The 144,179-nt window shown below is 41.6% G+C and overlaps 5 protein-coding genes across 8 annotated transcripts; 2 read left to right on the forward strand and 3 right to left on the reverse strand.

Moving 5' to 3' along the window:
* Positions 1–20,600: 20,600 nt before the first annotated feature.
* Positions 20,601–27,175, reverse strand: macir (macrophage immunometabolism regulator). The gene is made up of 2 exons (XM_079179206.1): positions 27,138–27,175; positions 20,601–21,717 (listed from the first exon to the last, which is right to left on the reverse strand). Exon 2 carries the CDS (start codon positions 21,708–21,710, stop codon positions 21,057–21,059), a length of 654 nt encoding a protein of 217 aa, XP_079035332.1. The 5' UTR covers positions 21,711–21,717; positions 27,138–27,175; the 3' UTR covers positions 20,601–21,056.
* Positions 27,176–38,401: 11,226 nt separating this feature from the next.
* On the reverse strand, positions 38,402–47,800 carry pomk (protein O-mannose kinase). Its single transcript, XM_079178464.1, has 3 exons — positions 47,704–47,800; positions 41,314–41,595; positions 38,402–39,953 (listed from the first exon to the last, which is right to left on the reverse strand). The coding sequence occupies exons 2-3, from the start codon at positions 41,581–41,583 to the stop codon at positions 39,183–39,185; spliced, it is 1,041 nt and encodes a 346-aa protein (XP_079034590.1). The 5' UTR covers positions 41,584–41,595; positions 47,704–47,800; the 3' UTR covers positions 38,402–39,182.
* Positions 47,801–48,165: 365 nt separating this feature from the next.
* pam (peptidylglycine alpha-amidating monooxygenase) lies at positions 48,166–94,918 on the forward strand. The gene is made up of 25 exons (XM_079178769.1): positions 48,166–48,217; positions 55,652–55,797; positions 56,673–56,790; positions 57,887–57,944; positions 58,616–58,703; positions 60,230–60,321; positions 60,948–61,031; positions 61,312–61,360; positions 61,552–61,619; positions 62,615–62,695; positions 62,778–62,854; positions 65,498–65,601; positions 67,198–67,391; positions 67,644–67,703; positions 81,966–82,095; positions 83,259–83,375; positions 83,527–83,599; positions 83,964–84,174; positions 84,577–84,780; positions 85,792–85,907; positions 86,213–86,309; positions 86,532–86,582; positions 88,594–88,842; positions 90,162–90,221; positions 91,960–94,918. The coding sequence occupies exons 2-25, from the start codon at positions 55,703–55,705 to the stop codon at positions 92,136–92,138; spliced, it is 2,655 nt and encodes an 884-aa protein (XP_079034895.1). The 5' UTR covers positions 48,166–48,217; positions 55,652–55,702; the 3' UTR covers positions 92,139–94,918.
* A 2,103-nt stretch (positions 94,919–97,021) lies between these two features.
* LOC306710740 (leukemia inhibitory factor receptor-like) lies at positions 97,022–118,237 on the reverse strand. 4 transcript variants are annotated; one of them, XM_079179417.1, is made up of 19 exons: positions 118,108–118,237; positions 117,906–118,009; positions 116,532–116,611; positions 114,060–114,211; positions 113,796–113,949; positions 113,395–113,667; positions 113,180–113,300; positions 112,196–112,332; positions 111,949–112,091; positions 108,632–108,785; positions 108,484–108,545; positions 105,657–105,879; positions 104,244–104,423; positions 104,049–104,150; positions 103,795–103,956; positions 101,627–101,755; positions 101,378–101,474; positions 101,197–101,248; positions 97,022–100,063 (listed from the first exon to the last, which is right to left on the reverse strand). In XM_079179417.1, exons 4-19 carry the CDS (start codon positions 114,159–114,161, stop codon positions 99,578–99,580), a joined length of 2,577 nt encoding a protein of 858 aa, XP_079035543.1. In that variant the 5' UTR covers positions 114,162–114,211; positions 116,532–116,611; positions 117,906–118,009; positions 118,108–118,237; the 3' UTR covers positions 97,022–99,577. The 4 variants fall into 4 exon arrangements, with proteins under 4 accessions (XP_079035543.1, XP_079035542.1, XP_079035545.1 ...); XM_079179416.1 differs by lacking the exon at positions 116,532–116,611; XM_079179419.1 differs by lacking the exons at positions 103,795–103,956; positions 116,532–116,611.
* Positions 118,238–131,052: 12,815 nt separating this feature from the next.
* june (JunE proto-oncogene, AP-1 transcription factor subunit) lies at positions 131,053–132,081 on the forward strand (the record flags this gene model as incomplete). The annotated part of the gene is made up of 1 exon (XM_079179412.1): positions 131,053–132,081. The coding sequence occupies one exon, from the start codon at positions 131,053–131,055 to the stop codon at positions 132,079–132,081; it is 1,029 nt and encodes a 342-aa protein (XP_079035538.1).
* Positions 132,082–144,179: the final 12,098 nt, after the last annotated feature.

Below are 144,179 nucleotides of genomic sequence, written 5' to 3' on the forward strand. Positions count from 1 at the left end.
TTAGATTTTCTGAAACGGAAGACCTTAATACATGCACACACACGTGCAAGTCTTTTATTTTTTAGCTTCCAATGTCTTACTGTTAGCACTGTTTCTGTCTTGTTGATCCTTGATAATGAAGGTCAGTTCTACTTTTATTATTATTATGTGCTCCATACCCAATTTAAACAATTTAGAGACATTTTAAAAACAATTACAGCCATCAAGTAACCTGCTTAAAGTGTTCATTTGGGGTCTTTTCATACATAACAACCATTGGTGGTTTCACCATACATCAGAGGAAGCCAATTTGTAAAATTGTTTCCTTTTTTTATTTTTTTAATATTTTTCCTTTCTTGTCGCTCCAGATGAATGACAATCTGTAATAAAAAAGAAATGGGTTCATATGTAAATGTGGGTTTATCCAATATCTGTACTTGCCAATATTTATTGTCACTCACATTTCCCATTTAATGAACTATTCCATTTAAGTCCAGTTGGCTACTGTTAGGTTCAGAACCTCTCAGAACTGTGGAAGGCCGCATGTTGAAAAGCAGCCCAGAGGAGAAGAAGCCCCCCCCCTTGCTCCCATTCTGATGGAGGACAGGAATCGGCAGGTCCAGATCAAAATCACAAGATATTTAATAACCAACAGAAGCCAAAACAACTGCAAACTGATGTACACCATGAATGATAAAACAAACATAATATTCCATAAATGTGAGACCCCGTTCAGGCCACCCAGCAAACTGGTGTGTTCACTGGATGGCCCCAAGGAAGTCTGCCTCTCTCCTGGGATTCACAGCTCTTTGTCCCCCCAAAGTTACATTCCTGAGCCCATCGATCAGCTCCCACGATTGGCTCATCCAATAAGCCCCTCCTGGGCCGATGACCCATTGTTTTGTTCTTCACACCTAGGTCAGCCAGCTTCGTTCCAACCCCCGCTGGCAGACACCTCCTTACATTCTTGGGGCCAGTTCCTTTGTTTGATTCGCCAAACCCCCGCTTCCAGTACACTCGTCACACCTTCCTCTTACAGTATGAAATGACCTCTGATGATGAAATTACTTCTTGATCTAAACTCTTACAAGTAAACACACTGTAACATATAATATCCAGCACTAGGAATGCTCTAAAACTTAAATCCCTCACACTACTTTATTATATTCATTTTTAAAATAGTTTTGATTAACCAGTGATTAGCTATGGATGTACTTAGCCTCACACGGTAACTTTACAGTTTGCTATTATAATATAATAATACAAAGTTATGTCAGACGCTCCAAATCATGTTTTATAAAATATGGAACTTCCTGCCGTAATATATTTGATCCAGTATATACTGTATGTTTTTCCACATCATACTTTGGTTTACATTCTTGGTAATCCTGTTAGTAAGTAATTGTTCCTGCTTTGTGTGTAACAAAGTGAATGTTGATTCTTAAATCATACCTGCCTACTACCTATAGATGTTGAGTGTATCACTACAGATGGTGCGAATAAATACTTTTTATAAATAAAGTCTAGTGATTCTAAATTAAAAAGTTGTGATCAGTCAAGAATGGGTGTAATTTTAGATATTAATAGCTATTTACAGAGAGTGTGGGCTAAAACGCACAATAAGTCCAAATTCTCTGTGACAGAAATTAGCTGGCAAACACAAAATATGCAATAATTAAGATCATACTGAATCTGGGCAATTATGATTATTGTCAAATGTTGTAAATTTAGCAGTTTAACAAGTGACATTCACCTTCTTCAGTGTGTACTGCATTGTATCATGGAATGGTGTTTATTGGCCTATGTTTTTTTTCTAGTGTCAGAGGACACTCGCTCTATGGACATGGCAATTCAAGACAATGAAGACAGGGGCTTTTATACAGAGACTTTCCATTCTTCTGCATGGATTTACCAAGGAGATGATGTAGACTCAGTTGCCATTCCTTCCAGCCTCAACACCAAAACTCGAGCTGTCTCAAGTAAGCCAGTTTGTGATTTCACAAGAAAATATACGTCTTTAGGGTTATGGTTACAGGGAAAATTAATTTAGTATTGAATCGCAGTTAGAAGTGTTCTTCTTAAACTTTCTTTAATACATGGTTCAAACACCATGCAGAGGCAATACTGTACACTGAACCAAGCAAATGATTACACATATTCTACTACAGTGACTTAAACTTTCTCTTCCTTTTCAGTTCGGGAGAGAACTGTCAAAATCAGCAGAGGGACAGGGGAGTATCCATGGGGCTTTCGAATGCAGTTTTCTAAACCCATTGTGGTTACAGAGGTAGACACAAGTAAGTGAATTCTTTGCTTGCACTGTTATCTCATCTAGGTGATGCAGTCGCCGAACTGAGAGGATTGCTTTTTCTGAGTGACTGACATTCAGATATTCACAGTAATAAAGAAAAGAAAATTGAAATTGAAATGATGGCTGGCACCACCCCACATACGTACGTAGATCTAAATGTGGTGGAAAACAGGATAAACAGGAAGGCACTCCAAGATTTTAGAACAAGTAACAACAAGGGAGGAAATATCAATATCAAAAAGCCTTTATAGTAGCGTCTAAATAAAATAAAAAGACCACTGTGATGGAGGTCTCTGTTAGGGCCTTTAACAAACAAAACGGGTGTGGCCTAAACTTCATAGAAGGTAACCAATGGGAGGCAGTCACATGACCTTGATGATAACATGACAGGCAAAACATTGAAAACAATAAAACAGGAAATGCAGACAATAATACACAGAATCGTTTTTTTAAATATAGATCATAAATGGAAGATAGGTACTCATTGGTTTGACCATAGGCTGTAAGAAAATAGGGAAGCCTAGAATTTTCTTTTATAGAAAACCAAGTTGCTTTAATGCATCCAGTAAATAGATCCGAAAAAGCTTCTCTCTGCTAAAGGCTGTGTTCATCTTGTGGCTATCATTTTCCCTTTTCAAAGGGTGATGCTGAAGAGAAATTTAATGTAGAATTCTGTTTGATATTAATACTGATAACCAATGTAATGCAATTTGATGCCTTTTAAGCCACTCCACATAGAGTGGCCCCAGTTAGTCTTTGGGTTTTAGACTTTGTGAGCTTTTGTTTTTTCTCCGTAAGCTACATTTTCTTTCTGTTGTTTCAGACGGGGCTGCTGAGGAAGCGGGCTTGTTGGTAGGAGACTCTGTCCTAGCTGTCAATGGAACTGATGTCACCAGCGTTCCTCATTCTGAAGCTACTGATTTGGCCAGGCAAGGTATGCTGTTTCCAGGCCTGATAATGGGGTGCACACTTGTGGCCCTGATCAACAAAATACTAGATCCAAGAAAGAACTTTCATGGAGAGTGTCAACTAATATTTCAGCATTCTGAATGTTTGGTTTGGTTGAGGCTAAGTGAATGTAGCAAGGGTTCGAGGTGACATATTTACTAAGTTTGTTTTACATTTGAGTATAGACTCAAAACATTTAAACAGATGTTATTTAAAATGATCTTGATTTTTTAGGTCCAGATGTTTTAACGTTGACTATTGGGTCAGACATTGCTCGTGGTCCTAACACCCCCAGACCAGCATGTCGTGGTTATCTTCACAAGCGTACCCAGTCTGGTCTGTTTAAAGGCTGGAGGAAGAGGTGGTTTGTACTCACACATGACTGCTGCCTTTTCTACTACAGACACAAACGGGTGAGCAGGGAGCAGTCATGATTATGTGTTCTAGTTTCTGAAAACAATAGTCCACACAATGAAACAAGAAGTGTCTTTTTGACATTACTTCATGTTCATCACAGGATGAAGCCAAGAGGCGGGCTTTGTTCGCAGTAAAGCTGGAAGGGGCTGAGGTGGGACCAGATATTTCCCTGGGAAAACCATTTCTGTTCAAGTGCCGCCCTCAATCCGGTAACCGAGTGTACTTCCTGTGTGCCACTTCCAACCAGGAGATGAAACGGTATAGTACAGACCTTTGGAACTTTCTAAACCAAAGACAATTTCAGTATGTTTTCATGTATCTGTTTTTATGTGTATTTTACAGTTTCCAAAAACTGAATGGAATTGCTAATTATTGCAAGAATGTTTTTATGCTTTGCTAAAGTTAAAAAAAAGTGGTGTTTTCAGACAAAAGATTTACCAAGCCTGCATTAATAAAGATTTGTTTCCTTGTTGATTTAATTGAAACATGTTGGAATAAAGATCATGTTCAAGTTGTGTCTTTGTGATTTTAGGTGGCTTGAGGCTTTGGAGAAAGCTATTCATCCCATCACACAGGTAACATCTGGACAATGCTGGGCAGTAGCTGCATTACTAGTTTAACTACATTTCTCAGTAGCATGGTGCTTTGCTGTTTTATGTAACATATTAATATGCTACTGTGTTCTACACTGTACATTAGTGCAAGGCAGGTGGATATTGATATGGTAGTAAGGTGCATAGTTGTCCATGGATGTTAGAATTCAGAGTTGATAGTTGAACATTACATTACATTATACATTGTAATATAATATAACTGTATCATCAATTATTAAAGTTAGGGTTAGTAATGTTCTAAAAACATTTTAGTTATATTTGTGGAAATTCTTATTTATAAATTGAATTCTCTGACAAAAAACAAGTCTGTTACTTGTGGCTGTGGCAGGACTGTAATAAGGATTAGACGAGCTACCTGACCGTCTCCCTTTCAACCTGCGCGTCCAGTCTTCCACAAGCTGCTAGTTTGACAGCTGCGAGCTCTATCAATAGCCATGTTTGTTGCTTAAGTTCATTTTTGGAGGGAGGCCTGAAGGGACGGACTGTCCGACTTTGTCACTAGATTTACTCACCTTTGGATCTGGTGCTGCTCACTACTTTCAATGGAACAGAGTTGGCAACACTGGTTGGGTTTTTTGGTTGCATCATTTTTAAAATCTAGTGTGCTCTTGCTAGTTTCTCAACATTACCTGCTCTAGCTTTGATTATAGTAATATATTGTAAAATTATGATATCACCTACATTATGCCTATATGTATTTACATTATACTATTGTATTTTCATATTGATAGCATTGACTTGGAATGAAGTTGGTTTAATGTAAAGAAAACAACAACATACTTTTGCCATGTTGCTGTTGCTGAGATTCTCCAGGCTTGGATTAGAATAAATGTGTCAGGCTGTTACTCACACTGGCTTATTACCTAATATGTTTAGCGCTCACGCTAACACTAATCTCCTCAATTACGTCTCATGTTTTAGAACCACGTGTGGCTGGATGTCACCAGACACAACTCTAATCTGCCCCCACTGGCTGTGAAAAACCCAGAGTGTCTTGGACTGCTTCATAAAATGGACAAATACAAGGAAATGTGGGTACAGCACTACTGCATTCTGAAGGATGGTTGCCTCTACTTGTACAGCGGGATTCGTGCTACTCATGCGCATGGTATGATACATGTCATATTTCAAATTGTTTCAAGAATGCATTTTTTGTGGGAGTGCAGAATCTAACATGTTACAGGATTTAAGTTGCATTCGGGGTTTGATATTGATATATATAAAAGCAAAATGAATGACAACCAACTTCCATTGATCAATGATCCTTGCTAGGAATTAAAGTTACATATTGTGATAACAACACTAAAGTAGAGAAGCACTGATTGATGTCAGCTGATCGACCATGACCGGCCTATCAGTTTCATGTACCTTTATATGGTTTTACGTCAATGGTTTTACATCACACAAACATTGGCACAGACAGTAATTTCATAGCCACACACACAACTTTCACATGGCGCACACAGTGGCAGTTGCAGCGCACACACACACACATATGAAGTTCTTGAGCGTGAGTAAAGAAGACATGAAGCTCGTAATTTGTAATAGCTGCAAGTCCATAACTAAGCTGTGGAGGAAAAACCTTAAAAACAAGGTTTTGACCACAAGAAGTTCCTGTAACTTGGTGAAGTTTTGGAGAAAATGTAAGTTATTTAGTCATATTTTAAAGTCTCCTGAATGAAAGTGGTCTAATGTACTGGTTGTGTGGTTTTCAAAGGTGATTTAAAAAATATATATTTTTAGGGTCCAAGCACATTAATAAGTATAATGAAGAGGCAGTATCTCGCCAGACAAACAAGTTAAACAAATATTCATCCGTTTTGCTTTTTAAGGCTGATAATATGCTGGAAACAACTTTGATGGCAACAGTTTGTGAGCTGGAAAATCAAAACAATGGGCTAAAAGAGGCTGATATGCTCAGTGGGTTCATCACTATGAGCAACGCCTTTCACATTACATAGTCATTTAATATATTGACAATATACAAATATGAATTGCTGCAGTTTTAATGCAGCATAAACTCATGGCCAACCTGCTTCTTCACTGTGAGCTACTTATGTTTTTTAGATGTGAATTCTGTTAACATTTATGTATAATGATAACTATCTGTGTGTGCATGAAGACATATTTTTGTGGAGAGATACATTTATATATAATCACAAAAATACATTTGTGAATCCCTCTGTGTGCATTCATTAATAATGAGACTGATCTGACCCCATAGTCCTTTTATTTAAAGTGAGGGGCAAGAGGTCCATTTTCTCTGGTGGCCATTCTGGAGCTTTTCAAGTTCTCAGACAAACAGTCATATACTATTCACTATTAATGGCTTACTTCAGTATTGTTCAACCTGGACCTTAGTTTATCATGTTTTGTGTCTAAGTGACTAATGGGGCCAGCCATTTTTGAAATTGGTCCCATATTGACCAAGAAGGCTGCAGATGGCAGCCACGAAACAGCCTGCAATGCTTGGGACAATTCAATTCAACTTACCTAATCAGCTTATTCAGTGCACCTGCTAGTCCCACCCACCTCATCAGCTCATCACTCTCACCTGCTCACTCTGCTGCACCCACTATTTAGACCCCAGTCACACTCTGCTCACAGCCGGAACGTTCTTTGCATTCATGCCAGACCTTCCAGCAAATACCCTCCGACTGATTTCCCGTTACCGACCCTGCCTGTTTTGGACTTATTTACTTAATTCACCCAGTCTTCTGTCCCCGACCACGAGGTCCTGCCGCCATTTCCTCGGGATTCTGTCTGCCTTCTCCCTTAACGGATTATCCATTTGTGCTCATCAAAGACTGTTACCTGTTGTGTGTCCAGAGGAAAATAAAGCTTTGATTCCAACTATCCATTGTGTCTGTCGTACTGCTCCTGGGTCCTTACCACACCCGTTACAGTACGATCTGGCCATAACATGGATCCAGCATACGACACCACATCACAGGCCCGGTTTGTGTCGATCGAAGAGGCGTTACAGCGACACGAGACCCTGGGGGTCAACAACACCGCCGAGGTTCGCCACACCCTGGCGAATCAGAACCAGATTCTGACCACCTTGATTGACCAGGTACGCATTCCTGACGAATCGTTCCATCCTCTTCACGTTGCAGCCCCGCACCTTCACTTCAGAAGATGCCAGAGTGTTTCGAGCTACCCACATCTCTGGACGGGCTTCCCGAGATAAGCACAAGATTGGATCGTCGCATCCAGGCCAGGCGGCTGGCAAAGTGCCGGGAACAGCCAGGCCCGGGGCCACCTTCTCGCCTTCCTCATTCAACTGTTCCTGAGTATACACCGACCCATCTGGTTCCTCAAGAGAACAAACCCATGCAAGTGGGACGTACTAGACTATCCACGGAGGAAGCCCGGGCTTTTAATGGACAATTGTGAGCAAAATGACCTGGCCACAGTACATGCAGAGATTGCAGCAAAATGACCTGGCCACAGTACATGCAGAGATTGCAGATTACAGTTTCCCGACCCTCCGCCTGTCAATGACCACTATTCCACGACCAGCTACTACTACTCGGGGGCTCCCATACTATTTCCACCTTCCTGCATTCTGCAGCAGACGCGTCCATTATGGACGAGGAACTCGTTACACAGTTGGGGATCAACCAGATACCTCTTCCCCAGTCTGTTCCAGCCAGTGCCCTTGACGGTCATCTTCTGGGGATGGTGATGCACCAAACCGTTCCGGTCCACATGCTGCTGTCCGACAACCACCAAAAGACCATCAGCTTCCACATTCTGCAAACCCCTCGCATCCCCCTCATTCGGGATACCCCTGGCTGCGTTGACACAATCCTCACATTGACTGGACTATGGGGGCTTTTCGGGGTTGGAGCCAGTCCTGTCATCTAGTCTGCCTAAACAAGCTGCCGCACCACAGGGTGCCTCTCACCAGTTCTACGCCTGAATTTACAGGGGTCCCGCTGAATACTTGGACTTTATGGAGGTTTTCAACAAGTCCAAGGCCATGTCTCTGCCTCCCCACCGTCCTTATGAATGTGCCATCGATCTCCATCCTGGTACCTAAGGGGCACCTTTATTCCCTGTCTGCTCCTGAAAGAGAGGCGTTGGACAATGACATTAACGACTCCCTGGCTTCCGGTCTCATCCGCCTCTCGTCCTCTCCCGCAGGGGCTTGTTTTTTCTTCTTGGAGAATGACAAGACCCTCAGACCCTGCATTGACTACCGGGATGAGATCACGGTTAAAAAACGGTACCCCTTGCTACTCATCGTGACGGCCTTTGAAGTTACTTCAAGGAGCCACCATCTTCTCCAAACTCAACCTCCGCAACACCTATCACTTGGTTCAGATCAGAGAGGGGGATGAGTGGAAGACGGCATTCAACACGCCTAAAGGACATTATGAGTACCTTGTGATGCTCTTCGGCTTAACCAACGCCTCCGTCATCTTCCAGGCCCTGGTGAACGACGTGCTCTGGGACATGTTGGACCGGCACGTGTTCGTCTACCTCGATGACATCCTGATCTTCTCCAAGAACCAAGAGGAACATGTGCACCACGTCCATTCCATGCTTCAACGCCTACTGGAGAACTCCCTGTTCGTGGAGGCGGAGAAGTGCGATTTTCACGTTCCCACGGTTTCATTCCTGGGATATATTATTTCCCAGAGCAGCATCAAGATGGACCCCGCAAAGGTTGCTGCCGTCACTACCTGGTCTGTCCCAAACTACCGCAAGCAGCTTCAATGTTTCCTGGGGTTTGCCAATTTCTATAGGAGGTTCATCAGGAATTACAGTAGCTGTCCTCACCTAGGAGATTGAGGAATCAGTGAAGGCCGCGACTAGGGGTCAAGCCGGTCCTAGCGTGTGCCCTCTTAACCGCCTATTCGTCCCTCAGGGCCTTCGGTCCGACGTCCTCCAGTGGGCACACTCCTCAAGACTTCCAGAGGACCCAGGACGCTCTGTGGCAGTGTTTCTGGTGGGTCTTGCTCAACGAGGACACCAGGGTATTCATCAACGACTGCCAAGTTTGCAATCAACACAAACCTCACCAGCTCCGGCCGGCCTCCTGCAGCCTCTCCCAGTGCCTCATCATCCGTGGTCCCACATCTCGCTGGACTTTACCACTGGGCTACCACCATCTGAGGGCCACACCGCCATCCTGACAGTGGTCGACAGATTTAGTAAGCTGGCCCATTTTATTCCTCTACTCAAGCTCCCATCTGCTAAAGAGATGGCAGAACTTATCTCCCTGCATGTCTTCCGCCTGCATGGGATTCCAGTCGACGTAGTCTCTGACCGAGGTCCTCAGTTCACCTTCACATCTTCTGGAGGGAATTCTGCATTGTGCTGGGGCCACCGTCAGACTGTCCTCTGGGTTTCACCCATCCAACGGTCAGACGGAGAGGAAGAACCAGGAGATGGAAACAGCCCGCCGCTGCATGGTCTCCCAGAATCATGCCTCCTGGTTCCGCCAGTTGATGTGGGTGGAGTACGCTCATAACACCCTGACCAGCTCTGCCACAGGCTTGTCACCTTTCCAGTGTGCTAATGTATTCCAGCATCCTCTGTTCCCCGTGTTGGAGAAGGAGGTTTCCTGCCCTTCAGTCCAGAGATTCATCCGTTGCTGTCGCCAGACCTGGGCAAGGGCCCGAGCAACCCTGCTCCGGTCTGCTGTCCGCTATGCAACAGCGGCTAACCGACACCGCACTCCAGCCCCCATCTACCAGGCGGGTCAGAGGGTATGGTTGTCAACCCGGGACATACCCTTGCAGGTAGAGTCCAAGAAGCTGGGCCCAAGAATCATCGTCCCTTTCTAGATCGAGAGGATCATCAACCCGGCGGCAGTGAGGCTCAAGCTCCCCAGAGCCATGCGCATCCACCCCACGTTCCACGTATCCAAGATCAAACCTGTCCGGGAGAGTCCGCCTACTCGCCTCTTCAAAGGAGGTCTGGTCTACATGGTTCAGCGCCTGCTGCGCTCCTTCCACTGGGGGCGAGGTCTTCAGTACCTGAGGACTGGGAGGGATACGGTCTGGAGGAGAGGCAATGGGTTTCGGCTCGGAACATCTGCGACCCCCGAATCATTGCCAGGTTTCATCAACAGCACCTGGAACAACCTTCCAGGATTAAGACTGCCTGGAACACCTAGCAGGTTCCCTGTGCGGACAATGAGGGCCCTTCATCTGGGCCTGAGGAACCCTACCTCCAGACCCCCAAACCCCCTCCACCCAACCTGCTGTGGACTGTGACTCTGCGGCCTCGGAGGAGTTCTAGGGTGATATTTAAACCAAAATAGTCTGTCTATGTATTTATTAGGAGAAACCAAACAATTCTATGTACAATCAGACATTCAGTAACCCCTGAACAGCTAGAATGGAATGATCCTTTGTTTAATAACCATATTTTCTCTATTAAGCTGTGAGATTGGTAGTTGAATCAGGCTCCTGACATCAAATCGTTAGTGTATATAGTCAGCTATTCTGTGTCCCGCCTGCTACATAGAGTGCAATTTTTAGGGCCATGAATTTGCATGTTATGTCAACATGAATGTAACAATATAAAGACACATTGTGAGAAGTCACTGCTAAAATGCAACATCTACATTGTTTGTGTCCAGGTCAATGTGTCTGTTTTCACCATAAGACGGGTCCAGCCAAACACAAGCAACATCACACGTAGCAATAACTACATGGCAACATAACAGCCGACCACCTTGTACAGTACATCTTTAGATGTATTCACCGTCATCTGGTCCTTGCATAGTGCAAAACTTATTCAAAATAACTGGGGTACCTTTCTTGCTCCTTCCGTTATTTGTTACATGTTCTATGAAAACGATCTATGCTTGTATTGTTACTGAGTGCCCCCTATATACTAAACATCTGCATCACGTCGATCATTTTCACATCTCCTCTTCCTGACCTGTTTTTATATATCCAACCACTATTTTCTCACACTGGTGAAGGAAATGTTAAACTCTGTCTTCAGGTGGGATTTACCTTCAGGGGTACATGGTGCGAGAGCAGCCCTATGGATCCAAGAAATCCACCATTGAGCTGAAATCGCCGACTGATGAGTTCAAGGCTTTCTACCTCTGTGCTGAAAATCCTAATGAGAATAAACGGTGAGGAGCTGACTGATTTTCATTCAGGGACTTTTCTACTGTAGAACCTATACCTTTTAAGAACTTGTGAGACTTTGGTGCATGGTGTTTCTTTGCATTTCCATTTTATTTTATATAACAAGAAACAAGCCAGATGGTGGGTAGGGCCATCCTATCAATTTCAGCAAACATCCCAGTATGATTTAATGCAAAAAAAACAAGGTATCAAACACACATTACTACTTTGCAGTTAAATATTTAACATTTATTCCAACACGAAAAAAAGCAGTAAATAACACTTTGATAAACACGTCAGGACATCTTATTTTAGTCACCCTCACAGGGAATTCAGTATTATATATATATATATATATATATATATAATATAGAACATGTGTATTTATTGAGATGCCCCTATGGACCTTGTTATAAGAGGTAAGGATCAGGGGAAGTAAACATGAAGTGTAATTAGGAATACTGGTGTTAAATTAAGCTACGATGAGTTTTCACTGTTAATTTACCATCTCTATTAAATGTTGATGCCTCCATGACCAAGTTAAGCAGGTGAGACTGAGGACAACTATGTAGAAGAACAGATGTTCACTTTGTCTAATATGTAGCTTGACAGAGTTCTCATGTGTGCTCTGGTGTTCTCATGTTTCCTTACCTCCTCCTCCCTCACTCCCTACCCTGGTGTTCTCATGTTTCCTTACCTCCTCATCCCTCACTCCCTAACTGTCCATGCTGCATCTGTCCTCGTTGTTTTAAAAAGCTAAATATGTTTTTAGCATGACTGCATCCAGCTAGCCAAACCTGTCTGGTACAGCTAGTAGAGAAGCTTCATGTACTGCTTCCCTTTCCCGCTAGTCTGCTGTCTGATTGTGAGGTCAGGCTGATCTGGGATCAGCTCTTTGGCCTGAAGTTTCTCCTCAAAGTTCTCCTTTCAAACGGGTCTTGGAGGAGCAGTGCTCGCGCTGGCGCTCGCCTGTAGAGACTTCTCCTGACGAGAACGCGCAGCTTTGGGCCCTGAATGTATTTGAGGACGCTGATTGGCTAAATTGTATGTCACTCATTTATATCTTTAATCAGCAATTGGCTTAACTGCTTCATAGACCCGCCTCCTGTGGGCCATTTCTCCATGGCCCCAGCGTTGCTGAGTTGTGCGGAGAGGACGTGCAGGAAAAGCATAGATTTTGCGCAGATATTATATTTTACAAATATTACTGGGTACATTCCATATTTCAGAAACACAAATATTGAGAATTTCTATTTTTTTTTTGTGGCTCAAGGAGGGATGCTCAAGGTGGGAAGGTGGGGCCACGCCCCCCTTTATTGGCCAGCCTCCACTGTTCACAACATGTCCTGCACAATAAGCCACTTTGTCGTGGCTCTTGATCTTTCTTTAATCTTGTTTAATTTCTTAATCTACCTTTAAAGTGATATCCTCTGGTACCCTCATGCTATTTTTTCCATGGGCCAAGTATATTCTTATATAAGCCAGATAACTTGGCTGACCTGCACTGTTGTGGTCCTTCTTAGTTAAAGGGCCACCTGGAACAAACCCCTCGAGGTCTTGCGCTAAACAGATTGCCTGAACATATCAATTTGTGCCGACAACAAAGAAAGCTCTTTTAATGTTTTAATCAATTTTTCTTTACCTTAGTACTTGTGTAGCTTCTTCCTGAACCTCTGTGGTTTGGAGTTTAGTTTCAAACATTCCTGTTTGAATTTGTTAAGTTACTGCAAATCAAACATTTACTTGTAACAGTCAAAGTTGTTATCTCGGAGCTAACTAGCCCACGCTGCTATTTCTCTCCACCTACACCAACCTCGTTACGTACCACAGTAGCTTTAAATTAAAAGTATTCCAATAGCGAACCACTGGGTGGCTTTTTGTGTGAAGGACAGACAGTAAATGGAGCAAATGCAATGTAACTGACCTTCTAAAATTTAGTCTGCACAACAAGATATGGACATGGTGTTATGTGGTCAGTGGATCTGTTATAATTATTGCAAGGATGAAAATTACAAACAGAAAGAGCAACAGTGAGTTGTTAGATGCAGTGCTCAGGTGACTTCCCGCTCTTACTGAGGGTTGTGCAAACCAGCATACACCCCAGCAAGATTAAATACCTTTATTTTGAAATGGTCATGGTTGTTCACGGCTGGGTTTGGCCTGAAAAGGGACACTTTGTTTCTTTCAGTTGGTTGCAGCTCATTATTAGAGTAGAGACAATGGTTACTATATTGTGTTATAGAACTCCTTGTTTTTATGCGACACAGCACATTTGCTTGACCAGTCATTACCAGCAGTACTGCCAGCATCACATTCTGAGCAGAGCAAAAATGTTCTATAGAAATTGTGTTCATATAAAACTAATTTCAATTTCTGAGAAGCATAATGAGAACATTTGCAATTGACCTAATATTGTAATGTCATGAGGTCAATATGGCAGGCAAGGGTGGAGTGGTGCAAGGTAATTCATACAAACAGGCACAAAAATCAAAGGTTTCCAGAAAAAGGTCAAGTTTTATTCTGCCGTTTCTGGCAACTCATGTAATTCTCATTATCAAACTCAAAAAGTCCAAAACAAACAAAAAGCGTCCAAGAGGAGATAAAGCTTCATTCAACTGAACAGTATTAAATAAACTCAACTTAGTGTGTCCTCGGTTTCACCAGCTACCGGGACTTCTTCCTTTCAATCCTCAGTCTGGCTCGGTACTTTTCTTTACACCGTTCTCCAGTCCAGGTTAGTTCTCGGCGCTCCTTCCCTCTCCTCTCCTTCTGCAGTTCTTCTGTCCTGTCTTAATCAGGGGACTTAAACACCCACACCTGGGTGAGTGGCGAGGCCTTCTGGGAGCTGTAGTTCGTGCCTCGGCGGCCATTTTGTGATGTGGCTGCTGATCATTAAAGGGGATGTAGCACCCATCTACCACCTGGCCCCTTGTGATGTCCCAATATGTTAATGCTTAACATATTAACGTATCTGGAAACTTTAGAGCATGATAAATGTTGTTATGCTTCTATTTAGGCACAAAAAGCACTTGGTTAGGGAAAGACGGTGGTCCCTAATACATATTTAAAAAGTCCCAAAGGATGTAAAAGAAAAATCTCCATTTGGTATTAGTTCAGAAACTCAGGTATTGCATCAGCTTTAGTATTGCACCTTTTTTTTTCATCGATACCATGCCATAGTTTATATGTCCATCGAGCTCCTGGAGTGGGAAGAGGTGAAACCCAGTGAACGAGGAAAACCCCAGCTGAAGAACAGATGTTTCCACGTTGATGCTTCTGATGTTCTTTACAGATGGATCATAGCTATCAAAGCTTCAACAAAGAAATGGCTGCCTTTACGTTCGGCCTTTCAGGAGTACATGAATCGGCCATCAGAAGAGACCTGAATGTGAGTCGGACGCACCCTGTGGATCGCTGGATACGCTTCCTGTTTGTAGCTGACAGCATTTTTTTCCCTGTGCTGCTTATTTGTTACGGAGGATGAATTCCCTCAGAGAAGTCCTGAGAAAATTAGGCCAAGTTTTAGTCAGGTGGTTAGTCCATGCCTGCTGATTTACATGAAGCTCAATTGCAAATGTCAAAGTGCAAAAGCAAATGTGAGGGACGAGAACAACAACTGAGAAACAGTACTTCATATATTGCTCTTCATTTCCCTCTTCAGTTTGACATTGTTTTCTCTCTCTTGTCACACAATTTTAAATTCAAGCTCTTCCATTTGAACTTACAGGTACAAATGAATCTATGACCTGATGATCTGTGGATCAAAGTAATTTACCATTGTGGCTTTTTTTTCCATATAAATGATCCTTAACACTTCCCTATCTCTGTCGGCACTGCTCTAAATATTTAAGATGGGTTGAATGCTGAGGTCATATTTCATACCTGTATGTATGTATGTATGTATGTATGTATATGACGATAGAAATAAAGTTAGTTTAACGTAATTTTAAAGTTCTCATACAGTGTTTTGAATCTCTTAAAATCTTTGGAGAGGTTTGTTTGTAATATGAAATACTGGCATATCAATGCTTTCATACAGATTCTGTATTACTGTGTTTTGTTTTTTATTGCTACACTGCAAACTTTTAGAATATAAACAGTTAATGCATCAACGTGTTTGTCAAATAAATTCTACAATCAAATCCTTTTGAGTCTTTGTCTGCTACTGAATCTGCAGTCTAAAGAGTATCAAGTGAAATATGTTATCCAGTCAAAATCTTTAACTGCTCAGTTACATTAGAGATATAATGTGTAGCATTGAGGGGGATCTGTTAGTAGAGATGGAATGTGTGTTTTCTTTACCTTAGAATAGGCCATTCATATCCACATATGGAGTGGGTCCTTTTTATGGAGCCGGATGTTTCTACAGCAGCCCGGAATGGACAAACCAAACACTGGCTGACGATAGGGCCATACCCGTTTTCGTGTTTGGCCTTCTACACGCTTGGCACACGGGGTTAGTGGCAATCTGCAACCTCAACACTAGATAACACCAGATCCTACACACTAGATTTTTAAAGCAGCTACAAGGAACTTTCATGTTGTGTTTGGTGGCTCCTGTGGACAAAAGTGGTAATGTTTTCCTGTTTTCTCATACCTACTAATCATATTTTGCTGCATGGGCAGAAGCCACCAGATACAGCCTTTTGCTTGTTGACACAGAAGGTTTGCACATGCGGTTAACAATGTGAAATGGTTGCTGTTCGGGTAACACATGGATAACGTGAAATGGTCCCTGTTAGGTTAAGGCAACAAAAGTACTTGATTTTACATTGGAGTTAGTTGAAAGCCTGGCATGTCTCACACAGAAGCTAGAGGCCTTGTGCGCCGAGAGCTACGCCAAGCGTCTGTATTCTGGCAGTGAGAGCTGGCTGGCATTTCCCATGAGTACCACCGCCTCCATTCAGAAAGATCTTGTTCTGGCTAGAGCATGCATTTGTTTCGGAAGTGAGTGAAAGCCAGATGCAAGTTCTTTTTAACACTATTTTTACATTTATAAACACCTAAATGCAAAGCAGCTTACATTAGCGACTTTCAACTAACAATAGCCAAAGTGTTAGCTAGCTTTGTTTAAGCAACCAACGTAAACTCATATTGTTGTAAAACCAAATCTCGCAATGTATTTCATAAATAAAGACATTTCAGTTAGGAACACTCGTCACAGATTTTTATATCCATTTATTACAACAAATGGAGCAGAGCAACTGAGGAAGACAGGAGCTGTGCAATGAGAAAATAATAATAATGAGAACAAATATCTAGAATACATGTAGTGTATTCATCAAAAATAATTACATTGTAAAATAGCTATAACTGTGATTCTGTTTAGGCCCACCACTTCTTCTCACTAATGGTGTTGTTTGATTACTCAATTCAATTCAATTGATTCTGTATAGCCCAAAATCACAAATAAACTAATTGGCCTCAGAGGGTTTATGTCGGTCACATGGAGATATCAGTATTAAATTATTAAAAACTCCTTCTAGTAACTTCAAGTTGTACATGTTTTTCTGCACCTGGACTATTAAAACATATGGCCTTGCCTCAAAATATATTCCCAATGCGTTCACTATGCGTCTCCTTATATTTCGTGGATAGTTAGATGGATTGTCTGATGACACCCTGCACAACTGACAAATATCACTGGAGGTCTGCTGGTCCCTATGTGAGATACAGTGGCTTTCACTTCATTTGGCAGACACTTTTGTTTAAAGTGAGGTTCAATCCAAGCCACGGGGAAAGCCCTTATGATTTTGTTGTTTTGTTTGAATAGTCCGATGAATTAAAGAAACTGTTGGAATTGTAACGCTTCTGTTAAACACATTAGAAAAGGTTTCATGAACTGGCATGCCTTGTGAGTGTTGCTACCATCTACTGTAACAGCTAAGACTGGTGAGCCCAGATAAAGGAATACATCACCCACAAAATGACCATTTGTATATCAGGTACTCAACCCACGTTACCTAGAATTCTTGAAGAGAAATTCTCGTATGTCTCCACTGTGAACGAAGAATCCTTAAACAGAGAAAAGTCTCGATGAACTGATGTAAAAACTGCAGAAAACTCACAGAACTGGTGCAGTATAATCCAAGTCCCATCTATCCATTTGCATGCTGATTACTTCAGAAACACATGCATCTTCATTAAGCCTTATTATTCAAAGCACACACAAATGTTTTACATAATAAGGTTTCAGCAAAGGGGCATGTGGTTGGGGAGTACTGAGCTGGATAAATTGGACTTGGATTGTACTGCATGAGAAAACAGATGTTTAGATATAGTTTTGTTGTTTAACATGTCCCTAATTTACATCAATTCATTAAGACTTCTCCGTTTTTGTATTCACTATTTATCGTGGAGGCATTGGAGAGAAAGAATGTTTTCTTCAAGAAGAAGAAGAAGGGTGAGTAACTGATATACAAATTGTCATTGTGGGGGGGTGAAGTATTTCTTTTAATCAGAGCAAAATCTCCAAAACAAAGAACTGATTACTAACTTGAAGCCACTGAAACCTTGGGTTAAAATGTTAAGATTTCTCTATTGCAGTAAATAAAATGAAGGTAATGCTAAAATAAAATATTAAAACTGTCATTTTTTTTAAGTTTCACTCAATACACTCGAACACTAAGCTAATCCGCTTCCTCAGCCAGCTTTGACCGATAGTGGCCTAGAGACATCAGCAAGAAGCCAAACAACTTCATCACATTCGCCTCAAATAAAGATAAATCACTAAGATTGGTGTGCAGCTCCAGCTGTTTTACACCGGAGCCTAGCTCACTTCAAACTAGTTAAACAGGCTCAGACACAAGAGTACAGACAGATCTCACACAAGATAACCAAAAGTGTTTCCATTTGGAAATGGAGTCGGACCTCGTTCCCTGCTGATTGGTTTCGGGGCCTTTGACTGTTGGGATTTATTGGATTTATAGTTTATATTGAACCTTGCATCAATTTGAAAACATTCTTCACTTTCTTGTATAATTCTTTATATTTCCTCATCGTAATAATAGGAACAGAAATAAATGTTCTAAAAGCCTTTTAGCCTTAAAGCTAAATCCAATCCGAAGTTCTTATTCAGGGTTGAAATCTCCCCTCAGGCAGAAAAGACTCAAAGGTTTGTTTGAAATAAGCTTTAATCATATAACAGTCATTGGTTAACATCAAGTGTACATTTTCTGTTTGGCTTAAGGAATCAATAGAAGTGCACAAGAGTGACTTTACATACAGTGGAATGGTTCGTACACCCCGAAAGTTTTAAAGTGTAAAAATGTCAAAAAATAAAATCTAAATCTAAATAACGGCTTTGCTTGGCAGTTGTGGCTTTTTCTTTACCACTATTGATTTGATCAACATTGGTAGCTGTTTAACATTTGAATTTAAATTATTTGTATGTAATATATGGTTAGAATATGACTGTTGTCCATCCAGATTTAGTGCAAATTTACAAGACGTCAACAGAAGAAGATGTGAAATATTGTGGGTTTCCGTCCACTACTGTGATGCAAATATTTGGGCGCAAGATAAAAAGTTAGTGGTGTTAATTCTCCAGTCAGGTGCCATTAAACCATTGCAGCGGACAGAAGACAACGAGATAGGATCATTAAAATGAAAACATGGCGTTTCATTTATTAATTTGAGTTATCGCTCCACAGTCCTGATGTCTTTGTCTGCTGCAATCTTTGGTCTCTTCAGTGGATGTCACATGCTTCATGTATACCACGATTACTTCACCAAGTCCGTTCACATTGCACATTGTCACATTTTGCTCACACTGTGCTTCTATTGATACACTAACTTTTGCTCTTTTTTTTCAAATATCTAGCATTTCCTCTCAGGGTTTTTGGTGCGCAAATTGGAAATGCGTAAATAGTGGAAAGAAGTCCACTTCAAACAGAAGGTCTGTCATGCTCTTCCTGTTGATCGGATGCTGCATTGACTTACAGTGGGGTGGGGCATAAACGACATTTTCATCTTGATCATCAGAACATTCATTCAATGCGGATGTATAATATTCACTCACATATCCAAAATCAATAAATCTCACACTCATGTTCTTAACATTGATTCAAATGAGAAGAAGGTGCGCTGTGTGTTATAGACACGACTGTATATGTATCCTGAATTAAAAATGAATCTATATTTAAAGCCCCTATGTCTAGAGAACATTTCATACTCCCAGGTAGAAACACAGCACGCCTGTGGGCTCAATTTAACACACGTACTGTACCTATTAGTTCATTTTCTACATCAGAACAATTTGAAACATGCTATTAACACATACACATTTGGCACAGAGGCTTCATACATTACATGTTCAGGAAATAAATTGAATTTTTAGTGTAATAAAAAAAATTAAAAAAAATCACATTTTCCTTTCAAAAGCAGCGCAACAAAATGTGCAAAAACTCAAGGAGTGTACACAATTCTGCACACAACTGAGTGTTCACATGGCTTGCTTGTCTTCACTATTGCAGTGTTTACTGAGAATGCCTAATTGGTGCCATGGTGGTGACGGTATTAAGGGGCACTGACGTTTCCAACAGCGCAATCAGGTGCAAAACATATCGATTACCAGCTGTAAGGGGAACATACACACTCATTAAAAAGACACACCTCAAAAATACTGCACCCATAACCAATGTACAAAACTATAGATGCACCAATATGGTTTTCTAAAGGCAACATATTCCCAACCAACAATTTGTCAACAATAACCTGGAAACAGATTGTAGTGGTTGATACTTTCAAACCTATGGGGTTGGCTGTTTAGATAGTGATAGTGAGGACTTTAAGTCAAATCTTAATACAACACACATATGGCATCATATGTACAGTGAAAGAGGTACTGTTCTATCCATACTGGCTGTGAAGTGATGCCCATTGTGCGACTAACTTAAAGAGTCAAATCAACGGTCGTAAAATGACTTTGGGACACGAGTCTCTCCCCCACCGTTAACGGTGTAGTCCCGTTAAGAAGGGCTCGTTGTTACGGGGCGTCCGGGTGACTCTGGTCTAAGGAGCTGGTAATGGAAAAGTCCCTGTTTGTCAGGCTGGGAGATGTCTGCTGCATGTCATGCCAGGAAAGATGACTTTAACATGTGAAAAAAGGAGGGCTCACTTCAGCACGCAAGGGCAGAGGGAGAATTACAACAATAACTCTTTCAACGTACAGATGGCATGTTAGTATTGTATTAAGTTATATACATACACTTTGTTTTTAAAGATGCCCATCTTCTGGTGAACAAGAGGTTTAGAAACACTGATATTGACTTATCGCAATAAATCAATACATTTAAGTGCCATAATCTAAAAGAAATGAAATAATCAAAACTTCCACTAACAAAACTCCTCACAGATAAGCAGTTCAATTATTATTGGACTGATAGAAATGGTGCCGGTTAAGCTGATGTATCAATGCATCAGTACAAACACACAACACTGTCAATAAATAGGTTCACCAGTTATTGCTCAGTTTATATAATTCACATTATTTTCTAACCTCAACAACCTCATTACAATGTGAGGAGTGATAAAAGGATCTTCTTCTCAACCGTATGTGTCCAGTAGAAGGTCAAACCCACAGTTAATCATGGAACAAGATTTCTCCTTAAACAACAGAGCTGGAAAAAGCACCGAAATCCCCAAAAGGGTGAAAGACGCCTAAAGAGCGCGTTCACTGTGCTTTCATGTTTTGTTTCTGGTAAACATGCGCTCCCCTCGCAGGGTGAGGTGCTGCAGTTGATACTGTAACACCTCGGTGTCTGATGATTCTTTGATACTTATTTTGTCCAGATTAAGGTAGTCCAGAGACTTGGACTGGGCCCTCTTCCCTTTCAGTAGACAGAGGGGTAGTGGAGCATGCAGACCCCTCCCAGGCTCCCCGTGGGCCAGGGACCTGAGGAAGGTGTCACTCGAGCTGGGCATACGCCTCCGTCTCCGCCCGTTGGCAGCTGGAATGTCGTAGGGCTGGTAGAGGCGACTTTTACCTTTGCAGATTCGTGAAGACCGCTGGATGCCCAAGTCAACAGACTTCGGGACAGCGCTATCCAGGGAGCTGGTCATGGCCTCTGATACAGAACCCTTCTCTGGAGTACCTTCTGACCACTTGTGGGCCAGCTTGAGCAGCTCCTCGCCAGTGGTGAAGCTTACCAGATAGTTTGAGTCCATGTGGAGGATCTGGTACCCTGAAACAGTACCTCTGATCGGTGAACACGGGGTGCTGGCACAGCGGGGTCTCTCCGCTTCTGGTTTCAATGTGGCTTTGATTTCAGATGCAGGAAGAATGGAGACATGTGCCCTTGACACTCCATTAATATCCATTTCCATCCTCACAGACATGTCCTGACTGATGAAAGGTGGAGGAAAAACATTACTTGAGTCACTCTGGGAGCAATACAGCTGCTCCAAAAACATCACTCAGGGGCCATGTTCACTAAAGATCTTAAAGGCATAGTTTGGATTGTTTGGAGTTGTATGAGGTACTAATTCATAATCAATGTATTACCTATTAGAGAGACTCCTGTGTACACTCCTGTGTACCAACACAGGAGTAAAGCAATATACTGTACCGTTGTGGACAGGGCCAGCAGAAAAACACATTTTAGCCACTATCCGCTTCAGAGTACGCTATATTTACAATATCTTCACCGCTTTACCTTCATGTCAGACAGCAACAGGAAGCTGAACTGAAACTTATTCTCTCTTCAAAGCCACAAGACTCCATAGTCAAAAATAATTGAGATATGTGTCATTTTCAGTTCAGTTCCCCGTCATAATATTCCCGTGCTTAAAGTAGAAAACAGTGCCACTACTCCACATGTCCACATGTTCATATCGGCCAATACCAGCAACCTCTTACTGTCTCTCTACTCCGATTCATTTATTCTTTCAACATGTTCAGCCTTCTGTCATTTTATCGATATATTATTATACCTGGGCCATGCATTTCCTATAGTCTATAATACTCCCATAATATTCTAACTGAAACAGGGCTTTCCTGTTATATGGTATCGCTCTATAATGTATGCTGCTAGTACATATTATGCAGCAACACATTCTGAATTACTACAGTGAAAAAAAGATAATTCATAATTTGAAGAATGTTGGAACATTATCATTACTAGATAAAGCCCTGAACGCTTAAAGACACAATTTGTTAAAGCTGAATTATTTTATTATTTGTACAGCCTTCATCTGAATATTTCATTCCTGTGGAGGTTTGCCTGTAAAATCAGATTCTGTAAATCAAAAGAGCCGATTCAGAAAACTTTAAAATAATGTTTACTTGATTATATTTGTTCACAAATAAAAATACGATTTATTTCACTGAAAGGACATGAACGATGAATCCATACGTTCCCCATGCCGTGCTGCGTGTCGGCTTCTCATTGTACAAATGAGGCATGGCTCAAAAACCTTCAATCACCCCGTGAAGCTGCTATATTAATCAATAATCAATAATATGGAGAGGGCAGAAAAGAGCACCGGTGCTCAGGAAAGAGTCATGGTACGCCAGAGAGTAAAAGCCCGCTTTTAACACCGGAACATTCTAAATACATCGTAGGCTTGGAGCGATATTGATTCTTTTTTAGACGGGCATTTCTTTTAGGTGGCTAAAATTGGTTGTGCTGCTGTCCCCGTCCACAGCAGTACATTGCTTATCTTTCATGCTGGTATCCAGTTTGTTTCTTTAAACTGGAGGCGGGCCGACCGCCGTCTGCTGCAGGTAACACGGACTCCTAAGTAAGATAAGTACCTCGTACAACCCACTTCACATTCTACAAACCATCCCTTTAAGGCATGAGATCCATGGTCAGTCCTGACACAAATACTCTGAACTTTTGATCTAAAATGTATATTTCACAAATTATAATGGGCTTTTTATTAATGGGTATTTTGATTGTGGTGTAATACGCCAAAAAACTCAAAGCAGTCCAGTTACAAATCAGAGATAAAGATTTGCATAACTCTACTGGGACTCTATGCTGCAGCACTGATGAACGTGGAATATCTCTGAATGTCTTTCACCAAACCAAAGAGATGCTTTTCAGACCCCACTTAGTTTAAGAGTTCATAAATAGATTAAAATATCATAGATAGATTAATCCAGGGGGAGGATGATCGGAGAACACACAGCTAATGCAGCCAGGGAGTTTTTCAATGACTCAGCGTGGGACGGTGTTGGCTGGCATCGACCTCAGTCCAGCTCAGCAAGTTCGTCACACAGACTAACTTTTCCACGAGTAGGTGGTACCAACTTCCTCAGTGTACATATATATATATATACATATACATATAATGTATATATTGCAGCAGATTAAATACATTAAATAAATACAATATATGAATACAACAAGGAATTCCAGCTGTAGTTTGGGATCATTACGCCTCTTTTATTTGTTTAAATGCGTCCTCGCTCATAGCTCCTCCGACAAGCCTCCTCGATACTCAAGGGGTACATCCCAAGTCTCTTATTTGTCGTTTCCTCGCCCCTCGCTTGAGCCGGAAGTCGTTCTGCTCCGTCATATTGACGGCCGTCCCAAAGCTCTTATTTAGGAGAGAGGAGGGAGGAGAGAGGAGAGAGGAGGGATCTCTGAGGAGCCATGAGCGAGGACTCACGAGAGCAGACTTCCAGGAAGTGTTTTAACGGCCGACACGCCCCCTCATTGTTCATCAGTTATGTGATTGGACGCTGCAGCCGATCGGACTGATACGATTTTTTTCAACATATAAACAGTGAAGACGGATCACAGATTAAACTCAAGCTTTATATTTGATTAGTTTTCTGATTCACCGTCTGGTTTAAATAGATGTTCATTGTAGTCTGAACAACAAGGACCACAAACAACTTCCTTCATTCATAGAAAGATTTGTGTTTTCATGATCTGATATTTCCCTCAATAACTTTTATCATGAAACAATTAAAGTGAGAGAGAGCCGGAGAGACAAAACCCTTTTTACATCATTTATCATCATTTCATTCAGTCTAGGGCTGCAACAACGAATCGATAAAATCGATAAAAATCGATTATTAAAAGAGTTGGCAACGAATTTCATTATCGAATGCTCGATGCTCTTAATGCCGTGTTCACACCAAACGCGATGGACGTGGCGCGAATCGCATTAATCGCGTCATTTGCGCTGCCGGTCTCGCCGGGGACTATTTGTGTTCATTCGCGTGAATCGCGCTGGACGCGCCGGAGAGGGGGCGCGGCTTATCACCCTGAAAGCCGTTCAACTGTCCGCCATCAACCGTGGAAAAATAACCTCTATTTCTGCTCAGTACGTGTTGTGGAAGTCCCAGATATCACGGGAAACTAAACGCCGTCATGTCTGGTTCATAACATAGTCCGTAGGAGCTCCGTGGATTTCATTGAGCTCACCGTGTCTAGCGAGCCACACGTCGGCTGTTTACTACAGCTGTATGAACACACAATAAACTGATTTGGCTGTGATTTAACGGCAATAAACAGACAAAAAGGGACTCCCAAATAACTACGTAATGATGCCGATTTGTACTTGTTTTCTCAATGGAGCTCGGATCGATCGGTGCTAGGCTATGCTAACATGCTAGCAGCTCCATCAACACTCAACATAACCTCATCTAGACGTAAATACGGCAGCGTCTATTCATTGTTTGTACTATATGGTTTAAACACACATTTATACACAGTTTGGTCCGGTCTCTATTGATATGAGTGATCGTAGAGCTCTGGGTGAACACAGACGGCTACAGTCTACAGTCTACAGCTACCGCGTTTGGTGTGAACACAGCACGAGGGACAAGTGGCGTTCAGCCGCACGAGATTGAGCAATAACAGGTCTGTGATGCCCTTAGATGTCCGGGGCTGCACGCTCGCCACACTGAGTGGCTCACCCTTCGCCGAGAGGCGTGGGTAACCCGCTGAACCCCACTCCTGATATTAGTCCAGTTTTTTTTTTTTAATTATTACTTTAACAGCTCAGGGATGTTCGAGCAACCTGTTTGTGCACTTTCTGAAGATTTGTTGCACGGTGAATTTGCACTGTCAGTTCTGTTTTTGAATAAAGGGTTAGAAATTAATGCTTTTGTTTTTTGATCCGATTCATCGATTAATCGAAAAAATAATCGACAGATTAATCAATTATTAAAATAATTGTTAGCTGCAGCCCTAATTCAGTCACGTGAGGCGGATCATTCCTGAGTTTTATCATTTACATGGAACCTAATAAATTAATTCCAGTGTTCAAGAGAAACCATAATCATATTCTGGGTTATTTAATAATTACTTCACAATCTGAATTTCAAAACATACAGACGCAAATAATTCATATATAAGACAAACGCATTCCGCCGGTAGAAATTGATCCTGCGCTTATAAAGAAGTAACAGACTACAGAGAGAAAACACCTCTACAGTGATGATCACTGTGTCTTCATTAGTTATTAGTATTATTAGTTACTATTATTAATACAGTGATGATCACTGTGTGTCTTTATTAGTATTATTAGTTACTATTATTAAGTACAGTGATTATTACTGTGTGTCTTTATTAGTTATTAGTATTATTAGTTACTATTATTAGTACAGTGATCATGTGAACAGACACAAACTTCTCTCAAGTCTCTCCAGCTGTTAAAGCGACTGACAGCTGATCAGCTCACAGCTGATCAGATGTGATCAGCTGATCCTACGTCATCAGAAACAGACGTCGCTTCACGTGACGCAACTGAGGAAAGGACATCTCATGTCTCTTAAAACATGTTTCCTCGTTTCCTCTCTCCTCGCATGGTTTCCTTGTGTCTCTCCATGCATCCCTGGTGGGAGGGACTAAGACGCAAGGGAAGGACGCTAGTGAGGGAAACGGGGATGCAATTAAGAGACTTGGGATGTACCCAAGATGAATTTTGGATTTAGGGTGTCCTTCAAGATGGAGTGCTGCCCTCGAGTTCCGAGTCACAAGCCGAAGGAGCGAGGAGGCACAAAACCGGGCAATGAGAAAGGGCCCGTGTAGTTGCATCACGCACACAGAAACCACGCCCACAGCAGCTGGTAGCTCCTCACAGGATGCTGATTGGTCCGCTCACTGGCCGAACACAGACTCATTACTTCAAGCCTGACCAGATGCATTTACATTGTGTGAGAGGATCGAGCAAGGCAGTTCAGCTAGGTGCTAAGTGAGCAAAGAGTCGTAATGTATGTTGTAAAACCATTTATGTAACAAAGAAACATCTTGGTTTGGACTGCTGTCATTATTAAGGTTACATCACGTAGATCAAATATAGATGGCCCAGCACACAGAGAGATGAGAGCGACTAGAAGCCGCAGCAGAATGCCCATGGACGCCATGGCGCAGCTCACTGACTAGTCATCACAGTCATCACAGTCACATCTCAGGCTTCACACTAACAGACCCGCAATAGGCGCGCAGCTGCTTCTTACATCTATTGGAGCGTCTTTAAAGCCGTAGCACAACGTGTCCCAGAAAAAGATGGCTGTTGCAAAAAACGACAGACCGGGTTTGTCTTGTCCGCGGCTACATGGAGCCCAGCTGACCGGACTGTCCGCACGAATAACGTCTTCATACGATGTGGTCATTAGGGTTACACCCACGCGACGCATCGATCGTTTTAAACACTCCGTCTTATCAGACAAGATGAGGTCGTGGGCGCGTCTGCTGCTGTTTGGATGGGAGACGCTGGTCCTCGCTTTAATACTCATCAGACATCTCTGGGGCTCATGGCCGCGACGATACTGACGATTTACACAATACAAACAATACAAACCTGTTTGGCAGAGAGGAGAATCCGATGTCCAACCTTCCCGTCTGCGGCTCTATGCGTTCTCACGCCGGTGTTCCGTCAACAGCAGCAGCAGCAAAAGGAACACTTCCGGTCTATTTGTCAGAAAAAAACAATTATTCATTATTTACAGTATTTTTCGGTGGTAATAACTAGGCTACAATTTTCACGAGTGTCTTTAAAATAAACAAAGAAAACATATTTGGCTGATTTGCTCAACATATTATTCATTGCAGTTTACATAACAGCTGATCATTTGATCTAGTTACAGCATACAGCCCGTTTCTATCAGGTAGAGAAAACTGTCATAATTATGAGAAATAAATCAAAATTATTAAAACAAATTACAGTTTCTGAAGTGTTTATCTGGTGTTGCAGCTTAACTAACAACCATGCTTAGTTAGTAGCTGCTGGTGTATATTAGACAATATCCTTCATCAATAAAGCATGGTGTTGTTCATTTGTGCCACTAGATGGTGCCCATTCACAGTGAATGAGATGGGTTAGAATTGAATACTTCCCTGTGATGACTTGCTCATACAAGATGGTTACATCAGTCTCCAGAGAACTCTTTGAGTCTCACCCGCACTGATGATCCACTTTTATGCCCATTTTTGGATTAAGTCATGTTAGACCAGGAACCAAGAAACAGTCACGTTAGACCAGGGAGATGAGACAACAGCAGTGGCGGCTGGCCAATAGAGGGCCATGGCCCCACCTTGAGCGCCCCTCCTTGAGCTACAAAAACAAAAAAGTTAATTTTGAGAGGCTAGTTTAGCCTCTCAGAAGTGCGGGGCGTCAGCTGTTGTTTGTTTTTGTTTTGTTTTGTTCCGGTTCAGAGGTCACAGTCCGTTGTCTCCTACGTGAGCGCAGTCCACCAAAAACATTATATTTCCCACAATTTAAGCTTCTGCATTTTCCAAATGCACTAGTATTATTCAAACGTATTGTTCGGTTCGTAAGCCTCGTACCGAACGGTTTAATACGAATACGTGTATCGTTAAACCCAGTGGCGGCTGGCCAATAGAGGGCCATGGGGCGTGGCCCCACCTTGAGCGCCCCTCCTTGAGCTTAAAAAAAAATATTTTTGAAATATGGAATGTAACCAGTAATATTTGTAAAATATTATATCTGCGCAAAATATATGCTTTTCCTGCTCGTCTTCTCCGCCTGTCTGCACGTCTCAGCAGCGCTGGGGCCATCGAGAAATGGCCCAAAAGAGGCGGGTCTATGAAGCAGTTTAGCCAATTGCTGAACCTCTTAAACTCCAGCCCTATTTTTAGGCCTCTGCTAAAAAATTCCATACCAATACAATAGAGAGTGTAAATCTCTAACTACAAGGTCTATTTGAATAATGTTGATGTTATAATAACAGAAACACTTGTGAGATTTGATCAGATGTGTAAATATCAGTGTATATGTTACTGGTTAATAGTAAATGAAGATGGCACACAGCTCAAATTGGAAATGTTCAGGTTCGCCTGAAAAAAAAGCACTTTTATTGATATTATTTATTTGAAATATTGCAGCTGAAAGCCTCCCAAACACTCCCAAATCATAGCACAACATGTCAGTAGTCTCACAAAAAAAGATGTGGCTTTGATAAAGTGAAGCAAGCCAACGATATAGAGGTTTAAGTATGGAGAGATCAAGCGAGGTCAAGCCAAATTCTCATTTTGGAACCAGCTGTTGCAGCTGTTCCATTGTACTTTTATATACTATATAACTATATATTTCACTTGTTGTATCACTAATAGTGTTCAATCTAACCTAATACAGCAGTTTGGCATCATTTTGAGAGCCTGAATCCTCTCTAAGGCTGTAAACCATGGATGATTCTCGTCTGAGCTCCAGTCTTCATGTGTGTGTTGGAAGCTCAGGAAGCCTATGATTGGCCAATTTTAGAAAATGACACCATTTTAGACGCGTCAGAGTCTTAGGAATGCGGTAGTGAAAGCCTGGTGTTGTTGACAGTCTTTAGCCAGTAAAAATCGAAAAAACGCCGCTCAACCCCAAGCCTAAAATTCCATTTGCCAAAAGTCTGACCCCCCCCCCCCCTCCCCCCCCCGGGTCGAAGAAGTTAGGTTGACCCCCCTTTCACCAGGAAACAGAGGAGAGAGACACAGGACATGCATAGGAGCAGTGTTTAGCCGGCAAACGGGGAATTATGCCGGTCTTTTCGTGATTCTTCGTAAAGGTATGGTCCTGCCTGGATTTTTTTTATTGTGGTACATCTTCTTGTTGCTTATTAGTTGTGTATAGTTGTGTTTGGAGTGTGTAAAAAGTGACTTACATGCTAGTGTTGCCCAGATGTTGCTGTTTAATCTGGTATATAACGTGTATAAATAGCTCTCAATATGTACATTTATTTGATGGTATATGCTACCCCCTCTGAGCCCGAGAGCTCCCAAATTTGGGGGCGTTTCTTTGGGATTAAAGAAATTGAAGCCTGAATTGAAGAGCGTCATTAAACATATCAAATATAGGTCCTGTCGGGATACTGTTCATTGCTTTAAAGAAGTCAACAGAAAACCCTTTTAGGCTTGGGGATTTCCCTCTTTGCTTAGACTGAATAGTTCAGGAAATGTTGTTGGTTGTTTGGTCAGGCCTTTCAATCAAGGCTAATGGTGGGGATTTCTATGTCACTGAAAAATAAATCGAGAATATATATATTTGCACTTTATTAGTCTGAAAATCAGCTGTTTATATCTGATGGATTAGTGAGGATGTCACCAAAAGGGAAGCAGGTTTGAGAGATAGCATTTTGGACCCTCTGTTTCCTCAAGTGCAGAAATACTTTGTGATACTTTCATATGAGCAGAATTGATTGTTAGCTAAAATCACAAATTATCCGAATGGGTTTTCGATTGTGGTGGAAGATTTAAATTGTACGTTATTTCGGATAAGAAGGGCTACACCTCTGGCATTACTCTGAAATTAACAGTGAAAGATTTAAGATCCAAGGCCTCTTAAGGCAAGGGTGTTGATTTAATTCAAGTGCTGCCAGGAATGAAATGAACCTTGAAAAGTTCAAATGAACATAGAGTACCTACTGAAAAGGAATAATGATTCAGAACTAAACCGAGCACTAATGGGGGATCCCCTGACGGTGCATACTCACATCCAACAAGATTGTACTCAAGGGTGTATAGCCTTGTGAGCACAGTGAAAATACAAACACATACACAAGCACTGGATTAAGTGAAGTCTCCATATCATTTTAATTAATTAAAAAAGGAAGGGGGTAATAAGTGGACCCTATGTCATATTTCTTTGCAACGTGCGCTCACTGTGCAACAAACTGGATGAACTTCAGCTACTGATGGGGAAAAATAGAGACTTTTCTTCATCTTCCGTTTTGTGCTTCACTGAGACCTGGCTCTGTGGAACGGTACCCGACTGCGCTCCAGCTCGCTGGCTTTGAGCTGTTCAGAGCGGACCGTGACACAAGTAGACATGGCTGTAGGCATGGAGGAAGTAGAGGACATGGGGGCAGAGGAGGTACAATCCAACACATGCTTTGTCTGTCGAAAACATGGACATTGGGCGAAAGACTGTGAGATATCTATGTTTAAAAGCGCTCCTAGCGATGGATATTATGTGATACAATATGTTTACTTGTGGAAGGTTTAAACTAAAAGGAGAGTTACTGAATGTATTGTGCACTGTGAAAGAAACCAGACGTCTCATGACACCACCATAAAAGGTAATAAATGTTGCTGGGACAGGAACGGAGGCAAGCTTCAAGAGGGGGGAGAAACGGCTGCATCAGTGTCTGACCACAGACAACAGGTCACAGGGCAGGAAGAACAGATCAGGTTTCAGCCAATCGATGAGCTGATCGATGTGGTGAAGAATGTGAAATATGAGACATTTCAGAGACTCCTGGAACAAAAGAGTTTGAATCCCCGGAGATGGGCAAACCTCCTCCAGACCATCGGGCAGATACACCAGTCTGTCAGGTGGTACGGATTAGGTCTCAATTCCATGGAATATAGATATACATTTTGTTATTCATAGTGTGATTCAGTTTGTAAGCGCATTCGCTGCGCCATCTTAGGTATATCTAAGATGGCGCAGCGGACGGCTGCCTCGGTGTGTTGGTGCTCATTGTTTTGTGTTGTTTTTGTTGTAAATACTGTTTTCTGCTGCGATACCCGGAGCTCTTTCACCAGAGAGGAGCTCATAAACATCAGGGGAACAACTCCAGCGGACTTACTTCCAACTCTTCTGTTAACCTCTGTGAAATTACTGGACATTTTCGTTAAAGGTGCGCTCACCTTAACCCATGCAGTGAAGCACCGTTGGAGAGGGAAACGTGCCAGCGTGCTTGTAAGTCTCCACTCACGTGGATTTCGCACACTGCTGCCGGGCATTTTTCTCTCCAACGTCCGCTCACTGTGCAACAAACTGGACGAACTTCAGCTACTGGTGGGGAGAGACAGAGACTTTTCTTCATCCTCCGTTTTGTACTTCACTGAGACCTGGCTCTGTGGATTGATGCCCGACTCCGAGTTCCAGCTGGCTGGCTTCCAGTTGTTAGGAGCGGATCGCGACATGGAGCTCTCCGGCAAATCGAAAGGTGGAGGAATCTGTTTCTATACCAACAGTGGCTGGTGCAACGATGTGACAGTAATTCTACAGCATTCCTGATCTGGAATCTTTCATCATAAACTGTAAACCCTTCTACTCCCCCCGTGAGTTCGCTTCTGTCGCTAAAAGCAACTTAACGAATTGAGTTTGAGGCGTTTACTTAGATTCAAGCAATAATTTTATTTATCACAGAGATATTAGCCGAGCAGTTAAACGTGCACGGTCCTAACAGTTCCTCTCCGATTGAGAGCAACGTGAAAAGGCGCTTGGACACCGCAGCGCGGTAAGTTTTGTTGGTTCTCCTTAAAGGAGCCATTGGTCAAAGTCAAGGTGCAGGCGGGATCGATTTTAGCAGAGCGACGGCCTGGTTGGAGCTCTGAGCATATCCGCTCACACTGGCTCTCGTCCGGGATCCTCCTTCGATGCATCATCAGTGTGTGTGTATGTTGTGAAAGCCTAGCCTAACAGGCTCCAAAGTGTGTAATCTACGTTTTGCTATCCCAAGCTGTGGTACGTACTGTTCTCAGCTGGCAGTTTACTCCAAGATTTGATATCAGTGTATAGTTGCCCAAGCGTGGCCTTCAGAGTTACAGTTTTCTCATTCCTTTGTACAGGCGAGTGCTAGAACGCCCCGCTTGGAGTTTTAAACCTTCATAACCTGTAACTCGCAACTCCGCTAATTAGCACATAAAGCTCTGATTAAATTTATTTACCTAACACTTCATTCATACTGGTCGGTGTTTACATGCCGCCGCAGGTCAACGTGCAGGAGGCACAGCGGACACTCGCCGACCAGATAGTGTGTGGAGCGGACCAACCCGGACTCTTTAGTTATTGTCCTTGGTGACTTTAACAAAGGAAATCTCAGTCATGAACTCCCCAAATACAGACAGTTCAAATGCTCAACCAGAGAGGAGAACATTCTAGATCACTGCTACACAACAATCAGCGGGGCCCATCACGCCGTCCCTCGTGCTGCACTGGGACTCTCTGACCACGTCATGGTCCATCTGATTCCTGCATACAGGCAGAAATTAAAGCTCTGTAAACCTGTGGTGAGGAAACCCAAGCAGTGGACCAGTGAAGCTCTGGAGGATCTTCGGGCGTGCTTGGACTGTACAGACTGGGATGTCTTCAGGACTGCTACCAACAGTCTGGATGACTACACAGAGGCTGTGACTTCATATATCAGCTTCTGTGAGGACAGCTGTGTTCCATCAAGCACCAGGGTGAGTTACAACAATGACAAACCCTGGTTCACAGCAGAACTCAGACAGCTAAGGCTGCACAAGGATCAGGCATTTAGGAGTGGGGACAAGGACTTGAACAAAGAGGCAAAATACAGGTTTAGTAAGGCGGTGAGAGATGCTAAACGACTGTACTCTGAGAAACTGCAACACCAGCTCTCAGCAAGTGACTCTGCTTCTGTCTGGAGACGCCTCAGACAGATCACCAACTACAAGCCTAAAACCCCCCCACTCTATGAATGACCTCCGCCTGGCAGACGAGCTGAACGAGTTCTACTGTAGATTTGAAAGACAATGGGACAGTCCTGACTCCATCCCCCACAGCTCCATCAACCAGCCCACCAGCCCCCCCCCCCCCCCCCCCCCCCAGCTCAGCAGGGGGCCATGACTCTGTACCAGCCTCCTGCTTCAAGGCCTCCACCATCATCCCCGTCCCCAAAAAAACTAGGATCACAGGACTCAATGACTACACGCCCGTCGCCCTGACCTCTGTGGTCATGAAGTCTTTTGAACGCCTAGTCCTGTCCCACCTAAAACCCCTCACTGACCCACTCCTGGACCCCCTGCAGTTCGCCTACAGAGCCAACAGGTCTGTAGATGACACAGTCAACTTGGCCCTTCATTTCATCCTCCAGCATCTGGACTCCCCAGGAAACTATGCCAGGATCCTGTTTGTGGACTTCAGCTCTGCTTTCAACACCAATATCCCGTCTCTGCTGCATAGCAAGCTCTCCCAGCTGCACGTGCCCGACTCCACCTGCAAGTGGATCACAGACTTCCTGTCTGACAGGAAGCAGCGCGTGATGCTGGGAAAACACGTCTCAGCCTCTCGGACCGTCAGCACCGGTTCCCCCCAAGGCTGCGTTCTTTCCCCTCTGCTCTTCTCCCTGTACACCAACAGCTGCACCTCCAGTCACCAGTCCGTCAAGCTCCTGAAGTTTGCGGATGACACCACCCTCATTGGACTCATCTCTGGTGGGGTCCATCATAACCCAGGACCTCAAGTGGGAGCTGAACATCAGCAAGAAAGATTGCAGCCGACCCCTCTCCCTTCATATTCTAATACACTTGTCACTTTTACATTACACTTACATTACACTTGTTTACAGTCCTGTTATCTGTTGTTGTGCTCTTTATTTTATATTCTTTCAAATTCTATTGTACATTTTAATATGTTTCTATTTCTTGCACTGTGTTGATTGTTGTTTGTTTAATGTTATTGTCTAATGTTATTGTCTAATGTTATGCACCACCCGCCATGACAAATTCCTTGTATATGAAAAATAGATTGGCAATAAATGGTTCTGATTCTGATTTTGTTAGATATTAAATACTTTTTGATTTTAACTTCAACCAGCTGATTCTGCCCTGTTTTGCTGACGGACAAAGGAGCAGAGGGGGGGCTCCTTTTCCTTGATGAGAAATTTTGAACATAACTATCCAGACAAGAAACAGAAGGCCAGTTAAAGCCAGGAGGAGTCAGGGAGAGGGAGGAGGCCAGCAGCAGATGACACACAAGCTCCGGGTGACAAGTCCAGACATCAAGGTGGTAATTGCATCACACATGACACACAAAAATATTTGAGTGAAGCAATAGGGCAGTTAGAACAAAAACAGGAACAAGATGACACACTCTAAACAGGCACACATGTTAAATACACCACAGAAGCTTGTCTATGAATGCCCTCACAGATCCACCTCTCATTGCTGGGCATCACATCCCGTTTTTGGTTCTCAGGTGCAACCCAGTGATTAAACGATCAGAGTTTCACACACCTCCAAAGATGAATGGCAGATGCTTACGCTCAATTTGCGCGTCAGGAAATTGCGGGAGCAGCTTGCGGGAGCGATTTGGGGTTAAGAGTCTTGCCCAAGGACACATCGAACCGCCAATCTTCTGATTAAAGAACGACCCTGCTCTACTACTGAACCACAGTCGCCCCTGAGTCTATTATGCCCGGCTCGTGGGCCACAACAAAGGAGGGAGATGCATGCCAAATTAGCAATAACAAACTTAAATGTATTAAAGTAAGTTTACAAAAGAAAATGACGTTGAGGCGTGGGAGTCACAATCATGAATGCAATGGTAATGTGAGGCGCATGTTGTGAGTGTAAAACAGAGGAAAAGAAACAACAGGTTGGCGAAAAAAGACCAACACCCTGGCGTCTGGGCAGAAAGGGTTTAATTGTTCAGCAACACTGGCCAGGTATTCCCAGTTAGGGTGATGGCACCTCAGCTCCACCCAGCCAAGGACCTACAAAAAACACACACACACACACATGCAGAGTACCATGGCAGCAGGACCAAGGCAACAAGCCTATGAGGCCGTCACACAGTTGAGGGAATTACACCAGTTTTTAACTCCTTATTAAAGGCAGGTGTAATTATCCTCTGTAAAAACGTGCTGCTTCCTGAAAGCAAATGGTTCTCTGTAGTGGACTTGGCAAATGCATTTTTCAGCGTTCTAGTCCATCCAGACTGCCAGCACTGGTTTACCTTCTCATTCCAAGGTAAATCATACACATTTTCTAAATGATGTCAAGGTTACGTGCAACCTCCAACCATTTACAATGAAGCGCTCAGAGAAAATCTGCAACCACTAAATATAACACCAGGAAGTGCACTTTTGTAGTATGTCGATAATCTTCTCATTTGCAGTCCAACACATGAGCACTCTGAACGAGACCCTGTAACGGTGCTGAAACATCTTGCAGATAATGGCCAAAAAGCTAACCTGTCAAAACTACCGTTTGTGAGTAAAAAAGTCACGTTTCTGGGTTATGTGATCGCAGCAGAGGGCAAATCCAAGGGTGAAGGTTTAGTTTCAACATCGGTGTCTTTATTTATGTAAAGGAAAACACTAAATGCACTAGAGGATTCAAAATATAAAAATGTAATGGAACATAATGCAGCAAGGCTCTCAGGCAATTTTATTGTTTTCAAATATTTATTCTCCTGCAAACTTTTCACATTTAATGTTGTCCCTGCAGAGTCAACACTTCCTCCTCTTTTGTGTATTTAATCTCTTTAAATGTGCATGTGGCACCGATTCACCTCAATGATAAATAAAATGAATATGACTTAATTTATAAACCCCTGGACTTTAATAGTTCATGTGTTTCAAAAAGATTTCTGCTCATGTTCCAAACTTTCATCACATTCCGAACATATCCCACATATCTGTGTTCTCTGAAAAAAGAATTTGAGAAACATTTGTAATTATGAGAATAAAGTCAAAATATTTCAAGGAAAAAATGTACCACACAACTGTTAACTTCACAACCTCTGATAAAGTGCAGGCTAGATCGACTTGATCATAACATTCAAACAGAAATACAGAAACAAATATTTATTTGTGTTCGAATAAATAAGCTTCTTTTAATTGTAAAAGATACAAGCCAACTCAAATCTTAAATGAGATTCCGCTCAATACAGAGCCCCAATAGTTTTAGATAATATTTTATAATACCGTGCACTGGCTCCCTGCTCGTTTTAGATTCGATTTTAAGATTTTACTGATCACTTTTAAAGCCAGTCTGGCCCCAAAATATATAGAGGAAATGTTGAGCCCTATGAGCCAGCTCGCAGCCTTAGATCCTCAGGTGAGGCCCTTCTGGCTGTTCCAAAGTCGAGGCTAGAAACTAAAGGTGACCGTGTTTTTGCCATCAGGACCCCTCAGCTTTGGAACGAGCTGCCTGAGGAGATGAGGCTCGCAGAATCGGTAATCTCTTTTAAATCACTTCAATGGTTTTTACAGACTGGCTTTTATGTGACTTTGTCGCTTTACTGCTTTATTTGTTGATTTTACTAAATTATTTAATTTAATTCTATTTATTTCTTAGTTTATTTTTGTAGCATCAACTGTTTTTTTCCGTTTCATCTACCTACTATCTATCTATTGTTGTATCCGGGTTTAACTCCTACATTAGTTGTCGTGCTTTGTTGGGCCTCACTGTTGTTTTATTGCCTTGCTTTTGCTGCTTCTATCTTTGCAGCTGCATCCGTTTGTGCATTTCCTTGAGAGACGGGGTCAGTTAGTTAGTGTGAACTTCACATTTACAAACAGCAACTTGCTTTGGGAGTAGGATAGCATCCAGCAACGTATAGACAAGTGTATGACGAGCAATGGGTTTGCTTGATGATTAGGAAGACTTTCTGTGTGTCCACAGAGAACTACACCAAATGCATACCTGCTATCTGTAGAGACGTTATTGGCTTTGTCTTTAGCCAGTTTACATGCTTCCATGAGAACTGTAGAGCTTGTGCAGAGTAAGTAGTAGAAAGTGGCTGTGCAATGTGAGTGTCATGTGCTGTTACCACTGTAAACCCAGCTTGGTTCTTTAATGTCTCTGAATTGCGTGATGCTGATCCGTACACAAACAGTTCCAGGTCAGCATTTGGCAGCAGTGTTTCCTGCAAGTCTGGTCTGGGAGAACAACCATAAGTTAAAGCCGCAACACAGTTGTGTTTTTCTCCATCATCTGGGGTGTGGAGAAAGGTTCTGGGGTTAAGAACAGCACATCTTTTCACAGTGATGTCAGACATTTTAAGAAAAACTGTTTTATATCGCGGCCATTTGCTTTTGAAAGCACTCAAGGCCATTACAGCCTTCTCACCAGCTGCAACAGCTCTGAGACATATTGGTAGGCCTGCTGCAATAGGGTCAGGTTTTACTGATAAATAAGCAACAGGTCTAACAAAACAGAAGTCATACATCCTTGTCTCTCTTCAACAGTCTTTGTGAATGGTTTAGCTGGGTCTGGTAGGCCTAAAGTCGGAGAGGACTGTAATGCTAGTTTCAGCTGGTTGAATGACTTTTCTGTTACTTTACTGTGTGCTAGGAGGCCTTTCCTATGTGCAATTGCCAACAAGGGTGCACAGCATGGTTTGGAATTAACGACAGTAAGAGAACATTTGCTCAAGGGCGTAGGTTTGCACATGGATGGTATGGAGCAAACTTTCAATGTTTGCGCAAATTTCTTAAATAACATTGTCATTATCTTCGATCACAGATGTTTATTTCCGAAAAAACCTGTCTGGCTGTCTTCATCTGAGTGACGGGAAACAGCTTGAAACTGACAGTCATCGTGAAGACGTCTATCTGTGGTGGTGAGGTGACTGGAGTAGGCAGAGTGTGGCGCACCGCTCTGTGCGCTTGACAGCACATCCATGGTCACTTCAGCGATATTACACACAGAAACTATATTAAATGAAATTGTGCCTGGTGATATTTGCACGGTATTATAAAATATTATCTAAAACTATTGGGGCTCTGTATTGAGCGGAATCTCATTTAAGATTTGAGTTGGCTTGTATCTTTTACAATTAAAAGAAGCTTATTTATTCAAACACAAATAAATATTTGTTTCTGTATGTGTTTGTGGCGTGTAATGTGACAAAATGTGGAAAAGTTCAAGGGGTAGGAATACTTTTGCAAGCCACTGTAATTGGTATTCAACTTTTAAAGGCAGCAACACAGCTCAGGGTCAGCTTTTTGGCGTCCAGCATTCTCACTCCCAATTTCTTCAGAAATGTCTTTTCTAGTTATCTACGTTCTCTGAATGAATGTGCATTGTGGATCGTGCTTTTGTATGAACTCATGCACCTTCACATTTTGGGGTAAAGCAGAGAAGATTTGGTCTTTTCAAGAAAGGTGGCAACAGCGTAGAAGTTGAGTGTGATATTGAATAACCGCACCAACACCAATAATTAACATGAAAATACAAAAATAAGTCCGTCTATTTCCCCTGTGACCCCCTTGCTTGGTGATACTCTCCTACAGGAGCCTGTTGGGCCCGTTTGGAGCTGCCTCATTTGTCAGCCAGACAGTCCTGAATGCTTACCATTGAACAGTGTGTTGCACTTTACAGAGTCCCTGAAGATGAAAAATGATGAAAGATGATATTTATATATTTATCTTGAGCGCACAAGTGCAGTGCACAGCTGCCTCATTTAGAGATCGTCCCAAATGGAGCGAGGTGAGTCAGTTGCAGCTTAGTCACCAGTAGAGCATTAATCCTGTACATTTCACAAATAACATATGTAAAACAAGTCAACTGTATAAAATAAATAGAGAAAGCCCAAATCTACAGTTGGTTCCAAACCCAGTGGCGTTTATTTGACTGCAGCTTGAATTTTGATTGCACAGTCATGGTCTTTGTAAGCGAGTCAGTTATGGAGACACGTATTCTACAGCATGTCTCGAAAGCCAGCATTGTCCCGCACCATGCTGCTGTAGACTGATTCATACACCTTCAAAACATCAAGTGCTGAAGGGCGGAGCTTGGGGTCTTCCTTCTTACACTCCTCGTGAATCTGAAAAAGATGGAAGTGGACTACATCCCCTCCAGGTACTCTTCCCATCAGGAACCATGTCACGTCTGGGATCTTCCAGATGTCTGTCCTCTCATCATACTCAGGCATGAGATCGTCTGAAAATGGCTTCCCTTTGGTTGTGAACGGCCACAGCTGCTCTGGGGCAACAAAGTCCCCAGTGAGCTCCCGGTGGCCGCATTTCACCAACAAGCCTCTGGACGGATCCACCTCAGGCAGTGCATCCAGGTCGTTCACTACCAGGTGAAAGTCACTCGTCATCAGAAACTGGGAGAGAGTTTTTACCAGGCTGCTGGAATCGCACATAACCCGCCGCCCAGCTGGGCTGTTATGAAGATAATGAAGGATAGAGACATAATCTATAGCCAGCCTCAGCCGCATCTGCCATTTGTTGTGTTGCTTGTGCTGCTCTTGTGCAAGAACACCATCCAAGTTAAGCAAGGGGCCAAGTGGGTGGTGCTCCGTGACCTGGGTGTGGTTTTCAAGGCAAAATCCTACAAGCTGCACCACCTGGGGCCCCTGCAGGGCCTGCAACATAGATAACCCATGGTGAAAATCCTCCCGGTAATCCAGAGACGATAGTTCAGACAAAGCCACCTTCTGACCCCTCCACTCTGCCAGATAGACCTGGGGAAAGAAAGGTGGATAATGAGGTCAGTAAATCAGGAGGAAAAGCTCCACATGGGCAATACTGACCACTACAAATGACAAAGGGCCCGACGGACATTTTTGTATTCTTCAGAAATCACGTAAACTTGCAGCAAACTGCTCATTTCAACTTCTTTCCTGTGGCTTCGTGGAGAAAATAATTTGTTGCATTATAATAATTCATTAATTATATTATACCTCTTTTATATATGGGTTGTCTGATTTACGCCATTCCTTTGTCATGCACTCAATATTGCAATTATGCATTTTCTTTTAATATTTATTCACTCAATGGGAAACTACAAACACTGGATTTAATACTACAAGATATTCTGGACATTAAAGACAGCATGGAATTCAACCAAACACCAGTAGACGATCTGCAAAGGGACAACGACCAACTCAGATGTACTTTTCATGAATTGCAACAGAAAATGGAGTAAATTGCCAATTAAAAAAGCTGTACTCGACATTCAGACACAATCTGATCTTTACTTGTATTAAAGAGCAAGCTCCTTAAAACTTCCATCCGAGTTACAGACGGGCATCTCCCGGCGCCACAACCCTTCCCTCCCACTAATCCTATTCAATCAATCAATTTATCAAAATGATTAGTAAAGTACTATCTACGAGATTGGAAAATGTCATCCATATCTAAATTCACCAAGACCAAACTGGTTTTATAAAAAGGTCACAATATGTGCTGCCTAAACCAAATCCATCCCATCATCAGATGCTAAACAGCATCGGCCGTGTGTTTTTATTTGATTACATTAGATAGGTTTGGTTTTTGGGAGTCATTAATTAAACTCCCCTGCAGCATCATTAATCACCAATGCATTAACCTCACAATATTTCACACTAAACTGTGGCACTAGGCAAGGATTTCCACAATTAATCAGACAAACTGCACCTCCATTTGCACTAATATCCCAAATCCACTGTTCTTTATGTTCCTATATATATTTATATTGTACACAGTAGTTAAATGTTGATGCTTAGTTTCTCTGTTCTACTTTGTTGTCTTTAATGTCCTTGTCCTTTTTATATCTTGTTTATTTGTATATTCCATGTATGTACGTTGAGAGCAATGTGTAAACCGGAGTCATATTCCATGTATGCGTACGCATGCGAGATTGTGACATAATGACAAACGGCAGTTTATCCGGTGTGCACAAAATCAAACCGGTTTAAGCTTGGGACACCGGATCGGACTGGCAAAACCAGAACGCAAACCAAATGTAAAGTGGAATGGACATAGCTTAGAGGTTTTATGCATCTACTCCCTGTAGTTTAGTTCACACAATAAATGATATATACAGTATAAAAGACCCTCTACCTTCTTAACAGCTCCCTGGCCAATCAGCTTCAGCTTACGCACTTCAGCAGTTATCTGCGAACACTGGAGCCAGGGGACGCAGTTTTTCATGGTCGCCATTTTAAAATGTCGAGGCGCACAGCCAACATGGGAGGACAGCGGCTGCTCATCATTCTGATACAAAGACTCCAGGTACAGGTAGATCAAGGCATTGCTGAGGAGCAAAGCAGCAAGGCACATCCCCACCACTGGAAAACCATGGGACATTGAACTGCTACTGCTCCGACCCATGGTGCCCTCCACCTGAAATAGAAAACAAGGTGGGAGAGGATAATATAAGTATACTTTGCTGCCTCCTCTGGTTAAAGGTTCTAAGTCTGTGAAACAGAGTACATTTATGACCACATCCACCAATGAGATGTGTTCTGTTGTACCAACAATGTCACGGGGTCCTGAAGTCCCCCTTGTTCATCGCTGTAGCAACATGAGAAGTTAAACCACCGGGTGTCAGCAAAACATTTAAAAAATATATATTTTCAGAGGGTGTATGTGACATTTTCAGAAAACCCTTGTTATTGTTGCACCAGTGGCCGTTCAGTGAACTGCAGTCAGCATTCTGTTGGATGTACTCGCACTATGTTCAGTTTTCACGTGATGCCATGTCCTTAGAGGAACGCCCCCTTGGAGGGCAAAACAATGCCGTCTTCCGCCGCCTGCCAGCTTATGAATTGAGTGATTTCTGTTGTTTCGTGAAAATGCCGGATAGTTGTGCAATCGGATGCACTAACCGACGAGGAGACAAGTCTGGGCCATGTTTCTACAGAATCCCTTTCGAGAGAGAAAACTCTGAAAAGGAGCAGACTGGATTTGTGCCATTAAACGCGCCTCTGTCCCTGGGGAGGGCGAACAGTGGCAGCCGTCAAAGTGTACACCTATTTACAGCAACACTTTATCAAAGGTAAGCTCAACTAAACACTGGGTATATCAATTGTTGTGTTTTAGCCATAAATCATATCTTTGCGTAGTTGTTCTGACATGGTTTGCTGTCGTGGACCGACGCAACCAACTCCAACGGCGTTGATGAGTTACACTAACTGTTAGCATAAGAGGCGAGATGCTAATTTAGAAGTAAATGAACTCAAAATGCAGTTGTTTGTAAATCTTTCTCATCTATTTCCAACTGAATACATTACAGAGACGATGTTGAGCTATTGTTCAGACTGAAACTCTTGTTTTTTGTAAATTCACCGTCATATGATGCTTTGTCATTTTTATTCAGGTTTTACACAGCATCCCAACTTTTGGGGAATTGAGGTTGTAATAGTTATAGTTTAAGAAAGTTACTTTTCAGACTGAAGACTTGTTTTAAGGGAGAGACTGGTTCAACGAGTTTGCAGAAATGACATCACACATTTAAATGTTTTCTCAAAGTTCTCCTCTCAAACGGGTCTTGGAGGAGCAGCACTCGCGCTCGCCTGTAGAGACTTCTCCTGACGAGGACGCGCAGCTCGGGGCCAAACGACTTTGGCCCCGAGCTGAATGTATTTGAGGACGCTGATTGGCTAAATTGTATTTCACTCATTTATATCTTTAATCAGCAATTGGCTAAACTACTTCATAGACCCGCCTCTTTTGGGCCATTTCTCGATGGCCCCAGCGCTGCTGAGACGTGCAGACAGGCGGAGAGGACAAGCAGGAAAAGCATAGATTCTGCGCAGATATTATATTTTACACATATTACTGGGTACATTCCATAGTTCAAAAACACAAATATTGACAATTTGTATAATTTTTTATTTTGTGGCTCATGGTGGGGCCACGCCCCATGGCCCTCTATTGGCCAGCTGCCACTGAGTAAAACACTTCAAACTTATACTTTTTTCTGTTATTCCTCTTGTTTAGCCATCTGCTGCTTACAGTCACTGCATTTCCAGCTTGACATTTTGAAATGCGTGGTGTCAAGCTTTAGGGCAGTGGTCACCAACCTTTTTAAGCCCAAGATCCCTGACCTCTGCCTTGGTGACGGGCAAGATCTACTTATTGAGGCGTTGAGAGAAAAAGACTGTCCAGACTGTACTTACAACCTGAGGCTTTTTATTTGGCCTAATTGTAATTGAATGAAATCAAACACTTTGGTCCAGCTTTCAAATTGATGTGACCAAGAACACACTAAATGACTTCATTTCAGTGCAACATAAAAAGGAAATTATTTGTTAACCGCACACAATATGAACAAGAAAAAACACATTTGCAATGAGCAGGCTGGATGAACGACCAATATTAACTGTTGTATTTATCAACTGACGTTACAACACAACACTGACAACATTCTCAGTCAGTGCAACTAATGTAAGTGCAGTTCAGCTCTGTGTCCCATCACAATGCCATCAGAAGTCATGTGACTCAAGTCAGTGTGATGCTGTGACTGAACACCGTCTGTGAGTGCCTTGTAGTTCGGCTCATAAGCACAGACAGCCAGTCTGAGGCAGTCTGTGAGGTGTCTCCTTACCTCGTTATCCCTCACTCCCTACCCTGGTGTTCTCATGTTTCCTTACCTCCTCATCCCTCACTCCCTACCCTGGTGTTCTCATGTTTCCTTACCTCCTCATCCCTCACTCCCTACCTTGGTGTTCTCATGTTTCCTTACCTCCTCATCCCTCACTCCCTAACTGTCCGTGCTGGATCTGTCCCCGTTGTTTTAAAAAGCTAAATAAGTTATTAGCATGACTGCATCCAGCTAGCCAAACCTGTCTGGTGCAGCTAGTAGAGAAGCTTCATGTTCTGCTTCTCTTTCCCGCTAGTCTGCTGTCTGATTGTGAGGTCAGGCTGATCTGGGATCAGCACTTTAACTGCAGAATCTCCGCCAAACTTCTCCTCTCAAACGGATCTTGGAGGAGCAGTGCTCGCGCTGGCGCTCGCGCTCGCCTGTAGAGACTTCTCCTGACGAGAACGCGCAGCTTGGGGCCAGATCGTTTTGGCCCCACTCTGAATCTATTTGAAGACGCTGATTGGCTAAATTGTATGTCACTCATTTATATCTTTAATCAGCAATTGGCTAAACTGCTTCATAGACCCGCCTCGGTGGGGCCCACCAGTTTCGCGTTTTGAGACGTGCACACAAGCGGAGATGATGCGCAGACAGGCTGCAGACAAAATCCCCTTCAAAATAAAAGCACAGGATTTTTTTTCCTTCTTTTTATTTATTTTTATTTTATTTTGGAAAGCGACAGGGAAAGTCTCCGAGATCGACCTCGACGGGTTGGCGACCACTGCTTTAGGTGAATGTACCGATCGAAAATACATGCAACTGTCCTACATTTGTACACTTTCCTCCTTGCGGCAGTATAAGGAGACGGACTCTCCACAAGATAGATGTAAACATCGCCGTAGTGGAGCTCTGGCAGGGACATGGTGGGTTTCAGTAGCTGAAATATGGTGGCAGATGCTGGCAAGTGCCCTCTTCCACAGTCCCACCAGATGGCTCTCTGACCACGTGTAGCCTGCTTTCCTTCGACAGCGACACAAGAGTCAGTGTGAGAGAGTCCTGGTTAGGTAAGTACACACGCTGCAAATACAAGCGCTCTTACCGACCGTCCACGACAAAGAAGATGCATGAAGCAAGGGTTATGACTATACTTATGAGTCAATAAAATAATCAAGGGAGCTCCAATCGATCGGCCACCAATCATTAGCGCGATATTCATTCTAAATAGTTTGTATGGTGGTATAAAGATTGATCAGTAAAGCCGATCAGATGACGCCCCACACACCCACGCGACTGGCTCGCCATCTGCAGCGGTTTGTCATCTTTCTAATCTACTTTTCCACCAGCTGCGAGTGAATCTGGCAAACAGACCAATAGTTCAACAATATAAACATAGCGGTGGTGGATGAGACAGAGCAGATTAAATTAGGTTTCACTTTCGTTTACATGTTCATGCTTGTTGAACGGACATATTAATAAAGTATTGGCTTTTTACCTGCGAAATGTGCGAATGTTTTATTGCTGTACAGCAATAATTCTCATTAAGCACATACCACTGCTAGAGCCAGTGTTCGGTTTGTCCGTTCTGGCCTGCTGTAGAAACATGGTGGTGCAATGGATGAGGATCTGCTAGTTATGTCGAAATATAAAAAATAAATAGCTTTTTGTAAGACAACAAAAACATAACGATTCTTATCATATATGTTACACACTGTTCCTTTAAGCGTTAAAGCAGCAGGAAGGAAGGGCCTGAGATATCGTTATCTGTCCTTCGTAAAGCAGCCTTTTACTAAAGCAGCCGTATATGTAACCACTTAAACTGAACTGCCGGTGTTACTGTTCAACCAGGGACCCTGTTAACTGGCGACCTTCAGCCGAATGCGTCTGTTGTTGTCGCACACAATGCCGCATTGTTTAGTTTTGAAATATAGTGTCAAACCTTCTCATTTAAAGTCTTTGGTGAAAACATACCGGAATCGACGTTGGAGCGTCTTTTGAGGAAATCTAGTCCACTCGAGTTTGAAACGTCGCTTGCTTGTTTATGTGTTGAAACAGGAAGGGAGCAAATTCCCCTTCCTTTGAAATAATAAAGTTGATATAAAAACAAACAAACACATAATCGTCTTTTTTTGACTGTGCCACAGAGAAGAACACTTCAAAATGCTGCATGGTAAACCGAAGTGCAGTCACAAGTTGATCTTCCTCTGCGGTCACAAGTTGATCTGGTTACCTCCGCTCTTAGGAGCGACTACTGACTGTATTTTAGATTTGTGTGTATGCCTCCAGAATGTTGTTGTATCTATTGTGGTGTAATGGCACTGCCTCTGGCTGCCAACTATTTTTCCACTCAATGATATGAGTTCGAATCCCGTATATACCTTTACATTTTATTTATTTATTTTTTGACTGTGCCACAGAGTTCTTCTACGTAACACATGTTTCCACAAAACAGGCTCCAAAGACGATTATGTGTTTGTTTGTTTTTATATCAACTTTATTATTTCAAAGGAAGGGGAATTTGCTCCCTTCCTGTTTCAACACATAAACAAGCAAGCGACGTTTCAAACTCGAGTGGACTAGTTTTCCTCAAAAGACGCTCCAACGTCGATTCCGGTATGTTTTCACCAAAGACTGTAAATGAGAAGGTTTGACACTGTATTGCAAAACTAAACAATGCGGCATTCACGAGGACAGCTACGTGTTCTCTTCCCATTTGCAACAGCTGCCGTAGCTAGGACAACAACAGACGCATTCGGCTGAAGGTCGCCAGTTAACAGGGTCCCTGGTTGAACCGTAACACCGGCTGCTGAACACATTGCATTGAGAGGACAGCAGAGTCTGTAAGTAGAATTTGAAAAATGGACATTGTTCAAATAGCACGTAAAGCCTCCGTCTCGTTCTAAACACTTGTGGCATCTTGGAAAAATGTTGGATACATAGATTCCATTGTTTTCCAATTTAGGTAAAAGATATCCTCAAAGAAATTCAATTCAAATTTTTTTCTTTTTGGGGATTTGTGGCATAGCTACTGTGTTATACTGCGCAACAGACATGTATTGAGTTATCTACTTCTGCTGTTTAAAGAGGTGCACGACTTTTATTTTGCAGTGAAAATCAAGACCACAGAGATTAAAATGTGAAAGGAGCAAAGAAACGCGCTATAGCAGCCTGAGGTTCTGTATAAATACACGGAACAGCGGGTATGACGTTTCCCCCATGACACAGTAACATCAGAACTACGCAGCTCAGGGAAAGTCAAGTTGGATTCTCTGGGCAGCTACATCTTTATGAATCTTGACATGTTCCTTGACCCCATGCCGTTGTCCATCGACGTCAAAGAAAAGTTGTCAGATAAAGACTTTAGTAGATACATCGTTTCTTAACTTTCTGACCGCAGCCCTGGTTTTAAGGACAAGTCTATTTTCGTCATTTTTGGCTGCTCTCGGCACTCGTACCATGACCGGAAAAATAGATCGGCAACAAACTCCAAACAGCGGTTGGCTTGAATGCGTTATTGCAAGCGATTTCTGACTCTAACGTAATTAACCAAAGCCTCTTGTGGCACAGCCAGACCTACCACCACAGCGCTCGGTCAGAGCCAGACAAACGGGGTGGCAACGATGTGTGGAACGCCATTTTAACGAGAAGGGAGCACAGACCTCGACAAAGGCACGATATGTTATGGTGCTTTGCAGTATTGCACAATTATACATCCATGTGCACAATTGAGCAACCGTGGATTGCTGGAAGGTCTAAAACAAATGAGAATACAAGCTGATGTAGGCGCATACCTAACTAGTATGACTGAGGGTAAGATCCGACTGACGTTTAACGACCAGTTACCAGCAACTGAAAAGGCAGGCAGGCATATCAAGCGGTATGTCCAGTCAATGTACGGCGATAACATACGATATATACGAACGTACCTGTAGCCACGTGGGTTCACATGGTGTTCTGACTCAGCAGTCAGGAAAACAACTCGTCCACTGCTAGTTCACCTGCGACACACGGAATTCCTCCAGCAGCCGGATTTAGAAAATAAAACTTAGTCAGATTTTCAGAATAATAGCACTATATTTAAGGAACTTGGTATTTGACTATACAAATGCACCAAACGTATTATTTGTCATTCCACATTCGTGGGAACATATACATCCATAGAATTGCTCAGTTCCAGACCTCTAAGTCACCACTCGTGAGAGGAAGCGAGGCGACATCCGGACACAAACAAACAAATAATCAGGTATTGATGCAGTCGACACAGAGCCTGTCGTTAAACGTCTCATCTATGTAAGTGAGTGCGTGTAGTTTCTGTGAGCGTTACCTTTTTAGAGACGAAGCTTTTATTGTGAAAAGTGGAAGTGTGGTTGTCACTGATTATTACCAGCGAGTTATCTCTTCTATATCGGCGAGTGAAAGGCTTCGAGCGGCAGCGAACAGGTACCCGTGTTATCTACACACATTATCTCTTTAAATGTCCCGTCGAGCTGAGTCGGAAGCTAAATACACACTTTAGACATCTTTTCTGACATGAATTACAGCTCACGTTCGATGTTTGACATGTCACAACACACAACGCACTAGATCAGCTAACGTTAGCTCCTGTACAATGCATGTATTAGTTAACATTACTTAAGGAGTTTACTTAGTGACAGTAAAGTGTATGTGTTTCTAATCTGTCGCGCGTGCCTGCTTAGACAGAGGGTTCTGTGCGCTCTGTTTACATAGCACGTCACGGCTAGCTTAGCGCTAGGTAAAGATGGCTATTTGCATTTGACGCTTCTTGTTTTACGGAAGTTTAGGCGTCACATCGATGTAATCGTGAGTTAATGATGTGTTTGGGCGATGAAAATCTAAAACAATTAACTGTTAACATATTGAAATACACTAACATAAGTTGTAAATGTAGGTCTATTTGATTGATGCAGATGTTCCTTGATGAAGATGAACTTATCACAGTATTAGCGAACGCGACATCTTTGCTGTTATTGGAAATGGCCAGCTCTTACTTCTATATAACATCCGTGTTCTATAACGCTGCATTAATAAGATGCTTATAAATAAGGTTTTAGGTGGCTGTAGAAGTACATAAACGGGGACATTTTCAATCTTAAATCCTATTGGTTTTTTTATGGTGCAATACGTGCAGTGGTCCATTAGTGGGACGAGCCTTGTTTCCATAGTTTCCTCCATCTCCTCAGTAGGCAGTGATGTCAGCACAGCATCCCCTTTCACACTCCTCCTCTCTGTTATTCCCACCTTACTCTGGTATCAGCGATGAGTCACGAAGCCAGCTGAACATCTCAGTGATTTTTCCTTTGCCATACAAAAGCATCCTCTGGTTTTCAGGGTAAATGTGATATGAGCAGAGCTGAACCTCCATGGTGGTCAGCAGGGTCAGGATGTATGGAAAGCACCAGGGGATGTTGGATTTGTCAACTGTTGAAGAGATTTATGCCGTGGTTGCTATCAGTTTAATATCTCTGGGTGTATTAAACAATTCATAACTTTTATAAATCAATGAGTATGACTGGCATAGGTTTGATCTTACTGTACATATATCATGAATGTGATGCAGTTCCTTTATTTATTAGCTAGTTAATCAACTGGATGAGAGAAAAGCAGATATTCCTGTGTGGTTGTTTTATCCACATACAGTAAACCACTGTTTAATCCAAATAAGTTACTTTATAACAATGTATGTCACAATGCATGACTACACATTCTGTGGTAGAGAATGTTACTGTGTCTACTTATGACTAGGGCTGGGTACCGAAAACCAGTTCCTATACGACCGGTGCCTACCGGACCGAAACGCGACGCAGATTTCGGTGCTTCCTTTCGGTGCCTGAGCCGATTGAAATACTTTTTTTACACTACTCTGATGACTCCGTCCTGGCAGCAGGTAACGATAGCTACCGTTTGTATCGCTACAGTAGCTAGCTAGCCATCAACCTTTTCACAGAGAAAATGCCGAAAGGTAAACGGTCAAAAGTGTGGCTGTATTTCACACAAAAAGATTCAAACAACGCGACGTGCAGCAAATGCAACAAAACAATTGCGTGTGTGTGTGTACAGAGTGTGTGTGTGTTTTGTAGTTATTTATATTTATTTAAGTATACTGTAAACTGTTGTTAACAGTTAACATACTGTTCATAGTTTGTAGTTAAAAAGTTTGAAGCTGTAGTTTGAAGCCAAGTGTTTTGTATTTCTTTATATTTATAGTATACTTTAAACAGTTAATATATTGTTCAATTTGAAGAAAAGAAATTTGCCTTGGCAATAAAAAAAGCCTTTCTTTAATGTCGTCAATCGTCATTTTGTGCTTTTCTTTTTTTTTTATGTATCGGTTCAGGCACCGGTATCGGAAAAAACCCAAACGATACCCATCCCTACTTATAACAGTAGGAGAGAAAAGTACACAGACAGGGAGTTAATCATTATGATAATGCGTGGTAATTGAGGACACAGGAGCAGGAAAGCAGGCTTTATACTGGTAGTTGATGCTGCTTTGTGAAGGTAAACGTGGAGTTATTTGGGAATGAATAAGTGCCGTTCAGTCAAGTAAACTTAGTGTGAATGGGGAATGACCATACTACCCTTTAGTATTGCAATGTGTTTTACAGTTGGGGTGGGGGTGCATGTAATTGGCAAAGAATTTCAATGAAATTACAGTCATTCTACACTGCATTAGTTCACCTAGTGGGCTTTTCCTCACGCATACAGTGGCTCCTCTGTTCTTACTTGGTTTGAAGGAACAGTGTGTAACATTTAGGGGGATTTCTTTGCTGAAATATAATATAACATTCGTGAGAAGGTTGTATTAGTGTATAATGACCTAAAACTAAGAATTGTTGTGTTTTCGTTAGCTTAGAAAGAGCCATTTATATCTAGGGAGCGGGTCCTCTTCACAGAGTCCGCCATGTTGCACCGCCATGTTTCTACGGCAACCCAGAACGGACAAAACAACACTGGCTCTAGCAAGATGTTATTGCGTTTCTACGTTACCTTAAGGTATTGATGGGTACTGAAATCCGGTATTAAACAGGCCCTGGTGCAAGATTATTAAAGTAGTATTGATAAGCTCCAAGTTACTATTACTTTTTATTGGCACTCTTTAATCTTTTGGTGTCATTTATTATTGCATTGCAGCGCTGAACTCCTCCAACTACACACATACAAACACACAGAGTAAAGTCAGCGTACAAAGCAGAGCGATGGATACACTGAAGTGAACCAGGTGAAGTAAAGATCACTTGAGTTGCCAGTGTAGTATTGTGTTAGGAGAAATAGTGTTGTGAGTTTATGTTTTGAACCTTATTGTCCATATGCTCAGGGAGTTGTTGAGTTATTTGAAAGGGAGTATCAGAAAACTGCACCTTAACATGTAGCAGTCATTCTTGTTTTTTTAATTGGTGCCTTTTGTATTCAGTTCAGTAAAATAATGTTGTTAATTCAACGATCAATTTATTTGATTCCGATTCAAATGGTCCAGTAGACTTGATTTTCGATTAATTTTGATTCAATATCGATTAGATTAGTTATAAAAACAATACTGCTGGGATATTAAGACATTCTCCGAGAACTAATACTATAAATTATACAAGGAGCCCTCTGACATGGTGCATTATTAAGAATATTAATGTTTACACTATGTGAACGAAAATTAATGTACTAATTAATGTTTGTGTATATACATATATATATATATATATATATTAGGACTGGGTTATATGGCTTATAAATAGGAATGGGTCATCATTGTCAAATAGTCATTAACTCGTAAAAATAATAATCATTTGCAAAAAAAGCCTTAAAAAATATATTTTACCATCGCAGGTAGAGATGATCTGAAATTTATTTTAAAGATGTTATCCTTTTACATTGTTATTGTCCTATGTAGTTATCTGCATACACATGCATATGACATAAGCAACCACATTTATTCAACTTCCTCACCAAAAACAACATTTTAAGATTACATTCGTAACCATCATAATAACTTTATAAATGACTTCCTTCTTGTTGCACTCTCCCCTTTGCTGCTGTAAAACTGCAAATGTCCCTGCTGTTGGACTTATAAAGGATAATCTTATGTTTATTCAGCCAAACAGGACTGCGCTGCCCACCGGTTGCTAACAGCTAACGCTAACTAGCTCTCTTCCTGCAGATTTCAACCTGGATTTGTTGCTCATAATGTAGCATAATCGAAGGAAAAATATAAGGGGCACTTAAGTGTTTGTCCACGAGAATAGGCATACATATATGAAAAGGTCCATCTCTGTCCAGACCACGGTCCACATAGCACATAGCACGGTCCACATAGCACGGTCCACATAACGCGGTCCACATAGCACGGTCCACATAACACGGTCCACATAACGCGGTCCACATAGCACATAGCACAGACCACATAGCACGGTCCACATAGCACAGTCCACATGACACGGGCCACATAATGCGGTCCACATAGCACATAGCACGGTCCACATAGCACGGTCCACATAACACGGTCCACATAACGCGGTCCACATAGCACATAGCACAGTCCACATAGCACGGTCCACATGACACGGTCCACATAACACCGGCCACATAATGCGGTCCACATAGCACGGTCCACATAGCACGGTCCACATAACACGGTCCACATAACGCGGTCCACATAGCACATAGCACAGTCCACATAACACGGTCCACATAACACGGTCCACATAACGCAGTCCACATAGCACATAGCACAGTCCACATAGCACGGTCCACATAGCACGGTCCACATAGCACATAGCACGGTCCACATAACGCGGCCCACATAGCACATAGCACGGTCCACATAGCACGGTCCACATAACACGGTCCACATAACACAGTCCACATAACGCAGTCCACATAGCACATAGCACAGTCCACATAGCACGGTCCACATAGCACGGTCCACATAGCACATAGCACAGTCCACATAGCACGGTCCACATAGCACATAGCACGGTCCACATAACACGGTCCACATAACACAGTCCACATAACGCAGTCCACATAGCACATAGCACAGTCCACATAGCACGGTCCACATAGCACGGTCCACATAGCACATAGCACAGTCCACATAGCACGGTCCACATAGCACATAGCACGGTCCACATAGCATGGTCCACATAACACGGTCCACATAACGCGGTCCACATAGCACATAGCACGGTCCACATAGCACGGTCCACATAGCACGGTCCACATAGCGCGGTCCACATAACGCGGTCCACATAGCGCGGTCCACATAACGCGGTCCACATAGCGCGGTCCACATAGCACGGTCCACATAGCACGGTCCACATAGCACAGTCCACATAGCACGGTCCACATAACGCGGTCCACATAACGCGGTCCACATAGCACATAGCACGGTCCACATAACACGGTCCACATAGCACATAGCACGGTCCACATAGCACGGTCCACATAGCATGGTCCACATAACGCGGTCCACATAACGCAGTCCACATAGCACATAGCGCGGTCCACATAGCACATAGCACGGTCCACATAGCACGGTCCACATAGCATGGTCCACATAGCACGGTCCACATGACACGGTCCACATAACACGGGCCACATAATGCGGTCCACATAGCACATAGCACGGTCCACATAGCACATAGCACGGTCCACATAACACGGTCCACATAACGCGGTCCACATAGCACATAGCACAGACCACATAGCACGGTCCACATAGCACAGTCCACATAGCACGGTCCACATGACACGGTCCACATAACACGGGCCACATAATGCGGTCCACATAGCACATAGCACGGTCCACATAGCACGGTCCACATAACACGGTCCACATAACGCGGTCCACATAGCACATAGCACAGTCCACATAGCACGGTCCACATGACACGGTCCACATAACACGGGCCACATAATGCGGTCCACATAGCACATAGCACGGTCCACATAGCACGGTCCACATAACACGGTCCACATAACGCGGTCCACATAGCACATAGCACAGTCCACATAACACGGTCCACATAACGCGGCCCACATAGCACATAGCACGGTCCACATAACACGGTCCACATAACACAGTCCACATAACGCAGTCCACATAGCACATAGCACAGTCCACATAGCACGGTCCACATAGCACGGTCCACATAGCACATAGCACGGTCCACATAGCACGGTCCACATAGCACATAGCACGGTCCACATAGCATGGTCCACATAACACGGTCCACATAACGCGGTCCACATAGCACATAGCACAGTCCACATAGCACGGTCCACATGACACGGTCCACATAACACGGGCCACATAATGCGGTCCACATAGCACATAGCACGGTCCACATAGCACGGTCCACATAGCACGGTCCACATAGCACGGTCCACATAACGCGGTCCACATAGCGCGGTCCACATAACGCGGTCCACATAGCGCGGTCCACATAGCGCGGTCCACATGGCGCGGTCCACATGGCGCGGTCCACATAACGCGGTCCACATAACGCGGTCCACATAGCACATAGCACGGTCCACATAACACGGTCCACATAGCACATAGCACGGTCCACATAGCACGGTCCACATAGCATGGTCCACATAACGCGGTCCACATAACGCAGTCCACATAGCACATAGCACGGTCCACATAGCATGGTCCACATAACGCGGTCCACATAGCACATAGCACGGTCCACATAACGCGGTCCACATAGCACATAGCACGGTCCACATAACGCGGTCCACATAGCACATAGCATGGTCCACATAACGCGGTCCACATAGCACATAGCACGGTCCACATAACGCAGTCCACATAGCACATAGCACGGTCCACATAGCATGGTCCACATAACGCGGTCCACATAGCACATAGCACGGTCCACATAACGCGGCCCACATAGCACATAGCACGGTCCACATAACGCGGTCCACATAGCACATAGCACGGTCCACATAGCACGGTCCACATAGCATGGTCCACATAACACGGTCCACATAACGCAGTCCACATAGCACATAGCACGGTCCACATAGCACGGTCCACATAGCACATAGCATGGTCCACATAACGCGGTCCACATAACGCGGTCCACATAACGCGGTCCACATAACACAGTCCACATAGCACGGTCCACATAACACGGTCCACATAACGCGGTCCACATAGCACATAACACGGTCCACATAGCACATAGCACAGTCCACATAACACGGTCCACATAACGCGGTCCACATAGCACATAACACAGTCCACATAGCACGGTCCACATAACACGGTCCACATAACGCGGTCCACATAGCACATAACACAGTCCACATAGCACGGTCCACATAACACGATCCACATAACGCGGTCCACATAGCACATAGCACAGTCCACATAGCACAGTCCACATAACACGGTCCACATAACGCGGTCCACATAGCACATAACACAGTCCACATAGCACGGTCCACATAACACGGTCCACATAACGCGGTCCACATAGCACATAGCACAGTCCACATAGCACATAGCACAGTCCACATAGCACGGTCCACATAACAGGGTCAGAAAACTGTGCGGCTCCACTCTGCTCCAGATACTAACAGCCGTAACTAACTGTCGCAAAATGTCCTTAAAGTGAGTGAGATCTGATTATTAAAGTTAAACATGTAAATACAAATAAATATTTTACAACAAATAGAATTTGGCTCTTACAACATGCTTTTTCAGGTGGCTGTTCCACTAAGTGTAAATTGCAATCCTTGCAACACTACCTTCAGCACTCTCCTATCCCCACTCCTCAACCAAGCTGAGCAAAGAAACAGATGTGTGCACTCTCTTGGGCAATTAACCCACCTCGTCTTTTCCTACAGGATACTGACATCCCGGCAGCAGCAGCAAAACGAGCTGTAATAACCACAGGCATGATGGGAGTCCCTGTGCTCTGTGTGGTGGTGCTAGCATTCATCTGTAACAGCCACACCCTGGAAGTACAAAACCCTCTCTACAGGTTCAAAAGGTAAGAAATAAAAAACTATTTTTGTTGTGGAAATAATGGATTGGAGATGTAAAATATACTTTTGTAAAGTTTAAGCTGGGTTGGAAATTACCTTTTTGTCTACCTGTCACTGTGACTGGTGGGTAAAAAAATCTACCAGGCACTCAATAGATTATCATTGTTTTTTTGGCTGGTGAGTGAAGCAAATCTAGTAGGCACTTGCGTATTTTACCAGCATTTGGTTGGTAGCTGGTGCTAATTTACAAAATCTGGAAGGGATGGATGGATGGATGGATGGATGGATGTATTAAAGAAATATCTTGATTGCCTTCACCAAACAAATAGAGAAATTAATAATTTAGTTTTCAGTGGTCATGCTGAAAGATATACAGCTGGTTCACGAAAAAGGATACGATGAAAAAGGACCATTAAACACCGGAATTTCAAATGATGGCCCCCATGTAAATACAAAGACCACACAAATATAATTAATGCACCTTTGACTGGTATTTTATAATTTACTAGATTGCTGTGGATATTGCAACAAAATATTTACATATACAGTGTATATATATATATATATATATATATATATATATGCTATATATTTATTATTAATTTCCGTCTCCCCTCTTATTTGTCAACTGCACCTTTACAATAACACTCTCACATCACTCGAGAAAACCAGCTTTACACTGATCTGAAGTGTGTTTGTGCTCACCTCTCCCTACATATTCTGCTTCAATAAATATTTGAAAATGCGTGGTTTATACATTGTATTTTTGTGTGTATGTGTTGTTGTGTTGAAGTGTAGCTAGGCATTATGACTGCTGTCTACTATTACCGTTTCCTGTAGCAGAAAGTAAATCACATTGTTCCTTTTGTTTCCCCTTAAGGTCTCAGGAAAAGGTCTTAGATCCCATCGATTGTGTGTCCAGGACCAAGCAGCAGGTCTTTACAAACTCTCACAACTTCTCTCTGGATATTCGGATGCCTGGTGTTGTCCCAACTGGGGTAAGTCTGTGTCTCTGAAACATACTACTTACGGTTCTGCATCTTTTCACTTCAATAGCTCACCATTAGAGCTTAAACCATAGGTTAACGTCCCTATTAAACCCTTCAAATCCACTTTTTGTCCCCATTGCTATTCTGTGGCCCTCATGGCATTAAATAGGCATAACCAGCCTTTTTGCTGTGGAGTCAAAGCAGAAAAAGCTAAATCTACATGTCTTCTTTGCCTAGAAACTATTTACGAACAAAATCAAAACTACAGTGGAAATCTTTCAACATGTGACGTCATTTTTTTAATTCTATATCCGATGCTGTACTGTTGGCATTCGGGCAAAATTTGTGAAAGTGCGGAAGTTTTTATAAAGATTTCTAAATACCCTCTGACTGAAACAATAACGGTTTGCAGATTCAATACTAATGTCCCAAGTTAATGAGTCAATTTCAGGATTTACAATTAAATATTATATATTATTATATATAATTGATTGGATAAAAGAGGTTTCCAAATCGCGTGTGTACTTGGAGTTTTCATTAATAGTACATTTAATTGTTTTTGTTTTGGAGCCAGGCCATAATGTAAAGTAATTTCATACAACGTGAAGTTTGTTTAATAAAATCAAACTGCACCCAGCCTAATTTATGAGATTATACTTATGATGCTTTTTTCCCCACATGGAGCGATACATTCTCCTATTTCTCCTCGACTCTTCCAGCTTTAAGTCACTCAGCAGTGATTGTCAGAGCTACCTGCATAAACAGTTGGTTTTGAGACCTGCATTTACTTTGAAAGTCTGTTAGGTTACAAACACTGAAGCGCATTCACACACATTCAGTTTTTTGTTGATTTTTACAGGGTGACAGTTTATATTCGGCGGTACACTTAAAACATTCGAGGCTTAAGACCTGGCAAAACGACCCGGCTACGCCATTAGTCGACACAGGAATACTGTTTAACTCGTGCACGCAGTGTATGATGGTCACAGAAATGGAATTTTCAATCAAAAACCTTACCTACATAGAAATAGGGAAGAGCCATAGTGTCATAAAGTGTGCTGCTGAACATTTCAGCAATTGATGACTTGTTTCTTAAATGTTTCAGTCGGATACTTACCTGTGCACAGTATTTGCTCTGCCAACTAGTCGAGATGCATATATTGGTGAGTATATCTTCTTTAAAATATTCTGAGTTGACATATGACATAAATATTTAGGCCTACTCTTAAAGTAAAAATCATTGGTAACTTCATGGACTAGATGGTACTTTTTGGGGCGATGTACACTGCAGTATAAGATGCCAGAGTAAGAGCAGCAGTAAAAGTAATAGTTGTTGTAGAAGTAGCACCAACAATTGTAGCAGATATTGTCAAGGTAGTAGAAGTAGAATAGTGGTAGAAGTAATAACATAAGTGATAGCAGCAGTATTAACGGTTTTTCTAATGAAAATGTTCAAAGTAATTTGTACATGATGAGTTTGGGCAGGACACATATTTCCAAAATCTGTAATGTAAAATCACAATCTGGATTTTATTTAGCATTTTATTATTAAGCATGTTTTAGGGATGTAGGTGATTTTCTTTTTCCCTTTCTCCAGCCTGACTGTTGATGACACTGTGGTGTCTAAACGTCAGTCTGTTTGCACACGGAAGGCCTTCAATATGTGTTTAGTCCAGTGTGAACTTTGTTGTCCTTGATCCGAGGGGAACAATAACACGAACATGAATGTTTTTCATCACAGAACAGTCATATCATTTAGTTTACAGCTCAAAAAACATGTGTAAGTGTGCAGTGCCTCTTAACATATTTTAACCACACTGCTTTTCTTCCTCAGTGGACTTCATACCTCATGCCAATATGGACACAGTTCATCACATGCTTCTGTTTGGCTGCCAGACTCCGGTGTCCTCCAGCAGCTACTGGTAATTTCCAATTTCAGCACCGGGGCAGTGTTACAGAGACCGTTCCATCATCATTAATAATCAGAGCAGTATCCCCAGCACATCCTGTCGCAGCTACTGGGAGGGTTGTACAGCAGTGTTCTTTATTTTATGAGTGGTGTGCCAAACACCAGCAGTAAGTATTATATCCAATTTCAAAGCTGGTTAAAATAACTTCCAGGATGACATGTAGTGAATGTCGAGTGCAAGTCAAAACTCACTGGGGTTTTCAGAATCAATCCACTGCTATGATGAGCTGGAAGTTGCATGAAGGACTGGGGCAGGCTTGAGGCTCGCTCTCTGGGTGTGTGCAGGGGTAAAGCGAGAGGAGAACACAGATGGAGAACCACTATGGTCACAAAGGTGGTTGTCCAATCTTATGGATAGAGAGATTAGGTCGTCTAGGCTGGCTGACTTAATGTAATCGCTGAGTGCGTTCAGAAAGTTCTTCCAGAGCGATTTGTTCCACCCAGAATCCTCTGAAATAATCTTAAACTCTGGGACCCTGATTGAGTGATAGGTGACGTTCAGCCATCTTTTGACTTGATGGCCAGAAAGCTAACAAAGGATAAGCTAAAAGGTGAGTGGCTATCACACACTGCTGATGCCCAAGTTAGCACATACCTCTAAAGTAACCTTGTCATCTAAGTTATTTTACAAGTATCTGTAGCAGAGGTTGGTGGTTGTTGCTCAGAGGTGAACACTGGATGAGAAAAGACCTGCATGTCCCCAGGTCTCCAGTGTATTGCCCTGGCGCTGGGACGTGAGGCTCTCAACAGGGGAGCTTGCAAGACTGGAGGAGATGAGAAAACAGCTGGACTGATTTTCTCTTTTAAGACCCTGGTTTATTGTTCTAAATATGAGTTAGTCATATGAAAGGTATGCAGATGTGTGGAAACAAGGTTGAGCTGTTTCCCAATCTGAATCATTGTGGCTGAAAGACTCTAAGGTTTCCACTCCATCACGGAGGGTTTGATTGCACTGTAATGTTTGTGGGAGTTGGAGACCAACACAGAGCTAAAAGGAGAGTGACTGCTGGACTTGCATGACTCGACAGCACTTGCATATGCTGAATGGGAAAATTGGCAACTCTCGCTGACATGTTCACAATATCAACTTTATAAGGTGATAATGTGTTAATGGTTACAACTTGATGTGGTTCCCCCAAGAGGCCAAACATATTTTGTTACAAATTGTATTATTATATCATGATTTATATTGTATCAGGCCCCTCTGATCATTGCTTAAAAACAACAAAACGTAGTTTGGCACAGTCACATTAATCTTAAATCGGTCAAGTTACCCTTTACCCTTCTGGAAAAACCATGTTCCTGAATCTTCACAGGAAAGTAATACTTCTACCATGATTGTCTGTGTGCCAGTCTTTTTTTGTGTTAATGCCTGCAGGTCTTCTTCTTGCAGGTATTTGTGTTGCTGTGATTTACTGTGTTTTCCCATCTGGTCATTGAAAGTTGTACTGATTGCTGATTGGTTGTTTTTCTCTCAAGGGACTGTGGCAGTGTACAAGGCACTTGTGAGGATGAAGCATCCATTATGTACGCCTGGGCTCGGAATGCACCACCCACTAGATTACCCAAAGGTACAACTCTCCCAAAGAAGTTTCTTCTTTTTAATGTAACACCAGCTATTATCCAACCAACCAATCACCTAACCGACTAGAAGGTGTTGGTTCACAATTACTAAAAGTTACATTTATTACCTGACCTCAAGCTGTATCTAGCCATGTGTAGAGTTTCACTGTCATTTGTGTGAGATATTCCACAGTCAGACTGGACCTGCTGTGTGTGTGTCTACAGATAGAAGAATATACATACTAAGCAGAGCATTTTAGGTATGAAAAGCTGACGCTGTTTCTAAATGAACTCAACTCAAACGTTACGTTCTACTGATACACCGGCAAGCAGCTGATTTTCTATCTAGAGTTTTGAAATACATGTATCTATATGTATTTAGTGGTGATTACATTATTGGTAAGCAGCATGTCTTTCCAGAAAAAGTGTGCCTTTTACCCTTCATAATCCACAGACCTCACTGCTTACAGTTTTCATGGAGACTATTTCTTTAGTAGAATATAGTATATGAAAATACGTGAGATGAAGAAAGATCCTGAATGGTCAAGTATTGGTTTCATGTACATCTTTCTATCTTTTTCCCTCAGTTGTTGTCACCTCCTGGTTTCCATTCTTCTCTCTGTTTTCTTATTAGATGTTGGTTTTAAAGTTGGAAGAAATGCTGGAATGTCCCACCTTGTGCTGCAGATCCATTATGGAGATGTCAGTGCTTTCAAAGGTTAGTCCTAATGGAAGTTGAAGGTACCTTGTTATATGGATGTCTAATCTTTTCATCCAGCGCCATCATCAGTCCACATATTCTATATGTCCAATACTTTGGTTTATGACCAGATTCCTCCAAAACTACTGACATTCCCTTTAGCCTCAGCTGTAATAGCAAACGTCTGATATCACGCTAAACTAAGCAGCACTTTTTAAAACTTTGGTTTTGGTCTTTTTTGCTTTGAAATAGAAATTCATGATGAAAAAAGTTTGACTTAAATGTTTTTGTTCTGCAGACCATCATAGAGATTGCTCAGGAATTACCTTAAGAATGACATCCAAACTGTAAGTATTTACTTAAAAACAAACATTTATGTGATGCTGATATAAAAAGGAGAGTGAAATGTAGTGCCTGTATGAATACAATGTACATGTAGACTTGAAAAGTCAAGGGAAACATGATTTATGAAAAGAAATGTGACCAACATTTACAGCCTCCTATGCTCTGACTGTGACTCTTTGTGCCCTCCTCAAAGGCAGCCATTCATTGCTGGCATATACCTGCTCATGTCTGTGGACACAGTTATCCTTCCAGGAAAAAGAGGTATGTTTGGTGTATTTGGTCCTAGATTTATACCCCAAGCATGAATTCAGGCTTATTGAGGTTTTAGGAAACACTTCTGTTGGGGCATGAGGACACATAACTGTGCCATGATGCTACAATAACTTACAGTACAATTAAATGTGTCTCCATTACTCCTATTACCTGCCTTTGTTGTCAACTAAACTAATTAAAAAGGTTGCATGCAGGTAGTTACATCTGGGTACACTTCCATCCGTGCACTAATGATACCCTTCTCTAATCATAATTAATAAGAGGCTGAATTGAAATCTCTTTTCAATATTACCCTTTACATAACGGAACATAATAATTTGATTAAAAAAGATGTAAAAAAAAGATGTAATGTAAATTTCATGTAAAATGTATGTTATTCACATAACACCGACTTCCTGTAGCCACTAGGTGGCACTGTGACTATGAGTCAATATTGGCATTTATAAGAACTCAGGCTTGGACTATCTGTTGCCAGTAGGTGGCGGTATAACCAGGAGTGAATATTGGCATGCAGACATCCTCAAGTTTTGGTCAGATTTGACAGAGTATAGTCAAATTACAACAGCTTTTTGTTAATGGCAAATCATGTAAAATGGCCACCACGCCACGGTAACGCTGTTCCATGAAACCTCAAACTTTTAAAAACGTTTCATTGCCAAGGTCTTTAGGTTGTACGGACCTAATTTGAATTTCAATCATTTGATTTTCAATAGGTTCTCAGTTCCGACTTTGTCTTTGCTCAGGCCCTAATAATAGTAACAGTAACAAACTCACTAGGACTGCTAGTGGGTGCTTACGCCCTAGAAACAAAAGAAAAAACTGATACTGGTCATTTTCCCAGCCCGAACAGCCTTAGCACCAATAGGTGGATAACTCACTGTGAGTCGTATCGTCCACATTCAAATGTTGCTGATGGAATGCATAATAATAGGACAATGTCACAAATGGGCCTGCCTTGACAAAAGTTATTTATTTATTTTTAGTTACAAATGCAGACGTCGCCTGTGATTACTCTTCATATCCCATCTACCCGTTTGCCTTCAGGACCCACACACACCACCTTGGTGAGTCATACCAGAGAATTTAGCAATCTTTAGTGATCTTATTCAGTTTCAGTGATAACCTGTATGAGTGTTTTTGTCACAGGTAAAGTGGTCAGTGGCTACAGGATCCGAGAAGGGAAGTGGGACCTGATTGGGAGACAGTCCCCTCAGCTACCACAGGTACGTTATTACATCTAATGGCAATTCAAAACTGACGTTTGTCCCCAGGGGGTTAAAGGTGCATGCATGCCATATAATCTGAATGTCCCTGGTTTGGCTCTGTTGGGGTCCGTGTCATACCGGGTTCTCTTTTTGTTTCCTGTCTGTTTCCTTCTTAACTATTAATAAAGGGGAAAATAGGGAGAAAAATCAATCTTTTTTAATCATTGACACATCTGTTTTATATGACCCACCGCTTGCTGTTGCCAGGAATGTCCTATACAGAAACCCAGTCCATGCCTTAATCTAGCACGTTATCAGATCAGCAGCAGCGTTCTTGCTCGGTCCGTGACCACACAGGATGAGTTCAGGCATAGAGTTCTCAGAGCTCACAACCCACTTCACAATCACTATAGTTACTTGTGTGAAATAGAAGAAAGAAGACTTGCAGAGTAAAAATACAGTTTCGGTATGCAGGATAGCACAAGCCGGTACGCAGCCTGTGTAGACAGCTGTACTGCTTATCTGTGTATCTGTTTTGTCAGGATGAAACAGACCAGAACTGAAAATCACAGCTGAAAAGCCTCCTGTTTAGACACGCTGTTAGATGGAGAAGACTTAGGCTAGTTCAGGATTCTGATGAGAATACACTGATATTTAATAGGTCAAGATAAAATGTAGTCAGTCTCATGACAATTTTCTTCTTAAATGCAGCAGTTGTACATCTAAGTTTAAGAGAAAAGAGTAGCACAAGAATAAATCAGTAAACAGTTGCAATATCTATTTCGGCAGAAACAATATCCCAAATTGAAGTTCTATTTTTCATTCTACATAATAAATATATCTTTTTTATAAACTATTTATTATTAAACTCTAACAGTTAACTTACATCACTTCATTGACTCATTCTGGTCCGCCATGGAAGTTCTGAGTTGTTCCCTGCACTTACATCTGAATAAGAAATCCCCCTAGAGTTAGGGTTAGGGTTAGGGTTAGGGTTAGGGTTAGGGTTAGGGTTAAGGTTAGGGTTAAGGTTAGGGTTAAGGTTAGGGTTAGGGTTAGGGTTAGGGTTAGGGTTAAGGTTAGGGTTAAGGTTAAGGTTAGGGTTAGGGTTAAGGTTAGGCTAACCTCCGGTTCTGAAAAGTGAAGCCAATGCTAGAATGCCTTAAACTTACATTCTCTCAACTCCTCTGGTTGTATAGAAGTCTATGAGAAAATGACTCTACTTCTCTCTTGATTTATTACCTCAGTAATAAACAGTATAAACTTGAGTTTATCGTCTAAATCACTCGTTGCAAGTCTTCTTCAATACAGCATGATGTTCATTTAGTAAATTATGGACCATTTAGAGTCAAACAGACCATAAAGCAGGGGATGCTTTAGGGCGGGCTACCTTGTGATTGACAACCCCTTCCAGAGCAGTATACATCGCTCCTCCACATTCCAAATATGGTCACTTCCGTTCACTAGTTGCAAAAACCCAAAATGGCGACAGTCAAAATGCCGAAACTCTTCAAAAAGCTTCAAAACGTCAGTCCACAAACCAACGGGTAACGTCACGACAACTACGTCCACTTCTTATATACAGTCTATGGTTCTGCCACAATCAGTTTATTATTCCTGTAGTCATTGGTTGAGTTGCTGTTTCTTGTTTATTTCTAACTTGATCAATAAATGCATCACTGCAGTGCAAAGATGCAAACCTGTTTAACATGCACACATACAGCAATGGAAATGTACATACACACTTTTAAAATATCTGATTGTGAAATTTAAAATAGTATCAATAACCTTTCCATTTTATACTAAATAGTGAAGCCGAGTTATTGTAAAGTTTGTTTAAATATGTGGGCTATGAATTAATCATTGATCATCCTTCTGACGTTTCTTAATGATGACTAAGACCGAACTGATGGTTTACATGTGCATGTGATGAATAAATGATATAGGAGCTATATATTCACAGCTGTTCTTCTACTCTTCTGAGTCCAAGGACTTGTACTGGTCCTCTCTGTCTTGTGTACATGACAGTTTTCTCAGTCACTGTACTCATCCCAAATCTCCTTTACTTCTTCTAGTTCTTTGGAGCTTTAAACATTACAACATAAAAACACACTAGCAATGCACGGTAAGATTAGCTGATACTACATGTAAATAGGTGGCTAATATCTAAATAATGAATAATATATAGAAGGGATGTCACGATACCAGAAATGTAGTAGTCGATGTCAATACCAGTAAAATTCCACGATTCTTGATACCCAATTTGATACCAACAACAACAAAAGTATAAACAACGCTAGTGTTAGGAAGTTAATTGGGTCATAATTCCCTCTCTATTATTTTGTATGGCTGTGAAAAACATCTCATTCAAACAATATTCAGGTTTTTTCACAAAAAAACTACATTTGATCACCCTACCTAGAACACGTAATGATTTACCTTTACCCGAGAGAAGCTTTTACTGAATTAAGTTTGAAAGCATCACAGTCACGTTTACAGAATTTTGGCATGGAATTGGTACCGATTTATATTGATGTATATTTTAAGTAAGACATCGGAGTTCAACCAAGAATACATCGATCACAACAGTTTAGTTTTTAGTAGAGTGCTGTTTGCTCATTGTTTGCTCATTGCTCAGCAGTGAATGTCTTTTCTCTCCAGGCTTTCTATCCTGCTAACGAGGAGGTGAACGTGAAGTATGGCGATACAATTGCAGCCAGATGTGTGTTCACTGGGGAGGGCAGAAACTTCAAAACATATATTGGGTGAGTACAGGCAAAATGAGTACAGCAAAATACAGGTTATTAAAAATTAAACAAGTTATGTCACACATAGACTCCTACCATGGGAAGTACCCACAGAGAACCGTTCTGTGTTACACACAACATACAAGTATGAAATAAGTGGATAGTCAAACTACTGGAGGAAAAGTTCCTCTAGAGAGTCGTGTTAGGTTGAAATGTAAGTTACTTCCTACCGGAGGGAATACCTCTAGAGAAGTGTAAAGAGGGGTGAAATCACAATACAATAGGGAATACCTATTTAAATCGTGAGGTCCAAAGCTTAAGCAAGAGAGCAAAAGTTGAACAGAAGACAGAACGAATGTCACTGCTTATATTCAGTCCTCCGCTAGAAACGGATGTGGGCAGGAAGCACCTGCCTCTAACTGCGTGGCCGCAGACGCGGGGACGAGCGCTGCTGAGATCCAAAATCAGAAAAGGTGGGGGCTGAGCTGAGTGGTGCAGCAGCAGCTTGCTGAGCTGCGAGGAGCAGCACAAAGGTGGGGGTTGACCAAATTTGGGTGGTCAGTGTTTTCATATCCTGACCGGCGCAGCCGTCAACAACAATAATAATAATAAAAATAAATTAATAATACAGTTCATATACACAAAAATGATGTGTAAAAGCTACTATTGTAGCCCAATCAATATTAATCTCATTTTACTCTATTCAAAATAACAAGAATCAGCAAACAGGTGTAAAAGAAGTTGACACATATTAAACACATAACGTGAACGGCAATGCTAGCTTTGACCAGTACTAACATTACATGTCTGGATCTTACCTTTGTAACTGTGGACGTAGCTTGAACCGTAGTTTGAGCTCTTCCTCCTTTTTAGTTGTTAACGTTTGGCACAATGCTTAAATAATGTGACGAGCGTCGTTGACCGTCAGGGACGGAGTGAAAACCTGATAACGATACGCCACAGAGATATCGTTTAAATGCTTAACAGGTTCAAACCTGTTTACCTTTTGTGAAGAACTTAGTGAAACGCTGGTGCATTTGGTGCTGTTGAGTAAATTTCACAATTTCTAGCTGATCATTTCTATCCTCAATTTCTATTACTTTGGAAAAATGTATTATCAGGATTTACTGAATATGACAGAAATTGCTGTTCGCAGTTCTATTTGATTATTATTGATTAATTAATCTATTCATATTTTTGACTCATTTCATATTCTTCAGCAAAAAGACAAACTTTTTCAAGAATTTAGATGAGATTATTGATTTTTAAGACCGATACCGATAAACATAGTTGAAGGTTAAACAATCTTATGATATATTGGCCAATATCCATCACATAACCAAACATTTTGATGGGCATCCCTTAACTTTGAGTGCTTAGGTATTGTAACCAAGGTATGTACTGAGCGTCATTTAACTGTTTAAAGATAACGTGCTCAATTTTCAGTGACTATTGAGAATTTATCCTTTGGGCTGCAAAGGTATCGATGGGCAGCAGTCAGAGTATGATATTGAGCAGGTCTTAATTATACAGATATTGCAGCTTTCCTCCATTTTTACGTATAGTACCATGAGTGATGTATTTGAGCCGGTTACTTTTCTGTTTTGTCTGCAGCGGTACCTCTGATGATGAAATGTGCAACTTCTATATAATGTACTACATGGACAGCAAACATGCCATCCCCTACATGAGCTGCATGGAGTCCGGCGCCAAAGATCTGTTCCAGCACATTCCAGCTGAGGCCAACATTCCCATCGCTGTCAGTCCAGGTCATATGAACTCTATGATGCACATGGGGCACTCAACAGGTACAAAGGCATCAAATAGTGTTCATGTTGTATGCTGCTAATCCATTGTTATTCAATTTAGCATGTAATGTTGAATTTCTAGCTTTTTTTGTTGGATAGGAAGTGAATGTATACTTATGTAAGGTTCACACTCGCTATTGTCACTTTTCTCAATGTACGCCTCCTCGTCTTTTTAAAAATTTTTTTTTTATAATTAACATTTACATTATTCAAAGAGGACCTGCCTAATTAAACTTTATTTTTCCTCCAAAGACCCTCAAGATAACAAATTGATGTTGGATGAAAACAAAGCAGAGCAGGTTCTGGATCAGGGTAAGTTCAAGGACAAACAACTCCAGTCTGATAATCAGGCTGAATTCTCAGTTCAGTCACTTTACTATCCCACTTGGGCAACTTGATTTATCGCTCAAATGACGACAATTGGAAAAGCAACAAACGGAGGCCTCGTTTAATTCACTTTTATACAAATATCTGAGTTATAGAGGAATTATGGAAGACTTTATCTGCTCATCCCAAATAGGGAGGTTACAAGTAACAATGTTATTGTCATTGTGCAGGGTTGGACAACAACAAATGTGATCTGATTTTGCGATATAAAAAATAAAACAAACAAAAGATTTTATTATGTATAGAGGGTGGATGATGAAATAAGGAGTCTCACAGCCTGAGGAAAGAAGCTGGTTACGGTTTGCCAGCCCAGCTACCACAACCAGCTCAATTATTAGCTCCCAATTCATATTGTCTCGCAGTATATTTTGTCACCTGACCCCACTTATCACGCCACTGTTGTTATCAACTGGTAATTTTTTAAACATGTATATGTTTATACACTTAGCCTTTTCTGATTTATACTGCTGTGAATTCACATTTTGAGAGCTCACTAGGTTGAAAAGCATGATTAATGGTAATCAGCCCATGTGCTTTGTTGTTCATTTAGACTTCGATGAGGCTCATACTGAAATGTATCTGCTGTAGCAGCATACATCACATATCTGCTCTGACAATCGGACCAAACTTGTCCTTAGTTCTTCGTCGGATTTAGGGATCGAAAGGACAGGTTTCTCAGAATCAGAATCAGAACCGTTTATTGCCAAGGAAGTTTGCACCTACAAGGAATTTGTCATGGCGTGTGGTGTGTAACATTTAACAATAAACAATAACACTAAACAATCAACACAGTGCGAGAAATAGAAACATTAATATTTACAATAGAATATAAAAGAATATAAAATAAAGTGCACAACAAACAGATAACAGGACTGTAAACAAATGAAATGTTAAAGTGTCGAGTGTAGTCAAATAAAGAAACAGGGATGTGCAGGGGAGTGACCGGTAGGAAATTGTCCTGGGGATGACAGAGTTAGTCGGGGTCCCGGGCTCTGTTAATGAGCCCGACTGCGGACGGGAAGAAACTGTTCATGTGGCGTGAGGTCTTGGTCCTGATGGACCTCAGCCTCCTGTAAAAGTAAAAGTCTTGGAGGGATGGCAGATTGCAACCAATCACTCTCTCAGCAGAGCGGATGATGCAGCCACTGCCAAGGACAAGGACAAGGGTGATGGAGGAGCAGAGGATGGACTCGATGATGGCTGTGTAGAAGTGCACCATCATTGTCTTTGGCAGGTTGAATTTCTTCAGCTGCCTCAGGAAGTACATCCTCTGCTGAGCCTTCTTGGTGATGGAGCTGATGTTCAGCTCCATCACCAGATGGTCAGTCTCCCACATGTAGGCAGACTCATCCCCACCAGAGATGAGTCCAATGAGGGTGGTGTCATCCGCAAACTTCAGGAGCTTGACGGACTGGTGACTGGAGGTGCAGCTGTTGGTGTACAGGGAGAAGAGCAGAGGGGAAAGAACGCAGCCTTGGGGGGAACCGGTGCTGACGGCTTCACGCGCTGCTTCCTGTCAGACAGGAAGTCTGTGATCCACTTGCAGGTGGAGTCGGGCATGTGCAGCTGGGAGAGCTTGTTATGCAACAAAGACGGGATGATGGTGTTGAAAGCAGAGCTGAAGTCCACAAACAGGATCCTGGCATAGTTTCCTGGGGAGTCCAGATGCTGGAGGATGAAATGAAGGGCCAAGTTGACTGTGTCATCTACAGACCTGTTGGCTCTGTAGGCGAACTGCAGGGGGTCCAGGAGTGGGTCAGTGAGGGGTTTTAGGTGGGACAGGACTAGGCGTTCAAAAGACTTCATGACCACAGAGGTCAGGGCGACGGGCCTGTAGTCATTGAGTCCTGTGATCCTAGTTTTTTTGGGGACGGGGATGATGGTGGAGGCCTTGAAGCAGGCTGGTACATGGCATGTCTCCAGGGAGGTGTTGAAGATGTCTGTAAACACCGGAGACAGCTGATCAGCACAATGCTTCAGGGTGGAGGGGGAGACAGAGTCCGGGCCGGCTGCTTTGCAGGGGTTTTGTTTTTTAAAAAGCCTGTTGACGTCTCTCTCCAGAATAGAGAGATTTGTCATTGGGGAGGGGGGGGGGGGCGCTGGGATGGGTGTTACAGAGGCATGAGCCCCTGCTGAGCTGGGGTCTGGGGCTGGTTGATGGAGCTGTGGGGGATGGAGTCAGGACTGTGCCATTGTCTTTCAAATCTACAGTAGAACTCGTTCAGCTCGTCTGCCAGGCGGAGGTCATTCATAGAGTGGGGGGGTTTAGGCTTGTAGTTGGTGATCTGTCTGAGGCGTCTCCAGACAGAAGCAGAGTACTTGCTGAGAGCTGGTGTTGCAGTTTCTCAGAGTACAGATGTTTAGCGTCTCTCACCGCCTTACTAAACCTGTATTTTGCCTCTTTGTTCAAGTCCTTGTCCCCACTCCTAAATGCCTGATCCTTGTGCAGCCTTAGCTGTCTGAGTTCTGCTGTGAACCAGGGTTTGTCATTGTTGTAACTCACCCTGGTGCTTGATGGAACACAGCTGTCCTCACAGAAGCTGATATATGAAGTCACAGCCTCTGTGTACTCATCCAGACTGTTGGTAAACACCGACCAGTATGAATGAAGCGAACTCACGGGGGGAGTAAAAGGGTTTACAGTTTATGATGAAAGATTCCAGATCAGGAGTGCTGTAGAATCACTGTCACATCGTTGCACCAGCCACTGTTGGAGTAGAAACAGATTCCTCCACCTTTCGATTTGCCGGAGAGCTCTGTGTCGCGATCCGCTCTGAACAACTGGAAGCCTGCAGCTGGAACGCGGAGTCAGGCATCAACTTGTTGCACAGTGAGCGGACGTTGGAGAGAAAAATTCCCGGCAGCGGTGTACGAAATCCACGGTTGCGGAGACGCACGAACGCGCTGGCCCGTTTCCCTCTCCTACGGTGCTTCACTGCATGGGTTAAGGTGAGCGCACCTTTGACGAGAATGTCCAGTAATTCCACAGAGGTTAACAGAAAAGTTGGAAGTAAGTCCGCTGGAGTTGTTCCCCTGATGTTTATGAGCTCCTCTCTGGTGAAAGAGCTCCGGGTATCGCAGCAGAAAACAGTATTTACAACAAAAACAACACAAAACAATGAGCACCAACACACCGAGGCAGCCGTCCGCTGCGCCATCTTAGAAGAGATGTTGGAGAAGGTTGCCATGTAATGTAACATTTCTTAGTCAACCCTCTGTTTTTAACTGTTTTGTTAGTTCAGCTATGCTCAGGTGTATTCTATGGAGCACTTTAAACTGTATAAGATTGAGACGGGTTCAAAGGGAGGAATACTTTTCTTTGTTGTTTTTTTTGTTTGCTTTTTACCACCAGGGGTGTTGAACGTGTTCCCAGTTCAGCCTTCTTGTGAAGAAACTTTTCCAGTCTTTTGGAAAGAATGAATGAGTCTAATTTTGTAGTAATTTCAACACCAAGATTGGCCTATACGATTCACATTCTATTTTGTCTTTTTCCAATTTGTGGATAAGCTATATCACTGCCTTGCTCCAAGATGGAGGCATTTTAGCATCTGTTAAGGTTATATTACTAAGAAGGCTTGGTATTAATTAAAATCAAAATGCCTTATACTACTCTAATGGAAAGCCATCTGGGCCGGGTGATTTATTTACTTTAAGCCTGAAGATGGCTTTGTTTAGTTCTGTCTCAGTTACAGCTGCTGTTGTTCCTCTGATAGAACAGGCAGGTTGAGAGAATTATGGAATTCAACAATTGGTGGTGTGTATAATACTTGTTGTACTTTTTAAATGTTCTTTGTATTTCATCTTGTTTATAATGAGTAGTTTTAGAAACCAGTTCTCTAATTCTGTATATAGAGCTTGTTGTTTTTGCAGCTTTCTCGCCAGAAGTTTTATGGATTTTGGGCCAGACTATATTACTGTTTTGTAAACATTATCTTATTTTCAATTTTCTTGTGGATATAATATATTTATTTTGTTCCTTATTTTCTTAATTTTTATCATCGAATTCGTTTTTTGTTCCCCTTTTATTGGTCTTTTAATTATTTATCAAGTCTTAATTGTTTTGAGGTCCGAGGACCTCACCACCATAACTTAAAACCCTTGTGAAACCATGTTGCTTCTGCAGTATCCTTGGATAGCCAGGTTCCATCATCATAGAATGGTAAATGGACTTCTACTTGTATCGCGCTTTTCTAGTCTTTCGACCACTCAAAGCGCTTTTTCACTACATGTCATTCACACACTGATGGCACAGCTGGAGAAAGTTGGGGTTAAGTGTCGCGATCGAACCGTCGATCCTCTGATTGAACGAGGACCTGCTCTGCCGCTGAGCCACAGTCGCCTACATCCTTGCGGGATATGGCGTCTGAGACTTTATTTGTTTTTCTTTCAACATCTTCTTGGCTTTGGGGTATCAGGGTATTGGGATACAACGTTCCTTAAGCACTTCGAGAGGAAGCCATGGTCAGCGTAGAAGCAAACGTTGCTCCTTTTTTTCTGCCATGCTCTCCGGAACACCTCTAACTTCGTCTAGTAGCTCCCAAACTTGACCACTATAGATTGGGGCTTTGCCTGCATGCTGTTGGGCTTTGGAGCCATTGGTCGTGTGTCCGTTCAACTCTGAGCTCCTTGTCACGGGAAAGGTCAAGCACGCTTTTCAACAAGTAATCCGGAAAACCAGCCAAGTTGGTGCCTTCTTTATCTTCGGGTATTCTGTAAATCCCTAAATTATCTCTCCATGCTCAACTCTTTTGGTCTATAGCCTGGCTTCCAAATTAGGTTGGCGCAGCCACTTAATAAGTGTTGATGTTGCTTCATGCACAGTCTCAGTTTCATCTATTCTCCCCTCCGGTGACTCCAGACTTCAGTTTTTGTTTGATGTCAGATAGTTGTACCCTGTTAACCTGCACAGACTTAGCCTCTGCCTCTGCTGCATCCTCGTCATCATCATCATCTCGTCTATCATCTTCACTGTCTTCTTCCTTGACAATCTTCTGCCTGGCACTTTTGAACACTGAAGGATTGACTGAAGGACAGTGAAGTCCTTGTATATCTGGGATCCCTCCAGGTTGAAGGTCTGAGCATTGTGACAAAGCAGCATCACATCCCTCTCCAGGTATTTTCTGAATTCCCTGAATTACTTCGCAAGCTAGCTTCGGAGCTATCATCGTCATGAGGCCCGGAGAGCTGCTTCGACTACCTTAGCTCAATTCGGGATCATTTTATATCACATTTGTGGTTGGCCTTCTTCTTGTAGTAAGCCCTTTCTCCATTATTAAAAAAAGGTTCACTGGGATTTACAAAACCAACGTTTTCTGGGGTTATTTAGCAAAACAGTCAAGGAGCTCAAAAATTAAGCTCCCATCCTCTGTGACGGAACTTATTTTTGGGATTTCTTTTATCCGTTTAACTCATAGCATGGTTTAATAAATAATTATTCTTTGTTTGTACCAAGAAAACACAATGTTGAATGTTAAAATGTCACCATGTTCAGTTGAACATTATTAAGTACTCCTATCGGTACTCTGTATCGGCAAGTACATTTGCTCAAGATTTCAAAGTTGTTATACTGTCTGCCAGACGTCGGCAGGCAGCTGGGTGGATGGGGTCCCTGATAATCCTGTTGGCAGTGTAACCGCCTTACATGGCAGCACTACATGGTGATGTAGCCATTCAGGATACTCTCAATGGTGCACCTGTAGAAGTTGCAAAGTATCCTCGAGTCCAAGTTGAACCTCCTCAGACTGCGGAGGAAGAAGAGCCAGGTCAGGGTGGAGGATGGGAAGGTGCCTATCCGCACAGCCTGGGGTCTGACCCTCAAGAAGTTCAGGATCTAATTACAGAGGCTGGTGTTGAGCCTTAAGTCTCTGAGGCTACATCCACACTACTATGTTTTCGTTTTAAAACGGAGGATCTCTCCTGGAAATCTTCCCCTTTTTCTTCTCTCTGCTCTGCTCTGCTGTTTTCCTGTGCAGGCACTCTGTCAGCTCTCTGACACTCCTACTTTTTGGGGGTCTATCTTTCCTCTGCATAGCAGAAGCGTCACCACCTCTGAGGGGTAAGACAGTAGAAGGGTCTTCTTGTCCTCTATTCTAAGGGGGGTAAGACCCCTAAGGATCTATTCAAGAAGTCTCTCCCATTCTCTCGTTGGGGAAAAGCCCAAATCTCACAGTTGTTCTGCCTCTTTTATCCTGGTCTGATGCTGGTAACCTCCCTTATTTCATATGTCACTCACACATGAATCCTCCTTCTTTTTGAGCTGACACAGAATGTAACTGGTTTGATCCGGTTAGAACCATAAGCACTCTATAAGGCTCAAGTGACCATGTTTCACAAAGGGCCTAAGCAGTTTATATGCCTAATCACTTCTATTATGAATTTAAAAAGTTTATAGGTTTAATGGTTATACTTTGAATCAAAAAGGTTACAGTTTATAATAGTTGTACTTTTATGCTTTCATACTTTTCTATGATCTTTCAACAGTGTAAACGTAGTCAAGTGTGTTACCACCACGAGTAGGACAGCTGATGTGTTGGTGATAGGAGGGCAGGGCTAGCAGAGCTTTCCTCAGGTTGATTTCTTTCAAATCTCTGGCTCCATTAACAACAGCCTCCGGATGTGAGGTCTCAATCCTATCGTTCATATAACTGTATAAAATACCTTTAAGATTACAGTAGGTTATACTGTGTTGTACAGTAATTTATGCATTCTCAGCATTAAATTGCATGAAACGTCATTCCGATCCACTCTGCTGTTTCCTGCTGGCTAAAACCTTTCCTTCTCAACTCTTCACTGTCCCAACACAGTCTTCTGACATCCCAACCCATTTTCTGCTAGGTAGTGTCTACCAAAACCCTTTTTACACCATAGGCTATGTAGTGGCCAATACATATTTGTTGTATTTTATCCTTTTGATATCACTAGTCCCAATGAAATATTTCGTCAGCCTTCTTAACAAGTGAGCTAGATTGATGTGTAAAGCAAGACTTTGCCTATAGCCTACAGTCTCCTTGTCCATTATTTCCATTCTTTCCTGTCCTTCTCTGCCCTTGTCTGTGCAGGTGACCTCTATTCTCTTATGTCCAAGCTGCTAGGCCAGAGCAAGGACGTAGCTCACATTCATAAGTCCAACCCAAGCAAGATGCAGAGTGCCCAGGCTGAGTTGGTGGCTCAGATTGATAGCTTAATGCAAAAGAAAGACCTGGGCTTTCCCAGTGCCAGACTAGCCTTCCAAACCAGGGAGGATCATGTTTTGGTGAGGGACAGAGTCCACAAATTCCATCAACTTGAGGCCACAGCCAAGCCGCCGAGAAGCAAGCTGCTAGCTGAAGGTGGGTCCTGGATGCTAGTTTGTTGTTATTGATGCTGAAGACATCCCCCTTGTTTTCTTTGTGTGGTCCAGTATTCTTAAACTGTAACACATGTGTTGTAACACAGTACAAATATAACCCATTGCTTTTTGCAGAATTTATTGTGCTATGAAATTACTTTAAGATATAATTATAAGTTAATTATTAAGTTATTCATTATTAAATAGATTTATTGAAGTATGTACACCTTGTAAAATCAGGGCTGACTATGAGACAGGTTTCTCTTTCTTTTACTTCCTGGCTGTAGCATCTTGTTTCCTCTTCACTTCTGTCTTCTCTCTCCTCATCCCTTTCTTTGCTGTCACTCATGGATATGTTCCTCAAACTGGCCCCTGCCCCGAGGCAGACCTTTGCATTCTTTGTAACACAGGGCTAATTTCAGTCTGAATGTCTGATAACTCTGCAAAGCAAAGGTTAGGTGTACATTCAGTGCTACCCACCAAACATATTATGTGCATCCTTGAGGTGTATCGCGTTGATTTCCTTCCACATAAAACCTTTTTAAAGATTGAATGCTGCACGGTTTGCACCCATGTTTACTACGGGTGGAGGAAAAATCGATACAGCATTGTATTGCTATATTTCGTGTATAGAACAGTGTTTTTCAACTTTCTCTGAGCCGCGGCACATTTTTTACATTAAAAAGATCCCACGGCACACCAACAACCAAAAAAGTTACAAAATTACACCTTTCTACCATAATACAGCATACATGTATATGCCAGGGGCTTCAAACCCAATCAGAGAGAGGGCCAAAATAAAAAATTGGGACTACGTTGAGGGCCAAATAGGGTCAACATTTCATAAACAGGATAGAAGGGATATACAGGTGCTCTTTCCACATCAACTGCAAACAGATTGCTGAGCAGTTGAAATTTAAATTTCTGAGCTGTGAGTGAACTCTGTGCCGAGGGTTTGGCAACACGGGAAGTGACCTAAGTTTCCTTGCTGCATCTGAGTCCCCCACAGGCGCCGCTTGGCTTGGAAAGCTCTCACTGCATCATACGTGTCTGTGATCACACGTCTGTGATCATACATGGCTGATCATACATGTCTGTGATCACAGACGTGTGATCACAGACGTGTGATCACAGACGTATGATCAGACATGTATGATCACAGACATGTCTGATCATACATGTCTGTGATCACACGTCTGATTATACACGTCTGTGATCATACATGTCTGATCATTCACGTCTGTGATCACATGTCTGATCATACATGTCTGTGATCACAGACATGTGTGATCACACGTCTGTGATCACACATGTCTGTGATCACACATGTCTGTGATCACACGTCCCTGAAGCTGGAGGTTTAGCGCAGTGAGATGCTTTATGTCGGACAAAAAGGCCAGCTCACATCGTCACTTTTCATCCCGGAGCTCTGTGGTGTGGCAGGCCAGTTATGATAAACAATATTTTCTCGCGGGCCGGATATGATTGTACCGGGGGCCGGATTTGGCCTGCGGGCCTAGAGTTTGACATGTCTGATATATGCTGACAATTTAATGACAAGTCTTTCAATGTGTTGATCCTTATGAGGCTTTTCATCTGGGTTAGAATGTTCTCCAGGGCCCAGTTCAGAGTCTGCATTTTTCCTTTTCAAATATTTCTCCATCGCTGTTCGTCTCGTCACCGCAACCTCTCCCATCATTTAGTTCTACTGTCTTAAATTAACAAGGTCATTACTGCGCTACCTACTGCCACCCACTGGCACGGAAGAGTATTTATTACTCAGTCACTATATTGCAGCTCAGACGCTCAACAATGGCAAAGTATTTGCAACAACTAAACAATATTTTAATAGTAAAAATTGCACACCTGACGATATCTCGCGGCATACCACAGTGGTTGAAAATCACTGGTATAGAACGCCATAGATCTTTTATTATATACACTATTAATATTGCAATAAGGGATGTCGGGATTAACCGATTTGGAAGAAAGTGCAGTTCTATGAGTCATGGTTTCATAACCATAAGAATGGAAGAAGCCACGATAACTATGGTGTCCTGATTCCTGCATTGAGACGTTGTGAGTGTGAGTGAGAGAGAGAGAGAGAGACACAGACGGACCGACTGAAAGAGCAGGGAAATCTTCCTTCACGCGAGTCACATAACACGTGTACTGGTTTGTTTTGTGTGTTTGAGAGTGTTGCTGACATTTCAGTAGGGAACCAACCCTCCAGCCTTCCATCCGCTCTAAAGTGCCTTTAATTGACAGTGAAGGAGCATTTCAGATATAAAAGGACCAGGGAGCATGTGAACCACGGATAAGTAATAATTTGTATTGGACGATAGTAAATTACGTTATCATGATATGTTCAAATGTATGCATGTCAAATGTAGATTTTGGTGAAAAACTTGAATAAAACTAGTTGTTTTAAGGAGATGGTTTCACAGCAACATAGATATTAGAGTTGAACTAGAAAATGCATTTCCTGCTGAAAATGCGTTGGAATGCTGAAATGAATTGCAAAAACATTGCTGAAAATAGATATCCAATTAAAAAATAAATAAATAAATAGCAAAAAGCTTAATAATTCAAAAAGATTAGATTACAAATATGAAAAGTCACATCACCCCTCTCCTGAAAGAGCTGAACATTTTAATATTCGAACGGTTTCTGTAGCTTAAGAAATGTCAGCAGTAGTGATATTTGTTGTAGTAGTAGTAGTTGTAGTAGTATTATAAGTAGTAGAAGTATTAGTAGCATTAGAATAAGTGTGTGGGGGGGTCCTCCAAAAGTGTTCAAGACCTGAATGACTGTATGAGAGAGATGCACACAGAGAGATAGAGGGAGAGAAGTGTATGTGCGCATGTGTCTGTGAGTCTGTGTTTATCAACATTGCTGATTAGCTTAATCACAAACACCTGTGTGCCAGCAGCCTGTTCATGGAGAACAGACAGGGAAACACCTCTCAAACGAATCCTCAAAAACCCCATAACCGTAGCTCCTATTGCTCCGATTATTGCTATTAATGCATGAGGAAGGATGAGTTGAACAACAGATCCTGTGAAAATTGTGTCTGTAGTGTAAAAAATGTGGCTAAACTGGCGATGTAGAAATGGGTTACCGTGTTCTGTGGAAGATGTTTTTGCAGCAAGATTTAACATTGGTCTCTATGGAGCAGAAAGTTGGTTTTCCTCTCAATTAAGTGATTTTTTGCCAAATGTGTAAATCTGTGGGATTCCACAATCACTTGACTACGACAACGACAAGATTAGCTACTTCAAGATCAAAACAATATATATGAAGAGTGAAAATTGTGGAGGCAAAGGCAAAAGACAAATATTTTTTTCACAAGATTCTGAAGCTGCTCTTCACTCTAGCGGTGACATCACGCACTCTAAGCTGCGCAATACACACCCATTATAAAGGCAGAAAAGGACTGAAAAAATCCTAAAAGTTAAAATGGGACAGTTCAAAAGGTGTAAAAGATATAAAAAAAGTTGAATGATGCGGCAATAGATCAGGATTTTTTCAACATTTTAAAGTTGAAATGGTGTCTGTAGCTGAAAGTATGAGGAAGTAGAAGGATTTGAAAGTTGAAAAAGTTTAAGAGGATTTGAAAATAACTTAGGGTGTCCTCGGTTTCACCGGCTACCGTGTCTTCTTCCTTTGGATCCTACTCAGTCTGGTTCAATACTTTTCTATACCTCGTTCTCAGAGCTCCTTCCAGCCACGTGCTCTCCCTCCTCCTCTCCTCCTGCAGCTCTTAAGTCCTGTCTCAATCAGGTGGCTTAAACACCCACACCTGGGTGAGTGGTGAGGCCTTCTGGGAGCTGTAGTTGTTGCCTCGGTGGTACCCATCTACCACCTGGCCCCTGTAATGCCACAGTATGTCATTTCATGACCATATGAGCTGAGAGCAAGTGGCTCACAAAGTGGCCTGTTCAAAGGGATTTTGTGGGCTATTTTTATTTCCAGAGTAAAATAAGGTAATATATTATTAGAAGGTAAGAACTTTGAAGTGTATTAATAATTCAAACCATAAAAACTTAAGGGTGATTGGAGTAATTAAAAAAAACAATAATTAACATTTTTAATGGACTATAATTGACAACTGAATTTATTTTATCCAATACTGTACAAAAAAATAAGAATTGATCAAAATCTGTATTGTTCCTAATCACTGTCATATCTAAATTTGTGTCTTTTTTTAAATTTAAAAACAGTGGCATCATCTCAAAACCTGGCATGGGTAATATTCTGAAAATGAATAAATACTTGGTAGTTATAAGTTTTTTTTTCATTAAAAACACAACAGTGGCATTATGTAAATAGACTGACATTTAAAGTGTTAAAATAAATATAAAAGAATGAATATCCGGCCGTTATCGGGACTGATGTTGGTTGAAAGATTATCAAACTAAGTGGGGAAAGTGAGGCACAATGTTATTGTACACAGACAACAGAGTTAGCGTATAGTGGCGTAGAAAACGGTCCTCTTGGATACAGTAGTCCTTACAGTGTGTTCGTGTGAATGTTCAGGCCTGCACACATGGATAGGTTTTATCAGCTGTGTACATCTGGACACTCCAGTTCTGGCACGACACTTAACCCCAAACTGCTCCCATAGGCTGTGCCTGTGTGTATGAATGGTTAAATGGTCCAATCACATTCCCTGATGGGTGTTTGCACCTTGCATAGGCCATGCCATCTATGTATGAATGGGTGTGAAAGTGTGAATGATGACATGTAGAGTTAAAGCCCTTTGAGATGAGAAGATTAGAAAGGCGCTGTAGAAGTACAAGTCCGTTTGCCATCTATACAAGTCCTGTCCCCATTCTCCTGTCCAGCCTGTCCAGCTCTGTCAACATGCTGGAGTCTGAGGGGAAACAGCAATTTTGAAGATGGCGCCGCGGATCGCTGCCACAGTTCTGAGCTCTCAAACACTTTTCCTGTTTTTATATGTTCCGTCATTTGTAATTCTCATCCATTCAAATTCACAAGGGAGGAACTGCTAAGCATTAGACAGTTAACTTCACACAATTATTCAAAGGTCTTCACAGATGCAAAGCTTTTGTGAGATTTGAGCTGGAGGAGCAGAAGCCTCCCATGAGACATGGAGGCAAGTGCACAACATACAACAGTACAATAATATACATACATACATAAAACAAAAACTTTATTATAATGGTCATATACATACAGGTACGTACATGAAATTTGACCTTGGAGGAGCAATTTGGGTTCCGTGACTCACTCAAGGACACTTCCACAGCCAGGGATCACACTGACAAACTTGACACTAGCAGTAGAACACATTGTGAATACCTGCACACTTTACATTTACAAGAAAAACAGCATACTTGTTTACCTTATATCTGTCACAATTATCACATAATTAGCTATGAAAAAAACCACCTACCTGAAAGTCATTACATTATCGGTGTGGTGACTTTAACAAATATCCATTTTATCTTAAAGCCACTGGAGGGCGAACGGGAGAACTTGTTCGGACACGTGTTCTATGCCACAAACATTTCACTGTCCAGTGCTCTTTCTTTTGATCCGTTGATCCATTTATTCCGTTTGCACATTGACACCATAACAGAACACCACAGGATAATACACCACAGGATAATACACCACAGGAGACTACACCACAGGATAATACACCACAGGATAATACACCACAGGATAATACACCACAGGATAATACACCACAGGATAATACACCACAGGATAATACACCACAGGATAATACAACACAGGATAATACACCACAGGATAATACACCACAGGATAATACAACACCTTGAAACTCCACGCGACACGTCGGCTGACACGCCACATTGACACGGTCAAACACGGTTAGCTTCCCGTCCACACACACCTGATCCTCATTACCAGGCCCTCACCTATATGCACTTTTAGGTCAATGTGCCGCCCACTGTTCAATGTCAGAACTGCATGTGTGAACCCACACTGTGTTTCCCTCAAAAACAACAAAACCACATTATGGCTCCAACAATCAGTAAAAATTTTATCAGTCTTGGTCAAGTTATTCAATTATTGGGTCTTATTACATTTTAAATCAGGTTAAGTGCAAATATTATTAAATTTCCAGGGTTTGTTGTCAAGACTGTAAAGAAATGGACCAACGAGGTAGATGCTGGAATTACAGGCCTGGTTTCACTACATTGAACCTTTTTTTTAAATTTGTTTTACAACTATTTCTGGCACTTTGACACTTTGAGTGTGGAAAACTATGAATTCCAAGAGAATGTTTGAAAATGTGTGCCGAGAGCACCATATTTGAAAGGGTGATCTTGTCCCAGCCCTCTCTATGACGGCTAGCTTTTCACCCAGCTTTCGAATGTGGCAGTTCATTTTGTACAAGTTTATTTTTTTCAAGCATAATCCGTCCCTTAGTCCACTCAAACTGTACTAAATTAAAATAACAGAATTCCAAATAGACGCATTTGGAACGTTCTAGGTGTAAAGCTGTATATGCAATCTGGCAGTAAGCTCCAGTTTCTGTCATAGATCTCTATTCAGGTTAACGTTTGGCACCGTTGTGTTTGTGTGTGCTCATCCATGCTCACCTCAGGGTTTAACTTGAGCCAGAGATACAGTAATACACACTACAAACAAAGCAGACTGTGGAGCCTCTTTTATTAACAGTTACAGAATGCCAGCGATCACCTTTGACATCACATTAACAATACCTCAACCTGTGTGTGTGTGTGTGTGTGTGTGTGTGTGTGTGTGTGTGTGTGTGTGTGTGTGTGTGTGTGTGTGTGTGTGTGTGTGTGTGTGTGTGTGTGTGTGTGTGTGTGTGTGTGTGTGTGTGTGTGTGTGTGTAGACTACCATCTGGAGCAAGTCTCAGCGTGGCCTCAGAGTTCTCTCCAGTTGGGTCAGGTGTCAGGACTTGCCCTCGACTCAGATGCTAACCTGGTCATTTTCCACAGAGGGGACCACCACTGGGGGGCAAGGTATGTCGCTTCACTTATGGTATATTCATTTGTGGTTAATAAACTGATTCTATCAGTCCTTAAAACAGAAAACTCATAATGTATGTTTTAAACATAATGGAACTTGTTTATCTGGAGGGCACACTACCATCACTACATCTTTCGGGCTACGTCCACACTTTCGTGACGTTTATGCCTAACTTCCACACCACTCCGGCACTTCAGAAACCCTCAGACGGAGCGGTTTGAAAACGCTACAGATGCCGTTTTAGTCTGAATGGGCAGAAACTAAGACTTTTGAAAATGATGACACAGATACCCACGTTTGCTACTTGATTGGGTCGTAGCCTTCACGGCGTGGAGAGAGCAAACAATGTAAGCTTTGATTAGTTCTTGATCAATTCAACATGGATAGTACAGGTGTTGCTCACCTCGTTGTCTATGCTAGCAGCTGTTGTGCAGTTAAACTCTGCATTTTATAATTCATAATTATTTAAGCGCTTTGTCCAGCGGTGTTATCTGCACGTTTGAAGGCACGGTTTGCAGCTTGGAGGAGGGCGATGGACATAAAACGAAGGACATTCCTTTTCTTATCTATGCTTATTTTATTCTTCACAACTATTGTGTAGTTCACAAAAAACTGTAAACGCACAAAATAAATTCTGCTCTCCAGTGCAACATGGACTTCCAGCCACCCGGCAGAGCTACTAGCATGAGAACAGACAACAGCGTAACGAGTGAAAGACGTGTGTTCAGCACATTTCTAGACCCATAATCTCAAACTTTTGATTTGTAACTGTTCATTTTAAAGTACATTTGAGTAAATGTATGTGTGAGAGATCTATAGGCAGCCTTCTATCCAAGTTTTGAAAATAAAACTTGTTTTTATCCCCACTAAATCTCTCTATATATGAACATCTTAAGTATCAAACAAGACCTTTTATTCTAGGAAGTACAACAATTCTCCGTTGAATTTTCTTAAGTAGATAATCGATTGTCCATCAGATGACATCACAGGCAGACAGCACAGATCTGGTTTGAACTACAGCCTTCATACATAGCAGAACGTTCCTATCACTGCAGCGTGGATGACAGCTGGGTGTATTTAAGGAACAGCCAAAAGAAGTTCAAATTGATGTGGAAAATCTTTCTCTGTGGAACTACAAACTAAATGTTTTCTTCAGCTCTTTTAACAGCCAGGCTAGATACCAGCAGAGGTCCCAAGGACCTATTCAGCAGTCCACTATTTTGGTTGTGGATCCAGCCAAAGGCAACATTCTGAAGGCATCCGGCAGAGATATGTGAGTTATAGTGTGCTTTAGTTTTCTTTTTTATGAATGCAAGTGCTGAACATGAACAGAGACAACCAGGCATTTATTGTACTGCTGTACATCCTGTTTCACAACCAGAGTGAAAGCTGTCTCGTAATGATTCATATCTCTGATGTTGCAGGTTTTTTTTGCCTCATGGAATAACAACAGACAAGAATAATAATTACTGGGTCACTGATGTGGCTCTTCATCAGGTAATGTGCAGGTGGTGTTCCATCCGAACTGAGTATGTTTAAGTAAGCATTGACACAGATTGACCGGGCCGATATAGTATGTTTAGCAGATCAGTTACATCATGAAAATAAAAGGTAATGATGTCCATGTCATAATCGACATCGAGAAATATATTTCTTCAACAATTCATAATGATGGTCAATGGTGACCGAGTTGTTCACACATTATTGTTTTTTGTAAACTATTTGTAAATAATTGTTATACAACATTAAAACGTCATTTGTAAACAGTAGGTCTGATGTTAATGTATTCAGAAGAGACTCAATACTCACAACACATAATGAACCAGCACCAATGAAGAGTTCCCGTTCTGTCACTCATCAGGTGTTGAAAGTGAGCAGCGATGGCAGAGACAGAACGTTGCTGGCACTTGGAGAGGCTTTCACGCCAGGAAGTGACAACAACCACTTTTGCCAGCCCACTGATGTGGCTGTAGACACTGAGACTGGGAACGTCTTTGTGTCTGATGGCTACTGCAATGCCAGGATACTGAAGTTCTCAGCTGAGGGCAAATACCTGTCTCAGTGGGGTGCAGGTAAGAATCTGACTCTACACACAAAGCCTCTTGAATGTTTTAAAGCAGGTCTTGTTAGACAAAGGCCCTTTTCAGTCTTGTGTTAACAAAATGAATTTAGTTTTTAGAATAGGAGCTACAGTTTTTGTCTGAAAGGAAGTTGTATGACAGTTGCGCCTCAGCTTAAACTCCATGCAAAGCCTTTGAAACGGACTAGTCACTTTGAAGTTAACCTAGCAACCTTTGACTGCTGGAGATTACCCAATTAGAGCAGTTTGACACACATAGAGAGACAGTAACACACAAAAGAAAGGGATTTCATTTTCTGGAATAACATTGCTTTGTATTGTTGTTGCACGATTGCCCAACCTCTTACATGTATTGCTACCATAAATTATGATTGTCTTATTTTTCTGACTAAAGGCTCATCAGAAAGGAAGAGGCGCATTCCGTTCCGAATCCCCCACAGCCTGGTGTTCCTTCCTGACAGACAAGAAGTTTGTGTGGCTGACCGGGAGAACGGGCGTATCCAGTGCTTCATGGCCCAGACTGGAGAGTTTGTCAAGGAAATAAAGAAAGAGGAGTTTGGAGGGGAGGTGTTTGCCATCAGCTACAGCCCTGCTGGAGGTGAGTTCACTGATTGAGCTGACCAGGGACATTCATCACATATTGTTTAAATAGTATCTTGCATCATTTTCCTTTTCAATTAGTCATAATGAAAAATGAAAGGGCGCTCTTTTTAAATTCATGGTTAGGACTGCTTGGACTGTGAAAGGTTGTATATTGTCTTCCAAGGGTTTAAAAGAGTCACAATGACATCATCACGAGACACAAACAGAAAGCCATTGTTACAAACTGGAGGTGTAACACAGGCATATTATGAATTGCATAATGGAAGATCCAGTGTTTTTGGAGCCAATACTTCTGGGTAAAAGTTGGGAGATCTTAGCTAGAAATGCTAGAATACGCCTTTAAAGCTGGAGTGCGGAACGTTTGTGTCCCCCCTTTGGCAATGAGAGTAATTACACAAACACTGTTGACACATGACGTCTACAGGGGAGCTCGTCTCAATGAGTGTCCTTCCTCGCTGTCCATTGCTTTCTTTCTCTTACTTTCTTTACTCCTCTCAATAAAACTTTTTTTGTTTTATCTCGTGTCCACCCCAGAAACCTCTCTTGGACACCGTTTATTTAAGTTATGTTCAGGATCATATCAACATTCATGGGGTAGTTTATGGATGAAAGCATTTCTGTTATGTTGGGGGGGGGGGGGGGGGGGGGGGGGGGGGGGGGTGTTTACCCCCAAGTCACGTCATACGGTTGCACATGCAGGTTGGATGACCCTACATAACATAGCTTTCTTCCCAAATGGTTTTAAACAGTTGAATAATGTAAAGTAAATTGGTTAGCATGTTTGGTTCAGTTGCTAAAGTTAACGTGCTGCCCAAAAGCCTGGCTAAACCCTGGCTAACGGTACATGTTTTTAAGTCAAGGATTCCCTTTATATTGTGTAATCGCAAGTGCCTTACAATTATGTGTGTGTGCGTGTGTGTGTGTGTGTGTGTGTGTGTGTGTGTGTGTGTGTGTGTTTGTGTGTGTGTGTGTGTGTGTGTGTGTGTGTGTGTGTGTGTGCATGAAGGTGGCTTAATCTTTGCAGTAAATGGGGAATCTCCATATCGCTCCTCTCCACTCAGAGGTTTTGTAATAGATTATTCAACCACGGATATTTTGGATACCTTCAGCCCAGAGAAGAAGGTAATTGCACACACACACACACACACACACACACACACACACACGCTCTCCCCGTTTCTCTCTAGATTCTATCTCTACTATACTGAACTACTGGTGAAGGCTGAGTATGATTTCAAAGAGAGGAGTGACAGAGGGGACATTTGACCAGCTATACAGTGAGCTACGCTGAGGGTTACCTCCAGTCTGAACATAATGTCTGCCTTCTGAACAGACATGTACTCTACCCAGACCATTGGGCTTTTGGAAAAGTGATCATTTTTGTTGCCTAAACTTTGACATTATGCTGTATTGTCTTTCATTTGCAGGAGTTTAAAATGCCTCACGACATAGTTGAAACCAGGGACGGTAGCGTCTTTGTCGGGGATGCAGGCAGTAAATCAGTCTTCAAGTTCACCACTGAGAGTAAGCTCAGCTTCATTAAGGCTGTGATGAATCTAAACTATGTAATGCTCTCTTGTGCAGAATCCATCTTAACTTGGGTGTGTTGCGTTAACTGAAATGCACTATTGTAAATATTGGTGAGAATACAGAAATCATGCTCTTTGCAGATGAACTGTACCTGTAATTGAACTTTGTAGTTTTATTAACCTGGATAACAACTGGATTTTTCATTTTCATTCTCAGAGTTACATCGCTCTGTGAAGAAAGCTGGTATCGAGGTTGAAGAACTTGATGGTAAGTATTGTTGAGTTTAACATTTTTGATGTTCTTTATCTCAGTAAAAGCACAGCTGCTGCTGAGAGTCCAGCCTGTTGCTGCTGACACCTCAAGGCAACACACAGCATGTGACGCACATTAAAACATGTGTGAGTCGTATCCAAATCAGTTAATGTGTGTGGGGATAGACCTGTGTTCTCTTCTTCACCATGAAAAGTTGACTTGTTCTTTGAGAATCCAAAAAGACATACTTTGTATAACTCCAGCCTAACGTTTCAAGCTCCTTTCCTCTTCTTGCTGAGAATAGTAGAAATGTGAGCTCGCTTGGTTCTAATGAACAAAGTAACGTTATCGTAAGATGGCCGTCCTTCAATCAGAGGATCGGGGGTTTGATCCCTGGCTCCGCTAGTCCATGTCAATGTGTTCTTGGGCAAGACACTTTACTCCAAGATGCTGCTGTTATGGTAAGATAAGATAATCCTTTATTAGCCCTGCAGTGGGGACATGTACAGGATCACAGCAGCAAAGTGGACAGAGCAGCAAGACAGAGTAAAAAACAATAGCAGCAGTATTATAAATAAGTAATAAACAGTAAAGAATAGCAACTAAGTCAAAAACTACACAAATCCACAATAACTAAATATAACTCAAAATAACATAAACATATTATATATACAGAGTATTTCTTTTTTTTTTATTGCTCAGTGTAATTATTGCACAGATTCTGTTAGTGTTGTGTGGTCTACTGGGAGCACAGCTGGTTGTGCAGCAGGAAGGAAGGACCTGCGGTGCCTCTCCTTCACACACCGTATATACACATATACATATACGTATATATACATATATACGTATATATACATATATACGTATATATACATATATACGTATATGTGTATATACGGTGTGTGAAGGAAGGACCTGCGGTACCTCTCCTTCACACACCGTATATACATATATACGTATATATACATATATACGTATATATACATATATACGTATATATACATATATACGTATATGTGTATATACGGTGTGTGAAGGAAGGACCTGCGGTACCTCTCCTTCACACACCGGGGGGGAATCAGCCGGTGGCTGAAGGAGCTGCACAGAGCTGCAGGGCGTCCCGCATCATCCTCCTGCCTCCCACCACCTCCACCTTCATGGTGTTTGAATAGTTAGTAATAGTTAGTCCTGATGGGCAGGTGGCACCTAGCATGGTAGCCCCTTCCATCAGTGTATGAATGTGAAGGTGAATGGTCACTATATAAGTACAATTCCACTTCCAATTTAAACGATAGTTGCTGACAGACTGAAGTAGAAGTACACATAAGTAGGCTGTATGTATGTGAGTGTATATAGATGTGTATGTGGGTAGTGCACCTGTACAGGAGGAGGGTGTTTTTGTGTTGTAAAGATGTTGAAAGGCTTTTGTACACTCTGCTTCCAAATGAAAATAATTAGTTTAGAAAAGTTGTGCAATAGGCTAACTCAGTCCCCAGCAAGAGGATTGTGTCTGCCTTTGACACTTGCACTACTGGCATCTTAGTAAAGAGTGTCAGTGTGCAGTCACATATGTTAATATGAAAGTGACACAAATTTTAACTTGAACTAGATTCTGTTTGCCTTTAAAGTTGATAAAAAGTAGAGAAACTTTAATGTGGCTGCTGTTGGAATCCCACTCCATCACAATAGTAGCATAGTCTTTGAAGGAAACATGTTTTATTTGATACTTTTCAAGCTTACATTGATGCCTTTCCCCAGACCCCCCAAGGGGTTTTGGGTCTTTGTCACCCTTTTCATCCTTGATTCGTTTGCATGCCTGATTTTCTTATATTTGAATTTTAAAAATGAGGATTTGCTTTTTGTCCACAGAGAACAAACTAAATCATTTAATGACTGTGATGAATATAGCACTCCCAAAAGAGTGATTCTCCTGGTTTATGCACACCTGTTGTCTGGTTTATTCTTCTTTTAAAAAGAACAAATCATGGAGTGGAACCCCTGTTAATCACAACATTTCTCTGTATAGAAATGGAGACATTTGTCCGAACTAAGGTGAGGCCGGAGCACAACATGTCAAAGACAGCAGCCGTCCAAGAGAAGCAAACTCTGTCTCTGCAGCCTCGACCACAGGAAAAGGCAGAAGAGGAGAAGAAGAAGAGTGCAGCAAAGCCAAACGGAGAGCACGGTGTACTCCCAGCTGTCATCACCACCCTGCTGCTCATCCCGCTACTGGCGGTCGTCTCCATTGGACTCTTCATCTGCTGGAGGAAAAACAGTACGTATGACCCACACCAAAATAGATATCATTTTAATAAATCCAAATGAGGTTTAGATAATGATTCTTTTGAGGAAAGCAGGGCAGTATTTTCCCAGAAAGTCCGGAACATTGAAATCTTCCAACACACGGAAACTCTGAATCCGACGCGCCTCCCGGAGATCTCTGTGTTCTCTGAGAGGTAGCCGTACATTCTTGTCACCTGACTACGCACCAGACTAACCCCACAGCCTGTCGACATGTTGTTATTGTATTGGTTATTTTATAATGCGTCCATTTTAAATAGCACCCTACATTTTAATTGTGTCTGTTAAGAGTTCATTATTGGTTAACGGGGGAAAACATTATCGAAATTAGCATCACGTGTCCGCCTGAACAGAGCCAACAATGGTGTCTCGTCTTTACTTGTCAGGGCGCAATGAACAGAAATGTCGGCATCAACATTTCTGTTGACAACATTAGCACCGATCAAATGAAAGACATTCTGTCCAGCACCCCATGACTGAAAGAGTTTAGCTTGCCAATCGCTCTTGCTGTTAATTTCTATCAAGAGAGACAAGTCTGATAAAGAAGTCCAGACACTGGTGGTGGTGGTGGTGGTGAAGCTGATGAGGCTGATGAAGCTGATGAAGCTGATGAAGCTGATGAAGCTGATGAAGCTGATGAGGCTGATGAATCTGCAAAGATTGGGCGGAGATGGGGAGGTGTTGCGTAACAGCAGCATGAATGTACTGAAGGTGGAGCGGCGATGATAGACGAGTATAGTCTTCCTGTCTGAATTAGAGCTTTATTTGTGTGATGTGAGGACTGGAGCTTGTCTGGGGAAAAAATGGTTACGAAAGACTGTGTAAGAAATTGGAGTTAATGTCGCCGTGGTGACAACATTTCATTTTGGTGTATTCCAAAATGGTGGTTTATTCAGACCACAACCCGTTTCCTGGCCAAGCTTCAGTGTTCAGATGAAGCCTGGTGCTGCAGATGTAAAACATTCTGGTCAAGCACATTTCAGGCAAAAACAACCTGATTCCCGATCCACAGACTGAGAATCTCACGTAAAGGTCAGTGCTGATAAGATAGCAGTAAAAGTTACTGTGACACCCTATTTTGGGTTTATGAAATAAAACGGTAATATCAAGTAAAGTCATTAATGAAAAAGACTTGTTTGCAAAACTAACTCACAAAGATTAATTAAGTTTCTCCTAAAAATAGTAAAATAATAGAAAGAAAGTACAAGCTGCCCTGCCCTACATCATGTGATGTCTTTGTACTCTAATGTGTGCTCAGCATTCGGCTTATTATTGAATATTGTTTGTTTGCAGACGCATGTGAGGTGAAAACTGAACCCAGTTCTGTGCGAGGGCTCTTGGGAAAAATAAGAGGTATGTCATTTACCATTAAAAGTATAATGCCTTTTACCTAATGAATCCTCTTATTGACCCGGGCAGGGATCTCATCGGCCCTACACTTGTTTGTGACTTAATTCTTACGCTATTTGTTTTTTAATTTATGCTCTAAATCACAAGTGTCAACTTCAAGGCCCGCCAAATCATTTCCTGTGGCCCGCGAAAAAACTGAATGAAAAGTTAGACTTGCAAATAAAAATAAGAAGCTGCTCTGGCGTAGAAGGAATCAAACCGATGTGGCTGAGGTGGCAACCGGAAACATCTGGTCAGTGTCATGGTTACAGATGCACCTAAAGTGCGACGGGGATATTTTTATTATCATGTCTAACTTTTCATCTTTTTTGCTGCCGGAAAAGGGCTTCCATATAAAAGGCATATGATTGTCTTAAAATGTAAGTCTATGCTGCTTTACAGTGTACAGTGACCATAAACTACATCTCCCACAATGCACGTCGATTTTGTGACCCGCGAAATGACATCCTGCCCTAGACAGCAGTTTTTCCATATCGGAGTTTAATTTTGTCAGTTAAATTGTATTTCACACTGTGATGGTGAACTGTGTAATTAATCCGTGGTTGACGTGTGTGATCCATTACATCACCATTATTCACTCACGGCAACAACATGGTGTCTGTGTGCCGACATTAAAACCTTTTGGACCCGAGCGAAACCCCATTTGGGGTTCAGAGCGAGATATTTAATCGAAGAGAGCGTCGTAGAAGACGTCTGACTATGTTAACACATTCTGAGGTGGAATTTCAAAACTTCCCAAAAATGTCATATGCAAGCTCTAAATTCAGATTAGTTTACTTTAATGATCACACTGGTATGATCATATGCATAAAAAGGGTTGAATCGTTGAGATGTATTTTATATTATTTATGAGCCAGATCACCCAGCCGTGGTAGCCGGCTGAGGATTGGATTTTGATCAGCTTTACTTAAGCCAATGCAGATCCTCCAGAACATGTGTCTGACACTACCAACGAGTATAACGTAGAGGAATAATATTACATATTATTAGGGTTTATTTAGCATACTGAGTGAGATGATCGCCAAGTGCATTTTGCTGATAATACTTCGGGGCTCAGTGGAGAGCAGGGTCGTCCATCAATCAGAGGGTCGGTGGTTCGATCCCCGGCATGTCGATGTGTCCTTGAGCAAGACACTTAACCCCCATATTGCTCCTGTAGCTGTGCCTGCGGTGTGTGAATGTTAGTCCTGATGAGCAGGTGGCACCTTGCATGGTAGCTCCTGTCATCAGTGGGTGAATGGTTGTGAATGGGTGTGAGTGGGTGAATGATGACGTGTAGTGTTACAGAGCTTTGAGTGGTCAGAAGACTAGAAAAGAGAAATACAAGTACAGGTTATTTACCATTCTGTACTCCTACTTTACTAACATTTAGAATTTTCAAAGACTTTATAGTGTTGAAGTAGTTTTTACGATGTGATATTACTACTGTTACTCAAAGGATCTGAATAATTCTTCCTCTCATTGAAACGTATTTTATTAATTTATTGTTTATCTATTTGATTTGTATAATTGTGGAGCTTTTTTTTAAATTGACCCTGATTTTACATATGGTCAATATGAATATTCAAATGTGAACTGTACTGTTGCAAGGCCAGTTTCACTATTGGAGCCAAACACCTCCGGAGAAGGTAATGCTGTAGATGATCATCATGTGCGTGATGTTATTTCTCCCTCTGGCCAGGTAAAGCTGTGGGCAGTCTGAACCTGGGGAACTTCTTTGCATCCCATAAGGGTTACAGTCGTCGGGGCTTTGACCAGCTGAGTACTGAAGGCAGCGACCCGGAGAGGAACGACGGGGACAGCAGCGACTCGGAGAACGAGGAGTACTCTGCTCTGCCGCCTCCTCCGTCCTCCTCTTAGACACTCTGGGGCCAAACAACCTTCTGCTTACATTGCCAAGATGTTATTATTCATCATGTGTGTAACTGTTGTGTTAGCTGCCAATGTTATCGTTTATATATTTAAAAATATGTTGTATATAAAAATAATTTAGCATAATTTGGACAATTTATTTAATCCTAATTTAATGAACCCGCGGTCTTGATACAGCCTTGTTGACACAGTTCACACACATCACTATGACAGATTGTTTCCCCCTAGTGGAACTGGCCTTTAGTGGAATGATCAACACCATCCCCTCCACACATTCTGATATGTGGCGTCAGATTCAGCCTTAAGAAAGAACAAGAACGTTCAAAGGACTTTCTTGAAATGAGCATCAGGAGCTTTTGTTGTAAACAGATCTAAGCCCATTGCTGGATTTTAATTTGAACTCATACCACACTTCACAAAATCACTGAACTAGATGGGGAATTTCTATGACTGAAAGGTGTCAAGTATCACACAGTTAAGACAATTGATGTCATTCATTTGTACTCACAGCGACCTGTTTTCACATGCAGCACTGTGACAGTTTGCTTCTTTCCTGACGATGGCGGTCATCTGTTCTTCTGCTGCACAGCGGCCCAGAGAGGCGCATTGAAAAAGAATCCCTCTCAATCACTTATGACGAGTGTGTCACTATTCCCCAAATCCTTGATTGGATTTTACTTTTGATTTTAAGGTCACGATTCTAAATTTTGATTCAAACATTTGGCCAAACAGTTTGCTGGGCGCTGTTTTCGTTGCTGCAGTCTCTACGTCTACAGCAGCCTACAGACTGTAGTTGTTTCTGTCCGACCTGTTGGTTGTTCACATGACTCACTGGGAAGGCCGACGTCACTCCCTGAATGTTTCTATTGTCAACTCCAGCAGTGGTCATTGGATCTTGAAAAGTGCAGCTGCTGTCTTCTGGTTGGCTACGCTGAGTCATCTTTGAAGGGTTTTTATTCCTTTGAACGCATGCAACAAGACGGGGGGAGAGAAAAAGCAACAGCAACCAACAATGTGACTACACATTGTACCTTTAAGGTCATTACATTTCTGCACGTGAAGGAATCAGGACACATGCAGCAGACTGCAGTTCCACTACGCATGGCCAATCACAGAAATACCTTGATAACAGGCTGGCCAGTGAAACAGCTGTTTATGAGACATCAGATGACCGGAGTTCATCAATCCAGTGTAATTAGAAAAAGTGGCATTTCATACAATATGTGGCCATTTACCTCCTGAGAAGATAAAAGCCTGACGTTGTATCAAATTGAGGTGATCACGTAAAATTGTAACTGTAGTAAATCCTGTAAAGTGTGTAAACGCCCACAACCTGTATAAGCAACTTGTCATCTGTTCTTGTTGAGCTGTCGTACCTCGCTGTGATTGGCTTAGCTGTTTCAGAGCGATGAGCAGTGATTTGATTGACCGTATTTATTCATCAAACTCATCTTTAATCCGAAAGTAGCGAGTGAGCTTAAACGCAGTCCGAGGTCCAAAGACCTTGGTGCTGGTCGCTGTGCTTGCTCATGAAGAAGAGAAAACTCCTGTTGGCTGTTTGTTTAGCTGCTCAGTGTTTTAGTTCAGCCGAGTCAGACCTGGACATGAATACCGTGGTTTTCATTGCATCTCAATATCTGAGTAAGAATTAAATCAAGCAGGATTAATTATAGATTATAGATTTATTGTGATCTTAGAAATAAATACTTTAACAACACTGATATAATGTATAGTATAGACCGTTAAGCTTTACTGGACACATGCATCCTTCCTTCCATAAATCTATTACATGTAACACACAGCATTAGTTCAACATGATTGTTTGGTCCAATTTTAAGTTCATTAACATTTCACTTGTAATTTTGTGCCTTTTTTCATCTGTATTTTGCCTTTCTTCAGCACCTGCTATTACAACATGTACCACGGGACGAGAACAGCTGCTGCTTGTAGAGCTTGTACTGTATTGATTTCTCTTCCATTCAAGTGAACAGAAAATGGATATTCTATGTATATTTATGTCTGTATATTTGTGTGAGTGTGTGTGTGCACGATGCCAATCAAACAGCCAAGTCTCAAGCACTGTAACTATTAAATCAATCTCACAAACTTCCAATAATATAAAGAAACAACATGAATTGAGAAATAATTGCTACATACATATTGTAACGTGAAGGAACCGAATCGGAAAAGCTCATTACTCCGTTTCAACCTGGAATTGTTTCTTAACTACAACTGAGTTCAGGAAACATGTTCACTCAAACCTACACCACGAGTCATTGGTGGTCAAAGTATGTAATTCAGTGAAATCTGAATCAAGAACATCGGTAGCCCTAACAATGCATCAATGAATGTCCATTAATATAAGCTAATACACACATCATATAGAAATACACAGACAAAGAGACGACACAGACATGGTGGGATGAAGAGGATGTTGCTTGCCCAATCAGAATATTCACTTTAATTCTGTATCCTCAGGTTTCATTTAATTTCCTCAATCTTTCATTAACCTATTCTTACATTTCATCCTGTATTCTCAGACTCTAATCAAATATATTTGTTTATACCAATATCTATTATCTTGACCATATCTGTATTTGTCATACACTTTGTATGAATGAATTCCTTAATGGCATGCACGAGAAATTGCATTTCCAATGTTGCAGTCGTGTGTGGGCTATCTGATATTTATTTTGACAGCATAATTTGCTGCAAGAGTACTATTTTCAGTAACTATGTTATTTGTGTAATAAAGTATCTGCAAAGTATCACAGTGTCGGATGTATGACTAATTATTCCTTCAGAATACCACTCAGACATGTAGAACCAGTGCTCGGGATAAAGGCCAGAAGGCCTCTCTGTGGGCTTTGTACTTCTCTCTCGAGCTCTCTTTTTCTTCATTCTCCACACAACTATTACTTTTACTTTTCACGTGAACAACCAAGTGCAACACTATGACCGTCTTCCAAGAGAGATGATGTCACTCTCTCCTCTATGAGTGAGGCTGATCAGGGCAACTACAAACACATTTCATTAAAGACATGCTCAGACCACATCAAACCAACAAGTTCCGATTTAGCATAAATCCCAACACTAGACTAAACTCAACGCTTAGTCTGTCTTGGGTGCAGCGATCTCCGTGTTTATCCAGGTCACCGCAGGGATTTAGGTAAACACTCGATGGCACAGCCTGCTAAACAGTTTGGAAAGTATTTCCTTCATTAAATGTACTTGAATTATGTTTCTTTGTTACAGTAAACATACAAATGTGTTAGTAAAGAAACAATTACATTTACATTCTGCACCATGTATACTTCAACCCCAAAACGTAGAGGAGTAGTAGTATTGGAGTGAAGATTGTCAAACTATTTAGGATTCATAAATTGACAAAAAGTCATTTTTGTTCACAAAGTAGGAGAACATCCAGCTCATTCTGTTCATGTCAGCGTTAATGAAAGATGGCTTGATTCCTACTGTAACATAACGTAAACTGTAGAGAGAAGGTTCTTGAGTGAAGTCTGCACTTAATCTGGGTTGTTCCCGTTTCAACACAGTGAGGGTGGGCGGACACACCTCTTCAACACTCACCCTTAACACCCCACGGCTGCGTTTTGAGCCCCCCGCTGTACTTCCTGTACACACAGGACTGTGTAGCAACTTTCAACTCCCAACACCATCATCAGGTTTGCTGCTGACACAGCTGTGGTGGGCCTGATCACAGATAAGAATTATAAGGTCTACCTGAAGGAAGCAGAGGACTGTCGACAACAACCTACACCTAATCGTCAGCAAGACTAAGGATCCGATTGTGGACTTTGGGAAGAGGCAGGGAAGGAACTAAGAGGCACTGCACATCAATGGATCCTCAGCGGAGAGGCTGGGTGGCTTCAAGTACCTTGATGTCCACATCACCGAGGGTCTGCATACTTAGTCGCATGAGGAAATTCCGGGTATCCCCTCAAATACTGAGGGATTTCTACTCCTGCACCATCATGAGCGTCCTAACGAAACATCACTGCATGGTACACAAACAGCACCGAACAGGAAAACAAGGCCCTGCAAAGAGTCGTTTGTTTGGCTGAGCATACTATAGACAGGGGAGACTGTGGCTCAGTGGTAGAGCGGGTTGTCCTTCAATCCCGGCTCCGCTAGACCATGTTGATGTGTCCTTGGTCAAGACACTTAACCCCAAATTGCTCAGGCTGTGCCTGCTGTATATGAATGGGTGAATGCTTGAACAGTCCTGATGGGCAGGTGACACCTTGCATGGCCCCTGTCAGTGTATGAATGGGTGAATGATGACATGTAGTGTTGAAGCGCTTTGAGTGGTCAGAATACTAGAAAAGTACTGTACAAGTACAGTCCATTTACCATTTAGACAGTGCACTACCCTGCCGAAGGGATATTTATGCCAGGTGCTGAAAGAATAAGGCTAGGAGGATCATACAATCGCAGAATGAACTACATTATTTGACAGATTTCTTTCTGTGAGCCAGAGTGGCTTGTTTTGACTGAAGGTCTGTCAAAAGTCAAAAGAATTGCAGGTGATTGAGCATGTAGAAGGAGAAGGATGGGGCGAGTGTCACATGACTATGTAAACCAACGCTAGTTGATTAATCAGTTGATCAAGGTGGTACAAGACCATTTATCATTTGTCCAAAAAATCAGAAGCAAACATAAATCAAAGAATTTGTCCAAACAGGATTCCATGTTTCTCATCATTTATTTAACAAAACAAAACAAGCAAACAAAGGAACTCCTATTGTTGCCTCTCCTGCTCTGGAAAACAACCATAGGCCCACCCCAGTGCACTCCTATATATATATATATATATATATATATATATAGGAGTGCAGTGAGAGGACGAGACAAAGTTGCGGGTTGCCACTCCAGCCCATTAAATACACTATCACAGCATATAGCCACCAGTTAGTGACACAAACACAGATGACTAATGTAAACTATAGGCCAACGCCACACGTGAAGATTATAAGCTAGCAGTGTTTTTTTGATTAGCTCTCAGAGCTTCAACAGTGTGGTCGAATTTTCTGTAGATTTGTCCTGTTGGTAGTTGGTAGTTTTTTATTTGGGGGGGGGGGGGGGGGGTTTTGCCACTCATGAATGTAAATTTAGATTGTATGAATTCATTTACGAAGATGAAGCTGCCCCCCTATTTCTTTGGGGCAGTTGGCTAGGTATTACACAATGCACTTGTTAGCTTGTAGCCATGAGAACAATATCCAGTGAAACCATCATTGTTTTTAGGGGTAAAGATTTTGGGAAATTTACAACCGCCTTTACTATTTCAGTGCTGCCAGGATGTTCAGTGGCAGAACGGTGCATGACACATGTCCACATACCTTATGGTAACGTCAGGAATGGAGCTTTCCCGACTTCTGCAGTGCAATGCCTTTAGGTTTCACTATTCAGCAATGTTTTGAAATGTATCTCAGCTGTCAGCATTCATACTTCATTTTTTGTATGAAATGCCTTTTCTAGTTGGAACTATGATTTTCTGTAGTAGCGACTTAATTACTGTGATTTTCACATTTTGATTACTTTAATCTTGGTACTGAATACACAGTACACAGTTCTCTACTGTGCACAAACAGTAAATTACTCTGGATCTCATAAGCATTATCCTCAGCATGTAACTCCACATCGATTCCACAATTATACTGAATTCAAGCACCAATTACATTTCCAATGCATGTTATATGACAGTGGCATGAATTTAGGATTTTACTTCACAGTGGTTTTGTGTTGTATTTGATTCTTACTATAAGAGGGAGATCAATACCTCACATGAATACAGGAGAGATTTTCCATTTTATTTTGAGGTATATACAGTAGTTCACAAGTTAAATGTATTCCTGTAGTTTATTTCTACATATACCCCAAATGCATTGTCAAAACAATTACCGTCAAGATTGTCATATTCTACAATTGCCACAATCTCAAGAATGCAGGTTTGAACCCAAACACCAAAAAACTGAAGAAGAGGCAGCAGGCACAGTTTAATGATTGTATGCCAGTTGTATGCCCAACAAGTCGGAAACAGAAGAAAACCCCAAAACACTTATTAACTAATAAAACATTGGTTTGACAGAAAACAGTTAGGGAAAAGACAGGCAGGAAGTAAAAGAAAACATTACATTACAGTCATTTAGCAGACGCTTTCATCCAAAGCGACTTACAATCCAGTTTCTATCACATTTCTACACCTTAGGCATAGCTACGGGAGCAAACCACCGGATGGTCGGGATTGAACCACCGACCATCTGATTGAAGGACGGCCCTTCTCTCCACTTAGCCACAGACACCCTACAAGAGAACATCTGACAGGAAACACTAAACATGGATGAATGAAACAAGGGGAAAACATTAACCACAAGCCATCTAAAATATATAATGCCAGAAAGTCTTTCAACTTAGTTCAGGCTTAATAAAAAGTCAGAGGATCTCTCCTCTAGAGAGACAGCCTGACTGTGCATTTTACTTTATAAGTGATCGTGCATGAAACAAGTAGTATTAGCCATCCAGGTCATGGTATACACAGAAGACATAAATCAAAGGGCAAATTAACTTGCTTTTGAGACTTGAAGAAGTTAAAGAGGCAAAACAGAAGGAAGTCCTAACACTGGTCCTTTCTTCAAAATAGAAACAAGATCCAGTGAGACCAATGACTAGACGGTGTCCACCAGTGTAGATGGTCTCCTAGTCCTAAATTAACTCCCTATTGTGCCATTACCTGTGTACACCCCCGAAAACACCCATCTACTCATTCATTCATTCCCAAATCGCACCACGATTCAATTTCCTTTTCCCTTATCTTAAATTCAGTTTCATTCAGAAGACAAGAACAGAGAGCGGGATTGGTCAGAACAGCACACTCATACAAGTGGTAAAAACAAAGTAAGGTTATTTAATCCCTTCCGATCTGTGTGTAGATGACAGACACCGACAGTCGTCCTCCAATCAAACTCAACTTCATTCTCCTTTATTGCTCCATATATACTTCACTCCACTGTTTTGGGAAGCCGGACATTCATCCCCAATCCAGCAGTAAAACCCGGACTGGATTCACAGACTGATTGGTTCTGTGAGTTATTTTTGCTTTTGAGAACAGAATTGTACTTTGCTTTTTCACAAGTTGAACATTCATGTTCCTTATATTTGGGCAATGGAATTAAATGTGACTGACCAATCTTAAATGCCAGGAGAGAAACCTGGGAATCTGGGAAATTCTTTTAAATTTTGTTTTTCAAATCTTTAAGAAAGTAGACTGCTTAGAGATGTAACTCTAAAAAGTCTACTTCTATCTGAAGGACTAACACAGTTTCACGGCAGTTTGTGAAATTTCAGGGTTTTTTCAGTTTTATGGCTACCTTACTCATAACATTCCTTACAGGGTCTGCATGAAGCAGCTATCTGGAAGGTGACTGTGGCAACAGAATGTAAGTGGAGACACAGGACATAGGACTCTCTGCATCCTCTTCTTCCTGGTTTACAGAGAAGGTTTCTGTGTGAACCTGAGGCTGGAATCCACCGGAGCGTTTCTCTAAGGATGTTCCTTCCTGAAGCTCAGGACCTGAGTTGGACTGCTTATCCCCACGCTCAATTATCAGGTTGTATGACAAGTTAGGAAATACACTTCTTAATGGAGAAGATTGTAACCCTGACGGAGATGGGATGGCTGTAGTGGTTAAAGTGAGGCATGGTGGGGTGCACTTTTTCAGAGGCTGGATGTGGTAACCCTTTGGAGGTTGTGCAAAAACAAATGGCATTTTCTCCTGGCTGGCATATTTGTTAATTGGTGCTCCTGCACCTAAATGCAGCTCCAGAACGTCCACAATATCTGCTTCACTGTGATGACAATGATCCATGTGGCGAGAAAGACATCTATGCTCACCCTTGAAAAAAACACATTCATTTGAAGATGGGTGGCAGCGGGGGGTGCAAACATGTGTATAATCTCTGAACCAATGAAGTACCACAGCACTCAAATGTATTTTCACTGAATATTAACATTAAATTACAGTAGTGTTGCACTTCTATACATTTGGGGGTCTCAAAAGAGACACAATCAGGAAAAACTAAGAGTCTACAGCCATGCTAAATTTGTGTTGGCTTATCTCTTATACAATATGAAAAGTGCTTATGGTATAGTTATGACTCTTGAGCACAGGCAGAAATAACACTGTTGGTTTGAATATGTATTTAAAGCAGATCTAGCCTGCACTGTGGGTTGTGAAATTACCATTTGTGTGGACAATAACATACACAAAGAAGAGATTTTGGCCTGATCAGTAGTTTAGATTCAGTTTTCAATAACCTATATAATGAAGGCACCACTGGAACCACTGCATTATGTTCTTGTGCCGGCTTTAACTGTTACAGCTCTATTAATATTCATATCTCGATGATTTTCTTTCATTTTCTCTGATCCTCTATAATAAAATGTTTGCAAAAAATAAATGATACGCTACACATTAGCAAGACAGCAGGAGACTGCACTGCTAGACAATAGCCATACTTGCAGGGCCATTCACATGAACGTGCATCACAAACACACAAGCGTACTTAAAACTTGGCTTATGTTTTGTTTGTGCCGCCAACGTGAAATCTATTCCAAAGACTGGTCTTGATAAAGACCAACTTAGCAGTTAGGACCAGGTTTAGTCAAGACCAGTTGGTGCAAACCACTCCAGAAGCAGAGAAATCCAGACTTTAAGTGTCTAGTATTGGTCAAGGGCCAAAGACACTGGATTCCTCTCTTCCCATAATCCCACTCAATGGCATCTATCATAAGACCATTGTTGCCTTTTAAATGCCCACATCAAGTCGCAAGCCCAATTAGAGATAATGCTAACGTAACAATCACTATGAGATCATCAGTATTGTTTCCTTTGACTTTAGAAAGCTCCCTGCAGAGCCACTGAAGACATATAGCTGTTTTCTCAGTTTGAGTAATACTCAAGCAAATACAAATACACTGTGTGAAATTAGTGGAGTGTCCCTTTGAGACATGGTTGTGAGGACCTACCTGTGATGTCAAAACTGGCTTTGGGATTGTAGGATAGACCCTCTGTTTGATGCTGTTGGATGTAAGAATGCATGGAAATAAATCGCACAGTTATGGCAGCACCATGCAGTAATTCAAATGGAACCATCAGAGGCAACAATTGAGCAAATTGCACAGAAAATGAATGGGTTCACGTGCTTACCATGTCCAGTGTCTGTAGCAAAGGGTAGTGATGAAGGAAAGGAGACCAAAAACAAAGGCCAGGGAAATAAAAACTACCTTGATCAGGTAATAATCAGCTGGTGAGTTAAGACATACAAGCTCAGGTAAGGAACAGGAGTAAATCAGGTAACAAATCCATGATTTGATTGTGTTTCCATAGCTCTACTAAAGGAAATCAATTTGTACACAAGGGGAAATAGTGATCTGAAAAGGGAAAGAAGCAACTTACTCAGTGAATTCAAGATATAAGTAGTAACTGCAGCACCACATTCTCCCACCGCTGTCTGTGCCTTCACTGTGAATGTGTAGGAACTGATTTTAAGGTTTCTTGCTGTCAGGCTGGTGGCTTCAGGATTGTCTAAACCAAGAAAAATATATTGTTATTACTAATAAACATTCTGAAGAACCATCAAGGTCATGATATAACACTATAGTGTGCTTTTCAATTAGTTAAGTCAGAAACTCTGTATTTGTATATATGAAGGTGACACTTTAGAACCTAGCCCTATTTTTAGGCCTCTGCTCTTAGATTGCATACCCATACTTAAAGGGGCTTATCTCTCTAACTACAAGGTCTATTTGAATAATTTCAATGGGATTATAACACTAACACTTGTGAGATTTGTTCATATGTGTACATATCAGTATATATGTTACTGGTAAATGCTGAATGAATATAACACAGCTCAAATTGAAAATGTTCAGGTTCGCCTGAAACAAAATGCACTTTTATTGATATTCTCGATTTGAAATGATGCAGATACACCCAAATAAACCCCCCAAAAATTGGCTTGATAGAGTGAAGTATGCCTGAGAAATCAAGGTTTGTGTACAGGTCAGCCGAGGTCAGCCAACGTCAACTCTGATTTTGGAAGCAGTACTTTCAGCTGTTTTATTGTACTTTTATATACTATATAACTATATATTTCACTTCTTTTATCACTATTAGTATTCAATCTATCTAATACAGCAGTTTTGGCATCATTTTGTGAGCCTGGGCCCTATAATAACCTGTAAAACATGGGTCATCCTCATCTGAATTTCAGTTTAACAGAATGCAATTGAACCTTACAAAGCCTGTGATTGGCCGATTTGCGCATACAACACAGCGTTGAATCCGGAAGAGTCCAAGGAGTGTAATGATACATTCTTTGAGTTGATTGACAGAATTTTAAGCCTATAAAAATACAAATCCCTGACGCTCGCCCCCAAGGGTCAAACCCATTGGCCAAAACTGAAAATATTACCCCTTCCTTATACAAGTCGCAGAGACTCAGTTTTTTCATACAACGAAGCAGAGAGACTGGCAGCACATGGCTGCAAGGATAACACATTTATTTTTGGCGATTTCCATTCAGAAAACCATCTCAAGGTGCGAAGCGTTTCAATTGTTTTGCTGTTTGGCTTTGTGTTGCTCTGTGGCAATTGTAACTTTTTAATGGTTTGAAGGAGGAGAATTTGGAAGATATTGTTGGATTCAGTGTGGAGTCCTCGTGCTCTTTGATATGTGGTTTGTCTGTGAAAGTGCTGTAGGTCGTGGCTGGTATCGGTAACGGAGAACATAGCTCGCCGTCTCCTGGCGAAAAATAGGTGAAATTGTGGTAATACTGGTAGTATATTGTAGTACTTTGTGTATATATATATGTTTTTGAGTGATTAAAATAGGTTACATGGTCCATTTTATCAGAATTTCTTCGTTACGTAGGTTTTTGATATATCATAAAATATAATTTCATTCATTCTCAGAAGTTATTTGTACTACATGTGTGTACTCTGTCGCCCCCCCTAGCCCTCCAAGCTCTCGGGTCCAAGAGGTTTTAAGTTCCCCCTATTTAACGTTTACTATATGAGCAGTATACAAACACTTAGTAAATGGTTTGTTCTACACTATAATGTAGTTGTATGCAGACATAAGGATATTTTAAATATTTATCAATGTACAGTATGTGTCAACAATTCATACTTCTATGAAGACACATTTGATATCAGAACTGTGTTTTATTGTATTGTCATTTAACATCTGTTTTTACAGCAGCCTCCACTTATGGGTACTGACAGGAGGTGTTATAGGTACTGACACGAATAAACACCTACATCTGCTTACAACTACATTATACGCTTTGTGTCGGGCGGAAGAATGCTTCTTACCTGTGATATAATTACAACATACCATGACCTGTCGTGAGCTATTGCAGAAATATACTGCTTGTAAATGCCTAATAGGGGGAAATAAAGTTTTGTGTTGCCGCAATGGTAAGGACATTGTTGTTAAGCTTTGTAAAGGTGTATCCTTACAATCTGTGAATGTGTTTACAGATTGAGAATGTGTAATAGTTCCTGTATGTAACCCTTGTTCTCTGTGGATTATAATTAGAAAATGATGGGGTGTCAGAATACCTGTGCTGAAATTGATGACTACATTGTTGTCGTCCGAATAATACAGGATATAGCCATGGATAAAAGCAGTCTGCTCTCTTAGAGATATAGGGTCCCAGGACACCTCACAATCTGAATTCTGCTGGTTCCCCTTCAATGATTTAAACAGGCCGTCTTGTATAACTGACAAAGAACATGAGTGAAACACAGTTGGACAAAATTCTATTTTATGGTACTGACACATTTAAAGGAAACAATCCACAGAAAACTCTTACTTTCCTCGCTGACATAGCCCTCTCTTCTCTCTAGTAGCACTGGAGCTCCCTGGGTGCAGGCATATACTGACAATGAGTATCTCAGTCCTCCTTTGAAGTTTTCTGGGATGAAGAAATAACAGGAATGATGTTTTGTAACACATGGAAATGTAATACTACATTGTAACTGTTCTGTGGGCAATGAATAACACTTACTTGAAAATATACTGGTTTTAGTGTCATTGGGAGGCACTTTCTTCCACTCCACAATGCATTGGCCTAAGGTAGGACACCAGTCCACTATGTAGCCACAACTGGCTGTGGGACTGGCAGACCAGGAAAGGTTGAAGCCACCGCCGCTGCCAATGATCCAAGAAGTGTTCACTCTAATAATGTCTGAAAAGACACTTTGAAAGTTAGATTTGACATAAACATATAGCTGAAATTAATTGGCAATTACTGTTGCAGAATAGATAATATCATAATATCATAAAAGCAATCCTGTAATTCCGTAAATATAAATTATACATACTTTCTTCACTGTAGCATAAAGGTTACATGGTTGTTTTAGTTTGAGCTTTTAGTTGTACAATGAAATGCAGATTGTTGTCCTATTTTGCTACATAACAAAACACAAAAACACACAAAAATCATATCATATGTGGAGGGTGGAGGATGAATTAAAGAGTTTCCCAGGTGGAGGAAAGAAGCTGTTCTGAAGTGTGGTGGTATGGCTTCTGTATCTCTTGCTAGATGGCAGCAGGGTGAACAGGCTGTGCCTGTGGTGGGTATTGTCTTTTAATATCCTTTGTGCTTTTCGCAGGACCCTCTTCTCAACAACATCACTGATGCTCGGTAGATGGGTACCAATGATGTTCTGAGGGGTTTTAATCACCCTCTGTAGGGCCCTCCTGTCCTGGGCTGTGCACATTCATTACATTCATTATTGTACAGTTTATTCATTATGGCACAAAGACCAAGTCGAAATGCCAGTCTATTGACTCCTGTTGAGGAGGAGTTGCCACAGGCTAGTCGCAGCTGCTGTGATGTTGTATGTACAGATTGTAAAGCTTTTGGGCTATACAAAATAAATTGAATTGAATTCACTCTCATCAACCTTGCTGCACCAGCAGGTAGCTGTTTTCAGTGAAAAACCTTGCATAAACCACCCTACACTACCTACACAGCAGCAAAAAGCACACAGACAGAGTTTGAGACTAGCTGCAAGAGAAACTAGAGTTGAAGTTAAAAATCATATATACATATATGTATATATATAATAAAAAGCTAAATATATCTGTTTTTAATATAAAGAGCTTTTTACAGTGTTTAAACCAAAGGGGATGGAATGTTTACCAATATTGAATATATGCGCACATGTTCACAGTATTCACAGTATAAGGAATATGTGCAATGTGCAAAAATAATAATGCAAAGATTTGCATTCATGTAACATTTCCAGTTAGACGTGGGGATGTTATGTTAATGTTACGTGTAGTGTCCTTGGGGCAGGGTAAGAGTCAGCTTTAGAAGGTGTATCATTTTTTGTGTGTGCTGCCCTCAAACCAATATATTAAAGTTTAAAACTGACGTCTTCTCTAACATCTGTAGTATGTGTAAGCTTCATACCTGGATTGAGGCTGGGGATGGTGATGGTTGATGGGGATGAGCTGCCGTTGATATTCCTTGCTGTAACTGTGACGATATACTCTTCAGCAGTGTCCAGACTGAGAGCAAGACTGTGGTTGTTGAGAACCACTTTGGTTCTATTTCGTCGTTCTCTCTCTGTGGTGTTTGTCCAGGTCACTTCATAGGCTCTGATGTGTCCATGACTCTGGTTGGCCAATGGTATCTGCAGAGATGTAGTCACACTTTGCCAGACCTATCTCCACAGCGCTGTTTCAGCACCAAAGAGAAGTCAGGCTCCACATATTATCATGCTGCTATGGCAGAAAAAACTCTCTGGGTTGTTTGCATTTCTTTAAACCAATCAGAAACGTCTAGAGGGGCGCTATGCCCATGATGCAGCAACCCTTTCAGTGCAGTGCCCTTGCAATAGATCGCAGAAAGGGAGGAGAAATAGACTGCCAATAGTAAGCTTATATCCACAGTCTATCAAGTGAATCAGAGAGGTAACATCAGGGCCAGTTGCACAAAACACTGCCGGAGGGGAGGTGTGCAGTATGCTGCAAAATCAGACTCAAAACTTAATCTGAAGGCAAATTAGTCTGTGTTAATGGGCAGTTTCCTTTTAGTTCTTATCTGAATTCAGAGGGACATTTTAAATGTAAATGAGGTTTTAAAGGGCTTTAATTTTGAAATCTCATGTAAAAATGTCCTTATATTGTCTGAGTGACAAACTGAGGTGGTCTGCTCTGTTATACCACAACTCCGCATGACTCTGTTCAAAGCAACATGGCTGAAGTTGCTGCAGGAGTAACATTAACATTATGGCTTTCAAATAGTGCTGGCAACTAATATTTATAGATTATTTAACAGCACACAGTGCAGCTAGCTCCAGTTCTGAATGCTGAATAGCTTGTGTGCATGATTATGATGCAATTGACAGACAATGTTGATATTGTCATTGGTATCAGCTGAAGGTATGTTTCTAAATGTCAGTGGCACGACCCCCTACTCACTGTACCTTCACATGTTTAAAACAAAAACATGAATATATCAATCTGTGTATTATTTGAATAGCTTAGTATTGAATGCACATTAAAGAGCTATGTTTATACATGGTACTAGGCCCAGTTTAATATAAAACACAATTTTATACAATATATATAGTCGGGGGTCCCTGCTCCATCTCTCTATCAGTTTGGGGGTCCTTGGCCTGAAAAACGTTGAAGACCCCTGATTTAGAGCATAGTCTCAAGAGACTTTATTTTAAGTCTCCATGTGATGCATGGGCCTACTAAATTTCATACATCTAAGTGAAAAATACTGCTGGGGCTGCTCTTTTGAATATTAGTAGGGGGCGCTGTCAAGACAATTTTTTATAGATAAGGCAAAACCCCATATGAGTTATTTATGTTTATCACCTTTGACACGTGCAAAGTTCCATGACTATTTGATCATCCTAAGCCACAGAAAAATCTGCTTCCTTTTCATGATGAATAATCAGTTGCCACGGTAACATCTTTTGACGACAACTCACAAAATTGATGATGACGTATCATCAATGTCATAAGGCTTGCCTCACAAAATTTGAGGTCGATCAGGTCAAATGGCTAGTAAGAGTACATCAAAGTATAAAACGTGTCATTTCCTTCTGGTAGCAGGTGGCGCTGTGACTTTGTGAACATTTTGGCAAAGAAATGTGCTCAAGCCTGAACTAGCATCATGAATGAGAAACTTGGGGCGGATTGGACAATGTACCTTGGAGTTACAACAACTCCCTCTTTCAAAGCAAATGGCACAAAATGGGAGCAAACTGGGCGCACGCCACGTAAAGGTAGTTCAATGAAAACTCACCATTTGGAAAAATCTTCATCATAAAGGTCTTTAAATCGTCGTGACCAAATTTGATGTTGATCGCATCAACTCTGTAGGAGGAGTTTGTTAAAATACAAAGCCTGAAAACGTACTTTAATGGGAGTCGTGTAAAATGACCACCACACCACGGCTACGCCATTCCACCAAACGTAAAGCTTTGGATATCTTTTAATCAAAAAGGTCTTTGGATTGTACTGTCCAAATTTTCGTCGGTGCTCGGGCCCTAATAATAATAATAATAATAATATTAATAATAAACAGAAGAACAATAGGTCCTACGCTCCGACTATGTCGGTGCTCGGGCCCTAATAACATACACACAGTATATCATGCTTCAAAACTACAACTACTACTCTTGTCATAATGTAAATATTCAAGCCAACAGGGTTAAGTGTAGTATGCATTTACCGTATATATATGTTTTGTATTGCCTAATGAAAAGAGACAGAAAATTAGAGACCAAATTCTGCACACTAAAAAATATTCATACACCATAGGCACACCTATGGGAGCAGTTTGGGGTTAAGTGTCTTGCCCAAGGACATCGAGTCATCGATCATAGTAAGTCAACAGCAAACATAACTAAGTCGTCTGAAATTATATTTGTGTGCTAATGGGTAGTCGTTTTTTTTACTATGACAATCTGTTAAATCTTTAACTGTAGATATCAATAAGTTGTTGATATATGGATTTTAGTCAGACAGTCAAATTATAGTTGTCCGCTTACTGAACTAAGGAGCTAAAAGGACAAGCTGGAGGAGGGTAAGCAGAGAAATGAACTGATTTTTCCCAACCTGGCAACCCAAAATGTCTTGTTATTAACAGCTTATAACTGATCTCTTAAGAATTAGTGAATGATTAGCTACCCACAGATAAAGTCATTAATTAAAAATTACAAAGCCTTTATGAAGAGTTGCTTATTATATGTTAAGTGGTGCTCACTCATCTGACTTACTTTCCAGGTGATTATAATTTGGTTGTCCTTCATCTGCATCCACACATCAAGAGCATCTGGAACTGTGAGACATATAGACCAGAAAATGGTAACAGTATCTCTTCAATTGCAATATTCAAAGTTTGAAAGTTTTTTCTTTATTACTTACCATCACCCTTTGTTTGAAAGTTGACACTTGTGCTGTAGTTACTCCATATCCAGAAATGTTGCGTTGTTCCACATCGTACAGTCACATTATATGTCCAATCTGGTATCAAGTCATTCAAAACTGCAAATTTAAGACCAACTCCAAATTTTTCAATCTGGGATACACAACATGGACAAAAATGATAATGTTAGTATTGTTCAGAAAAGGATCTTACGAGGAGTGTTACCGGTTACACAAAAAAAACATGGTAAAATTCCTGATGGTTATTATCATTTATAATTTTCATTTTCATTCAAACCATGTTTGATTACCAACAGGGATTCTGCCAGTGTATTGCAAGACTGGTGTACTTTAGCAAGTGTGTGGTCAAAAAATGTTTGGGCTTATAGCTATTACTCAAATGCAACAGAGAAGCTATCTTCTGAACACACACACACTGTCAATGACTTGACTGTCACAAATAGTTCACTGTTAAAAGCACTATTTACATGTCTGGGGATTATACAAAGAAGGCCAATTAGCCTTTAGATGCTTTAGAAACAGGAGGTCTTAAAAATCAAAATTTGAGTATATATTTTACCAGCCGAATCCAAATGTTTATAGGATATTCAACCTTTATTTATTTATAATGCATGTAATACTTAACTTCTTTCACTTGTTGACTGGACTTGTACAAAGGCAATAAAGTATTCCAAGAATATGAGATATGAGTTTACAGATAATTACAATCCCTTTTTGGCCTTGTGGAGGTTGATTTATGGCTTTTTGCCGGTTACACCTGCATTCTATGGCAGGGGTATTCGATTAACATTCAACGAGGTCCATTCTGAAAAACTTTCCTCATGCAAAGGTCTGGAACATCACAGTAATGTCTAACTTGCGCTCTGATTTAGTTCCATATATATTGAATTAGCCAACCGTTGTATTAACGTCTGTATGTAGTCAACAACTGACTGTCAGATCAAATACAGAAAGTTCAAATGAATAATAGCTCAACTATATTTATTGTCAGATTTTAAATTGAACTGGATGAATTATAACTAATACATACTCTAATAATAAATAAATGATATTCTCTCATTTCATGTAAAATAAGATTAAAAAAATACAATACATGACATGAAGCTTTTAAAAAAATCTTAAAATAAAGTACTTCATTTTCGAAAAATTAACTGAACTAAATTGTCCTTCAGCTTTAAATTCAGTTCATTCAGGTGTGAAGTGATCGTAGCTTAAAAAAAAAAGCCAGGATATTATATTATTCTCATTGTCTTAAAGGACATTTTTTTGTGCAGGGACTTTATCTGTGGTTATTGAAACCACTTGTTTCAGCTCTATTCCTCTCTGTTAACATTGTTGGACAGTTAAACATTGTATATTAGGATTCTGATCATATTGGGCTCTTAGGTATATTTTTCTGTAACTTAATTTCAGATGTGAGTGGGTCTGTTTGCTTAAAAGATTTGTGCTTTGTCTCGTAGTGGCACTTCACTTTGCTGCTTTTAATAATCGCCACGGTCTCTGAACATATGAGACATACTGGGTTTAAACTGCCCATGGGAAGACTGAACATATAAGAGTCTGTCCATTCTTGGTTAAAGACTCTGGTCTTGTCCACTTTTCTCTTTTTGGAGAACGACATGTGAAATAACTTCCCTGACTCATGTTGGGGGCGGCCGTGGCTCATTGGGTAGAGAGGGTCAACCGCAAGGTCGGCGGTTCGACCCTCGGCTCCTACGAGTCCTGTGCCGAAGTGTCCCTGAGCAAGACACTAAACCCCTAACCACTTCTCAGCAGCCCACTGCTACCAATATGCTGGGGATGGGTTATATGCAGAAGTCAAATTTCATGTATATGTAAATGTCTAATGACGACAATAATAAAGTTGAAGTTTTAAGTTATCTCCGACTGTTGGGTCTCTCTCCCTGTCTCTGCCGTGTGTGTATTTGTCTCACTCGAGTCGAGGGCGATAATTATTGGAATACACATATTTGATTGGCCGAGTAGCATCATGTGAGATGAATTGCAACGCATGTAATTGGTCGGTGTGTTTCCCGCTGAATGACTGCCATAAAGGCTGGAAAAGCTGTGCAGGGTAAAATAGAGGCGCTCCGTCAAAATGTAGTAATTATTTATTATCTATCGGATTTAGGTCCAGGGTCCAGATACAACGGCATCTGGGTCCGGATCGGGACCGCGGTCCGCCTATTAGTGACCCCTGGTATATGGAGAGACTTGTTGTCTTTTTGATTCTTCATAGTTCTTTTTGTTTGTACGCCCTCTGGCATTTCAGAGTATAATGCAACGAACAGCGCATAGAGTATAAATGCCTCTGTACATCCTCGGAGCTTGCGTGAGTCTCTGGATAGACTCAGAGTAGATAAGACATAATAACTGGGGGTCAATCTTGCCAATCAAACCAATTTAAAGCTGAGCCTACAAGGTTTTACCTTTCTTGTTTAACGAGCATCTACATTCCTGGGGAGTACAGATACACATCCAATCGTGAATTAAAGGAAAACTGCGTTTTAATGCAAAATAACGTGCCTTATTGCTATTACTCAAACGCAAGTTATTTTTCTATTTGGGTCAATTTCAATTCATATGTCTGAAATACTCATTCTAATAAATTGGCCTATCCCATTAAATGAATCATTTAGTAAGCCCCATAGGTGTTTTCATTTATGCGTCTTTTATGTCCCCATAGATCTTAAACAAAAGGATTGAAGTTTGAATGCACATTAATGCCATTAATACCAATCCTTGTATATTGGATATATATATATTTAATCTCCACCTAACAAATTCACTATATTCGTAAACCATTCACAATTGACTCTTTTAACTGTTTATACATTTTGTTAGCATTAGTTTAATCTTTATTCTGTTGTCATACAAAATGAATCTAAGGTTAATAATTTACTCAATATAGTGTGCCTTTATACATTAATTGTGCAAGCTTAAAGTTCACCAAATCTCTAAATGTATCTTTATAAATAATAAGTATTTTTAAGTTTATGAAAACAAATATTTTCTGGAAGCTGAGTATAATCATTCTTTTTATACTAATTTATGGGTTTATGATTAATAATTGAGTTATTAACAATCATAATGTATTTTGATATTAATAAATTATAATTTAATAAAAACTGCTACAAATACTAATGATACTCATAATAATAACTGTCATTTTTTTTAACATTTTCAGCATATTTTAACAATACCACGATAATATCTGATCAATGTGATCATTTTGGTCCTAATGATATCAAATCATCATTTGACAACCTTGATAATCCCTCCTTTTGTTAACTCACTATGGTATTTTCACCATTGCTAATATTTATTTGGCATTTTATGTTGAGATGATTGTATTGTTGCTTCGTCCACCTCCACTCCAGGCTGACATTTCTGGCATTCAAAGTTGAAACTGTCACTTCTTTTGGAGGGAACATGTGCACTGAAACAAAAGACAAACAACAATCAGTTACATTTAATAATTAAAAACAGATGTCATTTACCAAAGAATACAATTTTTATAATTTGTTATTTCTAAAGGTATACCTCTTTTAGTCAGGTCTGCAGTGTCTGAAAGCTCCACCTTCCCAAATTTATTTTGCGCTGTGAACGTCCAGTTTCTACAACCAACATCTACTTGCACCTTTTGAGAGCATCCCCCATTTGGTTCCTTTGTACACAGACTGAAATACAAAGGAGAGTCTCACTTTTTTTTCGAAACAAATAAAATGCTTAAGGCTTTCCTACAACATACAGGCACCCAGGACCTCAATCAAAGGCTATAAGTTTAACATTTGTGAACAACTGGACACCTATTTTCCATCTATTAGCTATAACTGCTTATTCTGGTTGTGGAGGGCTGGAGTAGAATTTGAATTCCCCTCTTTAACATTTCCAAAAAGTTATCTCATGTTGTGCAATTTAAAATTATTCCTGGTTTTCGAGTTAACTAACTCGGATATAAAATTCAAGTGTCTGTAGTGGGGCACGCTCCTCAGAAAGTGTAGGGTTGCCCTCAGGCTAGGCTCCTCCCCCAATTAGTGCCAGCATTTAAAAGGCACCTGTGGTCCTGGCCTCACCCCTCTTGTTGCTGTGGTGAGTTTCATATATATTCCTCCTCTTATTGCCGTCTGACTACTTACCCCATGGTTAGAGGGGGTAAGCAGTCACAATTGTAACTTGTATTATTTTGCAGCATGGTGTGCACTTTTAATCTCTGCTTATCATTTGTAGGTTCACCTGCTGCTGTTTTGCTGCGCCTCCATTTCGCTTCTGTTTTGGTTGTTTTTCCTTTGTTCTGCATGTTTTGATCATCAAACAACCGCTCGCGTATTTTACTTTGACGAGCGCTTTTATATCACTCCGCGAGCAAAGTTCCGTCTCGCGCGAGCAAAGTGACAATGTGTGTTTAACGCTAAATCGAAGTAGTACTCCTTTAAATGTTGAGTAGTTTATAAGATTCAAAGCCTTACAGCCTTGTTTGATTCCATGCTCCAACTCGTGGCTACATCTGATTTAGTTTTATTATACCTTCCAAGCAGCTGATATTCTGTCTTGATAGGTAGGTCTGTGTCTCTTTCTTCTTTCCAGTGACATATGACCGATTCCAGATCTTCGGTTTCACACTTAAGGTCGCTTACATCAGGTGGGTCTGAGTAATGGCAAGTGTCAAAAAAGAAGAACGGCCAGCATTATAGAAGTATTTAAAAATCACCAAATTCAGCACAATACTAAGTCATACTTACAGCCAATGTCAGCACAAGCCCCATTTTCACTTGTATTTGTTGTACACTTAACTTGAGTGCAACTGTCTTTTGGTGACTGGTTCAGGTGGACGGTCAAGGCATATGTCCGATTGCCGATCGGGATAGGGTTCATCTTTTCACGAGGATACCCAGTCAGACGCAGATTTTCAAAAAATTCCCCCTCAGGCACAACACAGCAGAAGGTGACATTACTGCCAACCTTGAACTCTCTGTCCTTTGGATACACCTCTGGATTTTCTGAGGTTTTCAACACTGAAAAAGCATAGTGACAGGACATAATTAAGCATCTAAAGGAGTGCCGTGACTGTCAAATTTGTAATAATGATAGCTTCAACTTTTTTGATCATCAAAACATGGAGATAAGTAAGCTGAATATTGACCAGGAAGAGTCAGGTTTTGTTTCCATCGGCTTTTATGATTTTTGTAACGGGAACTGAGTCTGACTGAATGGGAAGCGCACTCCAATGCCAAATAGGATGTCCAGTTCCAGGAGTGTGTAGATTCTATCTGGTCAGGTGTTACAGCAACTTCATCCTAAAACAATTTCATTACCAAATTAGAGATATGTACCTTTTGCTATTTTAGAGGCTGAAGTTATTGTTATGGAAGTCAGTAATGTTGGTGTAATAGAAATTAACACTTACATTATATTCCTTCTTGTCTTCTATAAATACCTCCAGCTCATAGATCAACACATCATGTAGTGCAGAGCATGAAGGCTTGTCTTCCCATGTTAATAAGATCATCTGGCCAGAGCTGTTAATTGTCAGATTCTGAGGTTCACAATGCAAGGCATCTGAGGATAATGATCATTGTACATTTTTAAGGACTGTCGTTATTAACAGCAAAGAGACAAACAATAGTGAGGACATCTGCACAGACAGTAGACAAATAAGAAGACTTTTTATATATATAATGCATCAAGTATTCATTAACTTCTACGAAGGAAAAATTATACTTAGAAAAAAAAATAGAAAATGTAAATGTGACCCTAACCCTAAACACTTATGACCAGACTTTTGTGTGGCTGCATGAAGCATAATTTACGAGACAAATTCGATTTCATTTTTCTCAGGGCCCCTTAAAGCCGTAGGCCGACCCTGTTGATGCCCACTTTCATATAAAACCCATAGGAACGGATTACAGTGTCGCTAATAAAAAAAATGAGCCCACAGAATCAGTGAGTAAGTAAATGGTAAATGGACTTGTACGGAACTTTTCTAGTCTTCCGACCATTCAAAGCACTTTAACACTAGGAGGGCGACGGGTGATGCGTGTCTGAACGTAACCCTCATGAGACGGTGCGAGACCCAAGATGGCAACTCCCAGCTGCTAGACAACTATCGAAACAAACTTTTCTCATCAGACTTAAAACCGTTTCTTTTCCCCTTCACCCATTATCTATTTTCACTCAAAACTGGACTACAATATCAATCGAACTGGACCATCTGGGAGAATATATTGACAAGTGCTTCAACTGAATCTGCATCATAGACAAGGACAATACCAGCGACACCGAAAAGACATCCACTCCATACAGCGAAAGACCCTGTCCTGATTCACACTCCAGCACAGGTACAACTCCATCCACTTCACCAAAACCACCATGCTGCTCCGAGGTAAGCGACATACTCACGTCCATTGAAAATAAAATTTCCGGCTTTGACTCCAGACTCTCGCTCATCGAAGTTTTACACCGAGAATTCCAGGCTCTGCGCCACAGCCTGGAATTCAGTCAGAACCAAATCAACACACTCACTCAGGAAGACTTAAAAAGAAGTATCTTGGGACAATGCTCTAAAATTAACAGGAAGTCAGCCATTTTCATTTTTGTGTGAATTTTCTCTGAATTTCTAGTCGCAATACTTTAACAAACTCCTCCTAGATCCTTTTCAAATTTGGTCAGTATAATCTAAAGACCTTTGCAATTAAAAGTTACTCAAAGCTTTACGTTTGATGCAATGGCGTATCCGTGGCGTTGCGGTCATTGTACGTGATTCGCCATTAAACAACAAGCTGATGTAACTCCACTGGACTTGCTCAAATCTGTCCCAAACTTGCCATACTGGATAACAGTGATGGCCTGAGGATGTCGAGAAGCCAATTTTCATGCATAGTCATAGCACCACCTACTGGCAACTAGGGTTGGGTACCAATATGGCACCCGTACCGATACGACCGGTACCTACCGGACAGAAACGCAACGCAGATTTCGGTGCTTCTTTTCGGTGCCTGAGCCGATTGAAATACTTTTTTTAACACTACTCTGATGACTCCGTCCTGGCAGCAGGTAACGATAGCTACCGTTTGTATAGCTACAGCAGCTAGCTAGCCATCAACCTTTTAACAGAGAAAATACCGAAAGGTAAACGGTCAAAAGTGTGTCTGTTTTTATTTTGAAAGTCCGTTGCTCACTGGCAGCGGTGGAGGAATGGAGACTACTGGACATCGCTGCGGTAAAGTCAGCAGACACTCAGGTCTCCGTGGTCAACTCAGCAGACACTTGCGTGTTAGTGACCTATACGCTGACATTCACGGTAAACGCATTCAAACGGCACAGATCGGGAGCGAGCGAAGGACTTTGAAAGTTAGCGGAAAGATTTAACGTGAGACAACATCCGGTTTCTTCAGAGGAACATCCGGTTTTCAGAATAAGATGCCAACAAAGTATGAATTAAATTCACATTAAGTATAAAACATGCTACCTGCATCTCGTGAGTTAAAGGGAAAATACACCTACATTGTGCGTAAGTGTGTCTTTATTCTTTGATCGCTGGGTAACCATCATCACCGCTGAGTTACAGCATTATATTGATGAACGATTATAAACGATACCCATCCCTACTGGCGACAGAAAGACACTGTTGTTCAACACTCTCCTATTCCCTGATACTGCTACTGATCTTCTCCTCGGCACCCTTTCCTCTTCTTTGGACAACCTCTCTCCCCCACCTTGTCATGATTAGGTTTTGCCTCTGTGTTCTGTGTCTGTGTAGCTCCACACTCTCCTCACTCTACCTGTCAGCCACTCCCTTCACCTGCCCCTGATCAACTAATCAAGCACTCCCCTCACCTGTTCTAGCCACTATTTAAACCCCAATCACACACGCACTCACTGCCAGATCATTGCTTCATGTCTCCCGCCCGGTTTGCTCGTCCCGTTCCCGGTGTTACCGTCTTCACCCCGTATCGTCTTCTGCCTCGAGCACAGAGAGAATATTTATTTATTTATTCATCAAATATTAGATTTTGTCATTGAAGCTGTTTTGACAAAAACGAGTAAATAGATTATATGAAATTACTTCTCATCTTGTGAGTAAATTCATGGAGTACAAAGTATAAATCAGGGAGTACAAAGTATAAAATAAATACACACAATTATACATCATATTTGTTGTCGTTTTCATGGTAACGTGATATGTTGCAGCAAAGTGCTGTCCCGTTCATATCTACACCATCTCAAGCACTCACTGCCTCTCACACTCAATCACTTACCAGGTGACGTCAGTAAGTCCTTGAGGGTTCAGGGTTTGAGGGTTTAGGGGGGACGTTGGGATTTGGCCTATCATACCGTAGGCACAGCTACGGGAGCAATTTTGGGGTCAAGTGTTTTGCTTAAGGACTCATCGACTTGCGTCTAGTGGAGCCGGAGCTGGGGATCAAACCGCCGATCCTCTAATTGAAGATCGGCCCTGCTCTCCACTTCGCCACAGTCACCCCGTATGAATGTGTGTGAATGGATGAATGACGAGTAGTGTTAAAGCACTTGAGTGGTCGGAAGACTGTGGTACAAGTCCATTTAACATTTACCAAACAAACTCCCTCACTCTTGAACGCCCATGTGTGCATACTTTCTATTTCTCTTTCTCCTCTTCAATTTGCTTTTTCTCGAGTCAGTTCAATGACGTTTAAACATCAATATCATAGAAACTGTTTCCATTGCTGGTAGCAACAACAGCTCACCAAAGCAGGTGTTTTTAGTTTCTTATTAGAAAATGTTGGCATGTTGACATTGAAATGAGGACAAATAATTTGCCCTATATTCAGTAAGAAAAAACACATGCATCAGCCTAATCTAGAACCCTGATCTTGAAAACGTTTTGTCCACCTCCTTTGGATCCCAAAAATGGATTTCTTTCTTTGGCCCTGATCTGTGTGTATATTTTCAAAGTTTAAACTGAGGTGGTCTATGACACTGCATGTCGTCTTAAATATACTGTATCACTTCATATTGCATGTTATGAAAACATTTCAATAACCACCGTTAGAACCCAACATTGTGTTTAATCAATTCTAATTATTATTACAGTAAATAGGCTGCATATACACTCATAATCTAGAGTAAATTTAAACAAGTATAAAGACTATTGTCTTCTTTGAAATAAATGGACATGGAATAGGGCATTAATACAGTGTAGAATCAGCTGTAAATAATATCTGCTAGTCTTTATACCTGCAGGCTATTAACAGATAAAGGATGCCATACTCACCATGTTCCTGTGTGCTCTTGAAGAACAGTGAAAGCAATAATAATGTGATCATCATAATTCCCTTCTCCATGACAAAAGGCATCAAAACTATCTGCTAATAATACCTGTGGAAACATTATCAGCTTGTTCAGTGTCAAAACAATATATACATTAAGCAGCATATTCCTTAGGCATTTTTATAAAGGTGACTAAAAATACTTACATGTGAAAGTCTGACTGGTTGTTACGGATCTTACACGGGGATAATATAATTCGGAGGCTACAAGGGCTAAGAATGAAATACAAAAAGTCAGTGTCAAGTTACTCCCTGAACCAACACACCCTTCACCAGCAGCCAGTGGTACTTCTTTGGAAATCCATTTGCTGTTTGAGCTTATGATTGTGAAATCCATGTGGAATTCTTTGCAGGAAATGGAGAGGCTGCTTTCTGGCAATTATGAGTCACAGTGGCCAGCTCAGACATGCCGAACATGCACTCAGAATGTTTTGATTCTAGTTTCAGTATCTCAGTCTGGCATGCCTTCATAAAGACAGTATGATGACTTCTCTATATTTTTATCATTATTTATCACGGTGCTCTACTGTGGAGAGAAATCAAGAATTTTTTTGAAAATGGTTTTATAAGGAAAAGACTTGTCAGTGTTTTCCTGTTATCTGATCCAGACATTGCTTTACATAAGCCAAACATGCCCACACTGAGAACAAAAAGCTCATCTAACTATAGGGCAAGGAATCTTTTTCTGTCTGTCCGTCTGTTCTTTGCATATCCCAAGAACCGCTCATCTGATCTACTTCACACTTGGCGGGTGTTTTGCTGGGGACCCCACTGGTCTGCTTAGGAGTGACGGCATTCATCCCAATTGGGATGGAGCGGATCTCATTTCAATAAATCTGACCGTTTGTTAGTGTACCTAATCCATGACAACTCAGTGTTCAGACCAGCAAGCAGAGTGTATAGGGTTTTGGGTGGTGCTCTAATGGAAGACGGTGTTAAACAAAATAACCTAATCCAAGTTAACACCAATGCAACAGTGCAACAAAATAGGGTAATTAAATGTGGACTTCTAAATATTAGACCTTTGTAATCTAAAGCTGTATTAGTAAATTATTTAATATCAGAAAATCATATTGATTTATTTTGTCTTACTGAAACCTGGCTGTTTAATGAAGAATATGTCAGCCCAAATGAATCAACTCCTCCAAGTCATATTCACATTCCTTCGAGGCACCGGCCGAGGAGGTGGGGTAGTGAGAAGGACACTAGACTCTATTGCTCCTCCTAGGTTTGCTCCATGCTATAACCCTCAAACCCATAAATTAAAGCAAATATCGCAAAAACTTGAAAGGATATGGCGTTCCACCAATTTGGAAGAATCTCAGTTACTCTGGCGAGACAGTCTTCCTATAGACCTCAGTAGTAATGACTTCATGAACTTCTTAGAGAGAGAGAGAGAGAGAGAGAGAGAGAGAGAGAGAGAGAGAGAGAGAGAGAGAGAGAGAGAGAGGAGAGAGAGAGAGAGAGAAGAGAGAGGAGAGAGAGAGAGAGAGGAGAGAGAGAGAGAGGAGAGGAGAGAGAGAGGAGAGAGAGAGAGAGAGAGAAGAGAGAGCAGAGAGAGAGAGAGAGAGAGAGAGAGAGAGAGAGAGAGAGCTTTGTCTCACATTTTCAAAGAAGGAAATGGTCTAAACTTGACCCTTCTGACCCCTTATAGCCTCCACTTTCACTGCCAGGACCGAACATCATCTCTGTAATATAAACCTGCAGGGGGGTTGTTAATTTTTTTCACGTTGATTACACTAATTAAGGCAAGCAGAAGAAGTTTCATACAGAAAAAGTACTTTAAAATATTTTTTCTAGATTTCCAAACTTTGAAACGGGTCAATTTGACCCTCAACATAACAGGAGGGTTAAGAAGCCCACTCTTGATCCAGAGGTGTTGGCTAACTATAGACTAACTATAGACTAGACTATAGACTAGAACTATAGATCTCTAACCTTCCCTTCCTCTCTAAGATCCTTGAGAAAGCAGTCGCAAATCAGTTCTGTGACTTTCTACGTAACAATAGTAGTAACAGGATTTAGAAAGCATCATAGCACAGAGAGCTCTGGTGAAAATAACGCATGAATCGTTCTTTGAATCATTAATTCACTCCAGTAAACTTCATTACATCTGTTTATTGTTACTGAACCAGTTTCAGTTAGTCTGAGACAAATAGAGAAACATTCATATTTGAACTGATATTTATTTAAAGTATCATGACAAACATCTGATGAACTGCATTGTTAACGTTAGTGAGCACTAGAGGGAGCTGGCACTACGTTATTGATGAGAGGATTCTGTGTGAACTAAGACTGAAGTGTTACACAGTATTGGTCAGGTAACTAATGATAGGGTTATGAAATACAATGCATTGTTAAAGATTAAACCTGTGTGTAAGAGCCAGAAGTGTATATATTAGTTAGTTGGAATTTCAGGCTTATTAATCACTTAATTTCTGAATTATGCTCGTTGTGCAATAACTAAAGATATGTCAAATATATTGAAAATAATTTATGTTAATGATGACACTCCCTTTTTGATTGTGATTTAATGACGTCATGACAGCAGCCGGTGCAAATCCGAAGAGCTGGGTTAGGCACGAGAGCATATCGTTTTTCTACTGTGTGACAGAGTATCTTTGTTTATGTATTTAATTAACGCTTTACAGCATAAAATAAAGACAAAATGAAAAGAGTTAAACGATCTCCTGTCATTCGCGTAAGTAAATGAAGTCAATGTATCTGCAGCTCATTTGCGGCTTAATAATGAACAACACCGACGGAACGCCGCTGTTAAACACTGTTAAACAGTGTGAAAAGAGGGATTGTAGAAATATACAAAAAATATATAGAGGCATTGAACTTATAAGAATTATGTATGTGCTCAATTGTAATAGTGTTGCGTGGTCATTGAGTTTCAAGCGCTCCGGGAGAGGCACTTTTGCGCTCCCCGTACAAAGAAGAAGCTCTGACCCACAGGTGGTTTAGCTTAAAACTTATAACTAGTTGTGTTGTGAAACGGGTAAGTCCGTTGGATATTGTGTAGCGACAAATAGACGCAGGACCGACACCTTGAGAATTCCCTCAGCAGGCAGAACTCCCACAGCAGGAAGACACACACACACACACACACACACAGTGGCTCCGACCCTGGCGCGTGTGTGTGCGAAGATGATGCATCCCTGTGCAGGACAAGGTCAAAGGCTCATTGGAGAGTATAAGGAAAGAGGGAAATGTTAGAACAGGGCTCACAACCACTGAGAGGAGAGATACATATACCAAGCCCTGACTTTGTGTCTGTTGTTAGGGATACTTAATCAATTCTGGTGTTCTGTGAAACCATAGATCTATGCATTATATGTTCTGATGCTTGACTTAATAAATTGTTAATACTTTTAGACCGTCTGTCATCTGTTGTTCATCAAAGTAATTCCAATTCAAACGATCTGCGCGGGGTCCATCTGGAGGTGTAGTCTTTTGGAGTCAGATTATACAGTGGGCTTTTAGCCCGAGGTGAAATCCCCAACATTACCTACACCTCCCAGTGTATTTAAACCCTGTGTTCCCCTGTTTCTGTGCCAGTTTGTCAAAGTCCTCTGTGTCAAGCATTCCAGAGATTTTCCTTATGTTATGTTTCTGGTTTCTCTGATCTCTGCCTGTTTTACAACAAGCACTTTTTTGTCTGATCCCTGCTTGATTTGTTTGCCTGTTCTGACTGCCTACCCATGCACCGAACCTCGTCTGATAAGTAATGTCTGTTTTACTTGCACCTTATCCTGTTGTCTGGGTCGTGCGTTTGAGTCCTGTTCCTCTTGAGATTCCACGTGTTATAACAATACGAACAAGCCACAGATGGACTCAGCCAACCCCAGTTCGGTGCGCGCTGATGAGCAACTTACCTCTGTTTACCTGGGGGTAAGGGAGCTATCGGACAGGCAGGAAGCCTTCTAAACAGCCATCGGCATCCAGGTCAGCATCCTAGCTGGTCAACTAAAACAGCTGCTGACTCGCCTGGATCGTTGCTCCACCGCATCTGCTTCTGCTACCGGTTCTACTGCTGAGACAAGTCACAAGCTCCCATCGGCTCCTGTCTCGGTGCCTGCTACATCTCCGGCTGCTACTGGGTTCTCCCCAGGGTCCCGCTCTTCATCTATCTCGACCGGAGCGATTTTCCGGGGCCTCAGGAAACTGCAAGTCCTTCCTGGTGCAATGTGGTCTCCACTTCAAGATGCAAGTGGCTACCTTCCCCAACAATCATGCCAGAGTCACCTACATCATCGCCCACAAAAATAAGATTAGGCTCACCGGAGAAGACACCCCAGGATGACCACTGACCTGAGAGCTCCATCAGCGTCTGAGACAACTTCAGTATACAAGACACCCTTTACTGATGGAGCACATGATCTGGACAGTTTACATACAAGGGTTATTGTCCTAAAAGAACGGTGGAATGAAATGGAATGAATTGCTTGTGACCTTACTATAAAAAGGAAAAAGAGAGGACTTAATGTGGGGGGGGTTTTTCTTTCTTTTTTTTTACCTTAGTGTATGAATGTATCTCATGGAATGGGTGAATGGGATATCTTATACGCCGTTTTGATTAAAAAGGCTCTAAACATATGCTGTGGCAAACCAGGGGGAAAAGCTGAGCAGACACAGCCCAGGAGTAGGATCCCCAACCTCAGGTTGGGGGAGGTGATAGAGGGAGTATACTACCCAGTGCAGGTGCTGCAGCCACTAGGCACGTGGCACCTGCAGCCCATGAGCTAATTAGAATGAACATATGTTCACAGGGCTGTGAAGCAGCAGCGGCAGACAGACTGGGCAGAAGAATACGAGGATCTCCTGACCCTCTGGAGAGGAGCTGCAGCAGACAGGAGGTAATTCAGCGGACTCACCTCACCTCTCTCTTCTGCTCTGCCCAAACAGGACGGAGGAATCGTCTCACACTGGGTGTAGACCGAAGGCCAAAGACCCCAACCGGGAGGAATCTTGTGTTGAGTTTGACTAGGGCTGCAACAACGAATCGATAAAATCGATAAAAGTTGATTATTAAAAGAGTTGGCAACGAATTTCATTATCAATTCGTTGTGTCGCGCGATTATTATGCAACTCAATAAGTCGCGGAGATGTTTGCCTCTCGGCGCCCCCTCGATGCTCTAAGTCAGTGGTCCCCAAACTAAGGCCCGCCTCCACATTTGGCCCGGCCCCCTGAACAATACCAGAGACGCATTATGATTTTTTTTCAGTCTGGCCACGCAAATCCTAGACTAGCCCCTGTCAAATAGAACAGAATAATGGCGAAAAGGTTAGGTCAGAGAAAAATCGATTCAGAATGCAGGGTATTTAACCTGCAGTGGTCAAACGATTATTTCTTTGTTCAATGCAAAGAAAAGGCTGTTTGTCTCATCTGTCAAGAGGCGGTGGCAGTATTCAAAGAATACAATCTGCGCCGACACTATGAATCCCGTCACAAAGACAAGTATGATAACTTGCAAGGCCAAATGCGAGCAGACAAACTCTCAAAGCTAAAAAGTGGATTGTTAGCTCAGCAGAATACATCGGAATACTGGAAAACAATAAATGTTTACATTTAGGCACCCCTGCGATCGTCACACTTTTTCTGTTACAAACTGACCCCGGCCCCCATCAGAGAAGGGAAAAGTTATGTGGCCCTCACAGGAAAGAGTTTGGGGACCCCTGCTCCAAGTGGTCCGAAGCGTTTATTTTGAAAAAATTAGAATGTTCAAAGCAGGCCCGGTCGCCTGAATACCGCAGCTAGGAATAATGGAATAGGACTCCGGTTCTATTTTGTGGGTTTTTCTCTGAACTGGGGCCATGATTAAGAGGGACGGCCGGGGGAAACCTCACCCGGACACGGAGAGGATTGACAGATTGATGCTCTTTCTGGATTCTGTGGGTGGTGGTGCATGACCGTTCTTAGTTGGTGGAGCGATTTGTCTGGTTAATTCCAATAACGAACGAGACTCCAGCATGCTAACTAGTTACGCGGCCCCGTGCGGTCGGCGTCCAGCTTCTTAGAGGGACAAGTGGCGTTCAGCCGCACGAGATTGAGCAACAACAGGTCTGTGATGCCCATAGCTGTCCGGGGCTGCACGCGCGCCACACTGAGTGGATCAGCGTGTGTCTACCCTTCGCCGAGAGGCGTGGGTAACCTGCTGAACCCCACTCCTGATATCAGTCCTTTTTTAAAAAAATGATTACTTTAACAGCTCAGGGATGTTCAAGGAGCAACCTGTTTGTGCACTTTCTGAAGATTGTTTGCACTGTGAATTTGCACTGTCAGTTCTGTTTTTGAATAAAGGGTTGGAAATTAATGCTTTTTCGTTTTTTTTTATCTAATTCATCGATTAATCGAAAAAATAATCTACAGATTAATCGATTGTTAAAATAATCGTTAGTTGCAGTCCTAAGTTTGACGCTATGCCCCTTTACCCTACCCTGTTTTTTACCCTGGACACTTTTTGTTTCATGGTTACTGTCTCTGAGTCACCTGTTTTATCTCTGAATCTTGCCTCTACGCCTTCAGGGCGCGAACAATCAGTGTGTATGGAATACACCTGAGCCACTGATCTGAGCACCCCCGTTAGTCTACACAGCGAGATACACAAATCAAGTATTTTCCACCTCAATTCTTAGTTTTCAATCAGCAGTATTTGGTCATGTGACAACAGGTTCTGCTTACCTTTCAGTTGTAGATTGTGCACCAGATGTTACGAACGAAGCCGCAGGTCCCGGAGCTGTGGGTCGAAAAGGTCGTCGCCTCAAAAACAAACACTATTAACACTATTACAATTGAGCACATACATAATTCTTATAAGTTCAATGCCTCTATATATTTTTAGCATATTTCTACAGTAATTAGACTCAGGGGGATGCAATCAGGGGCGGGGGAGACAATCGCAGTGTACGTCCCAAGTCTCTTAATTGCATCCCCTTTTCCCTCACTTGCGTCCTTTGCTTGCATCTTAGTCCCTCCCTCCAAGGATGCATGGAGAAACCCTGCGAGGAGAGAAGAAATTAGGAAATATTTTTTTTGAGATTTCCTTTCCTCTGAAGCGTCACGTGAAGCGACGTGTTTCTGATGACGGCGGCTGCTGATCACCGCTGGATCAGCTGTCAGTCGGCTTTAACAGCTCGAGAGACTTTTGAGAAGTTTGTGTCTGTACACATGATCACTGTACTTAATAATAGTAACTAATAACTAATTAAAGCTGCAAGCAGCATTGATTGGGCCCTCGCATATTCACGTACTTCGAGGATACTGGCAGGACCCTGGAGGATGCGGCAATGCATTTCTGTGACCATCAAACACTGCGTGCACGAGTTAAACGGTATTTCCTGTGTCGACTAATGGTGTAGCCAGGTCATTTTTCCAGGTCATAAGCCTTGAATGTTTTGAGTGTACCTCCGAAAACAATCATAACTGTAAGCTTGTAAAAATCGACAAAAAACTGTGTGAATGCGCTTCAGTGTTAGTAACATAACAGACTGTCAAAGTAAATGCAGGTCGTTTGTTTGTGCAGGTAGCTCTGACAAGCACTGCTGAGTGACTCAAAGCTGGTAAGGTTGAGGACAAATAGGAGAATGTTTGGTTCCATGTGGAAAAAAAACATATTTTTGTAAAGAAATAAGTTTAAGCCAAAAGGTGAGCCAATGTAGAATAATCTATCATATAAATTAGGCTGGGTGCAGTTTGATTTTATTAAACAAACTTCACATTGCATGAAATTACTTTACATTACGGCCTGGCTCCAAAACAAACTGTTTCCAATTTCTGCTTTCCAAACATCTTAGTTTGCACATATTTAGGTCAGAGAAGTCTTCTTCTCATGGTGTGCCCACGAACCCTCTTAACAAGTTCAGTGTTCAGGCTGCTGTAATTATAGAATCCTGCTTACGGCCATGGTTATCAGTAGGTGGCGCTATGACTTTGAGTTAATATTGGCATGCAGAAGTCCTAAAGCCATGACAGTCATTTACATTACATTACAGTCATTTAGCAGATGCCAAAGCGACTTAGAATTCAGATTCTATCACATTTCTACACCGTTGCACAGCTACGGGAGCATTTTTGGGGTTAAGTGTCTTAACCTTGTTTATGTTTTGAGCATTTTTAGTCCCTCAAAAACCCCTTCGGCAACGGCCTTTCACGAATCAACAAGCTTTGAGTTTTTTCCAGTCTCTATGGGATTCATGTTCCTAGAGAGTTTCATACATGTCTCTCAAACTTTGTTCCTCTGAAACGGATGCACGGTTTTTGATTTGCATATAGTTTTTTCTAACTTTTGTAAGGCTTTTATCCTTCAAAAGCTTCACCTCCGGATCGGCCCAATATTGTAGTCCAATTACAAAAGCCGGGTTTCAACCAGTAGAGGGCAGTCGCTATGCATATTTATAACACGATATGTAGCATTAAAATACTTTGCTCTAAAATATTTTCTCTTTCCAGTATGATTTATATTTTGATGAGATAGCAACTAACTCTTTATTATTATTACACAGAGAGAGACAGAGAGACAGAGAGAGAGAGAGAGACAGAGAGAGAGAGCAGAGAGAGAGCAGTGAGAGAGAGAGAGCAGTGAGAGAGAGAGAGCAGTGAGAGAGAGAGAGCAGTGAGAGAGAGAGAGAGAGAGAAAGCAGTGAGAGAGACACAGAGAGAGAGAGAGAGAGAGACAGAGAGCGAGAGAGAGAGCAGTGAGAGAGAGAGAGAGAGAAAGCAGTGAGAGAGACACAGAGAGAGAGAGAGAGAGAGAGCAGAGAGCGAGAGAGAGCAGAGAGAGAGAGAGAGCAGTGAGAGAGAGAGAGAGAGAGAAAGCAGTGAGAGAGACACAGAGAGAGAGAGAGAGAGAGACAGAGAGCGAGAGAGAGAGCAGTGAGAGAGAGAGAGCAGTGAGAGAGAGAGAGAGAGAGAAAGCAGTGAGAGAGACACAGAGAGAGAGAGAGAGAGCAGTGAGTGAGAGAGAGCAGAGAGAAAGCAGTGAGAGAGAGAGAGAGAGAGAGAGAGAGAGAGAGAGAGAGAGAGCAGTGAGCGAGAGAGAGAGAGAGAGAGAGAGAGAGAAAGAGAGAGAGAGCGCGCCAGTGAGTGTCTGTTCTCGGATCGTTCAGCAGCTCTCTGCTTCTTTCTGTGAGTATAACGTTTGATTGACTCGCAGTCAGTTCAGTTATATTTAATATGTATCTGTTTCAGATGGAGCAATTTGCTGTTCTGGTTCGTTGGATGATTGTGTTAATCCATCAGATGCAGCAGCGCTGTCTCGCGCTGTTTTCTGCCGGTCTGAAGTTAACGGCTCTACCGGGAACATGAACGTGTTTAAAGAGAGTCCTGACAGAGAAGAGGAGTAGAGCGATCACTGTAACAGCTTCATTACTGAGTGTCATCACAGTGAATGTTTCCACTGTGTGTTTCTTAATCTACAGGGAAGCTATCACTGTCACTGTTATTAGATCAACCTGTAAACTGGCAGAGGCAGGGCTGATTTCAGCTATTTAAGACATTTGTGTTCAATTCATAACATTTCATCATATTTTATTAGCTGATAATGTATTTTGTATGTCAATTCTTTATTTGCAAAGTAACTCAGACTTTCAAATAAATATAGTAAAATAGTCCAAATCCCTTTAAAGTGTAGTGAATTACAAGAATAAAGCAGTGGAAAATAGAAATACTCAATCCACTTGGATTTACACCGATGTATATGGCCGAACCATATATTGGCTCATATTAGATTGTTGCATTATTGTACTGTGTAAGAAGTGTGTGTTGGCTGATGAGTAGAAGAAACGTTGGAGGTAATTTAGAAACAGCGTTGCCATTACCTAGTTTGCCCACCAGAGAGCACTGACGGTGGTGGATATTATGGACTAAAAATAAAAAAGATATGTTTACAATAAGAATATTTATGGCATTATGAAAACACCTTTAAAAGTTTGTTTTTTAACTGGTGTGTTCAGATGTCTAAAGCCACGTTGTGTCTGGTAGAATCCCAGAGTGTTCCCGGGGGAGCAGGTAGTGCCACTGATCATTGATAGAAACAGACCAGCTGAACGTTAGGATGTTAGTTCGTTAGTTGATCACCTTAATTATCAGACTAACTTCAACCTGGTTTTTGACTGCTTGCACAGTAAAATATCCATCATTCTCTCCTAAATATGAGTGATAAGCCATTTTTGTGAATGTGCAAGGTGACTCAGGTTCTTATGTATCTCATGGTCACTTTTGTTCCTTGATGCCTTTGTTGTGATGTAATGTAGTCTCTGCTCTTTTAACTCTCAGGTTAAAGGTTAGGTTCATACTTTTTTTTCAAATCTGTCTCAAAACAATACTGACACACCCATATGTACATTTAGTCTTTGGTCACTGTAAATGTTTATCCTGTTCGTACTGACCACAGAGAGATTCCTTCTTATTGCAATGTCAATGAAAGTGATGGAGGACAAAATCCACAGTCCTGATTTTGTGTAAAATTCCACGAGTTAGAGAAATCAATTGGATATCTTCCAATGTCTTTTTAATACAAAACTCCCTTTTTATGATACTATCATGGGGAATTGTTTGCTCATGTTGCCAGACCACTGTCAATCAAATGTAATCAAACCACAGCAAACAGCTGGTAAACATGGATGTAAATACTGCACATTTTAAAATATGTTTTTAAATGTTTGGATACACATATTGTGGTTCAGTGAGAATTGCAGCATGTAAACATAACAATTATTTGTTTACAAGAAAACCCAACCTGTTACTTTATAATATATTTCATATTGAATATTTTCAAGCCTTTAATTAAGTAAATGTATTAAGTACTTTCCATCACTGAATTCCATATTGATTATATATAATATACGATGAACTGGATACTTGATGATAATATTATATATATATATATAGTACTACTTATACAATAATAATGATGATAAATGTATTGTGTATCAGTCCGGTAGTACAGAGGTCACCAACCTTTTTTGCGCCACGGACCGGCTTCATGTTAGACAATATTTTCACGGACCGGCCTTCAAGGTGTGGCGGATAAACACAACGAAATAAAATGATACGATCGGCATGAAAACAAATATAAAATGCATACACAATACAACTCACAATAATGCTGAATCAGTGGCCTGAGCTTGTTTCTCTGCAACAAGACGGTCCCATCTGGGGGTGATGGGAGCCAATGACACCCGAAGTGTGTTCCTCATGTCCAGACTACTTTGTTTTGTTTTCATTGCTGCACTGCAGAACATCCCGCTTCACAAAGAGGATGTGTGAAATGGAAGCAGGGTTTTCAGTGTTTAGTGGCGATCTCAGGATATTCAGCCTTGATTTTAATCCAAAACACCAGCAGAGTTGTTGTCTCAAACATACTTTAAGGCCACCGTCATTTACAATCTCCAGCAGCTGATCTTCCTCTGTCTCCACATATTCTGCAGAGCGGGCTTGGCACGTGAGAATTACTCCTGATATTTAATTAGACTCCTGATATTGTCTGTTAAATGAAGCTTTCTTGTTCTTGGAAGTTGTCGGCTCTTCTTCTGTCTCCTTAGAGGCCTTTCCTCTTTGCAAAGAAGCTCTCCAAAAGTTTTTTACAAATGTTCGCTAGTTTACGGCCTTAATTTTTGAGGTAACATATCACGTGACCGCGTCTTGACATGTCACGAGCCACAGGCAGATGAAATTGGGAGAGAATCCGGTAATTTTTCAAAATAAAACTTCTTTCAGACTCTGATAATCAATAAAACGGAAATAATAAAACATTTATTCTTTCTGTGCGGCCCGGTACCAAATGACCCACGGCCCGGTGGTCCGGTGGTTGGGGATCGCTGCTGTAGTAGATATAGTCACATCATTAAAAAAAATCATATTTATCATGTGGCAACAATGGACACGGTTTATGAAACGATTTCTAAACGTTGCTGCTGTAGCTCAGGTGGTTGAATAGGTCCTCCTCCTGTCCACATGTCAAGGTGCCCTTGAGCAAACCACTGAACCTCAAATTGCCCAAGAGGTGTACACTTGAACAAACATTTTTTTTTTTTTAAAATAGCCCTCAGTGAACCCTGACACTGATTATTGTATGGAACCATGACGGAAGCTCATTCGAACATTTTATTGGAAATATGTACTGTTTAACTCAAACGATAAATAGGTGGTGTAGTCGCTAGTACTGTTACCTCACTGCAAAAGGCGCTGGGGTTTGTTTTCCTGGGCTGTTTCTGTCTGGAGTTTACATGTTCTCCCCGTGCCAGCGTAAGTTCTCTCCGTGTTCTCCGGTTTCCTCCCACAGTCCAAAGACATGCCGCTTAGGTAACATTGCCCGTGAATGTGAGCGGTTGTCTGTCTTTATGTGTCAGCCCTGTGATAGTCTGGCGACCTGTCCAGGGTGTACCCTCTCTTCGCCCAATGTCAGCTGGGATCGTCTCCAGCCCCCCTGAACAGGATAAGCGGTTAAGATAATGGCTGTATGGAAAATGATGAATAAAAGAGGAAAGTTTATGAAAAATAAAAAATGTGCTAATTATGTAATATTAGAAGAAACTGAAATAGAAATATAGATAAAAGAAAAATGAATAAAAATGTAATTGGAGCGGTGTTAAGATATAAATGCAAAAAGATCATTGAGCATGACAGTTTATCCCTGACTATATGGATAGTAGTACTCAAGGTCCACTGCTCTGGAAAAAACTTTTTGCCAAAGCTTTCAAACATCTCACAGCCTTCATCCCCTTCAGATAACTATTATACAGGAGGGCTTTATTGTCCAATCAGAGCTGGATATTTGACTTCAATCTCATCTCTGTAAATAACACAAAACATGAACAGAAACACACACACACACACAGTGACATTCATCAGTAGCATTAAACATGTCACCACCACCTCCCAGTTTACACCTCAGTAATCTTTCCGTCCTCTTTGTCATCCTCTCCCTCTGACAGACATGTTTGTTTTTCCTGCAGGCACTGGCCTTCTCTTCTTCTATTCGTCTTGCCTACATCCTCCAGCCGCCGACGTCAGTGGAACGTTTCAATCCCCTCTGATATTTAGGTTAATCTGATTATGAAAATTTTCTTTGAGACTCTTCTTCATCAATGACGGCCAAGATGGAGACTCCTTTCTACCACGATGACTCCCCCACCATCCCTGGCTTCAGCCAGACCACAGAATATGACCGTTATCCCGGAAACAAGATACTGATGAGTAAGAAGGCCATGTCAATGGTGGGCAGTCATCCCTTCCCCAGTGGTGGAGCAGCAGGAGGGAGAGTCGGGAACCACCACAATGTGGGGCTCACTGGCAATATCTCTTTAATGACATCAGTGGTGCCCTCAGCGGACATGAACTTGCTAAAGCTGGCGTCCCCCGACCTGGAGCACCTAATCATCCAGTCCAACCAGGGATTGGTCACCACCAGCCCTGTGTCGAACTGTAGCAATCCCTTCCTCTACCGCAACCAGGCCACCAACGAGCAAGAAGGATTTGCTGATGGCTTTGTCAAAGCACTTGCCGACCTTCACAAGCAGAACCAGCTTGTGGGAGGCGGCCACATGTCACCATCCTCGCCCTCCACCGTGTCCCTGCAGGCATCCTACCAGAGGAACCTGATGTCCGGAGGAGACATACCCATCTACACCAATCTTAGCAGCTACAACCCGGGCCATATGCCGTACCCTGGAGGGCAGATGGCATACGGTAGTGGCTCAGGCCAAGGCGGCGGTGGAGTCCCTCAATCCCACACCCGAGGCCTAGACGCCCCTCAGACCGTCCCTGAGGCGCCTCACCTGCCGGTCGACCCCATGTCCCCACCCTCCCTCTCCCCGATTGACCTGGAGACACAGGAGCGAATCAAAGCAGAACGCAAGAAGCTCCGCAACCGTATCGCTGCGTCCAAGTGCCGTAAACGAAAGCTGGAGCGTATCTCGCGGCTGGAGGAGAAGGTGAAGGTTCTGAAGAACCAGAACTTGGACTTGTCCTCTACCGCCATCATGCTACGGGAGCAGGTCACGCAGCTCAAACAGAAGGTCATGAGTCACGTCACCAATGGCTGCCAGATAGCTGTTGCCTCAGCCACCGCCAAGTCCGGAGAACGAGGCACCGGCAGTGATGACTCAGGCTGCTGAGAAGGCGGGACACCAGTAGAACATGTAAAAAATACGTGGAGAGGCTGAGGGTTTACTTGGACCATTTTGCCATATTGCTCGCAGTCGGAGTGAGCAGAGAGCAGGTCAGGACAGATGGATATTTAACAGGATTTATGTTGCCCCGTAAACCACAGTCAATCATCCAGCTGAAGGGGGTGGAGCTTAGAATAGAGAGAGGAGAATGAAGGAGGGACAAATCCCTAAGATGGGCAATGTTAAAATGTTGACAATTAGAATTTTGACGTTGAATTTTAACAGATTTCACAGTTTCCAGTACATGTCATGACAATATTCACAAATTGTTTTTGATGTTATTACATTACAGTAAAAAAAAAACTATACTGGAAACAGTGGAAATTATTTTTTATATTAAAAAAATGTTGTGAGTATATTACCAGTTAAAATGTTTTTATTTATTTGAAACAAAGATTGCTCATAAAAGGTTATCAAAATGCTTAAATCAAAATAAGTAATAACTTTCAATAAACAGAGTGAGAAGAGTGTCAAAGACACAATTTCACCCAAAATGTTCCAAATCCAGTGAATGCTTGCTAAAAATTGCTGATGCTGAAGTTTGTTTTGTAATTGATTACTGTAATCTTGTTACCTTGTATTAACTACAATTCCAAACTGTGTGTTAACACAGCTAAAGGACCATCATTTAAAAAAAAATAAAAACTTTGACAACTCCTTCCTTACAGAAACTTTCTGTATAGCTCAGCAGGGGTTGGTAAAAATCCAGAGATTGTTTAATGTTTTAACTGCGTTTCTAGTGTTATCTTTGTCTGTAATTGCTGAAAATGTTAAACTTGAAAGCTCAGATCAGAAAATAGTTTAAAGTTCCATTGTTTTGTTTTTTCCAGCACGGGCTGTTTTATTTGGTTGTTGGCTCGAGAAAGCCTTTCTTAATTTCTCTGGATCTTTCAGGAATCAGGTCTGAAAAAAATGTTCAATTTAAGACAGTGAAGACCTCTGTAACATCTGATTATTGTTTTTGCTTTTCTAAACTAGTGGAATAAAATCATGAACTGGGGAGTTAATATCACCTTTAACTCAATAGCAGATTAAAAAAAAAAGTTAATCTGTGTCCGGACTGATTGTTGTTATTAATATTTCCTACAGCAACAGAAATATGACTGAACAATCAAAAATGTCAGATAAAGTGTTTCAAATCTCCTTCATTCTCATTTCATAGCAGTATTGTGCAAATAAGATATAACCATTGAATTATATATATAATTTTCAGTGGTGGGCCTTCAGGGCCAGCTAAGCCTTCTCTGCTGGCCTAAGCACAATCACAAAGTTGTAGCTATTTTATAATTTAATAATTGTTCACAAATGCACTACTTATATTATAATTGTTTTTCCCATTAGTTTATATTCTCATTGCACAGCTCCTGTCTTCCTCTGTTGCTCTGCTTCCAGCCTGCAGCGCTGCTTCCAGCACAGCTTGTTTTAAGGAGAGCTTTTATCCAATCAGATTGCCTGTGCAGTTTAAGTAAATAGGAACGATATTGTTGATTGTCATAGTCTTCAACCAATCAGATCTTAGTTTGACATATTGGGCGTATTTTTTGACGTCAGTAGCACCGAGGCAGCCTGCTAAGTACGTCAGCATTAACGTGCGCCGTGATTGGTCAGTGGGCCAGCGTGACTATTGTCAAACAGAAAGCTAGCTAGCAGATCTTAGTATTTAGTAAGAGTTCAGTTTGAAACATATGTAAGAGAAGTTTTGACATTTTTAGCGTTTTGCTTGGTGTAGATTCTTCTTTTTTTTACCTTGCTTTTTTTAACACTCAATGGCTGAAGGAGGAGGAGAAATGTATTTGGGAGTTACTGACTTTGTTAATAAAGAAAGGAGGATGGACTTTTTCTTTAAGTGAAGGCAGCTTTGGTAAGTGAACTGCTTTTGTTTTTTACATCTGCAGTAGCATTACTGCTGTGTTTATTTGTCTATCGTGTCGTTTTTATGAATAATATGAATGGCTCGTGCTCTAACACTGCAGCATTGCTGGATCGATTTGTTGCTTTGTTGTCATATAAATATATGTGACTGGATGGACTATATGCATTATCCGTTAATTACAAAGTATCCCGGCATACACAGGATTATTGTCCGGAAAATTGAATCCGTTCGGGCTTTTGTTTTCTTTTTACAAAGCAAGCATGATGGTCTTGAAAAATGGGGATTGTGTGGCAATTGCTTTAGCTCTGTCTGGATCAGTAGGGAACAGCTAAACGCTGTTGTTTCCCCGCTAAGCTACTTTAGCTTAGCCTCCCTCGCTGGCTCAAGTGTAGTAGGACAGCACAGAAGGCCCAGGTATAAAATGCATGGCCCGCCACTGCTGTATCTACTAGCTGTGCAATGTTTGTTGTGTGTTTACAGCTTGTTTGCACTGCCCCCAAGTGACCATAAAATCACTTAATACAAATTTAGGAGCAACAACAATTCCTCATGCAAAGTACAGGTTCTTATTCATTCCATTCCATTATCCAAACCGCTTATCCTATTCAAGGTCACAGGGCGCTGGAGCCGAACCCAGCTGGCATTGGGCGAAGGCAGGGTACACCCTGGACAGGTCGCCAGTTTATCGCAGGGCACATATAGAGACAGACAAACATTCATGCTCACATTCACACTTGCTTAGGCAATTTCGAGTCTCCAAAAAACCTAAGCTGCATGTCTTTGGACTGTGGGAGGAAGCGGGAGGGAACCCACACTGCCACGGGGAGAACATGCACACTCCACACAGAAGGACCGCCTGGGTTTGGGGATTGGACCCGGGCCCCTCTTGCTGTGATGTGACAGTGCTAGCCACTACACCACCGTGCAGCCCTGTTCTTATTACAGGGACCAAGGCCACCACTAACCAATAAAGGTATCTCTTTCCAGACGAATACAGCAAGCTGACGATGAAAGAGAAACAGCAAGGCTTCGGTGATTGGAAGGCCTGGGAAGTTCTGGCTCAGAAGGCGCGAGTCATCCTGGAACATGCCTACTGGGTTGGGGATGACATGTATACTAACATGGGTGGAACCCCATACCTGGTAGACTCCGAGGCTGAAGTGTCCATGACCCGCAAGACCCTTAAAAAAGAACAACTAGCAAATAGCAGACGAGACCATCCCGATCGTGAGCAGGAAATGTCTGACGGAGATTCTCATTTTCCCCCTGCATGAGCAGGAGAAGAAGGATACTGTTTTCTGTGACTGTATGGAGCCAAAAAGATCATGGAAGAGTTAGATCTCCAGCCAAGGCCTGGCGAGCCATCTTATCCTATACCACAAAGGATTTATTCCACAAAAAAGGACTTTAAGAAATGAATATAATGATCAGACTGTAATGAAATTAAGTAATGGAAGTTGTATGAGCTGTTTCTTTGCCCCTGCTAATTATCCTGCAATAAATATCAAAAAGGCATTTAAAGTATGTAGTCTTGAGAATTCATTGAAAATGGAGTGAAGATGTCTCATTGTTGTAAAAGGTTAAATATTACTGTGTGCCTAACAATAGAGTTCTGAATCGTTATTATAGTTCTTAGTCCACTAAACAGACCCTCAGAGCTTAATTCTAACTATCAAAACCTATCCTGGCACCTTACTAAAAGCCTAGACCCATTAGAGGAAAACTGCCATCAACTGCATTCGGCCAGGAGGGCCTCTCAGCCGTGTGCAGTTGCCAGTTGAAGCAGGGTAGATGTCAGAAGGGACGGCATTGAGAAAGCCAGGCTAGTTTCCTCGACCACCAGCTTACATAGATCACCAGGTATCCCGTTAGGTGGGAGAAAACCCAACAGGCCTGGTGATCCGGACCCTTTTAAAAGGAGAGCTGGTATATTTTATAGTCCTGTATTGGGGCTTATCTCCCGGATCTAACTATTTTTTTTAACATTTTCTGTCAGTGTCCTCACCAGAACCCAGGCTCGTAAACAGGAACTGGAAGCCAAGCTGGATGACACCATGCTTGCACATGTTTTTGCAGAAGACAAGCTGCCCCCCGTTGATCTTCTGGATTCTACACCTCCTGAACGACCTAACCACTCCCACAGTGATTTTGTCACCATTGCCTTTGACACGTGAGTCCCTGATTGAAGCTTAAAAAGCTGATGCTAGTCTCGCTAAATGTTTTGAGGGAGGGACAGAGGTAGCAGATGAGAAAATGGCTGTCATTCTATGCAGAAGATGGGATTTTGATGGGTTTCACAGCCTATGTTAAGACACAAGGGAATAGATGAAGCTTGGGGTACTGTGAACCAAGTTGTGGTTCCCATTATGTACAGAAAAAAGGTTTTGCAACTGGCACATGAACATCCATGGTTTGGTCACTTAGGGGTTATAAAAATCTATGACCGTATCCTCCAGCATTTCCTCTGGCCAGGTCTAAAGGCTGACGTAGCAAAGTTCTATACACATTGGTGGTAAGCCTAATCAAGTGGTGGTACCACCTGTTCCTCTCAAACCCATGCCTGCTGTTGGTAAACCACTTGAGCGTATGATCATTGATTGTGTTGGGCCATTACCAACACTAACCCTAATGTGTTCTGCTACCTGTTTTCCTGAGGCTATCCCTCTCTGCAAGATCACTGCTCTGGTGGTAACCAAAGCCTTGTTGAAATTCTTCACATTTTGTCTCCCCAGAGTGCTCCAAACTGATTGCGGCACCAACTTTCAGTGCAAAGTGTTCAAACAGACCTTACAGTCCCTGGGTGTTGAACATATTGTCTCCACTCCATACCACCCACAGTCACCAAGTGTGCTAGAGTGGTGGCATCAGACCCTCAAAGCAATGATGCGTAAATAATGCATTGAGACTGAGAAAGATTGGGATGATGGTCTGCCTTTCTTACTCTTTGCTGCCCATGAAGCAAAGCAGGAGTCTCTTGGTTTCAACCCAGCTGAACTGGTGTTTGGCCATATTGTACGTGGACCATTGAAAGTGCTGAAAGAAAAATTCCTGTCTGCAGGTGCATTACATTAAATCAATGTACTTGATTTTGTTACACAGTTCGGGGAGCATCTACACCATGCTTGTTCCAAAATAGCCAAAAATATTCTCTCATCCTCCCAGAGGAATATAATACAATACTCAACAAGAAAGTAGTTGAACATACCTTTCAGCCTGGTCATAGAGTGTTAGTGCTGATGCCTACATCTAGTCCTGCCCTTACCGCACAGTTTGCGGGCCCTGACCGGAGACATCAAACACGTCTGTGGCATGTAAATATGTTTCAGCTGTTTCACTCCAGGGGAAGTCCCCAGGATGTCCAGGATCCAAACGAGAAGCCGCCTGAGCCTATGACCACATTTTCCTCCATCTTTCTGGTGTCCATTTTGGCGGATCATGCTGATGATGGTTTGAAGTTGCGTGACGACCTTGAGCAATGTGGTAGACTGCCTAACTCTGCAATCCTTGATAATCTTGATACTGACCTCTCCTATCTTCCAGATTCCCAAAATCTGGATGTGCAGAGGCTAATTCGGTTTTACCCTACTCTTTTCAGAGATGTGTCCTCATGTACCACTGTGTTGGAGCATGATATTGACGTTGATAATGCTTCCCCAATTAAACAACATGCTTACCGGTGTCCTATACCAGTGATTTTCAACCGCTGTGCCGTGGCACACCAGTGAGTGCCGTGAGAGATCGCCAGGTGTCCTGTGGGAAAATGTCCAATTTCACTTAATGATTAAAAAAAAAAATGTATTTAGTTGTTGCAAATACTTTGCCATTGTTGAGTGTCTCAGCTTCAGGGACGTGTGATCACAGACATATGTGATGCAGTAAAAGTCTCCACCGCTGTGTTCCCAACTGCGCATTTTGCTGATAACTGGGTGCACATAGCACGGAGTTCACTCGGAGATTTGCAGACTTTGCAGCTCAGAAATTTTAATTTGAACTGCTCAGCAATCCGTTTGCAGTTGAAGTGGAAAGGGCACCTGTGCACATCCAAATGGAGCTGATAGACCTCCAGTGTAATGACACTCAAGGCAAAGTTTGACTCTGTGGTAGGGGTGTAACGGTTCACAAAATTCTCGGTTCGGTTCAATACGATACAGTGGTGCCACGGTTCGGTACGTTTCGGTACGTTTCGGTACGTTTTCAATACAGCAAAAAAGCAGAAATGCCAAATCCTCGCTGGTGAGACTCTCAAGGGGTTGTGTCTAATATGATTCTCTGTTTGGGCTTTTGTTTTCTTTTACAAAGCAGGAATTATGGTCTGGAGAAATGGGCTGGTGAAGGAGTAGTGTCACAGGGCTCAATAGCATTAAGCATGTTCGTACAGCCTGGTTTATCACTACAGAGTAGGGATATACCTTTAGCCCTGTTTGAATCAGGAGGGAACAGATACCTAAATGCTGCGGGGAGAGTTTGGAACAAATATCACATGACTATTCCCGTACACTGGGCGTGATGGTGCCGGTGTAAACAGGAAGTAGATTGATTGCTTAGTTTAAAAAAATACGACAGAGTAATAAAGTAGTCTTTAATAATGAAAGGTCATGTTTGATACTTGAACTCAAACAGAGAGTTCGTGGAAAATGTTAGAAGTTTTATTTTTCAGACTTAGTTACAGTGCTGCAGGTCTTGTTCTATCTCTCTCTCTCTCTCTCTCTCTCTCTCTCTCTCTCTCTCTCTCTCTCTCTCACACACATCAAATTTACTTTAAAATCAACACTTACACATAAAGGTTTACTAGATTATGGGTCCATAAATGTGGTCAATACATGTCTCACTCGTTTCCTTGGTGTCGTTGTTGTCTGTTCTCACTCGTAGCTCTGCTGGTGACTGAAGTCTCTGTCATACTGAGCAATCCATGTTTTGTTCCTTTATAGTTTATGTGTGTTAACTTGTTGTACAGAACAAAATAAACAATAAGAAAAGGAAAGTCCTCCGTTTTGTGTCCGTCCTCCCTAAAGCCGCTAACCGCGACTTCAGCGCGGACGTCTGAAGTCCGCTCCGGGCTCAGCCTTACGCTCGGTAGGGCTGATACCTCCGCTGGTCACGCTGCTCACTAATCGCTCCAATAACAGCTGCTTCCTCCAAAGAAATGCAGACTTTAACTGAACAACAGCTGCTAGTAAAGACAACACGGTCAACAACACCTCTAATCAGTTGTTCATATGGAATTAACCTGGTAGTCGATCGGTAATCAAGACTGTTGTTGTTTGTGAACATCCGGGAACGGTCACGTGATAAGAGTGTGGCGAATCAGGGAAGGACAGCACGTTACGTCGGGTGCGTTGCCATGTTTGAGCGCAGTGGCTCCACCAATTTCAGCTATATTATATTTTTCAAAAGCAATTTAATATTATTCAAACGTATTGTTCGGTTCGTAATGCGTCCCGAACCGTGAGCCCCGTACCGAACGGTTCAATACGAATACGTGTATCGTTACACCCCCTACTCTGTGGGCGCTGCCTAGGTTCCAAGCTTCATCCCCGAAACGATGCCTTAACTCCGCCTACTGTACATGCTGCTCAAATGCTCTGCATGCTTGGAAGCACATACCTGTGTGAGCAGCTTCTCTCTGTGATGAAGATGAACAAAAACCCACACAGGAGTCGTCTCACTGATGCACACCTTCACTCCACATTGAGGGTTTCCACAGAACCTAACCCCAGATATTAATGAACTGGCAGCCAAATGGTGACTCTATTTGGCCCTGAACGTAGTCCCAATAGATGCTGTATTATGCTAAAAGGTGTCATTTTGTAACGTTTTTGGTTGTTGGTGTGCCGCGGGATCTTTTTAATGTAAAAAGTGTGCGTGGCTCAGAAAAGGTTGAAAAACACTGTCCTATACAACAGAGCTAACAGTGAGTTAGCAAACAGGTAACGCCAGTAAGTAGGCCAAAGTTAAGCAAGCACAGCACGCTCACCTAGAAATGACAATGATCAACCTGATCCTGAATCACGACTGCTGGGTTAAATAAAGATTTTTCACACCAGGCGGTTGTCTCCAGTTGAACGAAGATGCTAATGCTCCAGCCTATAGGCTGTAGTTTTATCAGCTCGTGTGAGGGAAGTCACGATCTTCTGGTGTAGCTAGTAAATGCACCTCTTATCTGTGGATCTTTCTCGAAATCTGCTGCAGTACGAATTGGACATCAAATTAGACAAAAACAGGACGGATGAATCTCTCGTGGCCCTCAAACAGACAGGAAGACCCACGAATGTGCAAAAGTCAATTCACCTGTACAAATAGATTCACAAATGCGTATATATCACTTTACCTCTATCTATCTATGTGTCGATATATATATATATATATACATATATACATAAATCTCTAATATTTTTATGTGAAATTGAAATATGTATTTAGAGAGTAAATTATGAATATTTGCAAATCGTTGTGTATTTTTGCAGATATGACTTTACACAACTAAATAAAATAAAACATGTCTGTGGATAGTGAAATATTTGTGAATCATGGTACACATTTGTGGATTGTCTTTTGTGGGTTACAACTATGAAAGTCCAATAAAAAAGGTCCATACAAAAGTTGCCACTTTAGGCTATTCATCGTTAGTGACTGCAAGGTTAGCAGTAATGGTAAATGGACCTGCATTTATAAAGCCTTCTGCTGGCATGAATGCAGCTTTAGGATTAGGAAGCGTGAATACTTTTGGTGCTTTTGGTGCACCTTGCTTAGTGCATGCTCAGAGTGAATTTGTTTGAACAAATGATAACAATGAATAAATGGAAATTATTCATTCAACTCAATGAATGAACGACTGGAGCAAAGAATAGTCAGATTACATGAAGTAATGTTCAGAGGTAATGTTTTATGCAACCAAACGTTTGTTTGTTTACTGAGGAAAATAACCATGTTTGTTTCAAAATCAACAACAAACTGAATGATCTGAAAATCATTTTTATAATCAATTTTAAATTCAGTTTTGAACCTGATGAAGGTACTGATGAAGGGAATGTATTATTGACTCTGTGGTTGAGGGTGACTCAGATGCTCCGCCCACAGACACGCTGAGTCACCATGAACTGCCAAGTACTCTGTGTGTGTGTTTGTGTGTGTGATGTACCTGATTTAAATGTCAGTAATGTGAGAATCTGACTCTCTCTCAGTTTTTTTTCTACGTCTTCTTATTGGAGGATGTGACTCACACTTAAAAGTGCTAAATTCGATATTCAAGGCATTACTATAGCAGCAAACAACTATTTGCTATGTAAAGATGTAGTACAGTAGCGGCTACCTGGGCAGAGAATGAAGTCGCTTTCCCTGTTGTAATCAGAGCTTCTCTGTGCTGGGCCAGCCATAAGTGCCTTTTAGTACATGGATGTTGGTGCCCACTCTGCACTGCGCTCATACGGTGGTGACAGCTGATAAAACCATCCTGAGTGTCGTGGCTGAAGTGTAACGCCCACCCTCCGGTTTCCTTTCAGATTAACACTGTTAGCTCTGTCAGCACTGCTGCCATTGTTTGCACTTTTAGCACTGTTAGCGCTGTGTTTTGGACTCCTTAAAATTCTGGGAGCCATGGAGTATAAAGTAAGTAGAATCCTGGCCATAAGCCTTTTCATTTAAAATATCTTAATGATAGTGTTTTAAGCTGTTTGTGCTGTACACTTGTTGCATAGCAGATATTTTCAGATGTTTCTATCACTATTAAATTCACACAGCAGTAAATATCACTCTAGATTGTAAGAGTGATGCTGGGACTTGGAATGAAGAATTGCTGTCAGGTCTTGTAGAGGAGGTCTGCACTACATCATAGAGGTGACTGTCAGTCATCTTGGATTTAAAATCTTTTAAAATCTTTTGTTTAGTGTCGTCAGAGAAAATGTTACAAATGTCACATGTGTGTAAAGTTAAGTTAAGATTTCTTGGCATGGTGTCTCATCTTGGCAATTCTGGACTTTTTCAAACCTTTGTAGAACTTTGTAGACTGTTGGAGCTGCTGGTGGCAACTTCGGAGTATGATCACATTACATTTCAAAAAGCTCCATCTCCAACTTTTTTGACCATCTCCTACTGCCTCCTGTACCATCTTTAAATTGTTGCTTCTCTGATCAGTTATGTGAGCACAGTCACACATTTCCTCAAATATTGGCATTTCCCACAGAATTTGGTGAGCAGCATTGCTGTCTTGAAATTGTTTCCTTAAAAGTTTAAGCTTTTCAACGAATTATTTCATGTGTGCTTACCTTTGTGACGCAAGCCTATCTGTTCCTTGCAAGTTTGAATTCAATGAGTTCTGATGGTCAATGACATCAACAAAAAAATTTGAGGTCTGCCAACCACCCAGGGTTGCTCATCACAACAAGGATGTGACCTTTTTCTTTAAAAAAATGGGTCAATTTTAGTATTTCTTTAATATTTACTGAAGTTATAAGTATGGTTGTGATAAATATTTTAGACTAGTAAAACCTTTTTAAAGCTTCCACATGAGTCTGTGGTTCTCTCTGGCCTTCATGTTGTTGTTTATTTCTTTTTAGGTTTAATGAACTCAGACTCTGAGGTTACATAATGCTTCTATCTCAGTGAGGCTCTAACAGAGGGACATGTTCGTTCCTTGGCTGTCACAGCTTGTCCGATTCTTCCACAGTTTGATGCGATGACTCGTTTACCACACTGTAAAAAGCAATTAGATTAGATTAGATTAGATATATACTTTATTCATCCCCAAAGGGAAATTTGTCTGTGGCAGCAGCAAACGAAGTTACACAGTAAAATAAAAATATTAAGTATGGAAAATGCACAGTATATACAATATAATAAAATACAATAAAATAACAGAGCAGGACCTATTCAATGAAAATAAAGTAATAAAATAAAAATGCAGAAAAATGCACAGTATATACACTAAATATACACTGTCCCTGCAGTAGTTGGTGGAGAGGGTGGTCTGGGTTATCCAATATGGAGAATAGTTTCTTCAGTGTCCTCCTCTCCACCACCTGTTCCAGATAGTCTTGTTTGCAGCCAATGATGGAGCCGGCCGTCTTAACCCGTTTGTTAAGTCTGTTGGTGTCTCCGGCTCCAATGCTGCTCCCCCAGCAGACTACAGCAAAGTACAGTGCACTGGCCACAACAGACTGGTAGAACATCTCCAACATCTTGCTGCACACGTTGAAGGATCGAAGTTTCCTCAAGAAAAAGAGTCAACTCATCCCCTTCTTGTACACAGCGTTGCTGCAATGGTCCTCACAGGGACTTTGTTTGCTTTTTTTCCATAAAATTTGAAAAAAACACTATTCTCCTACTTCTATGTAGAAGAATTACTGTTGTTATTGTTAGTAACTAAAACCTACTGACTATTTCATAGATGACAACAATGAGAGATTGAATGTATGAGAATCAGGTCTCTAGCTGTAAACATTTTAGTGATCAAACAAGTAGAAGCCAGCCAGGTTCTAACATTTGGTACAAAATCTTCCAATCAGCTGCGATGAAGAAAAAATAAATAGCTTCCTGCTACTACACCCAGCCCTGTCAGCTAAAAGTTACGATCCCATACAACGAAACTGCATTGTAAATTACATTTCAAGGGTAACATAATAAATTTGCTTTTGACGTATCACAAATAGGTTAATTTACACTTACCATGACCAGTATCAGAGTAATTGACACAATTACATTATTTTTTATCTTATCTTTCATTCTTTCTTCCTTTCTTTCGTTGTAATGTAATGTCTTATTCATACTTTATGTTTGTAATTTTGAAAAATTTTAATATTATATAGGTGGAGGCTTCAAATAAGCCCAGTTGGCTTTCTGCCTCCTCCTGCACTGTGATATTCATTTATCTCTGTTATGTTTGTTTGTTTTGAAATTTTATTGTTTGAATTGTGCAAATAAATAAATAAATAAATAAAAAAATATCCCGGTGAGTCTTATAACCTATTCATTTCACACTACACCACCAGTCCTGCTCACAAAGATTAGAGAAAAAATAGTCAATGTCTCGTAGCCCGAATCAATTGACCAGCCCGGCTCTTGGCCCTGGAGCAGGCCAAGGGTCTGTGACTTTGGGGATGAACTCCACAGGGACCCGCAGCAGCTGGCCATGAACCAACTCGGCAAAAGAAGCTTGACAGCTCAGGACAGCTCCCAT

Source organism: Pholis gunnellus (genome assembly GCF_910591455.1).
Source record: "Pholis gunnellus genome assembly, chromosome: 18".
Taxonomy (NCBI): Eukaryota; Metazoa; Chordata; class Actinopteri; order Perciformes; family Pholidae; genus Pholis; species Pholis gunnellus.

Coding starts and splice junctions, on each gene's coding strand:
- macir (XM_079179206.1), bottom strand. CDS start 21,710: ATGTCTGTGAGGATGGAAATGGATATTAATGGAGTGTCAAGGGCACAT.
- pomk (XM_079178464.1), bottom strand. CDS start 41,583: ATGGGTCGGAGCAGTAGCAGTTCAATGTCCCATGGTTTTCCAGTGGTG. Junction 39,954..41,313: donor GCCAGGGAGCTGTTAAGAAG/GTAGAGGGTCTT, acceptor TTCTTTCCCCAG/GTCTATCTGGCAGAGTGGAG.
- pam (XM_079178769.1), top strand. CDS start 55,703: ATGATGGGAGTCCCTGTGCTCTGTGTGGTGGTGCTAGCATTCATCTGT. Junction 67,704..81,965: donor AGAGCAGGTTCTGGATCAGG/GTAAGTTCAAGG, acceptor GTGTGTGTGTAG/ACTACCATCTGGAGCAAGTC. Junction 86,310..86,531: donor CTTCAAGTTCACCACTGAGA/GTAAGCTCAGCT, acceptor TTTCATTCTCAG/AGTTACATCGCTCTGTGAAG.
- LOC306710740 (XM_079179416.1), bottom strand. CDS start 117,987: ATGCCTTTTGTCATGGAGAAGGGAATTATGATGATCACATTATTATTG. Junction 103,957..104,048: donor GGGCTATGTCAGCGAGGAAA/GTAAGAGTTTTC, acceptor GTTCTTTGTCAG/TTATACAAGACGGCCTGTTT. Junction 101,249..101,377: donor TGCTACAGACACTGGACATG/GTAAGCACGTGA, acceptor TACATCCAACAG/CATCAAACAGAGGGTCTATC.